Source organism: Leuresthes tenuis, unplaced genomic scaffold (assembly GCF_036924035.1).
Source record: "Leuresthes tenuis unplaced genomic scaffold, fLeuTen1.0.hap1 SCAF_12, whole genome shotgun sequence".
NCBI classification, from domain to species: domain Eukaryota; kingdom Metazoa; phylum Chordata; class Actinopteri; order Atheriniformes; family Atherinopsidae; genus Leuresthes; species Leuresthes tenuis.
This window is the reverse complement of record NW_027325366.1, coordinates 18,583,833-18,717,450: the sequence shown is the minus strand read 5'-3', so window position 1 is coordinate 18,717,450 and position 133,618 is coordinate 18,583,833. Positions and strand designations below refer to the sequence as shown.

The 133,618-nt window shown below is 38.7% G+C and overlaps 1 protein-coding gene across 1 annotated transcript; it reads right to left on the bottom strand.

Moving 5' to 3' along the window:
- Positions 1–39,697: 39,697 nt before the first annotated feature.
- LOC140319310 (NALCN channel auxiliary factor 1) lies at positions 39,698–131,943 on the bottom strand. Its single transcript, XM_072396905.1, has 3 exons — positions 130,632–131,943; positions 49,153–49,324; positions 39,698–45,632 (listed from the first exon to the last, which is right to left on the bottom strand). Exons 1-3 carry the CDS (start codon positions 131,361–131,363, stop codon positions 45,331–45,333), a joined length of 1,206 nt encoding a protein of 401 aa, XP_072253006.1. The 5' UTR covers positions 131,364–131,943; the 3' UTR covers positions 39,698–45,330.
- Positions 131,944–133,618: the final 1,675 nt, after the last annotated feature.

Genomic DNA, 133,618 nt, shown 5'->3' with positions numbered 1-133,618 from the left:
CTGGGGTGTCACAGAGGATGCTATATCTGGCCCCCCACCTCACTTCATTCACACACATAGACACACATAGCTCTTTAGTTTAAACTGGTTATTATGCTGAGAACCAATTACAAGCAGATGTTGATAATTAGTTATTTCCCCTTTGCAAATGAATACTGACCAAAATATTGCTTTAAAAATAACTGGGGGAGTAAACTGTTTGCTATTGTTTGCACTGCCACATTTCACTTACACGGGGACACGGGGCTGTGAACGGAAATGAGAATGACTGTGAGCACAGTGAGATAAAAACAACATTCCAAGTTTAGGTAAAGGTACTACTATCTTCATAATAAAGTGCATTGCTGTAATGTATTCCACTATATGTAAAAAACTGAAGGAGTTTAAGTCGTCTCTACAGTGAACAAATTAAGTTGCAACATCACAATCGCACACTTGCATTGGGTAATCAATCATGTTTTGTCAAGACAATGAGATGGCCTTTATGAAGTGGCAACTCCTCACTCACTTATACTCCCGCAGGTGATAAAAACCTGTTTCGGTCTGAGTTGATTTATTTCTCCCTCCGCCACCCTCACCTCCCCCTCTCCCAGCTTCTTATTATCACGCTTGACCACAACGCTTCTTATCGTGAGGCTTATGTGTGTCCGTGTCTGTTTGAACTGCAGAATGCTCCCATGAGCAGGAAACTGTTCCTCCAAGTGAAGCCATTTGTCACAATAAATAGTCCAACACTCTTCGACAGAAGTGTACCTGAGAGCGAAACTCCGGGGCAATGCTGCTAGGGAATGATAAGGACGCAATCCACAGGTGTTGCAGAGGGAAACTTTGGGGCACACAAGTTGATATTTGGTACTGGATGTTTTTTCAGTGCAGGCACTAAATGCTCTGGCAGTGTAGGGGAGCACAGATTGTATTTCCATATTCTATTTTAATCAAACCTAATTGTAAATTTGAGATATTCTTATATAACTAGTGACATATATGGGCACCTCATTTTGGGCTCTTTCTTCCACCCTGTTGCCACAGTGTCTTGTGGGCATTCAGGTTCCGGAAAAGCCCAGTGCTTGAAAGAAATTTGCTGAATGAATACTTAGCCTTACAATGTGGTATTTCTTTCTCCCCTGACTTGCAGTGAGAACGATTCATAAACACATCAACGTGTGCTTATGGTATAGCTTTAAAAACCCTTTTGACAATAGGCTCTGACATGCTTTCAGTTGCTTTTGGTTACTCTCTCTCTGTCACCATGGTTGCTGCCCTATTCAGCTCTAGTAAACCAATTATTTATGATATAGCCTTCTGTGAAATTTATTTACCTGACATTGATAGGCTTAATGAGCACTGAATTGATTTATTTGGCAAGAGCTTGAGTGTAATGGCTCTTTATGTGTATATACTAAGGCCTGCTCATCAGGTTTGAACAGCGCTTTATAGCGCTAATTTTGTCATAATATCTTTATTAGTAATGTGCACTGTGAGGTAACCTTGTTTCCTGGGAATGAAGTGTAAAAAGTTCTAAATTAGCTTGCCCGTTACTTTGTGTCGATCACCTTAATGACTTGATGGATTTTGTTGAAAGGGCAAAGCATTTCTGAATGAAATGCTACATTTATGTGGATGATACTGGGTAAAGGGATCTGTATCCAGACTGAATCCAGACTGCCAGGTATAGTTATGTAAAGGGAGCAAACGCCCTTGGGTTAAAGTTAAGGAAGATTTTTGGTTTTGCATAAATTTAGATTATCATACAGGGTGTCAAGTCAGGATGGTAGTTTTTCTGCATTAAATCAGAGCAGCATCTTTTCCCTGGCTTCATCCTAAATAATTCTAAATCCAACTTTCTAGGAAAGATAAGTAACAATATTTCTGTGAAAATGTAATTCAGTCAGTATTATGTTGCATCTATGGATTCGCTGCGGAAAATGAGTTCTATTACCAAAGAGTTTTAGGAGCAAAAGGAAGACACCAGAACTAGATTTTTAAAGGGGGCCACAAAATGAGCAAGCAAAAGGGAACTTGAAGTGTGTAGTCCACTACCAAGGCCAATGGAATATATGGAATTTCTTGTCCATGCTCTTCCTCTCCATCAATTGTCATGAAATATAGCTTGGCAGTTACTATATTAAGTATAATGGCTGTCAGACAAACAGACAAATACTACTGAAAACCTTCCTTGACTAAGTTGACCTTCCCCATGGATTATGCCTGACTGAAATACATTTCTGGCTCAACAAAGGTTTCATAGTGCCTAGAAGGAACAAAAAAGGAGTAAAAAATATACAGAATTGACAATTCTCTTGGACATGCAGCATAAGTTGCCATATGAGTTATTTTGTAATATAGTCTTTAGATTTGTGGTGGTTTAACAATGTATTTGTCATTTCTGTCATCATATGAGTTTGATCCATGTGGAATGTAGAAATCATATTGTGGAAAATGATGATGAGGATTAAGGAATGTGTTTTCTCAGAGTAAACGTTGGTGTTGTTTCATTAATGTAGATATTCACGGTCTCTGGGGCAGATTTTGGATTAGTGCAGCCATCTTTCTGTGAATGTCAGCAAATATAAAGCCTATCGGCTTCGTAACTCTGTCAATACCCGCCCATCTGTAGCATTGTTGAAAAAGATATATTCAGAATTCTGCTAAAATGAGGTGTTAACTATTTAAAATCAGATATTCCATTGTATATTTGCAGTGGGATGTTCTGTTAAGGAAAGTACTGATATTGTGTTTTGGTGAACTATGGCTGTATGCCATGTCTCTAAGAACCACATTCAGGCGACAGGCGTCCATGGAATGAATAATAATGGTTAGAGTAGCATTCAAGGGAGCATCAAGGTTTACTCAAATGGTCACAGTTGCCAGGCCACCGTTGCCTTAAGCATGTATGGATGTACAATAGCTGTGTCTGAGTGGATGGGTGTGTATGAGTCCCTGATACATTTCCTGTGTATATACATGCGTCACTACTGTTTCAGTCAATATAAGAGTTCCGAGAGCTTTTCTGAGTCTTATTTTTCCTTTCATTGAGATGGATCATGGAGATATGAATCATGCCATACACTTGATAATTACAAATTCGTTGTTGGTTTGAATTTGTCTGTGAGAAAGTGGTAATGATATAGATCCGTGATTATTGTTTTGTTATTGATTAGTAACAACTTTGTGAGTCTGTGAAAAACATTTGATGTTGTTTAATGAGGTAATGTAGACAACGCTATCTTGACAGTATGTTTGGTGCTGCTATGACACTGTATGGCCTTAGGTGTTTGCTTGTGTTCTGGAATGTCTAATTTACCAATTTAGTTTCAGATTGGCTCTAAAGGGAGGAGGCTCAACAGGTTTACCTCCTTTCTGAGAAAATAGATTAGTTGCTATTATTGTTACAGGCATTGCTTTTGACTTGGCAAACATCACAGATTTTCTCGCAGCATGAGGATCAACTGGTTAGCATTTGTATATTCCTGCTATGGGGGCGTTTTACGTTCGAGATTCTCATGTCTGACAAAAAAATAGTGTTTTCCTGTCCATATTTCTGTCTTTCTCAGACGTACAGTGTTTAATGTGTATGTACAGATGGGTGTTTAGTCACATGGTAGTTGTTATGCTTCAATTTTTTTTGTGCAATGTTGTGTTTACTGTAATAAAGTCTGTATGTCAAATTATAACAGGTAATCTTGTGCTGTCTTTATTGGAATTTTACATTGTACTGCATAGCAAGAGTGGCTAAATATGAGCTCTTTCATTCACATTTGTGGTGTCAGCAGAGTTTTGACACAGGGAAAATGGATGGCCTGAAGATATGAGGAGGAGATATTTTCCAAGAGAAAAAAATCCTAGAACTGGCTGTTCAATGTAAATAAAGATAACACGAAGAGTGGTAATTACTATAAAATGTCATATTGTCAGCTTTTTGCATAGAAATATATGAAATCATGAAAAATTTGCCTCAACTATCATGTGAAAAGGAAAAAATAAACAAGATCTTCAAAGATTTAAAGCACAAGCCTTGTGTGCAGTAAATCTCTTTACCAAATGTTTTGTAGCCTTTGAGCATTTACAAACCCAAATCTCCTGCTGAGAAGGATTAAATTAGTAATGAGAATTCTGAAAGTGGCTCCGGAGAACTCAAGAGACACTCATGTTAATGTGTCCACAGACAATGAGACAGTAATAAACAAAGCTGCAAAAAAGACAAAAAGCACAATGTTTAGAGTGCAGTGACTAGCGGACCTTTGAACTTAGATAAGGCCTCCAAAATAAAAACAGCAGGACAGTAAGAATTGAGCTGTTGGTTAATTTCCTCCACATCAATAAGAATTATGGTGGTCTTGGATGTAAAATTCCAAGGCTGAAAATCAGTCCCATTCAAGACCTGTTGTACTGATGATCTATCGATCTATATATATATGTATATAGCTAGATATCTAGATCTAGCTATATACATGAACAGGAGCAAATGAGCAACATGTTCTTTCAGTCAGGCCTCAGCTGAGTCATTCAAGTCACCTTCAAGTTTTAAGTACAAAGCCATGCTGAAACTTGAGAAGGTAAAGTGCACAGGCATGATTCATTCTCTTACCTACTTGGTAGTTCAGCTCATAATGGTCTTAATGGACTGGAAAAAAATGGTTGCTTGGCTACTCTTTACATAGTTCCCATATATCATCTGAAACCCCTTTACCTTCGTGAAAAGTGCCTTTCGAAGGTGCTCACTGGTCTAAAGTCCAATGGGAGAGAAATCTAAAGTTTTGGAGCAACAACATCACAGCGCAGTCTTCTTTTGTTCTATGTCAAGATCGAGGAACTATCAACAAAACCTGATCAGAGGTTATCTGTGCCTTGCTGCTGTTGTAGGATTGTACTGGGCACTCTTATCTCGACCTTCTTAATACAATCTTCCTCCATTCACAGGAGTCTGACGACGTAAATGCTGCTATACTGCTTTATTCTATATGGTAAGGTTGTATGTAATGTATGACCATTGATTAAGTGATTAAGGGACAACTTATTATGAATATTGTGGCTTTGACAAAGATTAACACTGCATTACACATGCATCTGAGCATATTGCTCAGAAATCAGATGAATCGATGAAATTTGCTGTTGTACTTTGTGTGGCAAGATTTATTGGTCTCCAGGCATTTAGCTAATTTCCCTAATCATAATGAAAAAAGTATAGATAAAGTATATTCTTGGAAAATTAAGCATCCATTAACTATCTTCAAGTGAATAAAAGACTATATTAGAAGACATTTTTCAAGACATGCTCTCCTTTTCACTAACCTGTGAGCAACAGAACGTGTCAGTAACAAATCTAGAGTTAATATCTTCCCTTTCCAGTTAGAATTAGCCTAAAATGCCTATCTGTGGTACACACAAAGTAAACTGAGAGCTATTCTAGAATCACATGGATTTGGTGCTCGATTTCAATCTCTTTTCGAACATTTTGTTCCCGAGTAGTCACTGTTACTGGGACTGATTTAGAAATTATTTGAAATTATGTTTTTCTTATGTCCATCCAAGCTTCATATGCAGATGCCTATATTACAGGTGTGACCTGTTAATTAAACAACTAAATCAGACAATAGTCTCATGTCTTATCCAGTTCTAGTTTAAAGTTTATGACAATAGCACAAAAAATAAGGTTTTCCAGGCTATTTTGATGTTTTTCCACAAATTCTTGTTGGCTTCTAAAGCCTGAGGACATGACATGGGAGGTCCAGTAAGTTATTCAGTAAGTCAAAAGCTAATAAAGCTACATGCTACATTTTGAAATTACTGTATCAATTATATTTACATTCCAACTCAACATATAGAAGACAATATGTAAAATATCAGGTACAGCTGCTGGATATATTATGATACAATGGCAACTAAAACTTTTGCTAACCTGAATTTCCAGGACCCTTGTCAATGAAAAAAGAAGACTATGTTTGTCTTAAAACTGTTGTTCAGAGTTGATCACGAGACTTTTTGGGTAAGTTGGGTAAGTAATTTTTAGCATTACAGTTTCTGGCGCTGATTGCATTCTCTGTGGTAACAGGATTGTAAAATTCTTGCATCAATCAGATTACAGGAATGTCTGAAACAGTGTGAAACATGTGCACCTTCTTATACACATCACTTGTCAATTTAGAGAAATTTTAAAGAAAAATTGCCCATCGGCCATCTCCCAAAATTGCGTGAAGGATACATATTTACAATCCCAAAATTGTGTACAATTCACAGAGTCCATGTGTTTATGATGCTAATTGCCACTCCATTAATCCCACAATTAATTTCAAAACTTTCAAAAAGAGTTTGTGCCAAGCAGAGATCATTAGTAAATCTGGCCCTTTAAGTACCGTCTAATCTTATATGAATGGCAGATATCAACATTGAACCATTTCTTTTCCTGTCATTTGGTGGTAGATTAACATATAAAGTTTACTCTGTCAGAATTTCAAACTTTTAACAGATTAATGGTCTCATTAATGTTTTGTATCCCATAACTGAAAAAAGTGTTGATGACTTAATTCTAGTGAATTTCTACGAGCGGTTTTCAATAGTAGCCATTACCCCTCGCTGTGAATTCCCCAATCAACACCTTACTGTTGTCCCAGTATAGAAGGTCAGAAACTGCTGGAACTCTCCCCTCTAAGACTCACAGAGGGAGGTTTTATCTTTGTCACTGCAAATGACTTTTATACTGTATTTTATTATGTGCTTTACACGCAAGAGATACCATCCTACAGATAATACGGATGTTACATATAGATCTGAATTTGTCAGAGTATCTCAGAGTTGAGATGCCCTTACAGCAAAAGCTCAACCCTGATTAATTTTACATTGACCCAGAAGAAAAGTACTAGTAATTAACATGATGGCTGTCTGAAAACTCACTGATCAAAGCAAACAATACAAAGATTTTGCTTGAGAGAAAAGCAATGAGGAGCTAAACAAGCTAAAATTCACAAGTCCATTTTGTCCTTTCAAACTAAATGCCAACCAATGGTTAGGTTAGGTTCAAGCCTCAAAATTAGTAACTGGTTAGGTATTTAAAATACTTGTTTAAGGTTCGGTCAATACTTACAAATTAGGCACCCTGATATCAATTTTCTAACTTTCTAACTTTCTAACTGACAGTGATGACAGAAATGTGAGTGTCAATGGAGGACAACCCCATCATTTTCTGTGCCACCAACACAGATTTTTAACACCACATCGTGCTGCAGCCATAAGTGGTGTTCATTTCACATTTTTCCAAGATGTCAGGCTGCCTCACTTGTTTTGTGGATGTGTTATGTTGTTTACACTTTGTCTGGGATTATTTAGCTTTGCTGTTTGCTAATATTCGTGCACGAAATCTCACATCACATCACTGACATTCAGATTACTGAGAAAACTTATTGCTATTTTTCAGATAACGTCATGCTAAACCATATATTATTCTATCTCTGACCTGGTTGGGAAACCTAACTAGGCATTTTCTTTATCTAAGCCTTACCAAATAGCAACTGAAAAAAAGAAAGTAACTTGGAAAAATGCTCCCATTCAGGAACTGCACTAGGATCTTAAAATCTTTACTTGTTCTGAATGGTTGACTCCATGGTGGGACATTTGGTGTGTCAAGATGACTGAGAATTTGTGTGTCCACAAAAGAAAAGTTGCTGATTGACTGTTTACTCTAAGCCTGTGAGAGCGGGTTGCAATTTCAATTATGGAGTACAAAAGAAAAGAATGTCAACATGACCATCTCCTTTTTCTTTTCTAGTATTAAAATTTCCACTTTCAGCTGAGGATTTGGGGATTAATGTAATGCAGACACCATAAACAGTCAGGACTCCCTGTACATTGACCAGCCAGGAACACTGATGTCAAAGATGTCACTTTGAGGTTGGTGTTCATGGAGGTTGCTTGGAAAAAAGAAGCACTTTTGGATTGCTTTGTCACTTCACCAGATACTGGATGACTTGGGCTTCGACTGTTGTAACAACAACAGGTGATTGAAATGTCAAAACTAAACAGTGATCTAGCTTTGCCTGACACAGAGGTGTTTCATGTTTTATGCATAAATGATCTCCCAGGAGTGTCAGCATTTACTCGAGAGAGGAAAAATGATAAGCTCTGCAATGTGGGTCTGTAATGTTACGGGTTTCTGATTAAATGAGGAAATGTGTTCATTTCTAAGCTCTAGATGAAGGAATATAAACCCGTTGAATACTAACGCTTTCCGAAATTAAAAGAAAGAAGAAAGAGTGTTTGTGTGGGCTTTCCCACACTGGACCAGATGACATCATGATCCCTGTTTGCTACATGTGTTTATTTGGACAACAGATTTAGAGTCTGAAGCGTGAACAGGACTCAGATTACACTATGTATCATAAAATCAATGCAGAATAATAGAAAATGAACTCTGAGAAGAAAAGCTGATATTTTTTTTCATACAGTGTGGTGCTGCAAAGTACCTTCTTCCTCCATTGTAGGCCATCTAAACGCATTTAGGTTGATGACATTGAACCCTTTGGTTGAACCAATCAAACATCTTTATTAATTCCAAAGCCAAGTAAGTTATAAGTCATTTGGTGTTTTTTATTTTCACCCGAAGTTTACTTTTATTAGTCACTGACTGTCTTATTAATCTTTCTTATTGATCTTTGATTTTTATGTAATGATGTTGTGTTTGATGAATGTTCAAAATTACTGTTTGTAACTTACCTTAACTGTCAAAAATCTTTAGCTTGCACCACATTTCTTGTGAAACATGTAATCTTTACTGGTACTGTTTTAGTGTATAATAAAGCAGACACTCACTTAACCTTAACTAATTATCTACAATAATATATAATGGAAAGTGGACTGCTTCTGGTGGTGAATATGGAATAATACATTAAATAAGATCAGCACAAAAGGAATACTTGATCATTAACTTATTGGTGGGAATGACCCAATACAACAAATCCCTGTGTGGCAAAAGTATTTGAAGCTGTAGGATGAGCAATTATCTCATATAAGAAAACTCACTCCATGGCAGCAATCAGGTGTGAGAGGTCACCCTAATTTATTAAAAAGGAATTTACCAAAACAAACAAAGAATAATAATTATAATCTTCACAACCACTGTTAGTGGAAGTGTTGCACCATAAAGGGAGTTTTCTTAAGACCTCAAGAAAAAGTTGCTCAAACTCTTCAGGGTAGAAAAGGTTACAAAACCATACCTAATGAGTTAGAACTCCGCCAATCCATTCACAAAAATCTAGATCATTGTTACCCTCACCAGAAGCGGTCAGACAATGAAGATGACTCCAAGTGTGCACAGCAGGGTTGCGAGAGAGTTCTCCAAAAATAACCCTGCTGTCTGTCCGTATTTTCACATGAACAAGCCAAAAGATTGTTCTGAGTACAGCTCTGAGTAAACAGAGCTGTGTTGCATTACTGTCATGTAATGCAAGCTTGTCACTCTGTAGTAGTGCGAAGCTGAACAAATATCCTACTACAAGAAAGGGCTTTGTGACCTTCTGTTCAATCTGTGCTACACTCTAAGCTTTCTAGTCATAAAATATTGGTTTAGGCAGCTATGATCAGGTTTTAGTAAGAAAAAGAATACCAGAAGTGACCAGAAAGTGGACCTTCGTGGAAAACAATAGTGACTTACAACCACTCATCAAAACAGTGCTACACTTATGGATCGAGGGCACTATAGCTCTGTCACATAGCTGCGTGGGCACTGCTTAGGCCCCTCAAGCCAAATATGTGATGGACTCCTTTCTGAACCTAAAAAGGCGAGCGCATATTGAGAATAAAAACCTAGACAAGTTAAGCTTCTCTCACATAGGATGTGGTATGTGCTGCAGTCACTGCAGGATAGGACACAGACCAGGAGAAGAGGGAGCACACATAAACACTATGTCCAAATGAGTGTAAAGATATTCCAGAGGTTATTCATTTCTCCAGCTATAGACTAGAATGCAGGATGTATCTCACAAGCTTTCAGAGAACAGGCATGGAACTACTGTTGCTGAGGAGGAGGGAGAGGCAAGCAACAGAAGGTTTTGGTATGATTTGAGACAGATTTCAGACCCTTAAGCAGAGATTGACTCAAAGCAAGCAGTTTAAAAAAATCTATTCACTAAACTCAAATAAGTATTTACCAAAGGCATTTCCAGGTTCCAAGGGTTAATCACAGCCGATGGGGGCTCTGCAGAAGAGTGAGTTTGGTCTGAATACTCTAAGAGAGTTCAGGCTGTGTTGAACAAAAAAAATGGCGATACCAAAATTGAACTTTCAAGGTTGTTAGAACTGTTTTTATATATAATGTATTTCCATTTATTGTCTGCACATTTCAGTAAAATGCTGCATCTATTTCCTGTAGGGGGGTGTGGATTCATTCAAGGCTAAAAATGAGAGTAGGAATCAGGTTTTTGCATGTGCGTAAAGTTTAGAAAATTGAAACATTCATACACATCTGGCAAAAACAATGCATATGTTGATTTTTTATCTTTGAGCATACACAAAGTTATATTCATGAAACTACACACATTTTTATATATTCATACCCTGATTTGGACCAGATTGGCCATATTTCCATATTTTTGCATCACTACGTTCCATACACTGGATCTTTTACTTGTTGGACCAACAGAATTGTTAGCAGGTTATTGGAAATGAACACCTGAAGATAATTCAAAACTTAAAAACTTTCAACAAGCATAGATTGTTTAGAGGATCTAACTGCATTAAATGTACACCTATGCTGCGGTTAGATAACAATTGTCCCACAATGCTCCTGCTTTACCAATTTAGTCCAAGAAACCATATTTAACAACTTAGCATGAACAGTTAAGGCTAACTGTTAAAGGTTAAAATGGCCATCTTTGTTTGAAATACTCAGACAGGCGACCACACAGTGCAGTCATGCAGTATTGTGAAGACACGCATTTACAAAGCAATAAAACTCCCTACAATCTGACTTGGCTGCCTACAGTTTACAGATATAGAGCCAAGACCCCCCCCCCCATTGAAAATAATGAAAAAAATAAATAACTAAAGGAAATAGAACCACAAAGCACCAGCAACGTCTTTCATCAGAATACTTTATTTTTTTTTTAGTAACTTAGCAACTAAGTCTGTGTTAAAAAATAATAGAATTGACTTTTTTTTTTTTTCTTTTGTGCTGTGATGGAAGTGCCGTACCATACAATGGGAATGATTTGGCATCTTGAACAAATAACAGCACATGTTTATTATCTTGGCCATTCATTCAAAATGATTGCACAGTGTACAACTGAAGTTATATAGAATTTTAATGTGTGGCCCGAGTCCCCATTTAATGATGAATGTTGTCTTTAGGGTAAATTAATTTTACAAAACAAATCTTACACCTTAAAATGAATATAATAATAACAACTGCTAATTCTAACATGAGCTGATAATATTTCCTGGAGCTCGTTTTCATGTACAGTGGGGGTTGGATCGAAAATTATATTTGAGACATTATCTGAGCACCTGGAGTGCATTTAGCAAGATAATTAGGTGTTTATTATGAACAGACAGCCAGCCAATTATGTTTTGAGTTATCATTTCTATGTAGAGAGTTCTGTCCAAAGCTAAAACAGTCCCAAGCATATTATTCCATGTACAGCAGCCAGATACACATACTGTAAGGAAAGTGGAATTATGTAAATAAATCAAAGAGGAAACCTCAAGTGTGATGACTGAAAACTGATTCTATTTCTCAGTGGAATTCCAGGTGTTTGCACAGGGAGTTTTCTCTGTGCCACAAAAACCTGTGAACATATCACCGTATCTACCTCAGAGTCACAAATAAGGACAGAGACTAATGAAAAACATACTCAACCAAGAGGGGTCAAAGCATTTGCATTCTAGTAATCATTTCTAAAGTGTTTATGGTGTTTACCCATTCGCCTCTTTAATACACACTGGTCTTGTAAATCCTCCAGTTTCTGTCCCTGTATTTCAGCCATTTGAAAGATGTTCTCTACAATGTGCTTCTATTCACAAATGCACCTGAAAGCTTGAATGAGAACTCATTAACAGCTCTACAGTATTGGTGACTCATTCTACAGTAATTGTCAGGAAATCATAATTATTTCCCACCTAAGAATCTTCCGAGGCACTAAATAAATTCTTTAAATGTTTCTGTAAGAAATGGTGACATTTCGGAGTTTATCAAATATGATTAATCAACCATTATGCACAGAGGAGGCTGGTCCAGAGACGGAAGAGGTTGCCCCCCCCCCGCGCGCTTTTTAGAAGCAAGAGTGACATTAAAGAGAAAAAAACGTGGAATTTGTGAAAATAAACCATTTCAAAGTCTTATTAGTATTACCACTAACCAGTTGAAATCATTTTCTCTCACTCTGTTGAGGTAATCCATTGTTGTTTTTGAAGCTGTGGTGTTTGGGGGCATAGCTTTTCTCTTAAAATAGTTTTTTTCATACGAAACTGTTATTTGCACAAACACAGAATGCCGCTCAAACAGGGGGCGTCTTCCATAACGTAACAACAACCAGAGCACGGTGATATTGATCAAATGATCATTTCGTTAATGGATTCAAAATTTGCAGTTTGCATCTTGCAGGTGGTTGAGATCAATACTGCTTCTGCCCTTTGGCACGTTCCATTGTAATGACTAAATTTGTGGAATTATTTTTCTTATCTAAGTTTAACAAACAAATAAAGAAAGCAGCAATTTGGAGAAAAAAATGGCAAAAGGTGAATGGTCAGTGGCTCTCCCATCTTCTCTTACTTTAGTGCAGTGTTAAAAGACTGGATGGATGAACAGAGCACTCGGAGCCACTGAGCTGAAGACAAGAGTGTGTTTTAATGCAGAGTGCAGTAATTCCACAGACTTTATGGAGCTTAGGAGATACCATTACAGTGTGGCTAAAAGCGTGCTGCAGAGGACGGACCTCTCTTATTTTCCAAACCTTCACTTTAAAATCCATTATGGAGCCACTGCATTTCCTGTCCAGAATATAGATGCATCCCTGTGATGTTATTCATTTGTAAAATGAGACTAAGGAATTTGACAACTTCTCCTACACGAAGAACGTTGCTGGATCACATGCAAAGTGACTCTGGAATACAGGACAACTGATGTGAAAAATATATATATTATATATATATATATATATATATGTACACCAATTACTTTGAAGAAAAGTCTTTACCGGACCAAGAAAATCTCAGGTTGATTGAGAACTTGCGACTGCACACTTGATAGTAGTTTGACAATTTTGAATTGTAGGTGACCGATAGAATTGAATACACTCTTAATGAGTTTATAAGAGACAAAGTAAAGTTTTGTTAATGTCATTAACCGTAAACCTGACTTGCTCATATAGCATTTTTTTATTGTTTACTGAACAAGCTCCATAACCACGAGGGTTACCACACTATCTGATCATCAACATTTGCAGCAACACCATTAGATTAAAACCAGAATCAATGAGCAACACATAATGATTGAAGCAACTGGCTCACAAATAGCCTCAAATGCCACATACTCACACACACACACACACACATTACATAACCATTACAGTTACGTAACCTTAGGCTGGAGGTATAGGCTACTCATACTAAAGATCAAGAGGGCTACATCAAACTTTGTGCCTCCATCGCTCAAAGTACTTCACGGTGCTTTTGGTAGAAAAGAAAAATGCCTAAATCATCAAAAAATCAACTACAATTGTCAATAGAATTGGAAGTCCTGGAGCCAACAGAAGACGACAAAGCGAGACAAACAATCTGTTGGCACCAGGACAGACCTACAGAAGTTAATGAAATCCACGGCAATTACAACAAAGGTGGAGCCTCCTAGTTGCCAGGAGCTAACTACGCCCTCCCCCAGCACCCAAGTACAGCATCGAAGATACAAAATGACAGAAAATAAGTTAAAACAAGAAAAATCATTGATGTTGCTTTACTAAATTGGAGACAGTTTTCAGTTAGAACCTGGTAAGTAAAAAGCTCGTATTGTTGTGAATGCAGCTTACGATGTAGAGGTAATATTTTGCATTAATGATTTTGAGTAGTAGCGCAGATAAAAGAGCAATTGTTAAATCTTTGGTGAAAGTGAAATGGAATTAAGCAAAATAATTCAAAACACTGAATCAAAAATCAGTGCAGTGCGTCTTTTTAAAATGAATAATCAACTCAGAATTATTTGTGCTAAGCAGCCGTTGCATGTAGTTATTGCTGCTGGCAGGGATAACCTCCTGTGGTATTGCTGCAGTGTAGCTGAAAGATGCCTCTGACTGAATACACTCTTTCGTTTCTTCAGTGTACTGTGGAAAGTGGTCAGTATTATAATATTTATCAAGTTGTGCAGCATTTCTGTCTGCACAGTCAGCTTAAGAGGCTCCAGGGCAGTCCCCCGCACAGAGCTAACCTTCCTTATCACTTTGTTTAGTTCTTAGAGTCACCTGACTTGTCACTGCAAAGCAGACTGTGCTCTCCGTTTCTCAAATTGTAGAAGATGGGCAATGTCTTGCTGCGAACCTATGATTCTTCAGTACTGTCTGCTCTGTTCCTTCTAGTTCTTCAAAGAAGTTGATAAGCACAGAGACTGAGAAGCACAGCTTTGAGCTAGAAAAACTGAATGCCTTTATTGTCACTATACACAAGTACAATGAGATTAAAAGCAACTCCTCATTCAGAGCAAACATGTAAGCAAAAAAATATATAACAACATACACATACACAAAGATATATACAACATAATAACTGCTAATGCAGAGAAATATTCAATATATGCAATATTTTCTTTCTAATATGCAGTGTTGCGACTTTGAGTCACATTGCAGATTTATTACAGATGGGAAGCAACAATTCAAGCTTTCTAAAAAATAGAGCAAAGCACAAATGTTGTTTATGATGTAGTTTCCTTGTCTGCATGACAGATTAAAATTATAATGCTGCCTAAAACAAAACATATGATTCAGAGTGACTCTGAGTCTTAATCACTGGATCTCACTCAAAGCACGGCATGAATGATGAATGCTTGGTTTCATTTGTGGAGTTTCAGCTTTTCTAACCAGCCAGTTAGGCAGACTAGTCATCTCATAATACAACAGGGTAACTCTATGGGGAGAAGAAAAGCAGCAGCGTCCATTATGGGCGTGTGATTAAAAGGCTGATAATTGGTACAGTATTCCAAGGCCACTTTTAAATCTCTTTAAGCTCAGAGATGGTTGCACAAGAGCTAACCTTATTACAGTGTTATTATTCTATTTTCATACATTCAGTGCAATTCAAAATAAGTCATAAACTAACGGAAAATTGTGGTTTTCATTTTGATAATTGAACATCTACCACTTTACCGAACAATATTTTAAATCAATAATTAAACGATCATACTGCATTTGTTGTCATAAGTTCCTACAGGCAGCCCTGACATAAGATTAATTTACTTTCAACAGGTTTAAATTAAGATTGATCTCCTCTTCATGATGATTTCTGTTATATATTTTGTTCTATGTGATGTTTGTCTGCCGTATTAAAGGTACAGTTGAATTTCTTTTTGCACATTTCCATGAAATAGAATTCAGTAGCAACTTTGTCAAGGTTTGAACATTATTTTCTGTCTGTTTTTTTCACCTGTTTTACTGCAGATGGCTTATTGATGTCTATGTGTTTAAATGTGTTGTTCATGGTGCTTTATTTATTTCTTGTTATATAGTGTAGTTTTGCAAATTCTTCCTGGACATTCCAAATCTTCATTCCACATTGCTCTATTGAAATATGACTAAAAAAACAGTTGTTGAACCTTATTCAACAGTTGCAGTATAATTACAGCACTGAGGAGCTTCAGCCTCTGTGCATGAGGCCCTTGCTCAACCTGTTGTGCTATCTGGTGTCCCAAGGTTACAGTAAAAGTTAGTAATATTCCTTTATTGCATCTTGATCTCTGAGCAGAACATTGCAATAAAGAAAGGCTAAATAAGTAACGACTCTGTGTTATTTATCACCTACATAGATGCAGCCTAGGCGTTAATCAGGATTCCAACATTCTGTGTCTTTGTACATGTTCCTAGCATGACACCCACTTTCCACATGTTGCTAATGTTTATTTGGTTTTATACACTCATAAAATGGAAGGAAGGACAAGGCAAAAAGTGATGTGGTTCGAAGCTCATCCTGCACGTATTCCTGTGAGTTTATCCTTCAGGAAATCTTTGCAAAACCCAAGACTCAAGGTTTTTGGCCGTACAATACCTCAAAAAGAGCAGACGCAGGCTTATGAAGAGGACATCAGTGCAGTCAGTGAGTTGAATGGATACTCAGGCAGCACCGGGAAGTCATGCCCATGAGATGGCAGGAGCAGGAGGAAAAACCATAAGGAAAACAAATACAAAGGAAAACCCCCATATCCTAACATCCCACTCACAACTCTTTACTCTTATTTTGCTCTCATCTGTGCATTGGTAGGATTAGGAGTTAAAAGTATGTGGTTAGGATTAGATTTAATCTACATGGCAAGTTTTACATATTAGAAAATACATGTTTACACAGTTTCAAACATATGCACGTTTATGGGTTGAACATTTTACCATCCATAGGTCACAATTTTTAATACGTCATGAACTCTGCCCAACAGAAAACAGCAGCCAAGGATTACGCCGTAATCACATAGTTTAAAAAAATGTATTCTACACCATCAGGTTTTGCACATGTGGACTAATGTACCTGTTCCATATTTTCAGGTGATACTGGGATGTCTATCTGGTCCTGGATGACTTTTTGTAAAGGTACTAATAATGTAGAGAGATTATATATGGAAGCAACTTTGAAGGACTCTATGGGTAAAGATGCATCCAAAACAGATGTTTACTGCTAAAAATGCACATCCTGTTTGACCTGGTTGTAAAATCAACTGAATGAAAGCGGCACATTTTTTTGTCTCTCCTTTTTTAGACAGCCCAGGACAGAATCCAGTTTCATATGCAAATGTTGTCAAATGAAGGTTAAAAGATAAAAGATGGTATCTTGTACTGCCATGACTGTTCAATTAGATTATTTGATTATATGTAGCAGGAAGCAGCTAGATGAAAGCATAAGGAATCAATCAGTGTCAAGAGAGGTGCTCACACAGACATACCAGAAACGGTTATGGTCAGGTCAGATCACATGAAACGCACCAAAATCATAAATTTAGTATTGAAGTCATCTCATAAAAAAGGTTAAAGCTGATTACTGGTTCCGAATGTATCTCTCTCCTTAATAATGACTGAGGTCTGAAGGACGGGCAGGAGAGAGAGCAGGAAGGGAAGAAGGAACAAGAGCAATATTGTCTCAGGTCTTCAATATCCTCCGTCTGCCTTTGGGATGTTGATAAATCGCAGTGACAGAGCTGAATTCAAACATACTAATTAAAGAGTGACATTGTTTCTACCAAAGGGGAATCAGTTGCAGCTGTATCCGTAAACTTGGAACTGAGCAAAACGTACTAAGACAAAATAAATTCAGTTTATACACAGGCAGGCATGCATGCATGCCTAATAAAAAGGACCACATTATGCTAATTTACAGGTTCTAAATGGCATTTTGGGTGTCTATACCAGCTTTAAAGTTCAAGAAACATATTTTGTCTATCATATTGCACCTATTGTTGCCTTCTGTCTGGAGAGCTTCATTTGATCTAATTTTACTTGCAAACTAGTCTAGTCTGCTGTAACAAGTTACAAATGGACTTGATTAAACTGGACAGTTAACATTGTCACATTAAGTTAAACTGCTTAAAGACCCTAAAGGAAAAGATAAACCTAAGTTATACATTCAATTTCTTGCATGGAATTGTGGGTGGAATATAATTTTAACTACTATTTTATGCTGAGCGAAATGGCAGAGGAATGCAGGGATTAGGAGGACGAGAATTGAACTAAATACTGCTTTGCACCAAGCGGATAATTACGAAATACAACTAATTTGAGAAACCTTGTTAGCCATTTACACCCTGACCTGTTTCTGCAACATTAAAAAACCCTGCCAGCTCAGCTGGCATAGAATTAAGTGCTGTCAACTTTCCTCCTTATACATTTAAAAGGGTGGCAAATTTCAGCTTACTCGGACATTGAGAGGGTTTTGGTCATTTATCGAAGACCATGGAGCTGTGGGAGGAACTCCCACTACAAACTTGCAGCCTTAGGCAAACTTAAGTCAAGTACTCAATGAATGACAACAACCTCTTGAATAACCATTATATGTGACTTTAAAAAAAAAGAGTCAACTGCATTATTGTTCTGAGTAGTTTTTGTGACATTTGCTGACATAAAAGGACCTCTCTCTGTAATTTTCTTTCAAGCACTGCGGCCTGAACATTAACCCGAGGAGACTGATGTGAGAAGTTAAAAGTCTGAATCAGTTGGATTGGAAATCAAGCAGCAAGTGAGTGTGCATTTTTTGCAGTAAACATCTGCATGTCCAACCTTGTGCATTTACCACTCCATGGCACCACCAGTGACCGAAAACAAATAGTATCTCCAGTTGAGAGAATGAATCTGATGCGGTCAGTCTCCTGTTGTAACATGCGAGAAAGTCCCTGATTCCCTTGATAATTCTTGTGAGAAAGTAGCTTCATATATGACAACTTGCCTGGTGAAACAAAGCTGATCCAAATCATGCCTCATCGTGTCATTACAGCTTGAAATGTTGTGTACATTAGTATCACTGTATTTCTATACATATTGCATAGTGTACATTAGTCCAAAAGGCTGCATAATTACACGTTACGTGGCTCAATTTAGAAAAAATCCCACCGGCTGCGAAGCTTGTCAACAAAATGCAGGATTTATCCATATGAGTATTCATTTCTGGTGACCTGGACCTTTGTTTTGATCTAAATTATACATCATGGAGAGTGGCTGCATTTCATGATGGTCTCAGACAGACAGACAAACACCTGCCAAAGTCCTCAAAGCTAAAGTAATTATTTGCACCAAATTCTGCCATGATGACACACAAACATACACAGTACCAGCTATGCCACTGCAGCAGGTGATTAAGAGGAGAAAGTCTGTGGCATGATGACTAAGCCAAGGTGTCTTGTTTTATTAAACATTAATGTCCCTTCTTCATCAGCCATGAAAGAACTCATCATCCTTCAATTAACCTTGCAGCTCTTCATCTCCTCTGCGCAGTTACTCTTGTGCTTAGAGGTGTGGATAACTGAAGGCTGCTTTTATACTCACACAGCTTGTTGACAACTCAGATAATCAAATCTACCAGCACAAATTGCTAGCTTCCCCTCTGAGCCTCAAGGGTTGGAATCAGTGCCGGAATAAAACAGGGCAAAAGCGGCAAGGGTGATGCCACCATTTATAATGGGGGAGATTTTTCATCCCTTACTTTCCTTTATATCTCTGGATTTATCTCTTTCATTTTTTAATCCATTTGAGCACATTCTGTTATTCTTTTTCAGATGTATATCATTTTTTCTTTCTTTGCTTCTCTATCCCTTAAGTGCAACAATTACAGTATTGATTTTCCTAACTTTCTTTGGTTTCATGAAATATTTGTTGTGATTGAATTATTGATTTTGTTGAGATCTCAGTGGGATCATTCTAATGATTCTTTATATCTGAACACGTTTCATTGGTCCCATTTCGGTACCACCCTGCTGGAATTTTTTACCTCCACGGAATCCCTTCAACGTTGGCGCAATCAGGTGCTTAGTATTGTGGCGCCACGTGTACAGTTACACAGTCAGGACACAAGCTTCCACGTGTGTCAACAGTCGTTGTAACAAGTGAGGTTGCGACAGGCTCTGAGGACAGAATCACCATAACAACTGAGCACGACAGAGCTCACCTCCATTCAGAAGAAAAAAACAGAGTCATATTTGAATGTGTATTCTCTGTTTATGAACCGTCACATGGATTCTTTATTTTAGAATATATTTGTCATCCCTGTGTACAGACAGAATATTTATATCTTATGCCTCGCAGTCCAGGCCAACAGAATTGTTCTAGAGGCGCACAGATTTGCAAAATACATGTCTATTCAGAGAACAAGAAAGTGAACCAGCGTGTGCAGGATTTCAGCACTGCTGCAAGGGCAGTGTTGTCACGCCACAAGTGAAGGATTGTTTTTGACCTGTTACTGTTTGGCAGTGTTTTTATGCAAAGGTATCAGCAAAGCTCAATACCTCCTCTAATGGCAGGTAAACTGAAAACCAAAGCAATTACATGACAGACCTCATGGGCATCATAGTGATACAATAGATCAGGTAATCAGCTGAGTTCCATTCAACCGACAAGCATATATGAAGTCTTTTGAAAATGTTGGAGAGTTTGGAGTGAATAAACTAAGCTTTTCAGAGTCATCAGAAGTTGGCTGTACAGGATACAGTAAGACAGGCTGTAATAAACACGTGGAGATCTCTGATCAAGAACAAAATGTCCTTGCTACCTTTTACCCATGAGAAATCAGGCCACTTTTATTCATTTTTTTGTTTTGTTTTCAGGTTTCATCATAATACATTCATATTTTGGGGTAATGATATCAACCTTCCACGCAAATATACTTTCAAGGGGAGTTGTGTACTCAGGTCTTTCTTCGGCATCTTTCTTTTAGTTCAAGTTGACGACCTAGCAAGCTTATGACAGAGTAGCCGACACGCAGCTTAAGCTGTGTCAGAAAAATTCTCTCAAAATTAGGCTCAGAGTTGCTGGACACAATTAACACAAAACATTTCATTCTTGCAAGAAAGAGACAAGTCCGCACAACCTATCAGGAAGCTGGCTCACAGTTGTCTCACTCACAAAATGCTATTTATACTGTTTATGTTTACTGGACACACAATATTATGTTGAAATGAGTCCAGACAGTCAAAAACAGTCTGACTAGCTACACAATGTTATGAGAACCAAAAGGTAGGAGGAAAACTGGTCTAATGGCGCTTGCACAATCAGTGCATTCTAGCTCTGGTTCCTCTGCTCTGCACGAGCAGCCAAAAATCAAACAAAAATATATAGAATAATCAGAATAAAAGAAAAACACGAGTTGCTTATTCATCTACGGTAATCAACAGACAGCAGTGGCACATGCTGTAGTTTGGTAGCATTATTGGGGACATTATTTAGTAATGATGTTCAAAATGTATTCTATATAGAAAACCTACATTTTACAAAAAAAAAACAAACAAACCAAAAAAAAGTAACATTTTCAGACATGTTTTTCAGACATGAGTATTGGGGTTGTCTCAGGTGATTTGGAAACCTGCCATGGAGACTGGGCATATTGAAGTTTCTGCGTTCTGTTTACCACTCCTCACATAACAACAATGTGGCCTTGGTGCCTCTCATCGGTCTTTCTGATGGAAAACACTGATTGTTACGCTGCAGACTTTGATAGGGACTTGATAAGTGATAGAGTTTCCACTTCTGGGAAAGGAAAACCGTGTGAGGGAGACAATGCTCGGCCTAGACAGTTAGGCGTCCACCCACAGAGGCTTACTGACTGGAATCCCCGGCTGACACCCTGATCTGGTAAGGCTTAACCGATGGCTCAATAAAGCGAGGAGAAGAAACAAGAGAATGTCCATGGCCGGTGCAGTCGTCACTCACATCACACACTGTATCTGGAAATAAATCTACCCACAAAACTCGTACATCAAGAACAGAGACATATAAAAGCAAAGAAAGCAGAGATAAAGTAGAAAGATGGAAAAAAGAGGGATTCTCAGACTCTGAATGACTGATGTCAGGCTGACTTGACCAAAGTATTTATATTTCCAATGCAATTTGACTACAGATTTAAAAAAATGAAAAAATGTGTCATTTCAGACTCCATATTAGTTGGAATTCTTTCAGCGCTCTTCATTTCTCCTGTTAAAGTAGAGGAAAATGTAGAAAAACGCGATTCGCACGTTGAGCAGGCAAACATGAATACATTTTTTTCATCAAACACAAAGCACACCCTCTGATGTGTTTCTTAAGTAAATATAGTGCCGACATCTCTGTTGGCAAGCTGTGATGCAGATGATTCACATATTGAAACACAAGACAAAATTACTCTCAGATCAGAGGAAGTGTCCTTGGCACTGTTTTTTTTTCCCAGTACGTTGGTATTTTTACACCACAAACTTAAACTGTTGTTTTTAATCAGTCAGTCTGCTTTAAAATGTATTAGGTTTGAAAAAAAAACAAAAAAACCCACTATTAAATCATATGTTTGCTGAAATGTTTCACTCCTCTTTTTTTTAAATTAAGCTTCCTTCATTTAAGATTGAATACAATAGCACAAATATATTCATAAAGATGGAATGCAGCCATAAGTCCTTACAGGTAAGACTGAGCTAACAGAGCCCTACTCGTGTATGAGCCCTTCTAATCATTACCTTTCAAGCACCAACGTTGTGGAATCTATATTTAAGAATACGAGGCAATTTATTATTTCTCAAAAGTTCAGGGCTCATATGTGTGAAAATGAGATTCTCTTGGTTGTTTGAAACACCTTCTATTAGAAGGTGTCGTGATCTATGTCTTCTTGGTGTTTTTTGATCGTGGTTTTTGTTTTTTCATGTTGTTTATTTCTATTCTTTCTGTTTGCCAGGGTTTTTTTTCTGTCTTGCCTCAGTTCTGTTCACTCCCTCAGTCGCTCTTCAGTCATCAGCTCCACTCCTTTTACCTGTGTTATTTCCCTCAGCTGTCTTCACTCTCCAATCACCCTCCTCTGTATTTAAACTCCTGGGTTCGTTCACTCTTTGCCAGACCCTCACCATTACAATCTCTTGTGCTGTTCCTTCTTTCTCGTTGCTATTCTGGTCAGTCTCGCCTATTCAAGTTTCACTCAGCGTTTTGATGCTGCTTTACACTGTTTTAGTTTTATGCATTTCCAGTCTTGCAGTGCCTTTTGTTTAAAAATAAATAGTTTCTTTTCATTTTTGCCTCATTTTTGCCTCCTGGCTCTCGGTCTGTGTCTGCACCTCCTCCTTCCTCGCCACCTCCTACACGTGACAGAAAGAACCCTTGACAGATTTCCCTGAAAAAGAAAAGAAAGAAAAGGCAATTGAGCAAACAAAAAGGATTTGAGTGAAATTCATGTTCACTCCTGAGACAGTGTTAACATGGTGTCACACTATAAAATGTCAGCCTAGTCTGCAGACATCAAAATGAAAGACGACTGAAGTCATATACAGACTCCACAGAATGACACAAAAAAGTTAAAGGAAGAAGGAGCAGCTCGTCATGACTATGAATGATGGATAATAATGAATTGATATTAAAATGGGTTAGCACTGTCACCTCACAGCAAGAAGGTCCCTGGTTTGAATCCTGGCACGGCCTTTCTGTGTGGAGTTTGCATATTCTACCTCTGCATGCTTTTGCATAATGCATAATAACATGCATAATAGGTCAATTGGTGATTCTAAACAGTGTTGGCTGTGAAGGACTAGCAACCCATGCAGGGTGCCCCCTGCCCTTTGCCCTGTGGCAGCTGGGATAGGCTCCAGCTGCCCGGCAACTATGAATTGGGTTAAGCGGGTATAGAAAATGGATGGATGGACGATATCAAAATGTAATGTTGTTCACTTTACTTTATTGTGTCACAAAAAGCATGAAGAAATAGAATAAAACCAGACATAGAACACGTGATGAGAGTAAGCAAGATAAGTGCAAAGGAGACGGAGGGAGTCTAAAACTAAATATTTTCCTTATTCTTTTTATAACGCAGTGCGCATAAACAATTAAATATTCACCTACTGCCATGTGTTTTGAACTGGAATCCTGAAAAAAAGGACATATTTGAATCTCCCTGAGTGTCAGAAAAACTGAAAAGCTCAAAAGGGCAACACTGTCACCTTCACATTTATTGCCTAATATATTTGTCCTACTACAAGTAACAGGCTTCACGTAGAAAAATGTTACTACTTGCACTCTCAACAGGTCTGTATGTTTCTAATGTTGTGCTAATTCATGCTACAAACAGCAGATTCAAATAACCACATATGTGTTCTAAAATCCTTTTGGTTATACTCAACCCGCAGATCTGTCCGCTTCCATCAATAACTTTTTTGATTGCAGCCAAATTTTGCAGTGTTAAGTAAATATGACCCATAATGAGACCAACTAAGAGAGAAAATACAGAGGATTTAAATTTAAAGTGGCTTTAAATGAATATTGAAGGGATTAACGTGAATCATAAAATCGGCAAAACATTCAGAATGTATTAAAATAAATTTTTGATAAGTGCTTACGATCCATCAACAGCTCTTAAATTATGTAATTTTTACACTAGCCATGCCACAGCACTGGCTTTTCCATTTCATAGGTATCCCAATTACAGAGCTGTAGATGTAACAAAAAAGCTACAAGCTAAATCTTGCCTTGTTTGTCTGAGTTATATTTAAACCTAACATGCGTCACAGTTTGAAAGCACTGACACAAAGTACATCCAAGACAAGCCTTCTTTGGCTTCATACTGATTAAAAACTCTTTGCAGTCATAGAAAATACATCGGCTGATGATATGATATGATATCATAGTATCACTCTGCTGATTGCCAGTATAACTGCCGTTAAGTAACGCCAGCCGCATTACAATTATAAATTTGTAAAATATTATCCGTTGCTTCCTGTCAATGATGTATGAGGAGAAAAGAAAAGCAATCAAGCTGATTGAACCAAACTTTATTTAAGCTCCTTTTTTCAGAGAAAATGCTTTTTTTATATTAGATTTACTTCACATTATAAAAAATATCTAAGCTTTATTGCCATTCCTCTTGACTTAGGTTTATGGTATCCATCTCTCTGTGTGATGTAATTTCATTTGTTTGTCCTTAGATTTATCTCAAATTGATTTCAAACACACCCAGACAACAAATACTAGCTATGGAGACAGGCCCAGCTCCACGGCAGACCTTGCTTGGTCCTCTATTTTGTTAAATCTGCGTCTGTGGAAATGCATTTTTGATTATGTGATTAAATTATGTTGGCTGTTTTAGGGCGTTCTGATAATATCATTCACATGTACTTAACACTCTCTCGGCTGTGCCTGGTGCTCGGAAAATAAATCACTGTGGAGGAATGGATATGTAGAACAGTGCTGTTCCACTCAGATTTGTGTTTGCTGTGCTTTATTTACTTGGAAATAGGCAGCCAACCATTTCACACAGGCATGTTCTTGAGGCAGGTGGCTGTGTTCTGAGGTCTCCCCCTTATGCTGAATATGTGCTGACATTGTACAGTCAAACACTTGGATGAATACAAGGTTCCCTCCTTCTTGAGCTCAGTAGAAGCTTCTTGATTGGGTCCCATGAGCCAGGGCTGGTTGGTTTGTTTTTTAGCTTCTTTGTAAGTTAGTTGTTTGGGGACACTTACATTATTTCAATGCCCCTATCAGGAGCTTCCACCCGGAAGTTGTGGTTCTTTCAATGTTGACATCTCCTTTTTCTGTGTGCCATCAATATCTGTGCACTCCCAGTTGGATTCATCACCACTGTATGTGTGATGCACATGTAAGTTAGAGGGAGCTCTACATATTGAGTACTTCCTTCCCTAATTATCCTGGCTCCACTTCTACGTCTCAAGTGAAGGAAACTGATGCTGATATAGTGTCACACTTTGTATAAAGAGGTGAATCCAAATGCAGGACTCACAGGCAAAAGACAGTCGGGGGTAAAAGAACAAGAGGATTTATTCAGCAGACCTAAAGCAATGTAGCTCAGAAAATTCCAAAACAGTCCAAAAAAAACTTAAGGAGACTGATGACTAACAAGATGTAGGTGTCAGCATCGAAACCCATGTGTGAAACACAGACAGAGAGAAAACTTCGCAGAATATACAGGAGGGGGGGAGTAAGTAAAATAAACGAAGGAGCAGATGGAAACCTGATTTCAAAAGAAAATTGTCAAGAATGCAAATCATGAAAATCCAAAAACAAGGTCAACACAAAGATATAGAAACGGGTAACATACCTGCAGACAGAACATCTCGAAAAGATTTTTGTTTTGCTCATAAATCTACAATTTACCATTCAAAACATTGCTTCTCATTATGAGGGCATCCGTTCATTGTGTGCCTGTCAGGGTTGAGTGAGGGAAAGGTTTTATTCGAAAAGAAAATGTTAAACCAGATGAAAGATAAACATTGTAAATGTTCATTATAGAGCAACCAGTGGATCTATGACTGCTTAACTTCCTTTCATTATTTCTGACTCTCACACTTGGATGTGAGAAAGTATTTATAGTATGTGATTCCTTGTCAAAACAACATCCTCTGAAATCACAGATGTAGATCTTTTCTCAGGCATCTGCGTCTGAGATCTGTTTCTAGGGAGACACGGGCAACGTAATGTGAAAGCTGTGGCTCGATTAATGAGCAACAGGCATACGATAAAGCTCTCTGTTTTTAGGGAATCACATCTAACGAGGGATCTAAAGAAATCTGTGAGCTTTTATTTGCTCTGTCAGAGTGCATCTGGTAGATTCTCACTAGTCTTTGTTTGGGCCAATCAGTCACAATGTTTATATAAGGTGGAATGGGTTTTATATAAAATGATGGTACCAGATGGCACACTGCTCAATGCGTCAGCACTCTTTTTGTTTGCTCCTATTTGGTTAAAGGTTTAGCCATTTGCAATAATTGTTGTTTTGGTCAACCGCTGCCTATTCATAGCAATAACATATATTTACATAGTCAAACATAAACCGAGAGACTTCTGACTTTTTCTCATTTGCGCATCGGTCTTGTAGTGCCAAACTGCGCATTTTAAAATAAATATATATATATATTTTTTTTAATCATTAACTCAGCAAAGCAAAAAATCACAGTCACTCTGATTAAGGAGTACAAATGCAGAAAGAAAACAAGTTGCAAACAGCTGTTGTGTGTCTCAGTGCAACGGTTTATCTGCCCAACAAATCAGTGCAGATCCACACAGCATTAAGCTCATTAATCCGCTCAAAAGATTTATTTAAGACTTTTTTTTTTCCGCCAGTATTGCAGTTAATTATAGCAGTAGTTAGCAGTGGTTAGCCTTTGCTTTCACTGCACAGTGTCCATCACAAGCATTTACGCAAGGAAACAGATAAAAGTTTTAACCAGGGGAAATATTCTGTAGCGTGTGAGAGAAAATTAACCCTGAAGCTCAGTGTTTTCACATGAACTATGATGACAATCCTGGCATGAAGTAGTTTAATGTTTTTCCAGTTTATTGCTTTATGTTTCATGACCCAGAATACTTGTTTACATCCAGGCTTGCTGCTCTGATCACAAGCAAGCAGCTGTTTAACAAAGGTGAACATAAATGCACTCACTCAAGTGTATTCATAAAAGCAAGTGCTGTGAATGCAGTGAAACATTTTGCAACTGATGTTTCCCAAGACTAGAATAGAACAGTAAACCCTGGCCTTTAATCAGTCAATTGAACAAACATTCATACATGTTTCATAGATGTTTCATTCATAGATTTTAGAGCAAACATCCTATTGCCAGCAGGGCACTGATTCTTATGCACATTGCTCTGCTCATACTCCAGTTTTACAGAGCCTCTGTGATTCTCTGCTCCGAACCAATGTGAAACTTTCCAAGCCTTTTTCACAGCAATTGTCAGAGGCACAAACTTTAATAACAGTTATGATGGTTTTATTCTGACTTGAGTGGCCCTGTATGTCAGGCCAGTGTGCATCCTGTTAGTTAGACAGTTAAATGGAAGTTTTTTCAATGGAATGCATTCATGCATTTTTCTAGTCTTGACCAAAGTGCTTTTACACCACAAGCCACATTCACCCATTCAGACACAAACTCACACAACGCCAGACTACATAGGGTTTTTTTCCCCCCAACTTTTCCTGTGTATTCTTTTTTTTTCGATTATCCACACACTGGTACAACCGATAACAACATCAGAGGTGACGTGGGGTTCGGAGTCCTACCCAACAATACCTCTGCATTTCGGCAGGGGAAGCCAAGGATTAAACCTCTGACTTTTGGGCTGACAAACAAACGCCCAATCATCGTCACATCAGATCTAACCTAAGCAGGTCTAAAAACTACGAGACCACCTGCATTTTTACAAAGTTGTCGGTGATACTCATTGTAGTTCATTCTACGAGAGAAAAAACTCCAGCTTTGATAGAACTAATGCGGTCAGCCTCTATCTTTTCATTAGCCATCATTGTTGGCCACTGTCTCATCCAAAACCTGCCTGCAGCTGCCAAAAATACATGGCTGGGAGTTTACCAAGCAAATTTTCTCATAATGTCAAAAAACGTTGTGATAATCCAGGCTTCCTTGCTTTGAGCCAACAGGTGTGCGACAGAGACCGGGTATAGCTGAAGAATTCTCCTGTATGCACTATACATTCTCAAGATACATAGTATAAACCTAAGCGTTTGTGACACACATTAATGTCTGATCACATTATGTAATGTATTTCTTTTGCTTGCTTTATGTTAAGAAGATTCAAACTTGCAAATCTTAAAATTAAGGTTTTATGTAAAAGTAGGTAAACTTGACTCGATACCAATACCTTTGGTATTTATGCAAGACACTAACCTGAAATAACATTTCCTTTCCTTCCCAAGGGGAGCGTTGTCGAACTTCTTCCTATTTTTCTGGCTCGACTGTATATCCCTAACCATATCCAATCCCACATATAACATAACCAACCACACTTAACGTAATGTGCTGAGTGTGACTGCCATGCCAGTACCAAATGTTCCAAACATTCATTGATAAATATTTTCACAGGAGAGCTTTAGACAAGGTCTGTCGGACCTAAAACACAGTGCCATGAGTCCACTGCCCACAGTGAGCTACATTAGCATGTTATCAATTTTATTCTGTAAATATATATACAAAGTTATTAAGTGAGACAGACTAATGTTAATCTCTCACATTCAGTTGTATTTTGAGGGAATTTCCCCCATGTTTTGCTGTGTTGTTGGCAACATGCTAAATAAAAGTTGTAGTTTAGCCAGTTCACCTGAAAACCTGTGTGCAGGTAATCAGGGGTAAGCTGTAGGCTCTAAACAGCAGATTGAATACACGTGGAGGAAAATGTTACTTCCTCTCATCTGTGCAATTATTCACAATGTGTTCATGAGATAAGATTGTTTTTGTTTCTTTGAACTGCGGATTGGGAATGTTTTTCTTGGAGAGAAAAAAATGGAATTATGGAATGCAATGGTGATGCAATTTGAACGTGTTATACATGAGGAAACCTCAGAGACTGGCAAGAGTGAGAGAAGGAAACGTACCACCTGCTGTCTGTCTCATTATTTTGCTGTTCCTCACAGAACCAAAACATATTCTGGCGACAGGCCCCTGACCAGACACCTGTTACACATAAACTACAGATTCGATCAAGTGTCAGCTGAAAGAAAGAGAAGAATGAAATGCACCAGATAGATGTACACTCGTCTCACTGTGGACGCTTAGTGTCAATTTACTGTCCCCTAGCATCAGCCAGTGACTGATGTCGGCTGCCTGATGGCTTCAGAAACAGATGCTATCAGTCAGGGATCAGCTCTGTCTGCCTCTAATCCCTGATGCCCCATGTAACCTGTGCATGAATATGCATGTGTTTATGCATGTGAGACAGTTGTGTTTATTACAGTCGTCTGCAAAGAGAACTAACAAGCACTCGTTACATTGGCATGGACACTTGTTTGTGTCATACTATACATGGGAATTTGTATGTCCTTTGGATTGTTTTGGGGGGGATTTAGGCTTTAAAATGACATGAGCCCACTTGTGAGACAAAAAATCTTGAGTCTGGTTCTAGGATTAGAATTTGAATTAAGTTTAAATTTAGGGAATTCACTTCTGCTGACCAATCCTCACCTCTGTTCGTTCACTGCCATGCACAACTGGCTGTCATCAGTCATTACTGACACAGCAAACTCTTCTATTTTTGTTGAAGATTCTCAGTCAACCAGGTCATGGTAATCATAAGAGCTTGAATAGGGGCAATTGGATTTCTTCTTGGATCTTCAAGACGTTTCATCTCTCATCCGAAAGGCTTATTCAATTCTGCAACTGAAGAGCGGAACAAGCTCTTATGATCCTCTATTTCTGGTTTGCATTTACCATATCATCTTAATGTTACCGTTCATGATCAGGTCACTGGCTATTGCCTCCCAAGCATTTGGATTTCTAATTTTGGAATCACAGCAACATATTTCTTTTAGTTTTATTTAGTAAGCCATTAAAGGTTATTGTTGTCCTTCACTCAGTACTTTCTGGATTTGACAGGTCTTACACCTCTATTAAAAGTGATGCATCCATTTTGCTGTGTAGCTGTAGCACTACTTATTGCTGTAGAGAGGAAAGTTAAAAGCACTGTAAAACTTAATCTAATTTATTTGTCTCAGTATTTACCATTGGTAATAATGTATGTGGAACTTATGTAGAAAGTTCCAACTTTCTCCAGCTCCCTCACCTTTACACTAGCTCTGAGGCATAACATCCCTCAAGCAAGAAAAGGATTATGTCATGTTTAGTCCAGAGCCTCTTTCATCCGTCTCGTTTCCAACAACTCTCATCATCTCCGAAATGATCCTAGTGCATGCAAATGGACACCATCTTCACAATGCGGAAGTGTTTGTCTGACCCATCTTCAAGGTGAGTCTCTTAAGAAGCTCTAATGGAACATTACAGTTTCAGACCTGCTCTTTGAAGTGCTACCATGGTGATGAGATGATGGCAGTAAGGAATAGCTTCCACATTGTGTCGTGTGTCTTTGTGGACCTGTGTGCAAGTACGCATGGTGGGTTCCAAAAATGTTCTGATCCCGTCACTACTTTGTCTGGAATGCTCTGAATAGAAGAAGTCGTGTTGAGTTTTCTCACCACATCCTATGAGATGGGTTTGATCATTTATAAAAGGCATGTATAGTTTTCTACATTAGCTCATGCTGTTGCCTGTGTTGATATCAGATCAGGACAATCTAAGGCTTTACAGATTATATAAAAAATAATCTGGTACAGGCCTTAAAATAAGGTAATTACAGCCAGAGGTGAACAACAACATACATGACATATTATTCTGTCATTACTATGATTTTTTCTTAAATAAAAACAAAGCAAAACTGCAGAGGCTTTGGTAAAAATAAGTGTGCCTCATGATCTAATAGCTTGTAGAATCACCTTTATGTATGACATTATCAGACTCTCAAATCACTGTAGAGGAATTTGGACCCTTTGTTCTTGAAAACGTTAGTGGACATTTGTTTATGCACAGGCCTGAAGGACTCACAACAGCATTTTAAACAGGCTGAGTTCTGTACTTTGACTGGACCATTGTGACACCTTGATTCTTTTCATGTTCAGACATTGCGTTGTAGATTTGCATGTCCTGTGGATACAAAAGCATCCCAAATCATCACCCCTCTCCTACCATGCTTGACAGTTGGTATGAAGTGTTTGAACAGATATACTGTGTTTGTTTTTTGCCAAATATGGCACTGTGCACCAAGGCTTAACATCTCCACTATGGTCTTATCTGTCCAAAGGATATCGTTCCAGAAGTCTTGTTGTTTGTTTAGATGCACCATTGCAACTATATAACTTTTTTTTTTTTAGATGGAAGAGACATCTCCTGCAACCCTTCCACACAAACATATATGTATATATAAGTATTTTTCTAATTGTACTGTAAAGGACTGATTCAGGCAGTTTGAGATGTAGCTCTTGGGATTCTTGCAGTTTTTCTGAGCATTGCACTTGGGTTGAACTTGCTGGGACAACTGAGACGATTGACGGACTGAATGTTTTCCACTTGTGAATGTTCTTTCTCTGAATGAATGGATTCAAAATTGTTTTGACTCTGCCTTATGAACCTCGCAGATTGATGGGCGGCAACAATCGCTTTTCTAAGCTCATTGCTGTTGTCTTTCCTCCTTGGTATTATACTTAATACACATTTGAATGCTGCAGACCAGAAAACTTCAAAACCTTCTCCTTTGATAGAGGTGTTCTGCTTGATGATGATCAGTTAATTGAGTGTGTTTGATCAGGAGCCCCTGGATGTTATTTACCCCTTAATACTTATAGAAGCAGTCAGGTATATTTAGTTTTTCAGTCACTGTTTCTGCATTACGGTTTAATTTTGTTAAATGAATAATGGCATGGTTTAACATTTCATGTGTTTTTGTTCATCGAATGCTGTATTCACCCAATATTAGGACTTGGTAAGGATCAAATTATCGTTTTTATGGCTTTATTCATACAATCTAAGAACTGTATTTGAGAGTGGCGAAGGTATGCAAAATTGTCACAAATATATCTATTAATTTCAGGCCAAATTCAATTTGGTTAAAGTCGAAATTTAGTGGATAGTAGTTTTATTTATGAAAAAACAGGGATCTATAGGAGACTAATTTTAACAGCAAAAGTTTCAGGAAGTGCATCATGGCATGAAAAATAAATTGAGGACCTTTAAAAAAGCTCATAATGCTTGTAAAAAAAAAACATTTTAATTTCAAGGGACCAGATGTATAAATGATGAACGCGCACAAAAACTAATGTGTGCTCCTTTTGCTGCACACACACTGATATTTATGTAGACTGCATAAAGCTCACATATTCTTTAGACCTTGAGCCCACACAGTTTTAGAGGACTGCAACCTCGATATGAGGAGGGAAATGATCCTTCTATGTTTCCAGGTATCATAGATGTGAAGAGGAATTAATTGTTTGCCCTTCCAAAAGTTTTCAATTAGGATGGACTCCTCATTGAAACTCAATGCACTTTCTTTTGCTAAAACGATAATGTTATCCTTTCAAAAATAACGCCATATTTGTGTGTGTGGGTGTGTGTGTGTGCGTGTGTGTGTGTGCACTCATTGCAAACCCATCCACCTGTCAAATTCTGATTAAACAGTTTATTGCAAGATTGTGACATCTTATCCTTTGATGTTCTGAATTGTTGCATTGCCATTTTTTAACAATCAAGCAAAACCATGAAGTGTTGAGATTTCGCTTCATCCAGACAGAGACGCCTGGTTAAAACAGAGACGATTATGAATGGGTTGTAAGAGTGATCGGTGTCTGACTGTGACTTTAACTGTGACTTGGTGTCTGTGTAAGGTGAGGTAATGAAAGAATAAAGTCACTAACCCATGACAGCTCAGTATGTGCTGCTTTAATTGATTTGCCATGAATGTTTTAAAATGACTGCACTCCAAATTTAGATTAAGCTGGTTTGACCGTGGATTTACAAACCAGCCTCAGCATGCCAGTGATAAGCCAAATAAGTTGTTCTAGTGGAAACACGTGGTAACAGTTTTAATGACATAAGTGGTCACAATCTCATTCAACTAAGACTTACGTCAGAAAATTAGCCGACGTCTCACTTGATCTGTTACCTCAGCGAACCTTTTTTTGAGCTTAACCTTGAAGATTTAACCTTTAATATTTGATGCGAAATTAACACGTTAAAGGCTTTATAATGGTAGTGCACAAACATACGCTTGAAGTCTCGATAGTTACACCTACCTTTGACAAAGAGAACACCTGAAAAGCACTAGTTTGATCGGTTTTAAGAAATATATTTGTACGTTTTAGCAAACAGAACGGGAGCAAAAGCGTGGAAACATTAATATCTATTTATGCTTGATTTTCTTTTTCCAATACTCACCCAGTTATAGAAAATAATTAGATTTGGTATTTTTCAGTATTGTAAAATGTCCTTGGTCTCCTTGGACAATGAGCAGTATTGCACAACAAACCGTGTCACATTTTTTCAAATGTCACCAATAATGTGAATGACACTGCTGTGGCAGATGTTTTAGAATTTCCTCTTTGGCAGATCATCGCCCTTAAATCCTGTCATCCTAATGCTTGTCTTCCTTCCCTCCCATTTGTTATAAAACATGAATACTAGCAGCACACACACTCTGCTCTGAAAACGAACATGAAAAAAAACAAAAACTTGAGGATTCGCCAGGAATTGGCTTACAAACTGTTTTGGGGATAAAATTACATAAGAGTTTCAAAAGCTTTAACATGGTGAATCTACCGTATGTTGAACCAGACTGACATTTCTCTACTCTTCAAGCTTAAGTAGCAACGCCTTCATGAAAAAAGTCAGAAAAGCTAAACTGAAACGAGAGTTGGTGAAATGGAATCTATGAGCGCAGTTTATTGCAAGTTGTTCAATTGGATTTAGTGTTACTTTTAATAATGATGGCAATTATTATGTTTTAACTGTTAAATAATGAGTCAGAAGTTAACATTTGCAGATAGATGCAGGATGCCTATTGGTTGATCTTCCTAATCATGAACTTGAAAAACAATGATTTCTGTGAGGCAGTCATGAAGTATGCTTAAAGGCGAATGACATTGACTGTCCATCCATCCATTCATTTTCAATACTCACTTAATCAAATTCAGGGATGCGGGGGATACTGGAGCCTGACCCAGGTGCCGTCGGGCAAAGGGTGAGTTTCACTCTGGAGTCTGGATCAGTCGCCTATCCATCACAGGGCCGACACAGAGATAAACGAGACAAACAATCAAGCAGATATCAATCTAATCCATACAAATAGATGTTTTTGTCAAATTTACTAAACTTCTTCTCTATAATGTATTCAGTGAGATGAAAATATACAAACTTTAAATATATCAAATATAAATCATAAGCTTACAAGTTAAGAAGCGCTTGTTTTTTTTGATAAATGGATGGAACAGCATCAGTATAGATTTGGAGCAAAATCCAAACGTGCTTTTAGGTCAATTCAAACAATTCTCTGTAAAATGAGTACTGGAAATATGGGCTTAAATGGCAGCATCTAAGTTGTATATATATACATCAAGAGAACTGGTTTGACTGTTATAAATTGCTGTTTGTTCGTTGGCCTTTAGTTTTATTTCAAGAAAATGAAATTGAGTGGAATCAGGTTGAGATTGAGTGACTAATTTGACCTTTGCCGAATATTCTATGAATTTATCCTAAAGTCATGGGCTGCTTTTGCTTTATGCTTGGGGTCTTCTGCATTGCGAAGCGTTGTACATCAGTTCTACAGCATTTGCCTCAATCCGAGCTGACACTACATCCCCATTCACGTCAGAATTCCTCCAGCTGCTTCTGTCTTCTATCTCATGATGAGTAAACACGAGTGACTCAGTGCCAAGAAGCCATCACACCACCTCCACATGTTTTGCAAATTATGTATGTTTCTCATCATGACTCATTCCAAGCCCTCTTCATACTTTTTTGTCCTGTCATTCTGGTAGATGTTGATTTTGAATTCCTCTGTCCAAAGCAATGTTGTTCCAAGAGTTTTCACCTTGCGGCATAAACTCTGCATTTGCTTTGGAAGTAAGGCATACAGGCTATTTTATGTAGTGGAGTTCACAAACACCTTTTTTAGAATTTCTATTTCAAGTCAAAACAGTGCATTGAAATACCAACTTCTAGATGTGTACCGCTGTATGAGAGAATGTAGAAAATGAATAATCATTTAGATTTCAGACAAACGAAAAGGTAATTTCACTCAGATATGAACCTCCATAAGCAAACTGAAACCGAGTTAGCATGAGTAATCATGGTGATCAAACCTTGATGTGGACCCTCTTCATTCTGTGTTTTCCTTCAATGTTCTGCTGGGTTTTTTGTAGTTTTACTCTATTTCCCTTATTCAATTTTTTTCTGCAAAAGTTCAATTTATTCTTATCAAATAAAAGCTCCATCCTTCCCTTTTTCCAAATAGAATTTCCATTTATTACCTATATTTAAATCTGCAAACATTGACATCAATCCCAATCAAAAAATTCAACGTTGACTTCCAACTTTTTTTTTTTTGTCTGAATAGATAAAGACGGCTTTCGAGAAATTATTTTTCTCTAATTGACTTCATCTGTAAATTGACAAGAATATCAGCAGAGTCATTACACATGCACATCAAGTCGGATGTCCCTGTTTCTACCCCGTAAAGACCAACTATCACTCCCATCCCTTCAGATCTTTAAATATGTCAGTAGATCTATTCTCTAAAATAGGTTGTAGGGGAGTGGGTCTCTTGAACAGTCTGTAAATATCAGTAAATGAAGAAAAACAAATCCTCATGTGAATCTGACTATGTCTGTTTATTCTTTTTTAACGGTTTACCTTTTCCATGGTATCCTATGTATTTTGATAAGCACACAATCTCTCTAAAAGTCGATGATGGTAAAACTTTAACTTCAGGTAAGAGCCACTGTGGACCATTTCTCTCAGCTTTTGCTGACCTAAAAAAAATCTTACTTTAGTGGTAATTTCAGCCCCACACCTTCCTTGACTTTAAAGGGATTACATTCTTCCAGTCCAACATTACCTGAATTTAACCTCTTCCCCAGTGTAATGTCTAAATACTTTATCTTATAGTTTATACATTTCATTTAGGTAGGCTTTGGCATTCCCAAAGTAGCAAAGCATACATAATCAATTTTTTATCTCTTTCATGTTTAATACCCGCATATATACCCCTCAACTGTCAGATATAACTCTCACTCTATCGGTTAGCTTTTTATCTTTAATATGTCACTTCCATCTCCATCCATAATCAAATAAAACTCTCAAATACTTAGATTCTTTTCATTTTTTTCATCGGATGCCCTTTTAGATACAACTATTAATCTACCTCTGAAGTGAAGTACATGTAGTATGACTCACTCACTGAAAGTTTAAGTCAGTAATTATATGACCACTGTTCAACCTTTAGAAAAGCCTCTTAATCTTTCTCAGCACACTTGCATCATCTCTCTCTTCATCACTGCTGCTCCCCTGATAACTGCAGCTATGTCATCTGCATGCATGATGAGCACACGTTGCAGGAAACTTCTGTGCGATTCATAAAAATGCCACTGAAGATAATAATCAATATCACTAACTGAAGGCCTTTTTTTAGTGGGTTTGGGTTCTCACTAAATAACTTAAACTCTAAAATTTCAAGCTGAATACCTTGTACAAAATGTAAATTCTTCTCTTATAGTCTTTTCTATCAATTGGTAATCCCTCTACATAGAGTCATAGACATGGTTTACAGAAAGGAGAGTAAATACAATTTCTTTCATCTTAAGGTAAGTCTTGTTATATATTGGACTATAGTTAAGTCTTGGTGTTAATACCCTTTCCATCCATTTGTGAAATAAAAATGTGAAGTTGAAATAAAGTACAATACCCCAAATAAGTGAACTTATTGGACTTTCTTTGCTTTAAAAGTTGTTCTTGGATGGTGCAGCCTTTATGATACAGTGTAATGTAGCTTTGTTCAGCCACAGCAGTAATCCTCAGATGGGAAACTTAGGGTCCTGACATTCATATATCGGCATGTACTGTATCACTGTGTCTTTGTAGATTGGGCCCACTCCCCTAATGAAAGTGGCCTCCAAAATCTGTTTTTTGCAGGTGCCACCCCATAATGCACAGCCTCCAAAGCATCTACAACCAGTGTTCTCATCTCATACACCTTAAGACACTTTATAGGTGTCATTTGTTCCAACATAACAAAGCTATTTTAGTGGCTCTAGGGGTACAATGTTAGGAGGGGGATTTTTAATGTTCTGGCAGTTTGGTGTGAATTTCCTTTCCCACTTGCTTAGTTCTGACCTCTGCTGGTTAATATATAGCAGCATGTGCCCCATTTCTTTCAATGTATCAAATGGTAATAGATAATAAATATTTTTTTCTCTGCCATTAAACTGAACATCCATATTCTCCCCTTCAGAGTGGAATTATTGTTTATTTAGATTTAAAAACCAGTATTAGTGTTAAATTATGTCAGTTGGAAACCAATCAATCATCCTAAAAAAAAACAACACATGGCCTTTTAATTCCACTCATCTAGAGAGTCTGTGGCTTGAATGGCAGGTGGAATATTGAATGCTGACTCTTGGCGGGCTAGTTGAGGATTACTCAACTGAGCACTTCATCCCCCAACAAGCTGAAATAGAAATGAGGGATTTAATTTGAGGTGGAAGGGCCACTGGCACAGAGCAGAAGCCAAACAAGAATATGCAATGTGTTATTCTTTGTTGTTCTTTCATTTTATAATCCATCATTACAATAGCGCTAAGTTCAGAGTTGTTTTTTTTTCATTATTTCTTCTTTCATATGTCTGGTGGCAATACTGTGGTGCCAAATAAAGCCCAGGAAGCCTATCTCACCTCACTGGCCCACAGTAATCTAATCCACATATGGTGATATAGTCGTTGGACTGCAAAAACTAGGAAACGGAAATGGAAACATCTGCGACTTCCCCTTCAGGCTTTTCCATGTTATTATGCAAACTCAGGAGTGCCAATGATGCTGGCTAGCCATCTAAAAAAATATCTGTGCTGTGACATTAAATATTAAAAGGTGATTGCATGCAATTGACCCATCTGCCCTGCGTAGGTCTTGTTCAGCAGTTTCATAATTCATGATTGCAGAATATATCCAATCGTGCTGCTTGGCTCTCAGCTCAAAGTGAATGCAGACACAGTAAATAAAGACCATCGCGTATGTGCAATAAGGTAAATATGAACACAGTACCTATACTGCCTCTGCAAAGATGTACTGAGTTAAGCTCAAAATTGAGTCAGTAAATGTCTGGCTCAATTTCGGAATGTAATTCCAGCGGTTGTGCAGCCAGCATTTTTTTCCTCTGTCTATTTTTATAGCAGTTATACCAGCACATGCTCCACTTAATAATATTTTACTGCCATCACATGGTTTCAGGTGGAACTGCAGACACATGCTGCATATTGTAAGAAGGCCTTCTCTGTAACTGTACATACAACTGTGCAGAGTTTGAAATGAACACTGTTGTCCTGTATATTGACCTTTTAAGTTGGTTTTTATTATGAATGACAGTTAGATATATGCTTTTTTATGCTTACTGTTATCTTACTCTTACTAAAAATGTAACCTGTGGAAGTCCCTGAAAATAGACGTGATGTCATTAGTGCAAGCTCAGCATGTGGATGGGGAGTGCCATGTTTAAACATGAAATTGACCATGGAATATTTACGCATGTATGCACTACCTGGCCAACGAAAATGGTTATCACCTGGATTTAACTAAGCTAATGATCTGAGGTTGCTACAGCTGGTCAGTTCTACATCCAGAAATGTTAAGTGCCATAAAAATAGGTAATTTGAATCCTTGAATATACTGAATGACCAGGTTTTTTGATGAATATTTTTTTTTTCGGCCCGAATGGCATGGGGATATTCCTAGATGACAATGCCATGATTCGTTTTGATCAAATTGTCATGGAGTGCGTCACATAGCACGTCACATCATTTTCACATATGGATTAGTCACAAGAGTCCAGACAATAACCCCACTGACAATATTTTGGGATGTGAAAAATGTTGGACGCAACATCAGCAGAATGTTTCATTGGTTCTGCAGCCATAGCAGCACTTTTGAACTATTGTGTCATCCTTCTGGTAGTGGAAATGAACTTTTCTGAAATCATTTCAGAGGTTGACCATAATTTCTCGAAGGCTCACTCAATTCCTCGATATCGATTCTTAGCTCGGCCCTGTATTAGAAGTGCAAATGTTTGAGCAATTGATCTGCTCATGAGAGCCGTGTTCTCTTCCCGAACATCTGTTTCGTGTTTCTATTAACACATCTTCTACAATTCAAACACTGTTCTATTCTATCCTAAATGGAAGAAAGGCACATTGTTCAAAAGCACAACAGAGGAACAGATTATATGTCTGTATTTATTTTCATCAGAACACAATTTTAATCATTGTAGCAGTAGTTTTCATACTTTTCGAAAAGATCATGACTTGTGAGACTGTTTTATAAATCATTTCATCAAAGTCGTTTGTAAAAAAATTAAAGAAGTTACTTGAACTAAAGCATCTATAATATTACAATATACTGATAGTATAATAGTAATCATAATAATCATAATCGCAATGATATTTCTATATGTCTTTAAACCATTTTCATCTCTATTATCATAAATCTTTTGCTTTCACACACACAGTAGCACAACCTTTCGCAATAAGGTTGCAAAACTGAGGTCAAGTCTATTGGTTAAATCTCACCACACTCTCTTTAAACATCAGGGGTTTCAGATGCTCAAACAAAATAAGGAGGAGAAAAAGAAGAAAGTAACAGCATGAATCAACTCAAACTGCACAAGGAGAGACATACATTATTTAGCATACTAGGGAATGTATTTACAACCAAAAAGGAATGGGCTTCTGCATAGATCCACAGGAGAGAGAATGGAACTAATGTGAAGACAGAAAGAGGCTGAGAGAGAGTCAAAGAGGGCAATATTTGTGTACATTTAAAAGTGGGTGCACAGGAGCTGGGGGCAGGAGGCAGGAGGCATTCATTGTCTATATGCGCGGGGGCAAAACACAAATTGAATTTTCTGTAAGTTACTGTGTGATGGGATGTGACAGAATATACCCTAAGAATGCTACAGATCATTGTCGGGGATCTAGACTGAACCTATTGGACCCTACACAATTTATTCTTGCGATAATGCAGTAGAAATGTATCAAATCGAAACATTCAAAAAAAGAGAAACACAGAGTAACTTTTGCGTGCATGCCTGTGCTAAAATCAAATCAGGTTTACATCAGCCAGATCTAATTTCATTATTGATTGGAAGAAATCTTGCACAGAATAATGATTATCCTCGGTGCAAGCATGTGTGGAGGAGCGTGATGGACAACACATATGCACAGCGTTCACACCCATGCAGTGACAGCGAAGATTCATAAAGCAAACATGCTCTCTGCATGGTTTCTGGATTCAGGTATATTTGTACGTATGAATGCATGCCCAACAGATGGCCTGTGATGGCTGTTGCATCACAGCATGACTGTTGACACAATCAGCTAAATGAAATCACGTGTAAATCACTTTTATGGGATCTCTTAAATGTGCTTTTGAAAAGGGGTGCATGACACTTCTGAGGTGCATTGTATGTATTGCTAACAAGTCACTTTCCTGCAACACTGGCCCTGTAATCATCATTCTGCCCAGTTTGCTTTATCATAAACACTTTTTATGTTAGGACTGAACTTAGTATATTTTACTTAGTACAAAGTATAATGATATATGCTTTGGTACAATTTCTAGGCCATTGTCCACCTCATTGCCCCAGGCTTTATCTGCATTGTGTTATATTCAAACTCATTTCATGTTGGGGATTTGTGAAACGTTACTCAAGAGAAATATGTTTGGGTTAGTGACTTAACACTGTAGAGTACAATGGCTTCAAACTACATTTCCTGCAGCTTCAGGGCTTCAGTGAATGACATGACAGCTAATGTAGGAGGTCTCTGCCTGTTGAAAGATGGTGTGGATGGTTGCATCTGTCCTGCAGCCTCAAGGTCATGTGAGCTCTCCAGAAAACAAACATCAACCAGCAACAAACTCGAATGTGAATGTATGCACAGGTACACGCACACACACAGCACCCTTCTACCCACTAACTAATGTGTAAAATAGCAATTTTTCTTCCACAGTTCAGCCATCCTGATACCTGCATATCTGACGTCATATGGGTTGTGTTGTAGGCCTTCAACTGTAGTATTAACGTAAAAGAATGAATATATCTCCACCTATTGGTGACAACCGGTATAGCAGCATTTTTTTTCTTTGTCACCAAATACGTCATCTAAGATGGGCATGGGTGAATGGGGAGTTTTATATTTTGTGTTATCAGGAATAGTGAAGTGTAGAAGGGGGAAGGGTATAAATGGTAAATGTCAAAATAAGCCACTATAAGTTTTATTTTGACATTGTTGGATATATGGTGAAATTAAAATATTTATATAAGTTGGATGATAAAATTCTTCATATCAGATACTGGGTGGGTCATCATCTCATATCATTACTAAACATACTGGAGTGTATAAAGTAAAAAATTAATCCAGCAGCTTCTGCTTGTCCTTAGCGGATACCTGATCTTACAGCCATGCTCATCACAGAGACATTGAATAAAACCAGAAACTGAAGAAGAAGTCAGCCCTTGAGGTCACACCATTCCTTTCTGATCACACACTGATCAACATTTTCAAAAATGAACCAAGCTGACTTTTTGTTTACGGACACAATGACAAGCTTGTTTCCTCTTGTTTGTTTCTGCTCCTGATCTCCATCAACATCCAGCTGAATGCCTATCGCACTGATGGTGTATGAGTTTATATCAAGAAGAAATGAGCCGCTTTTTACTCTTTGTCTGCTAGCAACTGGGATACAAATGTTTTTCAGTGTGTCTGACTGCGTGGATGATGATATTTGTTCTGTGTTTCTTAATAAGCCCTTTACGTAATGAAACAATATTTTGATGTTTTGAGGAGAAAAATACAAGACAGCGTGCATATGCTGATTTGGGATTGGTTGTGCCGCTTACAGTCGGTGTGGGGCAGAGAAAGTTCAATAAAGGCTACTATAACCTTGCAGAGCCTCCGCGTGGACTTCATGTATCTCACATTTTGATCCAACAGAAACCAACTGGCTTTGAATTTCCTCTGTGTTAATGAGATGTGGATTGCCACTCAGTACGTGCCATATGAGACCTGCTCAGTGCAATGGGTCAAGGGGCAGGGTTGTAATGTAACAAACCTGTATACCTGCAGGTAGCATTCTACTTTACCCTTCCTTTAACTGCATGGGAATTACATTTTGACCAGTGCTGCAAAGTAATTCAAGGTAACATCCAGTTATCTTGTTGCCGTTGGATAAAAAGGCCCGAGGTTAAAATCCTGTCTCTGATATACAGTAGTTCTGGTTCAGGGGCAAACATTTAATTAAATGTAGTGTTGATGAACTAAATAAATCTGTGGCTCACGCAACAGTCACATTCTATCAATCTGCAACAAGGTGAAGGAGAAGAGCCAAAGCTTGCTGCAGATTGGACACAGTAATTTATACGTTAGCCACTGCTTGATTGCTGCAGATTGACTGGATGTTTCCTTTAAAATATATACACATAAGTATTTTCTTTATCTTTATCACGTGCAACATCGCAAAATACATTAATCTGCTATTAGCATTATCCCAATATTTATTAGCTTTGCTGAGCCTCGTGGCTGAAAAGTGACCAGAATCTTATTGAGGTTTTGGTGAAGTTTTTTTTAAAATTGCATGCTTGGTTAAAACAAGCTCAAGATTGTTACCTTTTTGTTTGTTTGTTTGGTGAGATAAGATCATCCTTTTTGTGCTTTTTTGAATTTTTCAGGTTTGTGTCCACTAATCAAGAGAGCTTTAAGAGATGCCAGGTATCTGATTTTGTTGAGTCAACTTAAAGGTTGATTAAATCATTTGAACCATTTTTCAATTGTGCTCCTGTTCTGTTATTTTCTTTGCAGTGCATCTGGGACAAAAAAAAAAGAAAAGCTTCTACTATCAGTACTTCGACCTTGTATTTTGTTTAGTCATCACAAACATACTACGCCGGATCTTAATGTTTCAGTTTAATATCAATAAACCATTATCATTTGGGATGTGTAGCTTTGTCAGAAAAACAGGAGAATGGATGTTTTAATATTTTGTTCATATGGCTTAGCCCTATCATACTGCCCTCACTGTAACACTGAGTTACTATAACTTGTGTTTATCGTTGTAGTTTTGACTGTCACCTCTGCTAATAATGATATTTTACCCAATAAACTATCCATTTTCTTTACCTGGGGTTGACATTGGACGAGAGGCAGGGTTCGCCCCGTACAGGTCGCCGATCAATCACAGGGCCTAAACAATTAATGAGATTTTACACGATATACCTGAAGCACACCTGCCCTTTAACAAAAATTTCCCTAGATATTTTGAGTACTAATTTTTCTTTAATATCTTATTAAGTTTTTTTTATTCATTTAAAAGTTACAAGTGACAGTGCATTTATGTGGTTTACTTAATCTTTTTATGGGCGTTTTCTTATTGAGTTTATAGTAAGACTGTAAGACTATTTGTTCTCTCGTTTTATATTAGCCATACATCAGATTGTGACATTTTCTGACGCTCTAAGCAAATTTTTTTGTAAATGTTGAAAATATGCTAAATTTAAGACTTTCACAGCTTTATAGCCCAGATCTGCCAGTTTAAACCATGTTAGCATTGGAGCTGCAAATATACCAACAAAAATGGTAAAAAGGAAAAGCATTAGCTTGAGAACAATGAAATGTCCTAAACTTTGTTGCTGATCCAATATAAGTCTGGCTCCTTAAAAAAAAAGAACATAACATTTTAAAGAGGCCTTTCTGAAACCCTAACTTATTGTGTAATTTAGATAAAAACTAAAGATCTGAATTTTGATTTTCTCAAATTGACATAGAAAAGCAAGTATCTGCTTTCCAAATAAGTTTCAATCAACTGGGCTTCATTCGAATTGAGGTTATTAAAACTTAATTTGAACATTATTTTTGGACTGTTAGGTGATGAGCAGAGTGCTGAATAGAATGGAGACATAATTGAAGACTTTGGCAACACTGGAGGAATGTTTCCTGAGTTAGCTGTTAGCTTTATAACAATGCTAAATCCAGAAATGTTTTGATCTTTGAAAACAGTGTAAATGGGTGAATATTATCTCACAAAACAAAGTGGAAGGGGGCTATTAAATCCTGTGTAAAACAGAAAATGGACATCAAAAACACATTTAAACCCCAGTTTAGTTTTGAATGAACTGTGGCTAACAACAAACCAGCATGGCAGAGCTGAGTGACATCTGAGGGAGTCTCCATAAAATCATCAGCTGCACCAGCCTGATAGGTAGACTTTTAGAATAGCAACATGTGCTCATTCTCTCATAACCACGCATAAGACATGCCTACATATGCTCGCACACACACACAATAAGTTCTGAAAACAAACTATCCCCATCCACCCAACACACACACACACACACACACACACACACACACACAAACTTGCAGCTAATATATTTTTTTTACAAATCTTTCTTCTGTAGAGAACACATTTTGTTCCTGTATGAAGGACTCAGAAACATAGACAGAGAATGAACCGATGTTCAGAATATGATTGTGTTATTCCATAGTCAGCCAGTGCAACAGAAACCAATAATCGGAACACAGTGTAAAAAAGCGTAGTGAGAGAAACTCAGCCACAAGGAAGCTGACTTTACCTCTCAACAAAGGCTGTGGCATTGTCCCCTTTTCCTACCCAAGGGACTGCTTGAGTCCCGTTGTCTGTTTGTTTAGTTAATTATTTGTTTTGATTGATTTTTTTATTTTTTTGTCTATTTCATCTCAAAGCGTCCCCCATTTTATGTTTGCCAGAAAGTGTTGCCGAATGTCCGCAGGCACACAGCTCCAGCCGTTCGCACAAACTGTTGCTGTATTTTTCCACATCGGTTGCCATGGTGAGGGAATCCCCCACCCCAACAACCTCGCTTCCTCCTGGCAACTCCATCACTCCTCGTTGGCGGGGTTCTCCTCCAGAGGCGTGATGGTGGGGAGACCCAGTCCTGTTGCATTGTGGGATGCAGTGAGGCTAGCAACAGTGTGTAGGAGGACGAGGACCAGCAGGCAGAGTTTGAGCCGGCTGTTACACAGTCTGCAGGCTGCTGAGGAGCTGAGGGAGGTGCGGTGCTGGCATGGCGGGTGAGTTCTTTTCAGGGTCCCCCTGGAACTGTTGTCCACATTCAAGTCCCACCGCACATCACAGCACTCTGCATCCGGGTCTACACCTGATGGATAGTCCTCCAGCAGCCCTGCAGTGGAAGGGTGTGGAGATAAAAGGAGTGAGAGGCAGACCATAACTGTGAGGCTTTCATATCTTGTTTCTTGCAAGACAAAGTGTGTGGCTGCTTGTCCATCCTTTTCCCAGACATAGGTGTAAATAATTTAGTTATTAACTGGTTTTGTTAGAACTGCAACACTTTTTTAAAATCCTTTACATAGCAGGAGCTGAAAAACATTTTTTTTTAGCAATCAACAAAAGAAAACTTATTTTTTTGTCAAAAACTCAAAAACTTAGCATTTAGTTCTTGTTAGAGTCCTATTGCAGTGTTTTGTTTAACTGTGACATACAGTACATCATGGTAAATCATGTATTTCATGTGCTGTCTTCAATTTGCCTCAATGCAATTCAGTTTAATTAAAAAATGACTTAGTCACCAACGGTAAGCTGTATCGATGCAGTATACATGATAAGTAGATAAAAATAAGTAGAACAAATGTTTCACTGCATTGAATTAAAATGTACCTAAATGCTGCACCTAATGCCTTTATTCTATTTCATATGCCTAGAGAAACAAATGACATGTTACGCATTCAGTATAGCAAACACTAATATTTATCAGACTGGGAGTTCTTAAATTCTTAGCAATACTAATAATTTAAGATTGAGCATCTGCCAATACCGAGTCTCAATTTGATTTTTGCATTTTCTTACAGCAAACAGTTTTATTGCCGAAAAACCGCACACCAAAGACAGAGACACCAAACAGTTGATCCCACGTGTATCCAGGCAATTCAGTGCAACAATCATGCTGTTTTGAACATGTTGCTGTACTTGATTAAACATTATCAAAGCTTTGATAATGATCAGTACGGATCAGTACGTTAAGCTGCTGCACACAGCTGCGAATGTTCCACGATAACATGCATTTTCTCACAGCAGGAGTGCTTTCTGCAGACATAATTCGGGAGAGATTTCAACTTGATGAGGTACGACTTTGTCAGGCTAATAATTCATTAGTTTGTTCGATACTTTGTTTATTCGACTTTCTGGCACAAAGTCTACTCTCTTTCCAAAATTCACCACTGAAGTTGAACTTTGTGGATGCGACTGAAAAAACAACAGCAGTCTCTCGCCCTGTTGTCTTGATTATGGGGCTTCACATAGGACTGAGTGGATTTTCTGCCGACTCGCTTGTGAACACAGGTATGTGGAAACATATGTGGCTGCTTACGTGCACTGTTCCAGATTTTCTTTTAAGGCATTGTAAAAAAATATAATAAGTCATCCTAATAACAATGAGAATTTGAAATAAAGGCATGCCTCTAATGAAGTACGACCTCTAATAGAGGCCTGGTGCCACACTAAAGTAAATAAAGGCCTGAGTTCAGATGGTATCCAGACTTCACTTGAATCGCTCCCACTTGACTAGATTGTCAAGGAGAAGGGTATTGTAAAAGTGTCTTTGACAAAGTCTAAAGAGCTACACATTCTCAAGGTACTTACAAATGAACCCACATAACTGATTGCTGTGTTCACACAGCTACCTTCAATCCAAAGCAAAAAACACTGCCTAGTTGTAAACACTACACTTAACCAAAACTGCACTTATGTCAAAGTTTATCAAATCAAAAGCTGAAATTAGGCCCTGGAAAATATTTTTCAACTTCCCCATTACAAATGTCAAAAATGCTAAAAGCAACAGCAATCTGCTTAAGGAGACGTTTTGGCTTTTTTTTTTTCTTACAGGTAAAAATTTGATGTTGGTAGTAAAATTTGCCCAGATGAATCATATTAGCAAATAGTGCCAGCCTTGTACTTTAATTTTTACGAGCGGCAAAAGCAGCCTAATCGACTAGTCTTTCTCACAATACTGAAACCAAATGAAAATATGAACAAGCAAGTGAAACATTGCACTTTCGATTTCTTGTCATGATTTGTGTTAATATGAGCTAATGCTCAACATGACCACCAGAGAGCAGCATCAACATTTGATAGAAGTAGGCAGTCACCTCCCCTGGACAGTAAGAAACAACTAAAATCATTTTTGAAATATAGCAAATAATAATTTTAAGATTCACGTGAGTGCATGTGCGCCTGCATTTGTGGTCAATGCTGGAAGTAGCTATCATCCCTTGCTCTGATTAGAAGAATGTGTTCTATCTTCAACAGAGGACCCATTATCAGACATTAGAAGGCTTTATTTTGCAGTACTTCCTGGGAGTGAATTTCTGATTCCTGTTCCTAAGCACTTATACTCTTTGAATTATGCAAACAGCTTGTTTCGCTTGCAGTTTGTGTTGAACAGCAAATGTGAAAGAGCAGCTCAAAACATTTTATAACTGATGAAGTGGAATTTTCTTAGATTTTACTTTAAGAGAATTTTGTACTTTAGAGGATTACTCTTCTTAAAATAACTGTGCTGTGAAAAAGCAAAGCTATAATTGGGCTGCTTAATTTGAGTCCCTGAGTCCTGAACTTTACAAGCTGGGTATCTGGTATTTATGCTGTTTAGGACAGAGAGATCATACAGACATCTTGTCACAGTGCTCCATTGTGCAACTGCCCCTTGGTGCTGTGAGTAACTAGCAAAACTTTGTTTTTATGGTGGGCCTTAATTGCCTAATTAGACAGAAAGTCCTGCAAATATAAACTTGCAGGAGTTTCCTGTATGACTGCCAGAGGTTGTACGTCCCATGATGGTACTGCTGAAAGAAACAACTAAATCTGAGCCCATCTGGTGGCTACAGGGATGGCTTAGGTGACCCTGAAGCATCCCATAGTTATGCTGCTATAGGCCTACACTGCTGAAGGAGGTCCCATAATACACCTTTCCTCACTCTGCTTTCTGTTACTCTCCATGTACATTTGGCATTATTGTTTTCATTCAATATTGTTTCTTATTCTTAGCAGGTATCCCTGTTCTGGTCTTATGGTCCTTCTTGACCCCTTTTTCCAGTCTTCTCAACCCCCAGCTGTTCAAGGCAGATGGCCACCCTTCCTGAGTCTGGTTCTGCTAGAGGATTCTTCCTGTTAAAATAAAGGTTTTTTTATCTTTCCACCATCGCCCATTACATGCTCAGGATTGGCTTTGTATGAATTGGACTAATTTGGAATTTAAGGAATTTGATTTGATTGAACTATGATTGACAGTAATTGGCTTGAATTTCACTGTATATTTGATGTGCCTTGAGATGACATTTATTGTGATTTGGTGCTATATAAATAAAGCTGTATTGAATTTCAATGAATGTGAACGCTCATGAAAGTTACTCAGGTCAACAGCAAACAGGGTGAGAACTCTGGAGTTTAGAGGAGCCTTTAAGTTGTAGCTCTGAAACCCAGGATCTGGCCAAGTTATGTTTTTTGATCCCACAGTCAATAAAGCACTTCACCCCACCTGCTCATGGACTACTGATGCAATACTTAAGCCTCTCTGGGCAGCTGTATCTACTTCATTGATGCTAAAATTGAAAGAAGAAGACAGAAAGAGAGCAAACAAGAAAAAAACTGTAAACAGAATTTTGCATAACATGATGATTGCCGTATACCTGTGCATATAAAACTGGGGCTGCCTCCATGAATGAGATCATCATTATCGGGCAGGACGAAGGGGCACCGTTGTTGCACCTCCAGGCAGTACTGGCCACAGGGGATTCGCTTGCTGCAGTGCATTTGGGTGGTCTGGAAGTACTGAGAACACAGCCAGGGCTTATAAACCATCTGGGTGGAAGACAGAGAGGTGAGAGGATATTGATGTGTTAGTGAGGGTTGCTTTGGGTGATACACACACACACACACGGACAAGTACAAACGCACACTTTCTCACCATGAACGTGCACCATCACAACCTCTATAGCTATTGATTCACACAGGACTAAGCAGATATCCTGGTGATTCTAATATCCACTGTTTAATGAAGGTGGTTGTTGCTGGGCAGTCATCACTTTGTTAGTCAATACAGAGTATTACCTGACCTCCTCTTTAGAACAGAATGTCACTGTGGCTGCACTGCTCCGATTTGAGAAGATTAACTTGTGTTTTTAATGGTTGTGGTGCATGTTTAAAAAAGACACAACATAGACTTTTCTGCCTTTTTCACAGACAAAATATTAAAGAACAATCTTTTTATTCAGCAAATACATGCTCCCACTGGCAGAGATTATGTAAAGCAACAAAATATGTTACAGTTGTGCAGATGACAGAAATCCCACAAAGCCAGGAGATCATTATGCTTTACAAACACTCATTAGGTGCATTTGTAAAAGAGTTCATGAGGTCTTTGATTCCACTTGCTACCTTTTGTGTATAGTTGCATAATTTCTGTGGAGACTTGTCGGCTCTGGAGGGGCCCTCTCTCAGAGGTAGTAAACACGTGGCACTGGCCATTCTAATACTTGGTGAATGAGAGATGTGCCCAAGTGTGCTGTGAGTGAGCTGTCTGCTGCAAGCCAAATGTATATACGACCGCTGCATATTGCATTTCCATTACGATCATAAATATCGGCATGAGAAGACAATTCGGCAGTCTGTCCATCATTTTCTACACAACATGGAGTTAAGAGTCGAAATGCCACTTGGACCGGCTAGCCTAAAGTGTAGCGGACCTTGATTACACCTTTAACAAATAAACAGCTGGATAATCCAGAATTTTCTCGAGATAAACAAAGACAAAACAGAGGCCAAGAAAGAACAGTTAAAAGTATGTACTCTACTTCAGTCTCTAATGTTTAAAACCTGACAACGACATCAAACTTGACCAACAACAGATGAATGTGGGATTATCAAATAACAACAAATAATAAGTCAACCATCCTCTTAAATGCGGGCCGCCGAATTTAAACAAATTTAACTGTGAATCTATCCTTTCGGTCAGAATTTAGTATTGAATTAAAAACAATGATGGAATACTTTATATATTAAAACCTGTTGCGTGGCACGTTATGTTACCAAAGAAGCTTTGCAGGGACAGGAAAACAATCCATATATTCACCACTTTGCACGACTAAGACTGTTCAGATTGCAGTCGCCTCTTAAATGCAGCGTTATTCGCACAACATGCTCCTCTTATGAATGAAGTGTCAGACGATGGGTGTATTTTGTGTAGAAGTGTCAGAAGTATCGCATCCAGCACACGTATTGGTTGAGTTCTCTGAAACTCTTGTTGTTGGGTATGCAAAAACCTTCATGAAAAAGGTGGAAATAAGTTATTTTGTTTATATTCACTACATTGTTAAATGTAGCCATCAATTCTGTCGAGCAGGATTTTGTGAGCAAGGGAAATTAGATAATTTCCCTTCCATTTTGACACTTCTTAAACCAACGGGATCATTAAGGATTCAGACTTTGAGGATAAAATCACAAGTCTACAATGTCCAAATGTCTCATCTGTTTAAATATATTCTCATCTCCAATTTCTGCACCATTTATATTTTCCTGTCAGCTCACGGCTGAACAAACATATTTGAATAATCTGTGAATAATCTTCAGAAAGATTCCAGCAATTTATCATCCATGAAGGAAATTCAAGCCTGCTAAATGATGAATAAAGTGAACTACATGTAGGTATTATATTGATTCTTTTCTCCAATTCAGGCTCCCAGTGATGCTGATAAATGTGTATTGTCATACATTAGCATTTACACTTTATTAAACCGGAGGCTCTCCATATTTACCTGTTGCTATGGTGAGTTATAATATCGGAGCTCTATTGATTATGTATATTTTTTTTTACCCCATTTGTCATGCATGTATAAACAAAGTTTATAGACCTAAATTTGATCAGCCGCTTTGAAATGAAACAGAAGTTTACCCTATCAACAAGTTTAGATTAAGCTACTATTTATTAACGCCAATATCCTATGCACAGACGTTTGGGAACATATTGCACTACAACAAACAACACTGTCAATGCAGCTCATGGAAAAGCATTTCAAATGTACAAGAAGTATAAGGATTTTGCTCTCATTTGGTCATTTTTCTCACCCATTTCCTGAAGTCTACATGTGAGTAAGTGGGGACAGTTAATTTACTTAGCATCGTATCTTTATCTTTGTCATACGATTAGGTGGTCACCTTAACGTGTGGTATTATCACCTGCATCATTTAGATGGCGTTTTCGGTTAAGGCTTCGCCTGTTAAGCAAGCTAGCACCTGCTGTGAGTTAAACATTGCACCTAAAAACTGTGAACCAGAACACAGATCACATCATATCACTCCCCCATGTTGCCATGTTGCTGAAGAAAAGCTGTGTATGTTGATATCATATATTGCGCCCTATATTTACTAGTAATGGTGCGTCTCTTGTGAATGATGTATACAAATATCTGACAACATGAATGCAGTTTCATAAAAACAGACACATTACCTGGCGATAACATCTATCGATTAAAAAAGAAGAAGAGGGAAATGAAGAGATTATTTAAACTTTTATGGAGGGCAGAATGAACTCTGAACCAACTTAAAAAGAACACTCGCAAAGGGTGTGTGTGTGTAAAAGTAAGTTTTATGGTCATCAAGAATTTAACAGGAACAGTTTAGGTCAAGAGGAGTTCTGGTAGAGCAGGAAAGCTTTCACACAGAGGGTAACGTCAGTTAGAAAGTCTAGACTCTGGAGGTGAGGTCCTCTGCAGGATGGAATAGGACTATCATGGAAGAGTCATTAAATCAAATCCTGTGCCACTTTCTTCCCTCAACGTTTGCATTAAAAGTTCGCCAATTAACATCTAACAAGCCAGATGCATTTTGGAAACTGCACTGATGAGGTTAAAATAGCACTTACTGGTTGGAACAACCACAGGTACATTTTAAGGAAAAGAGGTGCAGAATGTCAATAAACACCTCTCCAACTTTTAAACATGAGGATGGATCGACCAGGTTTTAGTTCGGTGTTTTAACAAGCGGCACAAGTAACATTTCAGTGGTAAGAGGAAATGTTAATTCAATTAAATGCAATTAAACTGAGGAAATAATGTCAGTAAAACAAATAAGGATGAAAAGTAGATGACCTCAACTAAAGCATAATCTAAATTACACATCTCTAAATCCTCAACGGTCTACCTCATTAGGAACTTGTTAAAGATTTTACCATGGTCGTCACAATACCCCATCATAAATGTAATTGGAAATGTGAAGACAGCCCTGAAAAGAGCAAGAAATGCAAGACAGTCTAAAAACATCACATAATTAGAAATCGTTTGTGGAAAGAATGAAAATCCCCCAAACGAGAATCAAGAGACTCTTAGCGGGCATCAAAGGCAGCTTTATTAGGTACACTGACCATGCAGTAAACCCAAAACTTTTCTTTTCTTTATCATTTTGAAACTTTATAATAAGGAAAATATAAAGAATGCATGAAAAATCCTGTTTGCATCTCTCATATTTTGCATTCACAGTAAAACATATTCTATTTGTCTTTCTGTTTACTGCAATTTGAATCAAACTGATTAATGAAAAAATCATTCGTAGCATTTTTTCTAAAAATATCAAGCTCAATTTATTGCCCTGACTTCAAACTTCATTTATGTGCGTGATTGAGATTCCAGGTATGTGTGAAGTCACACTGTTTTGCATTGTTCACATCCAGCTGTTCATAGCTGTCATCATGGGCCGAGTTTCCCCTTATTCAGCAGCGTGCCACATTAACCGTGTCACTGACACAAGTGTCAAACGGTGTCTGTTTTGGTATTCAGAAGATAATTTCCCTAGTCGGCAGGATCTCAGGACACCATGTCAAGGACAAGAAGTGTCTGGTCATTTGCACTGAAAGTAAGACATGAAACATAATCAAAAGCTGAATAATCAATATCATCTAAACCGGAGAGGTTTTCTTTAAATCTAAAGCAGCCTCTTAGTCTTGAGCCCAAGGGAGAAGATCTCCCACATGTGACAACAATTTTTACATTTTCACACATTAAAATTCTAATTTAGTTGACACCTACAACTAAAATGACTAAATGGTTTGCAGGCCTGTGTGTACTGAAGTCAGGTGAACTCCTGCCAGAGATGTGAGCTATGCAGTGTAAAAAAAACAAAACATCTCTCTTGGTCCTCTACCACACGCTCGTCTTTTTGCACTCAGTCGGTTCGTTACTGAAGCCCGCTGCATTTCTACTTCTTAAACTGTCAGAATGTGGAACTCTAAATGGTGATTCATCATACCTCTGTCAAAACTCAGAGAGAAAGACAAAGACAGGTGGAGACTGAGTTGGAAGAGCCGTGTCTCAATAGAGTAAAATGAACTCTTCCTCTTTTTTATACCATTTTGTGTTGTTTCAGCTCTCTTTGGTGGAGGAAAAAAAAGGTACTACCTTCTCCTCCACTGGAAAAAGTCACCTTAAAAAGACAATGCCAATATAAAGCCAATATTTTACCATCAAATGTCATAAATTCCAAGACAGATAGGGATTATACTACTTGTAAGCACCAAGTGTTGACATTAATTCATAGAGTTCAACATTTATTTTGACAAAAAGAGAAAAAAATCCAGCGAAACAAGCAGTAAAACATTTCCATATTGTTGCACTGATGGAATTAATGAATTGATGCTTGGTATGTTTTAGGCTGTCAAGACAACAGGGAAACACGAGGGAAGATTTGGTTTGCACTGAGGGCTAAGGGAATAATAATCAAAATATAAATTGAAGCACATCAGAACAGAGATAAAAGTTTAATTAGAATTAAACCAGGAAAATAGGGAATGAAGGTCCGTCTCCGATGGAGAAGTGTTTAATGTAAATGCCTCATCCTGTTTTCTAAATGTTATGCAGTTATTCACCAGAAACGATTTCTTAATTTTTGCAAAAAGGCATTTATTAATAGGCATGAAGTGTTATCATTTAGCATATAGTAACCTAACAGATCAGAAAGAAGGTTGTCCAGTGAAAGATTGTGAATAGTTTAGTGTAGATGAAAACATGGAAATGTAAATGTGAACGCATAATAATGTCCTTATTAAGGTGAAGGACAAATATGGTTGAAGTTTGAAGCATTCTCCATGACAATTTTAGAGGTGATAAATACAGACAGACGCTAAAAAGATGAGAGCACTGAAGAACAGGGGCAGATTTGCATCAGGCATCACAAATCCAGGGGAGAATAGATCTGCAAAGACAGATGTTGATGGACAGAAGTGCATCTGTGTTGGAAGAGATTTAATGCTTGTCAAAGCAAAAAGAAGTGGGTAAACTTGTTTCTTGTGGTAAAAAATACTCTTGTTGTCAAAAACTAGATAAAAATTTCTCTGTCATAAGATTTAGCCGATACCATCTATTCGTCATCTCTACAACATCTAGTCGATTTGTTATCGGGAAGTTTCATGCCACAAAATGTTGTTACAATCCACTCCCATCCTTCCTTTCCACTGTTGCTTGCCTGTTGGCCATTTGCTGACTAGAGACTCATCTGTCTCTTGAATCGGATTATTTCATTACGATTAGACTAATAAGGTTATAATTGATGAAAGGCCTTATACCCTGCCCTGTGGTATTGGTTTTAAGTGGCCCCGGATGGCCTTGCCTTGTCAGTGCCTCGTCTGTTTTATCTAGACTTTTCACTAAACCGCTGACAGAGGCTGACAGAGCAGCAGGCAAGACACCAAAAAAACTGCAACTCACTCCTCTTCAACAAACAAAGTGCAGTACAGCAGCCGTATAGACACCTGCAGAGTGTCATGAGCAGCCTTGCTTTTTCCATTACAACAAACACAGCCATTCTCTGCTTCACTGCACTTAGGCTATCCCCTTTTCTTCCATCCTCTGCTCTGCATTGTTTATTTAAATAGTCCTTGTCATAAATAATGGATCACGACAAGTGTACAGCACAATAGGCCAGTTTTAGATTCTTTTCCAGTTATGTTAGACTAGGATAAAGGAGTACGGTAAAACAATAGAAGGCAACAATGAAGACTGTGTGCGAAAATTAAAGCTTTTTCTGCTCTTTGTTTTTCGTTCTTATCTAAATACAGTTTTTGCTGGGAAATGTGACCTGACTATAGAATGACTAGGAGTGAATTCACACACATGTGCTCAGTTTCTCCTGTGGTACAGGGAATCAGGTCACCCAAATATTCATTTTAGGGAAAATCAGTCAATTCTTGCACATTGCCTCTGCATTGATTTATGTAAAAAATTCAACCTTTTCAGTCACAAAGACCTTTCACAAGTCATATCAATCATAAAACCCATATCGTGCCTAACTATAACTTGTAATACTGACATTAAACCACTGTATTAACCATTAGATATACTGTGGACTGAGGGCACAACCACAGTGATATTTTACATTCAGCTGGCTTAAAAACTCAGATTTTACCATCTTAGTTCCTAGCTAAAGCAAAATAACTTGCTTTGGCCATAACTCGTGGTTGGGAATAATTTCTATCTAACACTTTGCTTGTGCTCTGCTTGCTGAGCAGAACTATCCCTATCTGACATATACGATCTACTAGAAAAAGTTAATTGTTCAAATAACAGAGGTGCATGCTTAACAAGAGGGCAGAAAGCATTGCTACTCCTGGTTTGCTTGGCAGGGACAAGCACCTAAGTTGCAAAGATGAGGCAGTTAGCTGCATCAGCTAAAATAAATAGATGGAATTTGTTTATCATTCTGTGGGGATCACAGCCCTTTCTCAAGTGCAGAAGAAGACAGTAAAAGGGTAGACAGGGGTCCCATGAGTCCCAAATGCCCTGCACTCTGCAGTACCAAGTTTGTGTCCTAAAATGCAAAACTCTTCTCTCATTCTTTCTTGTAATGATACACAAAAATGTTCCATTGTATGAACTTAGAGGCAGGATTAGTTAGAGCGACTCCACCTGAGGAATGTCTAACTATTCATTGCCAAGTGTCAAAACCTGGTAGTTTCAAAGAACATTTGAGGACGCATTTCTTTTTCAGTGTGTCTGCTGCTGTCACTCGGGTAGCCTTCCCATGGACATTTCCACTTACTTAAACACACAACCAACATCAACACCAGGTAACATCATCCAGAAACATTGTCAGCTTACGTTTTATAGAAGTTTATATCACATATCTGAACAATGAAACAGCATTATATGATTAAATGTTTTATTTGTTAAGCAATCAAGAATATGTAAACAATGAAAATGTACGTTAATTATTTAAATAAAATCGTGTGACTTTCAGCCATGAGTTTGCTCTGTGGATAGACACAGGTCCAGTTATGTACCCATCTTTATTTTGTTGAACAAATGGCGAACAGATTCTCTGATTTCACCTCATGACTGAATGAAAGAAGTCCATCACACATTCAGTCTTTGACAATAAACTTGTATAGAATCTAATCTAACAATAAGCTCATTACAGATTTCTTTCGACCACCCACAAATCATACTGTTCACACAACCGACAGTTACACACAGTTATCGTAGTTCTCACAGTATATTTAGAATTGTGATAATTATAATCATGACAGTAAGGATGTCAAACCGCTTTCAGGAGGAACAGAATTAGTGTAGCCCTGAACAACAATTTGAAGGTTAGATTTAACAACTGGGGCTCTGCTGATGAAGTATTTGGACAAAGTCCCAAGTCTCTCACACTTTAGCTGTTTTCAAACATGCACTGGAGTCCTGAACTATTCCAGAAACGCTCAAAAGTGGCGGCATGTGAGAAAGCAAATGTCTGCTACATGCACCCCAGACTTCCGGTGGATACTTTCCTCTAAGCCCCAAGTACATCCACATTCTCCTGAATAACTCCGGTGTTCATGTGTGAAAACAGCTTTTGTGTCCTTGGGTACACAAAGAAGGAACTTTGTATTAAAAACTTAAGCAGAATACACTCACAGTATCTCCATACCAAGCCAACCAAGCTGCTGTCATCCGAACCAAAATTCTGCTGCTACTCCCTGTAGAAGCAATGAAATCCTTGATCTTGAAAAAACTATTTTTCCAGAACTGCAAATGTGGTCTCGCTGCTGTGTATGAAACATCCTCTGACTTCATATTGGTTGACTGTAAATTAACTTCTGTTTTTTACATTCCATGCCTTGGGGTGTCTATGCTGAGACATTTGGGGTTGAAGGTGGGTGGAATGGTGTCCCCCACCCCTTTTTGCCTGATGTGTCTGTTTGTGAGTAACATGCGACATGGCAGAGCAGCAGGGTTGGTGACCTGTGCTGTTTCTGGATATTAAATACTCCTTTTAAGATAGTCATGACTATTTATGGTAAAGGTAAATAGTGTTTCTAGATTTTTCTCATCATTTCTAAATGGTTTTGAAAAAATAACCTAAACAATGTTTCTATATTTAAAAGAACTGATGTCGTATATAAAGTCCATTGAAGGAAAAACAATCCTACATCCTGCCAAAAGAAGCTCAGACTATCATTCTGTATGCTCATCAAAGTGTTGCATGAAATGAGCAATCCATTTAAGAAGTGGCATTAAAGCAGACAGATAAAAGGGGTCAAATGGAGGTTGTTCTTTAGCAGGAGTCAGCATGTAAACTATCCCCTTAGCTCCCGCAGTAGTAGTGACAGTGTCTCATGGGAGTTCCACAGCTGAAGGGTAAAATAGCAAAGGTTACAACAAATATAATCTGAAAAACATCATCCACATCCACAAACAAAACAAATGTGCGTGGATAAGCACACTACTGAATCAATGAATGTTATCAACCGTGAAGTCAAACATGAAAGAAAAACAAACCAGTGAACCCTGCAAAGGAAGTGCATCTGTAATCAATCCACTATCTTTACTATCACGCTAACTTAAGCAGATAACATTTAATAAGCTGTTGTATTTATGTGCATTTCCTTGTGTGTGGAGTGAATCGGTGAATGTGCTTACTGCCTACCCTGAGGCGCCAGTACCTGGCAAGCATACAAGCCATGTCAGCAGCAGTTATTTGAGGAAAATGTAACGTAACTAATGATCTAAACAACAAGACAGACATGAAATAAATAGGCGGGTTGAGCCAAGATGGTTGGAGGAGCCAACATGAATGTATGGGTAAAACAAAAGCATGAGTAAGGCTGGCAGCAGACTGAAGCCACACCACAATGCATTGATTGAAGTAGAAAGCACTCATACAGCCCATGGAGAGGCGCCTATTCAATTACATTCATGCTACATTTGAATGGTCCACCTGCTGTTTGCAGCGACTCGTAACGGAAACATTTGCAAATGCTGTACAACACACGCAGGCAAACACAAATTCTATCAACAGCAGCTTAACAATTCCTTATATCTCTTAATTTGGGATGCTTATTTGGTAAGAAAAAAAAAAAAAGCCATGCTAACACACCAAGAACATACAGTACTATTCTGAGGGAAGTTATCAAAAAGAAAAGGAATATAGAGTTCACATCTAAACTGCAGAGAAGCACATCTGGGTAAAAATAGAATAACCTCACACTACAGACAGCACTGAGTTCACCAGACTGATACGTTGAGGCATTTGACAGGCCAGATTTCAGGGAAGTGATTGTCAGCGGAAAGGAAAAGAAAAAATACAACAAGCTTTACGAACACTGAATCACAAAATAGGAGCAGGACAGGGGTTACATGAAAAAATAATGAATGGAAGATACTGTCATGACAGTGTATGAATTAATAATGAAAGAATGAATTCCCTCCATGCAGAGGTGTTCACTGTCTCCAAGAGCATGTCAGGTGCTGCTCTGTGCTGCCCTCTGAGCCTCCGAGATGGTTTGTTTCAACTCGTTCTGCCACGATGTCACTGTCTCTGGACAGCTTGGTGAACTTCAGATCCCATCACACAATGTAAATATGATCTGTGTTAGAAATAATAGTGCAACTTCTGAACCAATATACAGTACACTGCACTGTATAAGGTTCCCACATTCCTCTTTATCTGCAGTGTCTGTTTGGTGTGACCCAGTAGACGGGAAAGAGAGGGACAAAAACATTTTAAAGGCTCCACTACTGAACGCCCTTTGAGTTTTGCACACACTGCACACAACAGTTATCTCCACACTTAATAAGAACAGACCTTCCCGAATAACATTCTATGCAATTTTTAACTGGATTTTTCTTTTTTTTTCTTTATGCCAATGTGCTTTTTATGGAAGCAATTATTTCAGTCCGTAGCCATAAGAATGACATAGCATGGACAGGACTGCAGCTATACCATCTATTGCTGCATAACTGTAATCAAGCAAAGTGGCACTCTGCTCCATATGGAAACATTATCATGCCATTGTACTACTATTGAAGAGTTTACCATTGAGCTGGCTGATCATACAATGATCACATGAAGGAAGCACACAGTATCCTAAAATGATGCTTCTGCGCAACACGGTGCAACAAATGTATCCGTTGCTGATGTGGTCACCAAGGTGATTCCAAGGTGGGAGTCAGGAAAAACTATCCTGTTTCCCCTCTGACCATCTTTTTCCTTGTTGATAAGCAAGCACTGTAAAAGTCACTTTTAACTATTGGCTCCGCCAGTGCATCAGCTACCACCACAGAAGGATAACTGGCATTATGCACTTCTCCAGCACATCTCTGTGTTACAGTGAAGGGACACCCTGTGTGTTGAAGCATTGAAAACTGATGCAAAGGGCTGTCAATGAGTTGGGAGTGAGAAAGTGTGGAACACTTTTTTTAATTTTTTTAAAGCTAAAACAAATAGTGGTTCAGATGAAAAGTAACAAGGATCACCAGAGTCATGTGGATTTGTCATTCCGGGACATGTTATGACACCAACTATGGGACCAGCTTATAATCACAGCTCAGCTGCTCCGTGCGACGATGGCACTAACTGTAGACAGCCAGTTTCAACACTTTACAAAAATAAAATGACTTGAGAAAGTGGTGAAGAAATCATGAAGAGTTATATGAGGAGATGGATGAATGTGGGAGAGGACATTTTCTACAGTGAACATCCACATGCATACAACATTTGCCCAAAAGCTCATTTTGTTGATTAATCAAGGTCATCTGGATGTAATTCATCGGCACAGTCGCGCCGACACTTACACTGATAATTAATTTGACAAAGATAATTATCAGCAAGATGGGCCTTGTGTGAGTGTGAGTGATGAATCAACACCCACTGCAGTTATTCAGCCTGTTGTTAGCTCCACCGTACTACACATGCTTTTAGGCACTGTATGTGTGTGTTCCCGCAGCTTACTTATGAACTTTCGCTGCCTCTGTGGGGTCCCATTATTGCATTCCAGGCCATGCAAACCTTTTAAATAATGTAAGTAATCCTAGCGACAAATCGTAAACCATTATCGCTCTGTATCACATCAAAACCCTGTTCTTTTCGCAGCGCAGCAATCTCTCACCCTGATATTCATGTCACCGTCCTCATTCCTCCTTTGGCCCCCTTGTCTTACTCTGCAGTGTGTACTGCAGCAGCTGGATGAAAAATGGCCTGGGGAGGGGGGGCTGGTGCAAGGTTGCCAGCAGAGGCATAACATACACATTCACCTTCAGACACACATGCTGGTGGTTGCCATTCTAGTTTTACTGTGTTGTTTCTATGGCTTTCTCTGATTTCCCTCTCAACAACAGGCTAAAAGGATTGCTGAATCCCCCGTTCTCAGAATAATTATGGCTTGAACCTATTTTTTAAATCATAAAGCCATTTGGTAAAACCACTAACAATTCCATGTTGTTGCACACTATTTGTTGAGCTAATCTGTTATTTTTGCCAAAATCTAAACACATTCTTGATCACTAAAACCCATTTTGCACCATGGTGTACTTGCGATGTGCAACGGTAACCGTGAGTTGCAGAAGTTAACAGTTAGACAAAGAGCACCACGATGAATTATCACTGATCACACAACATCGAAAATGTTCTGATGAAACCAAGGCACATAGGAGCACACTGGTTATTGAAGCCTTAAGCCAAGAATAGAGAAATAATCTGAGCAGTGGAGGCAAGGTGCAAGTAAGAGGAGGTAAAGGAGGAAGAAGAGGAGGGAGGCATGGGAGATCAAGACCAAGAACAGTAACATGCATTCAGAGCAACTGTGAATAACAATGTTCTAGTTCATGGTGTGATGATTGACAGAAGCAGGGCTGACAGAAACCTAACCTCAGCAAATTCTCCAAGGCCATCATAATACAGAGATTCGGAGAGGAGAATAGGTCATTGTATACCGTATTTGGCCTTTGAATGTAGGATGTACACACACACATACAGATGTGTTAAAACATTTCTTGGCTAATATACAATACTGATAAAAAATAACGGGGGTGGCTGATATTACTGAAATGCTTGGCTTGTTTTTCTGCATCGTGTATCTGCATGTTCCTTTTTGAAAAAGTGCTGAGCTGACGTGGTCCTTAAAAACAACGTCATTACTTTGTGCAAAACAGAGAAATAGTTTTTGAACAAAGAACAAGTTTTGAAAGCTTAAAGGTTTCCAATCCTTTGGGTACCCTTTGAGCACAGCACTGACAAATCCTTTCATTACTTTGAAAATCTAGTTCTATTTGCAGATATTTACAAGATATTTCTGTTTTTGTCTCCGTCTTTCAGTATTTAATTCATACTGTGTAAGTGCAACATCAGGACATTTAATACTTTGTTGCTTGCAGTATAAAACACCTAAAATCTGAGCTGAGCTTAAAAGCTAAATGAATTTCCACTGTATTGGCACTGTTTCAAGTACAGGATACAACATAAATATTTTTTGGAAGCACATCATCTGAACTTTGTCTTTTCCATTTTTTGACTGAATGTGTAATGAATGCTGTGCTGTCTTTGAAGTATGTCTTGCGAAAAACTGAAAGCATTCGGTTGTCAGTAGCTTATTATTAGAGGGTTCTCTTCTCATAGGTGCAAGTGAGTCAGCCGTGCTGGCCGTGCGAGGCTCTGTGGAGCCTTTTTAAGGGAGATTAATCAGAACTGAGCCCATTTCCACAATTTTATTTTCACACTTTTTGGTTTAAAGGAACATAAATCAGACTTATGAAGAACTCCAGCATTCTGGCCCCTGCAGTAAAAGACCATTGCCACAGAAAATCAAGTCTTTATCCTAGTTAACATGTTCAGGTTCTGTTTTTAATATGCTAGACAATTTATCCCAAACTAAACAAGTCAGCTGAGCAATTTCACTTGGGAATTTGGGTCTCAAAACTACTCATTCAAACAACCAGGGTTTCATTCATAACAAAGCTAAGAAACCAACCTTAGTTATCAGAGGCCTATCTAACATTATTAATAAGTGACTTCAGCAGTGTGCTAGTGTGGTCAAGTTTAAGGGTCATGTTCTCTGTACCCACTTAAACTTCAGCTCTGTGTCAGTCTCCAAAGTTGCAGGTCTGTTTCTAGATTCAGTCATATTTTGTCAGACATCGGCCATTATGGCTGCTCTCTGTGCCGAATAAAGAACAGTAAAGGTTTATAGGGATATAATTGAGAGGATTTTAATTGGCAGATGATTTTGATTAGCTAAGTTTTAAAGCATTTGATAATGTGGATGTGTTCACTAACTCGTTTTCTAGAAGAACTGACAGGTCGGGAGGCAGTGCTTTTACATAGGTTCATCTCTTTTCTCTGTACTTAACCTGCTCCAGAGTTTCAAGCATAAGTTGTCGTGGTGATACAAAGAAGTGAATCTGCGTTATACTATTGACTGCTACCTCACTAAGCAACTCATCCTGCCTTATAGTACAGGCCCTAGGTTTCCTTCCTTGTCTGTCATGACCATCTGCAGGGAGGGAATGAAGAAGTGCTGCAGGCCCCGTGAGGGAGGGGTCATTTGGAGGGGTATTCACATATCCTCAAATTCTAAACAAGCTGAAGCTTTGACATATAAACCATTTAAAGTCATAAATGATAAATCATAGGGTGTTATTCTGACATTAGTGGCCTTTTGTTGACAGTAGATTGACAGGAAATGGGCGGAAAGAAAAGGGGGGTTGACATGCAACACAGGGCCTCCAGCTGGGACTCAATCCTCAGTGGTCCAGTCGGGGCTACCTGGCACCTCTTGGATTGACTATTTTGAATTAAATAGCTCTAATTATGCAATTCTAATGAAAATAAATAAAACTGTATAACTTTAATCAATGCTAGGTAAAATACTGCAGTTAGTTATTCAAAACACGCAGGAGTCAAACACACAAACCTGTGCATTCACATCAACAAAACTCTGCTGTAACAATTTCATCACCTGTTTGATTTATTTCATAATCAAAAATAAGAATCAATACCACCTATTCTTGTCTGGCACAAGCATTAGAGATAAAGTAAAAAAGAAAGCTGGAGGACTCCTCAAAGGGTATAATTGAAGTATATCTCTGCATTTGATTGGGTGAGGGGTATGAAGGATTTCCTCAAAGCACCTGAGGAGGAAAACAACTGCAGCTTTTGTTAATCAGAAGCGTATGTTAAACGTAGGGTCCACTGATGGAAAAGAAGAATAAGGTATTGAAATGGGTAGAATAAAGAGTATTCACATGGCTTACAGGACATCCTCGCTATGATACAGCAAGCTTAAACAGAAATAGAGAATAAAACCCATCTAAAAAGCCTTATCTAAAAATCAAGATATCCTTCCCCTGCTGTTATATATGCCCATTAAAGCACACAGCTCCCATAAGACCTATAAAGTTATGCAGAAAGAAAGAGACTCAAAGGCAGACAAACATGTACACCTGTGAGTACACACTATGCAGAAAACAAAGCCACACATTTCTGTGCATCAATGAAAAGACAACAAATTCTCACTTATTCATTCTTAATAAAAAGAATTACATTCAGATTATGTCGTTTTTTTTAATCAAAAAACTGTTACCCACAAGATACTAAGATTAGAATATTGGTGGTGACCTGAATAACAAACAAAAAAGGAAAAAACGGTTTTCCAAAATCAATTTCTAACTTTGTCCACAAGCCTGGTCTCACAGAAATGTGTGAAATAAGCATTCTTCACAGCACATCATGTAAGGGAGGCAAATGATGTGTTTAAACTGCGTCGCCGGCACCATGGAAATGGACTAGCTTTTACTCCACTGAGTGTGTGTCAGACCAGGCTTCATTGATGAGGCTCTTCTTTTTTTAATGCGTTTTGTTCTTTTTTGCCTCTGAGAGACTGAACAAAAGAGACAACAAATATCACATGAAAATGAGTGTACCGATATTCTAAGAACAGTTTAGAATGAGGAAAAAGAACGTCGCTTCCATGATGAAACTGAACCGGATTTAAAGTCTTGCATTCATTCCTTTTTGCAACCATACTCTTCTTTTCCCCAAAAGTTTTTACTTCTTCAGTTGAAAGAGACTTCATGTCTCTACCGTGACAAACACTCTGCTGCTATTTGTTGGTGTTGTTTCCATGATGCTAGCATGTGATTTTAACACGTCACATGCCAACACCGTGTGTCCCAAATATCCATATTAGAGCCAAAAGATTTCTGCCTCTTTCCCAAGTCACCTCTTTGCTCTGTGCTTGAAAAGGTACTGAAAAAATTGGCAATTTCATGGAAGAGATTATGACAGTTGCCGGTGTAAATTGCAGTTGAGTTGGAAATTGGTTTTCAACCCTTAGCTACAATGATAGATTACTGGTGTTCGTGTGTGTTACTGTGCATCTCTTTATTTGAGGAAATTGCTGTTAATCTCATATGATGCACAACATAGGATTAAATTACAACAAATGAGAAAGTGGCAAAGGCTGAATCCTTTCCCAAGGTATGCACCGATCTTGTTGATGCTAAGCTGGAGCTGATCACTGATAAGCGAGCAGTGGAAAATGGGAAGTTGTCAACTCTTCTGTCTAAGCCGGTAGACATTCAGGCAGCTACTACTGAGAGAAGTAACTACCGTTCTGAGGCTAACGTCACTGCCCTGGCAGGCGCCTCGCTTGAACAGCAACTAACCATGGAAAAAAAAGTCTTCGCAAGACTCTTTTGTTTTCTTATCAAATTGAAGCCATATACAGTGCTTTACGGCCACCTACAGTAACAAAAAAAAAAGTGAATTTCTTTCTTTCTTTCTTGATATACTGTCCAATTATACCATCTCCAGTAACAAACTATAAGATTCAACATGTACTGATTTAATCTTTTTATCATGAACTGTATTTTTCTCTTTTGTTTCCTTTAATAAGTGCAGCAAGGTTTTTATATTTAGAACAAGCTTGCATAAAAAATGTTTACATGTGAGGTGTAATTACTACCTAGCTTTAAGGCTAATGATGATTGTTAATTAAATCATTTTTATGGGCGTAGGGCTTATAGGTGTATAGTAGGAAGTGAATTCAACACAATGTTTGTATGTTTGCTGGTTCTAGGCATAACAAGCCATGGTGTATGTAAGTAATAAGCAAAGAATGTGCATTTAGTTTGTAAATGCAATTTCTCTTAATGTTCAAGTGTGGCATCGATTTTCCTGAGTGGAAGTGTTAAACAGCGTCTATAGATCAGCAGGAATATATTTGTGAGCCTATGTTTAATACAATAAATGGGAGTGATTCTTTTTACTGTATTATTTGCCAAGTGCAAATTGACATATGCAGTGTTACTTATGGTACCTACAGTTTCTCCCTCTCTCGTGGAACCAGCTGCCAGTATGGGTTTAGGAAGCAGGCACCCTCTCTACTTTTAAGATTAGACTTAAAACCTTCTTTTCTTATAAAGCTTATAGTTAGGGATGGCTCAGTTAACCCTGAAACATCGCATAGTTGCTATAGGCCTCGACTGCCCAGGGACCTTACACCTGCCCTCCCTCTGCTCTCTTTGCTCTCCATGTACATTTGACATTAGTTTTTGTAATAAACTTATGTTTCTCTTTCTCAGCTGGTATCTCTGACTTGGTGTTATGATGCCTTTTGACCCCTCTTTCCTGTTCTCTTAACCCCCAACCGGTCGAGCCAGATGGTCATCCCTACTGAGTCTGGGTCTTCTGGAGATATTGCTTTACTCTCCATTATCACCTGATACGCATGTATCAGGACAGGGGATTGAATCGAAGAGAAGCTTCAATGTGAATGTGATTTCATTGGATTATGACTGGATTACAATGAACTGGATTGTAATTTGACTGTATCTTTGAGATCACAGTGCCTTTGGATTACATGTGTTGTAATTTGGCACCATATAAATAAAACTGAATTTAATTCTAATACAAATTAACTGAACTAAAGTAAATTGAATTAAACTGAACTGAATTAATTTTTTATATTTACTCTATGCAAGTTGCTACAATAGAACTGCTGCTTTGGTGTTAGGTTTGACTGTTATATTGGTGTTGGTCCACTGGTGCATGACTGTATTTATTATTTGACTTACTCTTTTTTTCAGTTCAATTGTTTGTTTACTTTTATAGCCAGTCTCCATCATTTTCATACTGGGGGGGGGGCTTCTGACTGTTATTTCTATGCTTGAAAATATGGAAGTTGACTGTGTTGGTCGTCCTCTAATCAGCAGTAAATTTCCTGATTTCCGTATAGCAGTGGGAGCAAGTTAAGTCAGAAACAGTTTTTCTATAGTTTCCAGCTGACTTTTCGATATGTTTTCTGTTGTTTGTTGTGCCTGGAACACTTTCTCTTGATCAGTGACAGAAATTCATGACAGAGCCCAACCTATATATAATACCATATTATGTGGCCGATGTATAAATTCCCCTCTTCAAAAGAGCTATAAATACCAAAAAGTCTTTGCATGAAGAAACCCTGGTTCAATTTATGTATGGAGCCATTATTTAGACAACTGATGGCAGGTATCACAAGCAATTAGACAGGCTTTGTAAGAGATTATGGTTTGGTCAACCTGACCTCACCAAAAATATGACAATGCAGCATAGACATATTTCTGTTAGAGCGCTGACTCATGCAAACATCAGTACAGTTCAGAAAGTTTAAAAATCAATCTGGAAGGGACAGTGACTTACCAAGGAATGCAGTCAATCACATTTTAATCTGCAGTAAACTGAGAAAAATGTTTTAAAAAACTGAAATCAGCTACTGGCTTGCAAATCAACATTTTACATACAAATACTCCAAACACATCCAAACAGGATTTCCTTCTGTTTATAACCTGTATATGGGAGGGGGAAAAAAAAAGAAAAACACACACACATACACGTTAGTGATTATAAGACTTCCGAGTGTATAGACAAAAGGTTTAAGTTCTCAGGGCAGAAACAGAAAAGACAATGTGAACGACTCTTGTAAAAATCATTACTTTCTCTAAAACCCCGCCAGGTTGTTCACGCAAAATGACATTTATGACACAATTCAGTGTTGAAAGTAAAGGTTCTGTATACTTTTAGAATCAATTTCGAATAATTAGAATCATACAAATTAGATGCTGGCAATATGAAATCTATATAATAGAACTGCTAGTCTATTAATGCTAAGGGTTCATTTGTGATGCAACAAAATATGTCGCTCGTCTCCACTGATTAAAAAAAAAAGAGCAACACACAAAAACACAAGCACACACATGTTTAAACACAGTCTCTCGGTACACAGCAGATAATCATAACTTTGCACTGTTTAATTATCAAATGAACAGCGAACAGAGCTGAGAAGTTATTGATAATGAGGGTCTTGTCTGGGCTGGTCAAGTCACATGCATTTATGGACCCGAGATGAACTGTTGAAGCAAATCGCACGCAAATAAGGACACAGTGCTGTGGGCTGAGGCCAACTCCCTCCACAAGATGTTTAGATTAGGTTTAGGGTTGGTTAAAATACAGCAAGTTTGCTCAAATGTGCTGAACAACTTACGAAACCTGATTTTATTGATCTGATTTGAGCAATTTCAGTGCCAGACTCAGTACCCAAGTACTCCAATAAGAGACTTATTTCTTCATTTCAACATATTTCTTCTAGTGAATATAAGTGAACGTTGTTATAAACGGTGTTGAAAGTGAAAACAGCTTGAAATGCGAATTCACTGACACGTCCTGAAACTGAAAAGCAAAAAAAAAGGAACAAGTAATCAACACCGACAAACAGGAGCAAGTTGAGAGGGGAGCAAACAGGAGCACACTGAGAGGGGAAATTGAATAAAATGTTAAATTAAATGGCGAATCAAATTAAATTCTGAGGCATTAGAGTCAATTACTCCAAATGATGTAATTTCATGGTGTAGAAGTACATATCTATCTACAAATCATGCCATGATGATATTTGATTACCTTGACATTTATTTATCAGTGAGAAATTCAAACAAGTTTATTTAGAGAAATTTACTTACTTATTTTTTTTAAACTCATTCCTATGATTAATTTAACATTACATTAGCATTTTCATTCAGTACCACTTTATCTGTTTCTAGTCAACCTCCTACCACCGAACAATTTGATGTGACTGTGAGCTTTATAATGATCATATCTTGTCCTTTAAAACATAATGCACTTAACCCTTGTAAAATTGATGAAAATAGAGATAAAGACATTTTTAGAGACCAGCATCTTCTTCCCAGGCCTTTTTACTGTTAGCGAAAGTATGTTTGTGTGGCACGAAATTAAACAAGAATATAATAGAAGTGATGGGAGTTGCTCTAATTATTGTAGAGATGTATAGCAGTTTATGCTCTTATTGTATCAGATTATCAACAGTCACTTTTTGATTATTAGAATTGTAGGAAATTTGTGCTTAACACCCATTAAGCCATAAACCATTTTTTTGTTGAATTTTTTACGAAGAAGATATCTATAAAGATCTTTTTATTCGAATGTGGACACTTGAGACTTGCGAAAACACAGATCTAGCCAAATACAGCTTCATATCTGAAAAACACTCTTTTAAAGTATTTTCCATGTATGTTTCACAAGAAGAATTATCATACATTTCTCTCATTTATGGCACTCTGAAAATCGTGCAGGCATTGCTTTCGTGAACACCGCAGAGAAAAAAAGTGACAAATTTGTAAATTTCAGCCATCAGCCTTGTCATTTCTTTACAGACAAACACAAATTAGATGTGTAGCAATTGACTGATGACCAAACACATATGTTTCATCTTAGCCGCTAAAGCCGGGTTCAAGATTAATTCAAGGTTTATTTTTTATTTTAGGCTAGTAATAATTCCATAAATGAGCCACTTAATGGTCTATGTTTTGTACACAGAAGTACAGACAGAGAAAACACGGCCAAACACATGGAAAATGTTCAACACAAGGTTAAAAAAACTCTACAAGCTCACAACTTCTTCCTGATGTTTGGGTAATATCTGAGTGTGACAGCAGAGTAAACGGAGAGCTTTTCTCCTGAAAGTATGACGTACTTCACACCTACTTCAACAATATGGTTCAGACTTTCAAGCTCATGAAAATATATGTATAAGATAAGAAGACAAACAATGCCCTTTTCCAACCATAGCTTGGTAGACAGTAAACTACAAGCCACCCTTCGACCTAGATAAATAACGCTTGTCTCAAAGTAAGATGAGTGCACAAGCAGTCTTAAAAGTACAACATCTGAATGAGAAACTTTTAATTATTCAGTGTGTGCTTTGCCAACACCTAAAACAGTCATCACACATGGTAAATGAGTCCATCTGAGACTATTGCAAAGGCACAGCAGCCGTAATTAAAGCTGGTGAGAGAACAGGGCCAGGCACAAGCGAGCATCCTCTGCAATCTTTCATGTAAGGTAAAGTGCAATAAAATGCAATCCTGTTTTGTTTTTTTTACTTAAAAAAATAGGTATTTTCAGTGACCTGGAGCACTTTATTTTGGTGATGATTTTGAGAGAATGTCAAGCCAGTATTTTATGAGAAACCTCTTTTTAGGAAAAAAAGAATTAAAAAACTTCTTGTGCCACATCAATCAAAGATCTTAGAAAAAGGAAAATCAGATAATCTGCAGGTTGGAAAATGGGAAAAGAGAATTGGTCCAGAAAATAGATTGTGTCAATCTCTCTGAAATGCTTTGCAAGTTTAATCAGTTGATGTTGTTCTCTATAAGCCCCCTCCCAAAAAAAAAACATGAATTAAAGAACAAAAGCAGAATGCAATAATCTAAAATATAGAAAACCAATGTTTTATTCACAACAGCAGATAGAAAATATAATACATTTTACAGTTTCATGAAAAATATGATGAGAGCAACACAAATCACAGAAACGTTGGGGCAGGGGTAACAAAAGCCTGCAAAGGTTAGTGGTGCTAAAGAGAAACACCTGAAGGAACATGTTGCAACTAATCAGGTTAATTGGCAACAGTTCAGGAAGACAACTGGTTATAAGAATATCTCATAAGACAAGGAGAGTCTCTCAGAGGTAAAGATGTGCAAAATTTCAGCAAACTCAAAATAAACTAGCATCAATCAATTGTGGAGCAATTTCAGAAACTTTCATAAATTAGAAAATTGCAAAGAATTTGAATATCCCATCATCATCTGTGAATAATATCAAAAGAGTCAAAGACTCTGGAGACATATCTGCGCACAAAGGACATATCCAAAACCTCACACTTCTTGCCTGTGATCTTCAGGCTCTCAGGCGGTACTATATTAAAAACAGGCATGATTACCACATGTCGTCCATGTGCTCAGAAACACTTCCGGAAATCATTGTCTGTGAAAAAAGTTCACCATGCTGTCTACCAATGCAGCTTAAAGCTCTAATCATGCAAATAAGGAGCCATAGGTGAACATGATCAAGAAACACTGCCATCTTCCCTGGACCAAAGCTCATTTAAAATGGATGGAGTCAAAGTGAAAAAGTGTTCTGTGGTCAGATGGATAATAATTTTAAATTCTTTTTTGGAAATCATGGACATGTCCTCCAAACTAAAGAAGAGACAAACCATCCAACTTGTTATCAGCTTTCGGTTCTAAATTTTTAATCTTTGATTGTATGTGGTGCACTAGAGTCTATTGAACTGGCAACTTGGACATCTGGAATCAATGTTTAAAGTTATATACAAGTTTAGAACAGCAGATTTTCCCTTCCAGGTGATGTATTTTTCTGTGAAGACTGGACTGATGGACTGGTCGACCTGCAGTCCCGACCTTTCAACCGTCTGAATACATTTGGGGCATCATGAAACACAGTAAAGGACAAAGAAGACCAAGGACTTGTTGGACCAGCTTGAATCCTATATCAAACAACAACAGGACAACAATTATCTCCCAAAAGTCCAGCAAATGGTCTTCTCACTTTCCAGATGTTTATGGATTGTCATCAAAAGGATGTTACACAGTGGTAAATATGGTAAATATGATCTTTTAAAGCTTACTGTAGTTCATAACATGAAAAGTATGTGACTATTTGGGGTATAAGTTTTTTTTTTCATATAGCCCAGATCAAACAAAGCATGCTTTGTCAGCAGCGCAACTGGGAAGATTAATTTTAATTAATATCTCACAAAGAGGGATCAAACTGAAGGGCAATACCAAGTTATGTTTGTTTGTGCAGTGAGTGGAACATGTCACTCTGTTTTTCCAGCAGCTGCAAACTGTAAAGACACCATCATGGGAGGGCCTCCATGGAGCAAGAGTTCAACACGGATAAGCAATATTTGCCACGAGATCATCTCTTTCTCATGTTTGTGTTGATTCGCAGCATAGATGTATTGACGCACATGTGCCTCTACCGGTTTTCATCTATCTGTATATCTTTCTTTTTATCTTATTCTGTCATATATTAAATTTTTTATCACACATATTTACAAGAAAGTGGGTCAGCAGTCGGCAAGTATTTGAAATGCAGGACAAAATTAGAATGGAATGGCAGAATCAGATGGGGTCACAGAGACTGGGCCAAACCCAAGGATGTAGCTGACTTGCTGTTCCCAATTAGACTTAAAAACTACAAGCAGAAAGTCGGAGTCTGATATATTCAACCAGGCCAAAGTCTACCCCTGTGCTTCTATCTGTCAGAGAAGAAAAGGAAGCAGGAGAGAAAGAGAGAAATGGAGAGTTGCAAACATTAGAAAAGGAAGGAGAGGCTGAAGATAAATTGGCCAGCCCTCCCCCTCACCTCTCTCCCTCCCTCTGCCTCTCTCAGGATTACTGTGTGCGAGACTGCAGATAGATTCTGATGTTCTCATTTATGTCTTAATGATTGGGTTAGTATGCAGCTTGTGCTCTGCAATGCTGCACGTAGAAAGAAAGCAAGATCACAGAGGCAAAAAAGCATACATGGACACACGCTGCAAGATGGAAAAAAATAACAGAAATCTAATGCATGCAATTGTTAATACATGTATCTATATATGCATATGTATAGATATCTATACATGCACATATATATGTTTCTGTGGGAGTCCAAGGATGTCTCTATTTTTCAAAACACTGACTATAGACCAGTTTCAGAATCCAAAATAAGCCATATATTGCTTACTGTTTGCAGAAAAGGAAAGAGGAAAATGAAAGTATATCACACAGCTAGAAAGTGAAACAATAAGCTCCTTGTGAGCTTGAGGCACGAGGGTAAGACAAAGGAGGCAATTGTCATGTGATATCACAATAGGTGGCTAATGTTTGACATTCCCGGATGAGTATCATGGTAGTAAACATCCATATCATTTGACTATTTCATTGAAGCCAATTACTTGTGTTTACTTATTAATCTGATTGCTGTTGCTAGGATAAGCTCCAGCCCTGTATCGTGAAGAGAATGAGAGTTTGTGGGAGCAGAGCACAGCAGCCCCCGCACAGCTTTTAGGCCTACTGGAGGGAAAAACATCGACTTTACACTGAATTATAATGATAGCTTAGAGAATACCATCATGATCCAGCTAAGCGTTCAAAGTCCTGGAGGGCATTCATCCAAATGCCTTCCATATGTGTATCCATGACCACCATAAACTTGTCACCCCAGAGGGACAACAGTTTTCTAAAAAGCAAATTTGTAAAGCATAAAGAACCACAGATGAAAAGGGAACGTTGAAGATATACAAAGAAAAAAAAGCTGTTTTTGGAAACTCATCTAACTCTAACTCCATGCTGTGAGTCTGATTTGGGAAGAGTTTTCAAAAGATTCATTTAAAAACTTATAGGTTAGTCTTTAAAACCCAAGTGGCTGCACTCCATGTAAATGGCATGTGTGTCCAAACAATTCAAGAAATAAAAAAGGCCTGTGTTTTTGAGCTGATGAAGTCATTCTCAATCATTACTGCTTACTATGAGCTCTGGTCTTCATTCGTGATGGAGACATGGTGGGGTCACATGGTTTACCCAGCAGTTTGGTAATGGTTTGGTCTTTTTTGAGAGAGATGAGCAGCAGAGCTGGATTACGGAAAAATCTTTTAGTGACAAGACATAGATATGCAAAGTTTCTGTCAAACAGCAACGTTAAAGCCAACTCCACTTTAGCTAAAAGTCATCTCACCATATTTGGCTTGACCGCTGAGCACCACTCGCTGACTAGTCCCTGCAGATCTAACAGACCAGGCTTGCACAGCAAAGACATGTCTGTTATATTTTTAGCACTGACCATTGAAAGTCTTATACGGAATATGTTGTGGCACAGATTGACATCTTACTGAATAGGCAGAACATAAGAATTAGAAGAATGAGTGTTCAAGTGCACATTATTTCCAATGAATTGCAAATCTCCACGAGTCTTATTGGGAAGGCAAAGAGTAGTTCAATGTAGCAGTCCACTCCACAAGCAATGACATTTAGAAAAATATTTCTGTGAGTCACGATAAGGCGAAAGTTTCTACTTTTAGCTGTTTTGATAATGCTGAAGTGAGGATTGGGTCACAGCTTTACTGTGAACACTGTAATTTAGATCTTTATCACTGACTACATCTTAATGTGGGTGTTAATGTTCCTGAACTGGTCGAAAATCAATGTTATATTCATGTAGAAAAGTAACACAATTGAATAATTGAAAAATGGCACAGAGACACAACATGTGAAATGTCGTAAATGTTTTGCAGGGACCGTCCAAAATGTGACCGTTTGGAATGGATTGATTGCAGCTTCCAGCTGTTTGCATGTGGGTGTGAGAGGAATAAATGAGCAAAACTGAGACACGCAAATAATGCTACGGGTCAGAAAAATGGGCAGCCATAAGGAAGGTTAAACTGGGTCTTGTAAGGAGGGGGCGCCCTTGTCAAGTTAGATTTGAGTCACAGACATTTTAAGAGTGGGTTATTTCTTCAGAAGAAAGTAGTTCAGTTGAAAAATGTAGGCATAGATGTCTGCAGATGGAATGTTTCTGCACTTACCATGAAGTGCTGAACCGTAGGCAAAAATGCAATATATTTTCATTAGTTAGTTAATATAGCCAAAGATGCTGGGGGTCATCCTTGTCACCACTTTACTTTGTTGCAAAGCCAATTTAATACAGTATCCTGAATGGACACACCAATGGCTCCAGAGTAAGTCTTTCTTTTGTTTTTCCATCAATTGTCAAGCTTGCAGCTGTGTATTGCTACAAAGTGAGCTAAAGAAGGGGAGTATGAGGATGACTCGCTTACTTTTGGTGAATCACCTCACAAAAAGAAGACGGCACCAGAGTCAGTTTGTGGGGGAAAAAAACAAACAAGAGAGCATCTTTCAAGCTGATCCAATGTAGACATAATGTGCACACACCTATCCACTAAAGTGCGAGCGATACATCATCCATGTTTGGAGTAGTTCCAATGAACAGTTGTAGATAAAAATCAACACACACACAAATACAAACACATAAACAGAGAATTTGACATTTCAAAGTGAGAAAAACATAGTGAGATTTTCATATTTGACGCTGGCAAGTCATTTAAAATGATGCGACAGCTGCAAGGAAAGAATGGAAAAACACTTAAAAAAAACAATTAGTGCAACTTGCAGCTAATCAGCAACAGGTCAGAACTGTGTCGTGGGGTATTAAATAACATCTAAAAGGCAATGTGTCCCTGTCATCTCTTTTTTTGCGTTTGTGCAGTGGTAGTATGAGCACTGTTGCCTCAAAGCAAGAGGGTTCCTGGTTAGGATACCGACTGGGGCCTTTCCTTGTAGAGTTTACCTGTTCTCCGTGAGTGAGTTTTCTCCCGGTGCTCAAACTTTTCTATCATATTACAAAGACACGCGTGTTAGTTTAGTTTTAAATTCCAAACTCACTGTAAATATGAATCTGAAAGTGTGCAGATACTTGACTCTGTGGTCTCTTAATCGTCAAGCTTATGTCATTGTAATGTTAATAATAAAAGAAATGATAACAATAACAATAATAACAATGATAATAAGCAGGGGAGAATAGATTTGAACTTTTCCTGTCCAGATAAAGCAATGACAGGCCCATTAATCTAAGATATAAATCCTATTACAACAGGCTGTATGGGAACATGGTTGTGTCACAGTCCCTACTGGCTTATTACAACTCAAGGGCCCTTTCAAACGCTTCGCCTGTCGCCTCATATCATCAGTCTTCACCATGGTATCGCATGAATCCCAACATATGTATCCCATAATTGCATTTAGCTCTTACAAGAGAAAAAGAGAGATAATGGGCAAGAGTGACAGAGAACGGAACAGTAAGCTGTGTTCTTTCAAGGCGTCCTTAGTCACATCCAATATTTATCTGAACAAGATCATGGCTATAATTCCATCAGGCTATGATGACAAAATGGGCCATCTAAGAGCATCATTGGGTAGAATAGAGCAGCCTCAGGGCATAGCTCACCACTGCTTTGGGGAGTTGATATATGAGAGGATTAGAGGAGAGCAGAAGGTACGAGAGCACCTTAGGGGGCAGCAGCCGTTTCCCATAATAGCAACACTGCAACACTCATGGGCACTGTGTTTTGTGTCTAGCGCAGGTGCACAGGCAGAGTTTTACATAAATGTGGTGGGTGGAGCATGTTTGCAGCAGTGTGTGCTTGTGTGCATGTATGTGTACATGTCCCTGGGTCAGGCTCTTCATAATCCAGAGATTTTCCACTCTGTTGCCTCCATTGTGAGGAGGAGAGAGCACAGGAACTCCTCCTGCACACTGCTCCACTTCCAGACACGTGCTCCATGGAACAAAAGCTAATACTGCACTCAAGCCTCATCAAGTATATGTGTCCTCTTCAGCTTTAATCACTGTCACCCACTCATAGACGGCCTGCTTAATGAAGACAATTCTCACCAACTGTCTGCTGTGATGAAAGTACAACACTCTTTTCTGTGCACAGCAATAATAGATAACCCATATCTCCCTTAAATAATTGATAGCCTATATCTCAGTGCAGTTCAGGGTCTGCACAGCCAGACATTGCAGCTCAGGGCTCTTTTACATACATTTGCATAAAGAGGACAGGTTTGTGAGAAGCTTTGATAGGATTACAGTTCCGGCAAGTTCAATTCAGATTTACCTTTGCTTTACAGGTCAAATGGGGTGAACGTCAGTTATTGTCAGCAAATGTAATGAAATAAACAAAATGTCAGTCTGTCCCTCAGTGCTCCCTGATTAACTGCACATGTAGCTCTCAGCTCTAAGCCCATTCATCTTTCCTGAAGACATAAATATTTAAGTATGTCTGAATACTGTATACTTTCATATTTGAGGACACGGTAGTTAAGTTAATGCTGCTCAAGCTGCAGTGAATGGTGCATTTCTTAGTGTTGGGGAAGAAGTGAAGAATAATTCACATTGGTATAAATATATGTATAAATATATACATATATATGTGTGTGTGTGTGTAGATAATATAAATATTTGCATTATGAATACTGTTATTGACAAGAAAGGCAGTGAAAGACAAGAAAGTGAGAGAAATATAAACCAGATTCATCCATCTATGTACTTTGTTTTACACTCTTTTTCTTTACAAGTTAACAGCTGCAGTCATTATGATTTGTAGGTGTGTTAGTTATAAGGGTCGTTCTTACTTCCGACTTACTACATACTGTCACTTTTCACCTGCTCTGTAAATTTTGACTACGGAAGGTCCCTCCTAAGCATCCCTCCTGGACCGCAGGGTTTCATAAGCTGGTGATGTAACCATTTCAGGACATGTCACCATGGAAATGTAGGAAACATTGATAAAGCTTCCATTCTTTTTCTATACCTGCTTAATCCAATTCAGGGTTTGCGGGGGGAGCTAGAGCCTATCCCAGATGCAATTGTGCGAGAAGTAGGGTACACCCTAGACGGGTCTTCAGTCCATCAAAAGGTCACACACAGACAAACGAGACAAACAATCAGGCACACCAACTCCTACGATCAATGTAAAATGATCAATTACCCTAACCTGTTTAGGTTGCATTTTGTAAGCAGAGACACAGCATCTTTTTTGGACAGTGGGAGAAAACGGAGTGCCCTGAGAGGACCCACAAATCCATGACGATAATGTCCCAACTCCACACAGGAAGGCAGCAGCCAGGATTAAACAGGTAACTCTGCTGCTGTGAGGTGATGGTGCTTACCGTGCAGCCTCTCAGAAAGCTTTCCCTAATAAAATCTATTATTTTGCGCAAATAATACGCCTTAACCAATTGTGTCTTCATTTTCAAATTTAGAGCAAGTACCTTTAATCCTTAACCTTAACCGAGAAACTCTAATGCATAAGAGGGAGAGGGAGAAGTCAAAATCAAGTCCAAAAAATAAAAGAAAATGGAAAAACAGCAGTGTAAAGGTTAGACTGTCTGTCCCCCTCTCATTTTTAACCCACGCATGAAAATGATGCAAAGAGCTCCTCACAACGCATCAGTGTGTGATGAGCTGGAAATGAAAATGTGTTGGTACTTGGTCAAATCAAAGACCATGTGTAAAAGCAAAGCTGTGATGTCCCTCTTTAGTTTGTGAACTACTATTTTAAGGCCTTGAGTTAGTCGTTTTTTCCACTACCATCATAGGTTTTTGATGTGAGGAGTGACGAGCAAATGAAGGATCTGACCGGGTATCCAAGGACATAAAGTTTATCCATGGCATAGCGATCACAGCACTCGCCGGTCTATCATTGCAGCTCTGCACTTACTGAGACATTCTGACAGTTGTCATGACTGATGATATGAGAAAATTCTATTTACCAGCCAGTACCAAACAATCATTGGCATTGCTCTTTATCAGCTTCACTTTAGACCACGAGTGACTTTGTTGCTTGTAGCCGTATTTGGCATCCTGGCACTGCAATGGCTCAATTATTTCAGCCCTGATGATGCCAGCAGATATCATCTAAACTATTGGTAAATAACTAAAAGTAAACGCACTTTTTATTAACATTTTTCTTATTAAGCTGATTTTAGTTACACTTTACCACAACAAATTACTGCAATTAAAAAAAAAAAAAAAATCTTTCAGCATTTTTTTCTCTCTTTAGTCTTTTCCTTTGCTCGTTTACCCTTATAATAACCTGCAGTATTGAATCAAACAAATAAATGCGAGTTTAAATTTAGCAGATTCTGTGTGTTTTATGAAGATCTGGAAATTTCTTCAAAACTCTACCACATGTGAGTTCATTCCAAAGCACTACGCAAATAAGTCTTCAGGAAATCTATAAACTAGGGGTTGATATTTATGACGACCATATAAATGTTGTGTAATGCACTTGCCCCTGATGCTGGACTTATATCTGATGACATTATGAATGGTCAGTAACCAGCATCTTTTGAAAATGCAGTTTTGCTGTTGGCATTAAGTCTAATATGACCTTCTCTGCAGTAATGTAATGATCCTACCAGATCTTGCACTTGGACATCTTACCACCAACAGGCTGTGATGGTTGAAATACTGACGCCACTTCATATCCGTGTACACACTTACATAGCCCACTTTCTTCTTCAATCTCCTTTTTCATGAGCTCACATGTTCAAAATTTGCATTTAAATGAATAACGGAATGAGTAATTTCTTAAGTCCCCGAGTATCCACAGTACAAGATGACCCCCCACTCCACAGTGTCCTCCCACACATATCTACAAGAACAGAACAATCTTTTCCTGGATACCACTGTGTGCTTGACACCTCCTCTTCCTCCCCCACATACGGTGCACAAAAAGGGTGCACATAGACGTGCACACATTTGTAAGCAAACAGACTGGACTCACTGGAACATACACACAAAGCCATGTCAGAAGCGGTTAGGTTATGATCTGTGTTGTTATTATGGGAAATACAATAAATCTTGAACTGCTGTTAGTTCTTTGCTGTCTTAGGGATTTTTTTATTAGGATTTTTATTATTTGAGTCGTCTGAGGACACACTTTGTTCACTAACTATGATCAGCCAAGGAAATAATGCTTTTTAAGACCCAGTTAATTTGAGAAAAAGATAACACACTTCTTACTACCTACACATAACACTGCAAGGCTTGTGTGTGCTTCATATATCACTCATCTTAACTGTGTTGCCCTTCTGTTGTCTCGATAAATGTTCCAATACTGTATTATCTTATAGCTAAATACAAAAAAAAAACTGACTGAATTTAATTATTGCAAGTCCTCTGTTTCCATAAATGAGGGCCTACCTCATCCACAGAGGATAATCATCTTTAAGCAGGCTAAGAACACAGGCAGAACTTTATTTCTGTTTTTCCACAGTTTGATGAGTATAATTGGTTAATTTTTGGTACTTAGCCTGGTTTAGATCCACTGTCCCTTCTCCTGTTAAAATTATTGTAATATATTGTTAGTGGAAAATAAAAAAAAACCTGGAAGTGTTTCAGATTAGGAAACCACAAGTAGGACCCTAATGGGGTCCTGCCGTTTTTCCATTTTGTACCACCTTCTGTCCTGCATCCTCCTGTTTTTGACCCGGAAATTTAAGTCACCCTGAAGCGTGAACTTAATGAAAAGTAAATATGACCATCTGACAGAAATAATAAAGTACAGGCTCAAACGAACTAATGGATATATTTTAAAGTGACAGCTCCCAAGCAAGCATTATTCATTTGGTTTATTACCAGCTGCCGCAGCTGCATTCTGCTCATATCTGTCCTTTGTTTTCTCATCTTAGGTACAAGGAACTAACACCTTGTTTCCACATACTTGTGTGTTTGTATGCAAGTCAATCAGAAGTTATTGCTATGGGAATACTTGTAATCTCCAACAGATGTGTGAAACTTCACCTTTACTTGTTGTTTTTTTGCCTTTCAGGAGTTTGCCTCAAGTAGCCTAATTCGAAATATTTGACCGATTGTTGTGGATTTTGGAGGGAGGCCACACAGTGTGCCAGAAAGCTAAGTAGCAATTTGGCTGACGAGCTAATAGCTTCACAACTGATCACATTTTTAACACATTCAGGTGAAAACTTCAGTGGTTTATAGCCAACACTGATATTAAAAATGTAAAAAAATCAAATGATGACTACCAGGCAGACCAGCCTCTTAACTTACCTCTTCTCTTGAATTATTAGTGAAGTTCTGTAATAGAAATTCTATGCATATTTTACATAAAACTGGATGAGAAAACTCCTGACATTAGCCTCTCACAGAGCTGGAAAAACGCACTTCTCTTTTCTTTAAGTTGGACAATTTGGGCATAGCCAGCACATCAGGTTCAGTTGTTGACCAAACACATGTTTGTGGAAATGATGCGCAATATCTTGTTTTCACATACACATACATTCACATGCTGGTTGGCTGGTTGACAACTGAAACTCTGCCTTCTTTAATCCAACCAAACGTATAAATTTCCTCACGTTGTGCCGTAGGAGGTATAGTCTATATATCAGACAGAATTACAGACCAAACACACGTGTATGCAGAAATGAGTTGAAGACCTCAGGCAAAAAGTAGAGGACCAAGAAAACTGAGATAAACGGGGCGTTTCTTTCTTTTTTTCCAAGTGTGTTCTTCTTTTTATCAGCTGCTTTTACTTGACAACCAATTTTAATTTGGGGAGATACAGTGATCTATACGACCACTGGAAGTGATCCTTTTTTTGGACAAGGTAACTTTAAGGTACAACATACAACTAAAGCTCAAGGTTTGCAAGCCAAAAGATAACGGAGGGCCGTTAAGTTAGAAGCTCTGGTCCTATCCTAAGTCCCTTATTTGAGAATGAAAAAAAGAAGGTATGGCATACACAGAGGGAGCGTGTCATCGTTCATACATACAGTAGCCATATCTTTAGCCAACATTAATTTATAGCAGTGATATTGTTCAGTTTTCAGGCCATTGAAATAAGATGTAGTAGTTCATGTGGAATCTATACAACAACAACAATGTTTTGCATCTGATTTCAGCTCAACACATAAGCAACTGAAGCATTAAGACACAAAGGACAGAGGCATCTTTTACGTGTGATACTAGATTAGGTTTGGAGCTGCAGGACTGCGGTGTTTCGACATAACGTGACGCATTCAATTCTCACTGGGACACCATAAAAAAGTTGGGGTGTTTGAAAACATGTGCCTCTACCTCCTCGAGTGCTGTGCAGCCTTAAATGTTCCACAGAGCACAAGCAGTTACATAAAAGAGCAGTGCCTGGATGTGCTTTATTACAGTGCCAGCTTAGTGGCATCACTGCAGACTGTGTAATCTCCATGTGACTGGCAAACCCCACCACTGCCGTCTGTCTACTGTATCTGGCTGCTCTGACCTGCAGGCCTTCAGAACGGTGTGTTAAAGCGCAAACACCGGCAGGTTTAAATTTTCTTATCATTTAATGCACATTCACTTTGCATCTAATCCTCTTAAACACTGGGATTTTCACTATGGGAATATATCTGTGCAAGTTTGCTACATCAGGACAAATGGGGACTCGTTGAATATGTCTGAAATTCCTCAGACTTTGCATTTCTCACTGTGAAGCGTACTGAAGACATATTGTCCTATCTAAAGTGTTCAGTGTTAATGCTCTCTATAAATTAAAAAAAAGCAATAGAGACTAGGACTTTCGTTTAAAGTTACATTCCTCTGAAGTTTCTTTTTTATTAAACAACCCCTGTTAGACACTGCAATGAGAAATATTCAGGATAAAAGAGCAAAGAACCATGTCTCTTGAGGATACACTCAACTGCTCCATATTATTCTGTTTGATATCATGACTTTGGTCTGCCTGCTTACAGCTATGTCTTAATGTCTCAATCATCTAAATAAGGTCCCCTGACTCTATGCTCAGCTAAATGTCATCAGCTTGCGAATGCAGTAGCCACAAACCTCCCACAAGTGGCTTCTGCCACTAAGCCTTGAAGGAAAGGTTCCTGCCTTAATATGCTTCGTAAAGATGAACACCCCAGGCTTTCAGAGCCTATATCACTTATTAATAAAAGAACTAAGAGGTCTATTCTCTGGGACTCTGATCAGTGCTGAATCATTTATTGCCTTTTAGCAGCTTTATGTGTTTGTGAGCGTATGCGTGTTGTATATTTACAGCACTGATAAAATCCCTGAGCATGAAACTTGGTAGATGCTAAATTTTTTCAATGGATTGCTAACTTTAAGATGCACAATGTACTGCTATTTTGTTGAGGTGCGAGCATCCCTAAAACCCTTTTTGTAACTTATTGAACAGCGAGTATCCTACTGTGAGGGTTTAATATCAAAGTGCGACGTTTTGTGCGGTTGAGGACGCCGTCTCAGCTCAGTCTCAGTGGGTTGCCAGAGGAGAGACTGCATCATCAGACAAAGCTCTGCAAGTTCTTCTAGAGCGACAGTTTATGTTTTTAAACATTAAACTTGGAGAGTTGTGTTAAACAAAAAGGGTGGTGGATGGGAGCAAGCAAAATATTAATATAATATTATATTAACTATATTAATATAACATAATATAGTTAATCAGACAGGCAGAGGCTTCAGCTGTTTAAACCATTTTCTCTTATTTAGATATTAAGTATAAAAGATATTAAATACTAAATGACTCAGTGCTGCAGCTAACTGTGCAAAAGGGGCGTGAGCAACACACAAGACTACTGGTATTGGTGTTACCTGCTTCAGTATTCAGTGCTGTAGGTAACTCTGGAACAAAAATGACATGGTAATGAAAACTAAACAAACAAACATATCGATTTGGTTGTGCAAAAAAAATAAAAAAGTCACGAACAAAACATAAACTGCTGGATGAAAGTAAGCCCAGTCCCTCAAACACCTCAAGAGGAACATGCGTGAATCATCTTGTCCAAGGAAATCAGAACAATCTTTAACTAATGGTTCTCTTCTTGAAGTTGCATTTGCCTCTTCCAACAACTCCAGAGCAACCATCCTTATGCATGAGCATTATACACAGCTGCAGTCATTTATAGTACTCACAATTAAATAAGACTGCAGTATAAGCATTCATAATAAGAGACAGAAAATAAAAAAAAATTATGCTACCTGAATTTTTTCTATTCTATCTTGCTTAGATTGGTCTAAGAACTTGTCTGAACCTTGTCTGAAGTATGCATTAAGTATGTACACTCCCTACACCTTCTTCCATTATAAATACCAGTTTATGTGCAAAATGTGCACACAAGGTTTTAGTGTGTCTGCATTGTTTATCAATCCGGTCCAAAGTGCTTGCTGGTGCTGCCTGACAATTTGTGATGCCAAATCGGTAACAAAAACAAGAACATAATAGACCTCCATTTGGTTTTACATACACCATTTCACAACGTTGCCCCTGCTCACTGAAACATATTGACAATTTCTCTATTTCTCACATTCTTATGCAAGGAGGTCCTGATGAAACAGGAATATGTGACACATCGGGAGTGAAATCAGTCCAACATGTGATTGTAAGCTATCTTCTTCCCGTGTCTGCGTGGGTTTTTTTCCGGGAGCGGCGACTGAACTGCTGATTCTGAGTTGGCTGTAAGTGTAAGTGTGATCATGCATGGTTGTTTTGCTCTGTGTTTCATCGCTGTGATAGACTGGCCTCTCCCCCTATGTGAGCTGGAAAAGGATTAAACACTCGCCGACCCTGAACTGGTTAAAGCAGGTACAGAGAATGGATGGATGGAAAATGATGGATCGGTGTGGTAGCAGCTTCAGGGTGCTCACATTCCTCATTTTTTGTTAGTTCTGATATTATGGACTCCTTCATTTCACCTTTCATTTTGCCAACTTTGGAAAAATGAATAAGTAAAGACGTAAATGTTTCAGGTTTCCCAAGAGGATTTTCATTTCCATATGAAAAGTGATATTCATATTTTATACTCTTTCAGATCTGAATAACCAAACCGGCTGTTTGTCTCTGCCCTCTGAATATTTAGTGCTCACAGTTTTCACTGCTGATTGGTTAGACTCAGTCAGAACATGGCTTTTATTGTCATGGTAACAACTATTAACATGTGCTAAAGGTTGAGGAGGGGTCATGATGGAAAGAAGTGCTGATTTTCCCTTTAAAAGGGAAAATAAACCGCAATATCTCATTAAACTCAGATGTTTTGTCTACTTATTTATCTCACCCCATCTTCGTCCTTTCTAACCTGCTCATGGTTTCAATGTGAGCCCAGGCCTTTCCCTATGGTGTTTGCATATTCTCCCTGTGTATGTATGGGTTCTCCTGAATACTCCGGCTTCCTTCCACAGTCCAAAAAGATGCGTGTTAGATTAATTGGTGATTCTAAATTGACCCTAAGAGTGAGTGTGAGCATGCATGGTTTTTTGTCTGTGATGGACTTATATGATGACAGGTATGGAAAATGGATGAAATACCTTTTAAAATGTAAAATAACTTAACATTGTACCGTCGAAACTTTCTACACTTCTTATATTTTACAGCAACAATTAGGAGGAAGGTAACAATATATATGGTATGAAATACATGTCTCTTTGCCACAGATAGCAACACTGAAAAACTGGTGAGAGGTAGCGTGGTCCACATAAGTGAACTCATGGGTGCTGTTAAAGCTGATAAAGAGATCAGCTGTTTCAAATATGTTTTCTTCTGACAAACAACCTAAGTCAAGTGAATTTTGCCCATTTGTTTTTCAGTGTGAGCTGCCATTGGCAGTTTAGAGATGTTACAGTTCAGAGATGTTGCTAACAGTAGCAGGTTATCTCTCCCTTGGCACACAAAAGCAAACCAACATCAGCTTCGATATGAGTAAGCTACACTGCCTCCAGCTCCTGGAGGCGTGCAAACTACAGTCTGTTTTTGAGTCTGTGTAATGCTGACCCTCTGCATCTGTGGTTTACAGTTTTTATTTTCAAGTCATTCAGTAAATACAGCTAGAATTATACATTTGAGTAAGTTTCTCTTTCTAACTTTTTTTCACACATTTTGTCTTTGGCGTTGTAAAAGAAATAGATTTATATACATCTCTTATGATCCTTGTACACGTTTGACAAACAGATAACGGAGGTGTCACTGCTGCCTGAAATGAAAACAAGCAAGGTCATATTGAATATAATATTTATCTATACTGTGTGATCTCTTTTTGTTGACACAATACCCTTGTGTCATTGTACGGTCTCGCTACTTTATATCAGCATTAACACACCACTGTATCACTTTGACCATACTGTGCTAAATAGTTGTTTTCCACAGCATCTTGAGTTATAAAATCCTGTGTGAGGTTAGCTCTAAATGGAGGGATTTAAGCAAAAGAACGTGCTTCTCCCCATCAACATTTAGAATACACAGGGTTTTTTTTCTTAATTTTGGCAACAAATACTTTACAACTACACTTTTGTCACTGTTCTCTAATAAATTATCCAGTAAAAAATATAAATACTCCGAATTTTATTTAGCACTCTATGGACATGTTTTTGGCTGCAGTAAGGACAAATGGATCCTGTTTTGCTGTTTAACAGAATGAGCAAAAACCTCTCCAGGGTATTCATGTTTAACAAAAACAATCTAAGGAGTCCAGGCAAATGTTGAATTTCTGTTCACTGAATATTTAGGAAAGGCGTCTGTAAGGAATCTGAAATTTTATCCTGTTTAAATAATATAACGTGAGTGTAGAGAATGGAAGCATTAGTTAGTCCACCCCAATAGTACAGCCCAAAATACATCAACAAACATTTGAGGGATTGCTATGAATTTTGCTGAATATCTAAAACTCTAAAAACTCTAATATCTAACAAGGATCTAAAAAGGATGAGTTGTAATCATCCTGTGGTTTCCCTTACTTTCCATATACAATCATTTGACCCTATGGTCAAAATCCATTTACAGCCCAGTGCCATCTACAATACAAAATAAAATATAAAATAACAAAATAACACTGCATGTAAGAACAGCAGCAAAATGCATCGTTACTCCCTATAAATATGAGTAACAACAACAGGAATTATGTTGTTTACTGTGCTACTGTACCAACCTTACCTCAACAGTGTTAGTTTTGGCAACTGTCATGTTGATTACTTAAAAGTTAAACCTGACTCATTAAGACTTCACCTGTTAATAAGTCAGGTTTAACCAAACATGATACGTTTTCCATTTTTTTATGCATTTGATCCTTTCATATTTACACTGAAGGAAAAGTGGTCATCCTTTTAATTGCAAAATTATTGGTTCTGTCCCCAATCTCCTTAATTCTCATGTCAAAGGTTCTTTGGGGAAGATACTGAACCCTACTGTACACTGCCCCACGCAAATGTTCCTCACTTGTAACTTGCTGGTATGGCAGGGTGATATGCCGAAGCCACTTAAGCTATTTATCTTGAACCCCCGCTGCTTTATCTATTAAAGCAGCTGGATTTTCAGTCTCACAAAGTCATGATAACAATCACAAGATAAACCTTCTTAAAGGGTTCTGAATTCTCCATTTGTGACCAAAACTCTCAATCAGCCTCCTGTACTGTTAGTTACAGCCAGGTTTTAGGTTTCTCTGGCTGGGTCCGCGTGGCTTGGTTCACGTGACTGGTTGAAGTTTGTACATAATCTTGACAGACACTTCCTCAAGTATTTTCAAAGTGTGTTCCTTTTTTAATATATGGGAGATTTTCCAGATGGTTCTGTGAAACAAACCATCTGGCACGTCAGGTTAACAAATGCCTGGATCACGTTAAGGAAAATGACACAGCTTGGGTCTACCACATGCTTGATAGACGGTTTTCAAGGATATCAAGTCTATTAGACCATCCAAATCAAATACAAATGTAGGCTTGAAACTAAAAGGTACTTTCATCAAACATTCTTGACTTTGAAACTTGTGTTGTGTCACAGAAAGTGGGCAATTTATGTTGATCCACACAAAAAAATATGCTTTAATTTCACAGAATGCCATGTAACCTCCCTGTTGTACAGTCCATAAATCTGCATGTTAGCATCTGCATGTTAGCTTCTAGCGTGGAGGTATTAGCATGCCAACCACAGGTCAAAGCAACTTGAAGGAGCCGTTAGTATATGGATGTAGACAACTCAATATTCAGTCAGTAGTCTTAACAGCTGAAACCAAGATGTGGCATCAGCACTGGTGAGGCGTCATGATTAACTCGCATACTGTACTGACAAATCAGTAGGCTCGTCTCATAAATAGGGTCATTAAATCAATGAATCTTTCAAACACCGTGCAAAGTAATCTCTTGTTGTGCATGTGTTTGCTGGTGTGTCTGTTTTAAGCGGTGCCATTTCCAAATCAGAGTGCGAGTGAGGATAATGAGCCTGATGCTCTGAAGAATGAGGGAGAGACAGAGAGCCGTACAGATGCTGAGGGAGAGGGAGAGGGCGGGATGAAGGGTTCACTCTCACAGAATGCACAATGGAGCAAGCAATGAGACAGGAATGTCAATAGACCCCGTCAGCACTGCCCGGAATACCAAAACCTGCTGCCAGTATAGAGACACAGTAGGACAGTCTCAGCCTTCAGGTGATGTGTTGCAGTAGTGTGTGGTCTGCGTGTATATCAAAAGCTACCAGCATCAAAAGCAATTCTCACCTGCACAGACACTCACTCACACGATGGAGCACAATTCAAGACGCTCCCCGCGTCTGGCAAGGTCAACTTACCTCGTCATGAAAAATTTAATGGATTCAAACTGTAGCACAAACTGTGTCAAATAAGCGATCGACACAGTCAGAGTTTATACCATAAACACGCAGACACGCATCAAAAGACGCATGTGCGGCATTTGTGTAATGACTGAGGGAGACAGATGGTGACTCACTCACTTAAGATTGCAAGCACTACATTTCCCATGAGGCTTCTCATAAAGCCTGCTGTCAGAGGCAACGTTCTTTCTGTTTTTCTGTGATTGGATTGAAGTCTTTTGGGAGGTCAGATGTGAAAGCCAAACAGGGTGTCCAGCAATGATACATCACTGGTTACGATTTGTTGTGCTCACTTGAGTCCTGGTATGTGTTCCAAATCAAGAAGTTGAATTAGATTTTCAACTTATGGTTCCTGTGCTTTTTCTGCTTTTATTTTCTACATTCTCCAAATGGATTGTCATAACCTCTCATGAAAATGTGTTTACTGTGAATTGTAAGTCCAACCCCAATTCCTGTCCTTGGCCCTACCCCTTCATTTTGGGAAAAGGTCATCAAAAAGTGCCATCAAAATGGCCCCAAAAGGCCTGCTTGAAGGGCTAGATAACAAGTGCAGAATAAGACAAATACTACTTGATCTCTAAAAGACAAACCTTAAAAAAAAAAAGAGATGGAAGGGCCAAGGGCAGGGATTGGAAACGGGCCAAAATCAGCCTGATTACAGATGCTGAATTTATATTTTCTAGTAGTTTCTGATCCAGATCACATGAAACACATGACCTTCAGCCACAACAGTCTTATTGTTGCATCCTCACGCCAGCCGTCAGTGGAGGGATCAGACTTCCTTCTAGATAGTGTGAACACTGATGGTGAATAGACTGACAAAAATATCCATGGCCCATGGCTAAAAACAAAGTTAAGGAACCTCTTAAGCACAACATACTTGTTGGTCAAACTCTTGATCATCTCTGGAACCATTTTTAAAACAAAGTAAAAATGAATTTAATATCTCAAACATGCAGCTGAAAAGTTTTCTTCTTATGCATGAAAACATAAGAAGCAAGAATATCACCAAGTAGCTGTTTTGTAGTGATCCGTAAGTGGCGGATGATTGATTACTCCTCCTTAAATTTTTTTTTCCCTCATATTTTAACTGATGGAGTCGTATGAATATGTTGGCCTGCGTCTGGAAGCAGGCAGAGAGGCCCTCAAACCACTCTGTAGAGTTTTAAGTGATAGCCTTGAGGCCCCAAGGCAATCACCCAGAGCTCAGACAGGCAGATCTGATCTTTCTGGACCAAAAGCTGACAGCTGTTGGTCAGATACTGTGAGCACTGAAGAAGACATCACATCTAACTCCAATTTCATATAAGTACGTGCTCCACAGCCACAGGAGAAAAAGCATCCCAAACCAGGTGTAAGTTTGTTCAATTTGTTGATGATGTGGAACTTAGTCCCTTCAGCCTGCTGTGGGTCATATTTTATGATTTGGGGTTTTCTAGGCGTCCAGAGGGATAGCTAACAGCTAACCTCAGACAACAACCTCAGGGTTGGTTCCACCAACAGCACTTTTTCGGAAGAGTGAGCATTTAAGTCTTGTTTTGTTTGTAATAAGCAAAATTTTTATCAAATGTATGATCAGTTTCTGATTAATTCATTAAATCTTTATGATCCATTAAACTATATTTCTTAGGTAAAGTTTTAAGCTATAATAAAGGTTTAAGTAGAAGTGGAAGTACTTCTTTCCTCATGCAAGTCTGTTAGATTTGCTTCCGGGGTTTGTTTGATCTGCATTTGTTCTGATGATTACACCTCACCTTTGTTATCTATATGCTGATTCTCATAGGTCATAGTGTGGACCCTGGTTTGGTCCTCATTTGCCAGCTCTTGGTCTTTTGTTTTGTGGATTTTCCTGCTTCGATTCATTTTCTGCTCTAGTTATGTGTGATGTTTGGATTTTGTCTTTTGGATTTGTGTTTTTTTATGAAAAACAAACAGAGACTTGTGTTTTACTCACTTGTTGAGTTTGGCTGTTATTATCAGTTTTCATTTATTCTCTCTTCAAGATTTTTAGGGCAGGTGTAAAATCATAATTTGATGGTGCAGTGGCATTGAGTAAATAAGGCAAAAGCTGACCCCAGGCCCAAAAGTGGAACATTATAAAATAGGCTCAATATAATTGTATTATCTTTGCTCTGTCCAGGGCAGTATTTACCAGCCGTGAAAAGGGAAACTGTAAAATCTAACATTTTCTGTAGCTTAGTCCTAAGCTGAAAGGTGGTCAGACTATTTAATATCTGCAGCATGCATCTGTGATTTCACTTTTAAGCAATTTTCTTTGGTTAAAACAATCTCTGATCCCTTACTTTATCTCATTTGAGCCGATCTGAGATCTGTCAGTCAGGTTGTAGCGTTTCAGAGCAGACAGTACTGCTCATTTTCTTATGATTTTGAGACCCATTTGTGCTGCTTGGTGATTTTAGCATCAGACTGATTCTTGTGAGCGTCTGCATCTTGGGTCTGCTTCTGTTCCAAACACTACACTGACAATAGCATGATGAATTACTTTAAAAGTTTGCATGTATCACGGCGGATCATTAACTACAAGTTCCTACACACTCAAAGCTACTTGAACTTATTCTGTAACAGTTGCTTCATTTGCTCTCCTCTTCACCTTTGGTAAATGTGAAGCACATTGTCAACAGTGCCAACAGCATGTCACTTCAAACATCAGATGTGCAAGTATGCTGCAAAATACAGAACACATGGATCTAGCTGTTGCTGACTGGTTTAATAAGCGTTGTAAGAATTTGACAAGGGGTAAAATGAGACTGACATCCATTTACAGTCGCATTTTTATATGTAAAAATCATTCTCACTTGTTTTAATTAGCTCCATCGTGACTTGTTTCTCCTACTCGGCATGTCCCTGCAGCATATTAACTTATTTTATTAGTTTCATAGAATGAGTTGATTGCAGAGCGCCAAGAAAAATACAGGACATTGATTCACCAAAAAGTAAATGTATACAAATGGTGGTAGTCATACAACTGGATCTCCCAGCAACCTGAGTGAAGTGTGAAAAAGATTAGGAAGAGACAGGTTTCATTTGGCCAAATCCTAAAATAAACAACTGTCTCACAACTGGAGATTTTCTGAACAGGTTCTCAATAAGTCAGACGTGTGTGACACAGCAAGCACATTGTCGGCAGGTTTCAATTCACCTAGAGAAGGAGAAACTGTCAGATGATTTTATTGACAGAGTTTGCTTATCAGTGGCTTGAGTTTTCTATGCATTCATTATAGGGTGACAACAATTCTGAAAAATGATGAAAGAAAACGAACGTATCATCAAATCAGCTGAAATTATGGGGCCTGATTGTAAATGTTCTTAAGGAAAATGTTACCTGGATGTCTTTATTCCCTACCAACGTTTGTCACCAGTTGAAATCTGATGCGGGTCGACACATTACTGAGACAGTCACGCAAGTTAACCCCTAAAAGATTTTGTTATTATATTAATGAAAAAATAGTACTCTTTACCACGAACAGCACCGTAGATTAATTATTTGACCACTTCCATTTCTATGTTATTTCCATGTTATTCCTATTGATAAAAAGTAATAAATGATATAGAATAGAAAATATAATAGAACAGGGGAGGGGGGGGGGGGGGGGGGCTGCTGAAATATCTCAGAAGGAGTGATGGTGCAGAAATATCAGCAAATGTCTGATATAATGTGCAACAACACAACATTTACCTTCAAGTGTCAGTAAGGCTTAAAGAGCAACAGACTGAGCTTCTAGGGCCCATCTTTTACAGTTGGTAACAGCTGTATATATGTATATTATATGTTGACATGTTAATCATTTTCCTAATATGTTAAAGAGCAGTTTGAATGTCTTCAAACTCTTAAAAGCCATTCTGGAAGCCTGATCAGAAAACAAAATATACTGTTTAAGTGTTGGAAAAACATAAAAGCCATTGAAAATAAACTTATAGTAACAATCATATTCAATGACTCCACTTTTTATAGATGGCTATTCAAATGTTACTTTTCTGTTTTAATTGATGCCACACACTGGAAACACTTTTGCTTTTGCTCTCCATCAATTTCCTCTTGACTCTTTAATTCTTCTGAACCAACTGAGCTCACAAAAGCACTCGGCCATTATCTAATTTCACATAGTGTGTGTGCGTGTGTTTGTATTGGCTCCTCATTAAGACCCTTCCCGGTATAAACAACAGCCTTGTTGGCCCAGTCCTAATGAGACAAAACATCATTTCTGGGGTCCCAGTTTGGCATGGGAGTAATGGTCCTTGCAGACAGGGAGACATGAGCTATCATCACTGCTGAGTTCAGCACACTGGTCAGCAGAGTTGAAGTGTTCAGAGCCAAATGAGTGCAGTTTGAGTGTGTCATTTTGTCGTTGGCAGGGAGGAAACGTCTTGTCAGAATGGAGCTGTCTACTTTAAAAACTCCACCTAAAATGACCACCTCGATAGAAACTTTATCCCAATATGTGACTTTCCTCTGAAGCTGCCAATGCAAGCATCAAGTTGTGTCATACAGTTCAGGGAATTCAGACATGTACAATATCAAGCTTAGCCCAATTCCTCCTTCTTTTATTGGACAAATGCCTAATGTCTATCAGCTGTGCCAGCATTTCTAACAACACGCTGCAGGTCAAAGTTCAACCTAGCTCAGCACATCACAAGCAGTGACAAACTGTCAATGCGTTAGAAATAATGGATTTTAGAGCACAGTGGTGCCGCTCTCGAGCTGAGGTTAGGGTTAAGGCTTGATTTTAGCAGTGAGGACATTAATTCTTTGATAGTGAGGACAAAGACAGAGAGATTGACAGATGTAAAGTTGCTTCTCTTGGAAGAGATAACTGAGGAATGTATGCCATAGACAACCATTCAAAAACTACAAACAGTGTGAAATAATTCATCCTCATCTGCGCAACCTGTGCTTTGCTCTATGTGAAATGAATCTTAAAATGCACTGATCTGGATACAGGCATCTTTTACACTGAAAGTTTTTATAAACCCTGCACTGACAACACTGACAGGCCTGAAGAAGCTACATTTAATATGCTAATCCCTTAACATGGTGATCCAAAAATGTTGGGAGGGCTGTGGAAAAAAAAGGTCCAGTTAACCCCTTAATGCCCCAATGAAGAAAAAAGTTATGGAAAAAATGTTCATTCACATTCATCCTATTTACTTGGGTCAAGAATGTTAAGCATTGAAATAAATGGTTGAGATTTCACTTCATAGTGAAGGTTTCCAAATCTGAAAGAGTAATGGCATAACATACACTCACTTTTAGCATTACATGCCTACACGGAATGGTAGAAATAACTCAGACAGGCCTAATTTTAATCTTTTTTCATAAGCTACATTAAAGTCAATGAAAATGTGCTCTACTAAACAGAAGAGGAAGGTATTGATGGGTTAAAATGGGCTGAAGTGAAGTGAAAAGCTGCCCTGTGGTTTGATAAATCTTTTTCATAATCATGGATGCTGCGTCTTCCGAGCTAAACAGGTACAGAGCCAACCACCTTACAGTCAGCACACGGTTCAAAAGCCAGCATCTATGGCAGTTATGGGGGGTACATTAATGTGCGCCATAAAGAACATGGGCAACTTGCATGTCTGTGGGCTGAACAAAATAAGCGACATGTGCTGCCAAGAAGTTTAAAAAAGAAAAGCTCTTTTTTCAGGGATAAAGAGCCTCTATTACATAGAGGCTCTTACATCATGCTATTTCTCTTTTGCAACTGATTATTTTAATTACAGCTACAGGCTGCACAGAGTTGCTGTGACTCTCAGGGAAAGCAGCAGTATTAGAAAACATAAAAATACAACAAGCTATTTGACTGAATGTTTGGGAAATCAAACGTTCAACTACACTTTGAATTAGGTATCAAAGGATGAAATGATTTCATTCATCTCTGTTGGAAATGAGCAACTAAACAATGGTTGATTACAGTAACACTTAAGATGAAAATGAATCATTTCCAAGCAAAACCAGATTTTTGTTTCATACAAAAATACACATACACACACAAAGTCAAACGGCACGCAGACAAACACATATTCACCCAAGCGCACACAGGTGCTCTAACCAGTAACTGATTGAATTTACGGCAGCCTAAGCCTGGTGAGCGGAGCCCAAAGCGCATCCGTAGCGTGTGTTTAGAGGTCCCCCAGGACCATTAAATCAGCCCAGAGTGGATCAGGAAGTCATTGCCATAGTGACGGGGAAAAGAGGGACCCTGATTTATGGTGGTCCCACCTCATGCTCTAAACACACTTTGTCCAGTCACATGCACACCCACACACACACACATATGCGTCTCTCTGCTTTTCTTCCATTTAACCATTTAATCTTGGGGGTTTGATGGGGTAAAGCTGGATTTTGTTCTGTTCAAAGCTCAGGAACAGCAGTCTGTCACAGTTCTGTAGATGACAAGCACAGTCTACCCTGCCCAGCTTAGCTCTACAAGCAGGAAAAGACCCACTGCAGCAGATTCAAGTGCATTGAACTGTATATTTCATTATTCCGTAGGTGCTATAAGTGACTATGCCAAGTCAGTAGCTTCAAGACTTTCATAAAAAATAGTTGTTGCACCTTTTTTCCTTTTTCTTAAAAAAGCTGGGTTTTTTTAACGATCCAGAAGTTGGTGAACATGTACCGCCACACAATTAGTCTTTGTTTCTGCTCATTTATCAACGACATGCTCAGTGTTAGACTGATCACGAAAAAATAAACACACAGAATGTAGAAAACCAGTTTATTTGCATATGATCGAATTGACACCGGCACACTGTTTTGCTATAAGAAGATTGCGCTCGATATTTATCAAACAAGGACGAATGATATGTTTGCGGCTGAAGGGCATGAGCAGAGGGAGTTTTCCTTAATTTAAAATCAAGGCAAAGGTTCATTTAAATCCCAATTTAAATTTCCAATTGTTTCTTAATTTACCACCCCAAAAAATAGAGACAGCAAAGAAAGAGATTCACCATTCAAGTAAATTTGTTTTGGAATGAAAAATGATTGCGGAGCCACATTATACTTAATTGACTGCAAAGAAATCTATGAAGACCATGAATTTCGAACTGCAAGGAGTCATGCAACACTTCCTGAAGCAAACAAAAAAGTGCATGTCTTCATGTTTTGTTCATGATATCATTAATGTCTGTTTGTTTTGTTTTGATGCATTATAACTTTGCATAACTGTTTCTTATCCAAGGATGGAGAACACACCAACAGGTTTATGTTAACATGCCATGACGTGCCATTATGTTGACTTCAGTAGTTGTATCTTTGTTTAGAGTCTGTTCAGTGTTAGCTGAATCAGCCATCAAATGGTGAGACTGCATACATGTAAATCCAGCATTACAATTTGCCCTTTTTAACCAACCAATGTCAGCTAAAGGGTTCGCTGTTAACTCTCTGAATGCCATGTGAAAAGTGTAAATAGTTACTTCTAACCCAAATCAAGCACTTTTTCCAACTGTCAGTTCACTTTAACACATGGCTTTCATAATAAACCAGTCTCAGAAATCTAAAAGGAATTGCACTGTGACGTCGCAGTGCATGTACAGTGCAATTTTCTGTCGCCTCCCTTTCAGTGCTTCTGTTTTCTGCAATGATCAGCCTATTAGGGTGATCTGATTAAAAGATGCTGAAGGATCAAACATTGGGTGTACACGCTGATAATACAAGACAGACAGACGTTCACCAATACACCGGACGTGTTCAATGACCGATTCCCGGCTTGGTGTATAAGAGTCGTAAGGAGTATCTTCAGCCTTTATTTGCCCTCAAGTCAGCCCACACCTTATAACACTTGAATCAGTCCTGCAATGTTAGCTAACTGGGAGGGAGATGGAGAGGCAGAAGTGAGAGGTGGGAGGACTCCAGAGCACTGAATCTACAGGACAGGACGAGATGTTAAGTTGGAGGTGAGAAATAACTGGTGCAATGCAGGAGAGTGAAAAAGCTGTTGAAGAAAGGGGGGAGGGGTAAGAAGAGCAAAAGTCAGGCCTCTGAGTGCTTTGCTGAAGGAGAACATCAATCCAAAGTCCACTTAGTTGTCATCTCTGCCTTCAGACTCCAACAGGGCCCAATACTCAGAGCAACAAGGGCATGCTCAGGCTCTGCACCACTGTATGCGGTTAACTGCTCTATGCAACAGCACAGCTCCCACTCCTCACTCACCATGTGTGCATTGCATTAACTATGATTGTATTGTGTTCAGGCTTTAACACACCCCTCAGGTGTATGCAAGCACTATAAAATCTACTGAACTGTGACAATTTAAGAAGAATGTCAATATGTAGTTAAATCCACAGATTAGCTGCGTTCTTGTGGACATTTTATTGTATTTTTGCTTTTAACAGGGCTGTTGCAACGAACCTCTGAATTCTGCATTCTGACACAGGCTCTTTGCTAAGTAATGTTGCTAAAATGTGACACAAAGTGCGAAAAGTCCACTCCTGCTGTCCAATGCAGATCTTTCAAAACAAGATTTATTATGAGCATGACTCACAATGTGTATATGACACATAACACACTGGCCCAATATTCATTTCTCTTCTGTGTAGCTCGTCCCATCTCCTCCGTGTTGTTTAGTTTGCCTCCCATTAGAATGTTGACAGACACTGGATGCTCCATGCTGTGGAGATGCAGAGAGCGTGGGAGTTGACGGTCAGGATTATGCCAGGCAGCGCAGTAGATGCCTGCTTTCTCATATTTAACCATAATGAGAAATGTGTCTTAATGAATTTAAGTGATGCAACATTGGGTTTCTTCTAATATTGTGTGTTTAAGTTAATAAGAAATGAGAAAAAAAGCTTCTCATTGATTCATTGTTGTCGTATTTTCAGTGACGGAGTCATTTTTTGTTTTTTCTCTCCCTTGAAATCTCTTTCAAACCTTATGTCTTAATTTTTACAGTTGCTGACTTTTTGTATAACATATACAAATTGTGTGCATTATGCAGTTTAGCCTCACACACTTACAGTGCATCATTCCATTTTACTTCATCTCCCACGCTAAAGATTAATAAAGAGAAACAGTTTTTCTTAGAACTAAAGCAGAAGTAAATATGCTAAATGCACAATATGAAACTGTAAATCTTAAGCACTAATAAACTGCACACAGACAGCTTTGAATGATGCAGCCTCTCTTGAACTTTCACAAAGAATAAGCCTTTTCAAACATTGCAGGTTTGACTTTAAGTAAGTTCTTTATCATGCAAATCCCCTGCCCTTGAACTATCTAATTATAAGGGGACAATAGCAGACAGATCTGGAAGGACATTTTAAACCTTATTTTGCAATTGAACAACCATTTACCCAACGAATTAGAGGTTCCCTGTGGACTTCCTAACCACTTTGAATCCATGTCATGTCAGAGCGCCCATGCATGCACACGGCCAGCGGAATTCCCATTCTACCGTTGGGTCGGCACTACTCCAATTAATTGACAAGTTGGTGGTTAGTAAAGTGCAGACAAACATTGTGATACAGTAAAAAAAAAAAACAAAGAAGAAGCCTGTAAGTCAATAAAATATGGATATAAAAGGGGCCCAGATGTATTGTATCTTTTGATGAGGATGGTATCTAACTGACTAAAATCACCCAAAGCTGTCTAAGCGGCAGCCAAGATAATGGCTGGTCGAGTTTGACCTCTCCATAAATGCTGAAGAAAGAAACTTGGGTGCTTCATTTACTATCTCATTAGTATTAGTCTCATTAGTATCTATTTATTTTAGGAACTACAGGAACACTATTTAGGAAAGAAAAGAAGATAATTCAATTCGATGTGGAGCTTCCATGGATCGGATTTGTTTGTCCAGCAAATCCAACAGATGTGCAATTTAACTTGCAATCTGAAGAATTTTGAGACCAAGTCAAGAGCTGAAACTCTTTGTGTTGTGTCCTTCAGGCCATTCTTAAGCCATTTTTGGCAGTGTTGTCGAGACCATTTTCTCCTGCTGAAAGAGGCCACTGCCATCAGGCTAGACTGTTTCCAAGAAAGGGTATACTTGGTCAGCGACAGTGTTTAGAAAGGTGTCAAAGCAGCATGCACACGAATGGCAGATGCAAGGTGTTCCATTATGGCTCCTTTCCACAGTGCATCCTGGAATGATGTCTTCCCCAGATAAGAGTAAATTTGTGTACTTCTGCAGACTCACATCCCAGCTCAGAGTAAGTTTGTGTGGTAACACTAAATGTAAATAATGCTTTAATGTGTTTGCGAGAAAACTCCAGGTTGTACTTTTAACTATTATACTAATATATTCTGCCGTCAGCCTCATAGGAGCAAAACAAGTGCCAAAAAGACAAGACATTTGCTTCATGTTTGCTCATTTAGAAGCATTCTGTCAGCCAAACAAATCCATTGTAGGAATTTCACATAAATGAAACAAAAGGTCACAATTATCCTCTGCTGAAAGCCCAATTTAATACATCTGACTTGAGAAGAATTTACTCTTCAAATTTAAAATGACTTGTTTACCCATTTAATTTACTCTGTGGTATTTTTGACTATATTTATTTGGTTGTCTGTTCATGCTTTTAAAATGAGGAATTCCTACATCCGCTATACTGAAAGAAGGTAGATTGTCCAACATAGTGGCAAAACAGAAGCAGTTCACCTTTTTCTAACTGCATTATCAGTAATCAATAGTAATTATAGGGTGGAGCTGCCTGGGCCTCATTTTTCCACAAAGGTCCTGTCCAACAGCGGAAATCATCACTCAAATGTATGCACGGTCCTATGTAAAAATGCCACTCAACTACAGTATTAGGGCACATTTCATTTGTAAATCATAATGTACACTGATGAGTCAAAACACAATTATCACTCACAGATGAAGCATGTGAAGTATAGCATTACAATTATCATGCATTGCAACGGTCATGTCATGGTCTGGGATATACGTCACTGGTGAGTGGACAGACAGTTCTCATAAACACTGTGTTGGATGTGGGATACATGACCAGGTGTGAAGACCTGAGCTGCTTTGGCAGGGGACAAATTATTATGGCCAGATGACTTGAAAATATCCCATCTGAGTCAGAAAAACAGTCAGGAGTGGTCTGACATTAGACATGCAATAAACCAGTGACAGGACGATGGATATGCTCGGCATGGAGCGTGATTTATGGTGGGTCCCTTCACAATTTACAGGACAGAGAAATTCTACATGTGCCAGATACAGCACAGGTTTTGAAGTCCATACACTGATGCCCCGAGCTGATTTGGCAGCAAACAAATAACCGACAGTGTATTAAGCAGCAGTGGCTATAACGCCTTATCTCCTAAATCTGTATTATGTAAAGAAATGTATTACCAATACCTACTGTATACACTTACTGTTGATCACATCATATACCTGGAAGCAAAGGTCTGAGCTAAGAAAAAAATAAAAGTATGAACGTGAGTTATCACTCAAGGTTATTTTCTGATACCCCTGAGGGTTCCTTCATGCTATAAAGACAATTAATAGTCCTGAGTCATAGCTGGCTGGAAGCAGGAGTGTAGGAGTGAAAGTTTCTAAAATCAGCAGTAACAACACCCTGATGTGAGAGCGAAAGCTACAGTGGAATGTTAATTTCTTATTGTAAAACAAACTCTGCTCAGTCAAACACTGCAGGTAGAAGCTGGAGATTTGCCAGCCAAGATCTGAGTGGAAATTCATTTGAAGTGTAAAGTGGGCTCAAACTTACACAGTTACAGCCATTTTAAAACACTGAAGGGGAGAAAGTGTTGCCCTAGAGACAGTAGCATTATGTTGACTTGGTTGCATAACGCTCTCAAACTTCTCACAGAAGCTGTGGCATGCATTTTTTCTCAAACTGAGGCACCTATCAAGTGTCCTGAAAACACAGTCGAAGGGCTGTCAGCATACATACATACATACAAAAATCATATCAGTTTAGATGCAGCCACTTAAAACTTAAACACTGCCTTTACAATGATGATTCTAAAGATCGAATGCAGGGTTAAAACTGCAAACCATAATCCTTGCCATCATTGTTCCCTCTGTTGATTTACAGTAAGAATACTGGAATAATTACATTTTCATTTCCCCTCTGAGTTGGTAAGAATGCAAGGAAAACTTTCTTGAAGAACTGGTAAAATGTTACTGTACAGGGCACTGGAGGACAAGACAACACTTCTCATGTTTGCCTACATGTGCGCAGTTGTTCAGTTCTGGTGTGTTCTGCATCCAATCTTGCACACCAAAATCATCCTGGTGCCAGATGCAGTAACAATACATTCACATTTTCCAACACACAAACTAGTAATCATAAAGTAAGGATGTGCAGTGAGGATGTTCTTCAGATCATGCGCACACACATTTCATTTAACTCTGTTATGAGGTAGAAATGGAAAAAGAGGAGACATATCTTAAAATAAAACCTCTTTACAGTTGCTTTTACTGGAAAGTCAGTTTAGTATGTCACAAGCATTTAATTGTGCAAACGGCTGTTTTGATATACAAATTGTGCAACATAGGAGTGGAAATCAGGAGCATGTCATATTTTCCCAATGACTGAGATTCAGAAAAGAGAAAAAACATATATACAGCTTTACAAATCTGGTGATAAGACTAGACATACACATTTCCTTCTTTGTGTGAGTACACACAGCTTTTGTCACCAGGCAATATAGAGTTTTGTGGTGCTGGCCACTGTTCTCGCTAAAAATACTAGAAATAGCAACAACCTTTTAACTTCTGTGGTGCCGGCACAGCAAGGGCTGGTTATGCTCGCCACACTGGTCATTGCACGAGCAAATTGTGAAGTCAGCATAGTTCCATCACCGTTTACGCCAGCACATGAGGAGTGCTAGAACTACAGTATTTTTCTTCCCAAACAGTTGTTGCTACTTAGAAAAACACACCGATACACTGCAGTAATAGCACAAGAAGTAGTCATACATGAAGTACATTATGTACACACAAATGTAACTACCTAGCTTTAAATTCTCTCCTTACTACTACTACATACTTTTAGGCTGTTTTCTTTAAATGTTTTATATATAAATGTTGTGTAACTTTTACAGTATTTGTAGATTCTTGGACTTTTATTTTAATTCTTTTATTCTTGGGTTGTACAGGTGCCTGTGAGGATGGACCTGCTGACACATGCGTGCTGCTAATCGTACAGTGTGTGCCATGTTACAAAAATCGGAAGGAGCTGAAAATAACACCAAAAGATTTGCTAGAAAACTACTTTCTTAGTTTTGGATAAATATATTTATTGTGTATTATAGATCCTTTCACCTCCATAAAAGTAGCACTTGGTTTTTCACTTGTTAAACATCTAAAATTCAGAACTAGTAGTTTTCTAAACAACATCTCACTCGACTCCTATCGTCGAGGCCAAATGGTACAATGATATCCTCTTGTAGTCTGCTGGGTCTATTACACACTTTTGTATGATCCTGGGCTGGATCAGGAGTTACTATGAAGAGCTATTTTTTCCCCAACACCACAAGTGCTCTCTGTTGGGATATCTGACTCATCATTGAGACATCGGCACCTTTTTTTTAACCTAGAGCGATATTCTCACATCACAACTTGCTTGTTGGAAAGAGACGACACATTCTCGCATCTGTCTGCACATCTATGCCCGAAATAGTTGTGATATTTAGGAACTAGCAAAGGTTCAGCATGAAGGAGATGTTTGTATTTGTCTGCCGTGTGTTAAAGGTAAATCTTTCTCTTAAAATTGCCCCTCTGTGCCTGCCTCTCGCTCTTCTGTACAAACAGCATGTAGTTTGTCTGTTCTCCCTCCCTTACTGCTCTTCCCCAGAAGCCCGAGGTAACTGGTGGCATATCTATGGTTTCTCTCAGAGGAAGCCAACGCCTCCCACTGCTTTCCCCAGTACTGCCCGTCTGTCCTTGATTATCCTTTTTTTGCGCATATCCTCAGCTTCTCCTTCCGTGGGTCTCGAAGCCCCGTTGAACTGCTTTAACAAAAGCAGGCAAAACAAAGCTTTGGCAAGAAAAGTTGTATTCTTTTTTTTTTTTTTTTTATCTTTATTGCAGAGGCCTTGATGTTGTGAATGCAGCAATGGACGCACACTGCTGCAAAGTATTTCAAGAGTTGATGGTTCTGAATGATCTCCTGAAAACAAAAAGTGTGCATCTCCACAAAGTATCATTCCCTTTATTGGAATTTCTTCAAAGAAAAGACACCGTATGTTTCGGGCTATAAAACGCACTGGGTTAAAAGGCGCATTAAATTAAACAAATCTCAGATAAGTCAAACTTTATTCAACTCACTTGTTGTACTGCGTGACTGATAGCGTTGAGTTTGAAATCCGCTTTGTAAGCATGTCTCTTAACAGGAGCCATTTGTGGGGCAGCGGATATAGAAAATGAATGAATGAATGCGCACACTTTAATGTCGAAGCACAGATCGTATTACTCAGCGAGGCTCGTGACTACGGTGGCCGTAATGCTCAAACCATCAAGCAGTGCAGCTTCGTAGCTAACCAAGGCCATGCTAAAACATTTTGACAGATTTTTGAGTGCCGTGTACCACATAAAATTGGTTCTAGGTCAGAAAGCACAACCAGAATTAATTCACACATTAGGCGTACCACATTTTAAGGAGCACTGTCTATTTTTGAATAAATTAAAAGATTTTAAGTGCGCCTTATGGTCCAAAAAATACGGCATATTAAATTTATTTTTGCGTCATTGTGACAACAGACCAGCTCACCTAATCATCTGTACTACAGAAATGCAGAAGTAAATCCAGCAATGCTGTGTGGAGTGATGGCAATGACAGATGGTTGATTAAATTGTGTGTATCCAACACTAAACTACATCACAGTGTGTCCTCCTTTGCGCATCAGCCTATCTCATCTTGGTAAGTTGGAGCTACTTTGGTGCAACAAAGAAAGCAAACAGTCTGTTAGGCAGGGGGGCCTGTAATTTTCTGGTTCATTAGTGTACATACAGTGGCACATTTTTACTCAGCTGTGTGCGCTTACATTTCTGTGACGGTAAAACTTCTGAGCTGACAAGGATGCTGAGTTGTGAGCTCTGTCTGCTGTGGGACAAATCAAAGATGGTATCATCTTGTTTTTGCACTTGCGATGACACTTTGAGCTCTGCAAATATACATTTAATTTTTATCTGTTTATACATGTTCTGTTTTATGTCTGCTCTTATTTACCCCATCCTCTCCCCGAAAAACAAGATTAGCAAAACATACAATTACACAGACCTGCTGTGTTTGAGATTAACTCTGACATATCATCATACATGTATGGGAGAGTAGAGTCATAAATACATGTTTGTTAACATTTGTCAAGAGGTAATGCATTTCACAAGTCAACATTTATATCTTCACTGTTTTACATAACAGAAAAGAAAATGTTTTGAACACATCACCACCTGAGCCCCACATGGTGGCACTAATTTACCCCCCAATAACAATGACTGGTGACTTAATCTCTGTCTTACAAAATAGAATTATACTTAACCCATTTAGCAACATAAACACAGTGTCCATATGCAACTTTTTGTCTCCCAATAAGTCCACTCTCAGCCTGTAACTATTCGTATACTTCAACACAACAAGTACTAATCCATAATTCTTGGTCTCTTTTCTGCTGATTAAACCATGTATACCACATCGTGTTCAATCAACACTGCCCAATCAACATAGTTTTTATACTGATACTAGTTAAATATCTTGAGACTGTACATAAACAGCAATAGGGCCCATCACGCAGTGATATGTAAGGTGTTTCCTTATTCTGTTAAGCTGTAAATCTATCCAGTTATTGCCACTGGATAATTTAAAAAATAATTAAGAAGTTACAGAAGTGATGTCAAGCAACCATTAAGAGGGACTTGTGGTACAGTCTATTTTGGATTTTATTAATATAAATCCATATTGGGGTCGGTAATCAATAGCTTAACATGGATAAATCCATTTGTTCAAATTGTGCATCTCTGCTTACTAAGAGATATAAAGTTATATATAAAGTCCTCCTCTGCAGCCACTTTCCATTGGTTTGTCAAGCTGAAACTCCTCTCATCCCAGTACTGTTTGTGTTGTGAAGTAAAGGCCATCGGAAATAGACTTGTCCAGTAAGTGATGACTGTGCCAGCGACAATGACATCAAGAAGCCTAGAGCTACAGCACACTCACTCAGAACGCAGCACAGTCTCTAATTAACTAATGAAATATTAACCACCTCCTCGTTTTCCTCCTGTTCTGTCTGCCCCCTCCTACACTTTGCTCTCCTTCTTTCTTATTACCCATCCTCTTTACCCCTATTTTTAAAAAAAACGTCTCATCATCTTACATTTTGTATAGATAAAGTGAATACTCTGTAAATGGGGTAAAGATACAGTGCGAGAGTATTCTGTGCAGTATTTTTCCATAAAAGTGATGGAACATTACAATGTCATGGCATTTAAAAAACGAGAGAAACAGATGCAGACCTGGTGAAGCAAATCTAATGATACACACTCTTGTTCATCAAAAATACCATACAATCACTCCGTGCCAGGCTCACATAGAAAGTGTGGATGTGTGTGTAAATCCATGTGTGTGAAACCATGGTTGTTTGGATGTTCAAAATCATTTTTCCTTTTATGCCCACAAGGGACTTTTTCAGAAAGATGGAAAACAAAAACATAAAAAAGAGAAAAGTAAAAGTGCCACAATACAAGCACACACCATATGCTCTATACAAAGGAGCCCCCTACTCCACCACCACCACCACCACACACACACAAACACACGTACACTCTAAACTACAGCCCCTAGGTCCATGTGCTGCTGTGATATTGGCAGCTCGGCCCGGTGCCCATCAATAAAGCTCTGGAACAGGCCAGAGGGCCAAGGCCCCATGCTGTTTTCCCAGGTGCCTGATCTATATTAAGGTGGGTTTCCAGACCAGCTAAGCCAGCAGGGGGTGCACAGCGAGAGCAGATAAGGCAGCTTGAACAGTAGTTGGCTACCTCCTGCCACGACACTCATAGAGGAAAACATTTATGAGCCACACAGAAAGAAAAGAGCAAGCAGGTTAACAAATCTAGTCCTAAAATTTGGTGCCTTGGCAAAGCGACCCAGTAGCAGCACAAAGTGAGACATCACTTTTCTGTCACAAGTAAGCATTTTATAGGTAGGGGGATAAAAGCCTGCTGTCGTTTCCTTATTTTTTTTAATGTATTAAAAAGCATTAGGTAAACACGCAAGATGCACACAGTATTGCGTACAGTCCTTGGATGTACAAAAATAAACTGTAAGTCACTGAGCAAAGACTCTTCTGTACAGAAAAAACTGGAAAGAATCTACAAGACGAACATAATTTGGTTGTAACTTACTCCTTTCTTGTCACCACAGCAACCCAGGCAGATAGATTGGTATCTAGCCGCATAAATCTGATCTGATCACTCGCAGATGACAGCATGGACACTGTTTTAACAGTCAGGTCTGAGAGACAAATGTTATTTTTTTGCAGTTTGAACCAGGCAATTACATATGCACCATAATTTGAGCAGTCCTGTTTATGTAGTTCCAGCACATCGCACCTTGTCACTGGTAAAATGCTTGTCTCTACACAAACTGCTGTCATTTGGTTCTCAGCACTGCTCTGTTTCAGATCCTTCAATTCAGTTATCTAGTCATAACAATTTGGCCCTCATAAGATTAGCTCAGGTCTTTTTGCTCGCATATTTCTTGCAAAAATGCATCCATCCATCCATTTTCTATACCCACTTAATCCTGTTCAGTTGGAAGGATTGGAGTCTATCCCAGCTGCCATATGGCAAGAGGCAGGGTACACCCTCGACAAGTTACCACTCTACTGCCTTGCAAAATCCTTGACCATTATTCAATCTCTTCTGAACGTGGCCATAACAATTTGGCAATTTGTACTTGTACAATTACTGTACTCATATTACATTATAATGTCTCTGGCATGATTGTGTCTTGTGCCATGATGCACCAGTCTAAGCAATATTTGACAGAAGGTGCAAATATTGCCTCATTAAGTAGCAACAAAGTCTGCTTTAGGACACTAAACAGGTGGAACTCTCCACATCTAGTTAACTGCACGTTAGCAGGAAAGACTAATGAACAGGACTCGCGGTATACATGTTCACTGCTATTATTATCTTCAATAATGTTAATTTTCAGTTTTATTCAACTGATTGTGCCTTTTACTAAAACGTAGTGCAGTCAGGACATATAAATTACGGGTCTTTTAGTAGCTCCCTGGAAGGCATTGCATGCTAATTTCCGCTAAAGAACATGGTGAGATTGATTTAACCAAAAAGAAATCTCCCCCAAAGCTTATTCCATTAAGAAAATGTTATTTCCTCTAGTTCTGTTAGTATAATTAGCTTTTAGAAAACTAAGTCAAAAGCACTAGCAGGCAAAAGATGTACCAGTTTGTCAGAATCTGAACTCCTACAGTGGACCTCATAAATAGGACACTAAGAAAAACACATCAAAACATATAAATCACCTGCACACTGTGAACTTAAGAGCATCTTTGTGGTTTTCTTGGCGCATAAATCTATTTGTGTTTGATATCAGTGTAATTTGCAGTTTTTCTTTTAACACCGTTTATAAAGGTTAATAGAGACATTAATTCAAACAGTACATGTGCGTGTAACCTCACCTAACTTATGGAAAGGGCATCTGTAAAAGCTCAAGAAAACAACAGGGCCCCTTAATTGCCCATCTGAACATCTGGCATCTTCCTAGTAAAATCAATTAGCAGTGGTCATGGTTCTTGAGTTGAATCAATCACTTTAAACTCTGCAGATGTGAAAGCTCCAGCATACACTGCTTCCTCTCTTTTTCCTCCCTGTTCTATTGAATAGAATGGCATTTCACCTTCTGAACCCACTTATTGTGAATAAACATATTAGGTTATTTTCAAGTAGAATAAGAAATACTGCAGTTGATATTTTCATTGTTACAATGAATGGGTTTTGGATGGGAAATATTCTGTAACAGTTCTCATTATCAAATGACCAATAAAATTCAAAATACACAACACTGATTTGACCCTCAACACATACTGTCACTTCCCTGCAACAATATGAAACAGCCACAAAGTAATTGCTAACTCAAACATAAGAATTCATACTGTTATGTGTTGAATGAAGGTGATTTTCTGTAAAAAAAAAAAAAGATAGGATGGTTTCTGTTGCAGAGCACTCACTAAAGTTAGCTTTTTCCAATCCAATTTTTTCATGAATAAGACTTATAAAAGTATCATTTGTGTATCACTTTTCTTAAAAAATGTGCAGGAACATTTCATGCCGAATCAGAGGTGATGCATAACACCAGTTTGCCTTTCTTTATATCAGAACCGGTTGTAAATTACATCTGTCTTGCATCTTATACAAATCTGTGTGCACTATAACTTTTTGTTCACTGAACTGTACCCGCCGAGAGACAATAAGAACTGACTAATACCTAATACTACCCACAAAATGTAATTAAACATGTCAGAACAGTTTTTGGTAAATAGTTGGGTACCAACAATATGTTTTAGTGTCATTTTGTGAATCCATTCTGATAACTCACATGTAAATACTTCAAAGACAAGTAACAGTACGCAACCATAACATGTTTACTGTACACGTAAAGAACATGCAGACGCTAACTTTTCGATTCTTAATGTCCCACAACTAACATTTCATAAAAAACAGGGTAGCCTACGCAAGAAAATATAAAGGATCTTCTGGGGACTTTTTCCTGTTTGCTGCTGAGATTTGCTGGGGAAAATATGATCCTCTGGGAGCTGTGACAAAGCAGGAGGTAGAGAGCAGACTTCAGTATATAGAAGATACCAAGTGAGGATAGAACTGTGCCTTTGCAACCCAAATTTACATTTTATCATTCATACATTTAAATATTCTGCATGAGTCACTTCAGAAAGCTTAAACTTATTAAACTATCAATGATGGAAAAGATCCTGTTACCCCAGCAGAATAGTGTTTTAGCCTTACTCACTGAACCTAACCACATAAAAGGCTCCATTTATTTTCCATGTTCCACGGCAAACAAGTTAATTTAATAACTGAAATTTTTCGAATGGTTGAAAAAAATATATATGTATATTGCCAGTTAAGATTATACGCATCCATTTTCATCACAAGGTACTTCATCATCTATCATTACAGTACAAAGCACTGGGTTATAGGGGAGCTGACACTAAAAATTTACAATAAAGCCAAAAGGAATTTAAGATTTGACGCAAACCCATTTCTAGTCATTGACTCAAATTTGTATGAAATTACCTAATAGTAAAGAATCTTTGTCATTGTACATGAACAACAAAATTGAATGCAACCCTGCTCAGGAAAAAAGAAAATATATAAGTAAATCTTATTAAGTTTAATAAGTTAAATAGGAACAAGGCATTCCGCCTACTGATTGAAACAATAACAGTCCAGCCACCAATGTTCGAGCGAGGCCTGTGGCTAACTTATGAGAGCTCTTTTTCTATTGCTCTTCCAAACACACCTGGAAAGTACAAAATCTACCTTTCATCACCAGAGGTTGATAACATCAGCCTTCAGAGGGGCCAGGCTGACACAGGACAAAACATGCACAGGTGCATAGCTGACACTGGACCTGTCTCTCTTTGGCTGTTTTGTGCAAAGCAACAGACACAAGAGTACAACAAATGAAGTGAAAAAAAATAAAATAAACACCCACGCACAGACACTTAAAGGGGCAAACCTCTGACGGCTAAAGGGAACCTTTCCAGCAGCAGGTGTGACACGTAACCACAGCTGTTCTCAGAAATTATCTTAGACACAAATCTCAAGTGTGAAACAGTAAAACCTTGCAATTACGGATAATGATTGAAGCATTGAAGTCACTCAAAGCCACTTCTTTTTTTCTAATTTAAAAACATATATATTATTTTGATCATTTGGTCTCTGATCAGATGGTACAGAATTCTGATCAAAGACTAATGAAAAACACAAAATACGTTTTGATAAAAGTGAATATCTATAGATTTTTAAACAAGATTTCAATTGCACTGTGAAATCATCGCAGCTGACCTTGATGAAAAATCAATGTACTTCTTTCGATGCGTCGAGCCTGTAACCCTTTCAGAAGACTTCCCTGAGGAAGTACAGACAGAGCTTTTTAACTCTGCTGGCTGAGGCAGAGAAAAGTGCCATTCATTGCAGTTACAGCAAAAATACATTACCGGCGCTGTAACTTGAATAACCTTCAGCTGGAAAGATCTTTTCCTAATATTTTTTGCCTGGTCAGGTAATTCAAGTTTAGTATGCTGACCTGGTGTGAAGAGAATTAGAATGAGAATTGCTGTCAGTCCTGAGCTTACACGAACAGTTATATCCTGTCAATGTAGTATTTACAGTAGGTAGTAAAGTTGATAAGAATAGTCATTGAAGCAGTGAGAATTATTTGAAAAAGATCAGATGAAAATTGGCATGTGTTATTGATAAATGGAAAGACAAAATTACTATTTTAAGAAGGATGGGTGTCATAGAAATGTGTTAAATCATTAGGACTTGTTCAGGCATTATTTGGTGGAGGAACATGGTGAAGAAGTTGTTTTTTAAAATCATCTATTGGTACCATAGAATGCAGCAAGCTGCTCTTCCACTGTCTTGGTCGTGTAGAGTCCTGCTCTAACTGATACCCACCTCTATCAAAATGTTATAGATTTTTACATGCACTTCCTTCACAGCAAAACAGAAGTCAAGCTATATAGTAGCTTTTGAGGTAAGTTGGCCAGCTCAGAACGTCTTAAGCCCAGCCATAAAATTACCCCCCAAAGAAGTATTCTTATTGCCTAAACCTAACCAACTAATTCAACAGACTGTAAATTCAGCATACCTGAACTGAAGTAATAACTCAAACAAAAAGCAATAATCAACCAAGTGACAGTGGTTCAATTTCTGAATGGAACCACAGTTCTATTTGCTTTATGTTGTTAGGATATCATTAGTTGTTGCTTTTGTAGGCATTCTTTGCTTAGGTTTAGACGCACCGATCTTCATATTTGGGAAACTACACCAATCTATCCTTCTGCTCCAACAGATGATCTCTTGTGGGTCTTATCATTTTGACTTAGAGAGAGAATCTGTGTGGTCACTATAAAGGGAAGAAAATTGACTTTCTGTTGGCATTGCTTCCGTGGTGCTTCCAGCCACAGTTGCAGCCAACTAGACTTTCCTTTCTCAGTCAAAGGTCAGCCAGATTACAGCACATGAGAGTCACCTCCATATAGGACATGGCAGAGAATTGGCGGAGGGGTGAATGGCCCATGCATAAAGCTATTCTAAGCTATTCTATTCTAAGTGTTAAAGAGATTGTGCCAAGATCATATTCATCTTTAGTCTTCAGTCAACAAGTAAGGAGATGCAACTAGTTCTATTCCAGGGCATCAGATACTGCCATTTTATCAAAACCTGTGACATATCTTAGAGATGCACAATATGTTTTTTTTTGTTGTCCTTTGCTATAATTGAGATTAATTTGGGGCAATTTTTTTTTATTCCCAAATACTGTTTAGTTTACTTCTCATTTCTAGTTTGATTTGGACATCAAACCAAGTAGGTTAGGCTTTGGGAATAATTGGGGAGTAGTTTGAACGAACAAATTCATGTTAATCTGCCACACTGGATATTTACCCAAAATATATTGTGTCACCATGTTTAATACCTGCTTTGAAAGATAAGGCCACAGGTTTCCTTCTGTCCTGATGTGAAATGACAAAATGGCAGTGTGTGACGCTGTCAGATTGAGAAGAGACTGAAAGTCACTAGAAAACATTGCTATGAACATCAAATTTAAGTTTGGTCTCTTGAACTCAGAATGGGACACCTCTTTTCCTATGTTAATTTGACAATAGAGTCCTTTTTTTTTCTTTTTGACACTAAGGTAAACTGCATGGTCATTCCTGGTTGTAGCAAATTTACTTACCACTACTTATTACTAACTAACAGAAGCACTCTGATGAGTAACCCAAACATCATGCGTATACTTTATGAATCTTTATTGGTCTTAGGATGTTGCCTGACAACACTAACGACCACACATTTCGTCCATGTTGGCCTGCTGTGTTCAGTCATCTCTGTGAGGATATTCAGAGTCACCTCTCAATCTGAAATCTTGTAATAATAAAACCGTGAGAAAAGATGAATAATGAGCTTTATTCCTTGGAGAAGCAAATATATCAAATGTCCGGGAAAACCATTAAAAAGTTTTCTTCCGTTTTCTACATTAAATATTGACAAAAGTGATATCGCACACTGTGAAAGTGAATGTTCAAGCAAATGTCCTTGTATTGCAGGATAAAGTGTTCTATCTTGAATGCATTAACCTTTATTAATTAAACAAAATATTTCAGTGGTCCATTTACAGACTCACTGGGTTAGCTTAGTAATGGCTGGTTACATTTTTAAAAAGGCTAAAAGAAAGCATGCATTTAATAAACTGTGTGGAAATTGTAAAATATCTTCCTATTCATGGTAATAACACAATTTTGGATTCATTATACTATATTCTTTTTTTTTTTTGTATTTGTTACAGATTTTTTTTCTTGCATTTCGTTATCTGTTATGTTTAGTATACAGTATGTAGCTTCATTTTTGTGCAAATGGACCAAAGTCCCCTGGTTGTAAGTGTTAGTGTTAATGTAAGTATTAGTGTTGTTGGCAAAAGGGACCATGTATGCTCAACTGAAACTTTTTAAGTGTAATAAGCTGCTGTGACAAGAGCACCACTCAGCAATTGAGCAGATTAGTCAAACACAGTGGCTGTCATTAGGTTAACTCTGCATGACTAAATGAGCCCACTCCCTCCCACATTACCACGTCTACAGCAGGAGAACAATATTATTTCATTCCACTGAGCTAAGTGTAAGTAAAAACAGTAGTATCTGGTGTGTGCATGAGTTCTTGTCTCATAGACAGTTTTAAATAGCCGAATATACTTATACGCACATCTCCAGCATTATCGACTTGCTTCATCTTCCTTTGTTGATCCTTTAATCTCAGCCAAAATTCTTTAAAACTCCAACTGCAGCCTAAGCCTTTACGTTTCTTTCCCTTACACACACACACTCACACATACATCACAGCAAAAGTGGTATCAGCACCAAGGCCATAAGAGCTCAAGCGATTTTAAGACCAACACCAAGTAAAACCCTCGATTTGTGTTTCAACAAACACAAAGCCCACATTTGTTAACTTTGTACTTTGCAGCAGAGCTGGCATTGCAGCAAGGATGCTGCATAATGCAAATCAGAGACCCCATTTCATCGAGGAAAAGAGAACTACTTCAGCAGCCAAGTCCCACTGCAGGTGCTGAATGTTCACTCCCTGAGCTTCAGTGTTTGCCTCAGTCCATGACCCTCAAAATGTACTCTTTCTCTCTGTCTCTCACTCTCTGTTGTTCTTGCTGCAGAAAACTGCAGATCTGCGTCACCAAGGACACAAGAGACCAGTCGGATGGATCTGCTCTTGCTCTCTCCACACCTTTTTTTGCTTTCACTTTTCTGCGGCTTTTTTCAACAAACCCAGAGTTTAAAGGAGAAAAATATTCTCACAAGCACGCTCTGAATAATCTGGACATCCGTACTGTTTGTTATCATTGCATTTAAAAAGCCTAGTGAAGAATGTAAAGAAAAACATTTACTCTTGTTACTGTGGGAAAATGCATTGGTTTAATTATACTTATACTCAAGTATGTTCATTTTAGGCATTTTCGTTTTGTAATGCAAATTCCCTTTATTACAAAGTAAAGATTAAAAAGTGGCCTTCTTCTCTCGAAAAAGGTGGAGATGGCAGCACACTTAAAGACTGCATGCAGCCACATTGAAATTTTTATCAGCAGTAGCAAATAGAAGATTTTGCTAGTGTTGCTTCACAAGGTGAATGGAATGATATGTTTATTTTACACTTAATTCCATTTGTCATTACACTTGTATTTGAAAGAGGTGATCTGACATTACAAACAACCTGAAAAAAAAACATGCTCTGCCACGTGTCATTATTTGGGATTTTTTCATTTTCAAATTGTCTGTTTGCTTTCAGTTTAATCAGCTTTTCAATCACTTCCTGGTGTTTTTTTCTTTTCTTTTTTTGCAATTCCTTTTGTCCCTGCTCACTTTTACGTCAATGTTTAATTATAGTGTAATTATATTTGACCCACGAGATAAAACCAAATGTCTACTAGAGCTGACAGCGCATTAGCACCGCTAATACTACAAATCCCAGAATGCTCTCCTGGTGCTTTGGCATGTCAATCAGGACCTACAAGAGCCCCCTCCTCTGTTGACATTCATCAGAATTTTTTTACTGGAATATTGTTAACTCAATTGTAATGTCATTACACTTCCAGGTCAAATGTAACAGTTTGTGTTTGAGGTAGACTCTATGGGATCTGTGAATTCAGACAAAACTGATTCGAGTGCAGCTGTCCATCTCTTGACCCAGTTCTTCCTCTTGCTCTGATTTTTTCATTCAAAATGCTTGTGCAATAAGCAGCACAACAAAACCTGATGCAGAGTGCACAGCGATGCAAGCAAACAGCATTCAGAGGTGGGTCGAGGGATGGCCACAGAAATATGATGCCATTTCCTATTTGAGTGAAGAGCACAATACCACAAACCCAGAGCAGTTTAGCCATCTCAGATTACAAAAGCAACAGCACAACTTGAAATGTAAATTATTAAAGTTGTTGTGATTTTCAGTAAAACAGTCTCCACCACATTTTGTCACTCAATACCAACCCATTTCCTGTTACCATAGCAACTTAACTCTTCCCTCTCCCTAACTATTCTCCAACTCTTTCCACCTCCTCTTTATCATTCATGCAGCCTCACTTCAGCATAAACCACATAAGATATGTCTATAAAGATTCTGTTATTGAATAGCAATGTGGTACAGCATAGATACACTTTATTTCATTACATATATCAGACAACAATACGACTAATTCGCCAACTTTTCCGAGACTGTATTCTATTCCAGCTAAGTAAGCTCTCTTGCAAATTTTTTTCCTATTATTTTGCCCATATGAGTGATGAAATCAGCGGCAGATTACCAGCGACTCAAAAAATAACGAGGAGAACATGTGCAAGAAATACCTCGAACTCTTAACTTAAGCTTTTAAAGTCATCCTCCCTTACACACTCACCCACAAACACACAGTGGGTACTGACTTTGGTACAGTAGATGTGTCACTGGTGTCTTCACAGTGACACTGGTGCTGAGTTACAGTGCTAATGAGAACTTTAATGTCACCCACACACAAAATCCTAGCAGATAAATTAGAGCTGTGATTACACTGAGCCCCAAGAACACACAGGAACACAGTTAGATACACAGAGGCGCATACTACACACGCTTCTTGTGCAATCACACATGTCGACAAATAAGCATAAATAGGGTTGAAGCTTCAAGAATAAAGGCTGGTAATAGCAGCTTGTGCTCCACCTGTGATCTTCTTCTTTCTGCTGTTGCAATGTGCTACATTTGGAGCATAAACTGCAAGAAGAACACAAATAGAGAGAAATCCAGACAGAGAATTGCAGGCATGCAGTGGGGGAGAGTAGGGGTACACCGTTCCAGAGTTTTGGATCCACCATACTGAGAAAGATAAAGCCCGAACATCACCAGTTTGTCAGTGCAATGCGCATTTTTACATTTATAGGGAAGGTGTGGACTCAAGCTATTTACATCTTAAACAAAGTGTAATTATGAGACAATTTTATTATCTTTGGTAAAAATGGGTCTGAGAGTGACACAGTCACTGCTATAAAAGCTTAAAAAATTGAGCCAATAAATCCCTTAAGATATCATTCAAAGGTTTTATGAACTGACCAAATGACAGTGATGTCATCTTGTCATACTGTAGCTCATAGACTGACCTGTGGCTGCATCATTAATGGGCACAGAGCACTGCTGTAGGTCAGGCCCCAGCAGGATGGAGGAGTACTGCTACGGGCTGCTGTCATTAATGATGAGCTAGCTGAACCTTATGTGTGCTCAAGATGCACTGAAAATCACCTCCCACACCTGTGACCAGCTTCTGGTAACTTATTCCAGCCACTGAGCATGAAAAACTCTGCAACATTAGAGACAGCTGTGATTTTTGTCCCGGACAAAGATTCTTCACCTGCATCGGGGCACTCCACCGTCTACCTTCCAGTAAAGCCAAAAGGAGTTTATGGCAGTTATTTTAAAGAGAAGTGGCTGTAGTGGTAATTGAATATGATTTGAAAGTCTAAAAATGTCATATAGATCATTATAAATCATTTTTTAATTTGCTTTGAACTTCTCCAACAATTCTAAACTATAAACATTACTGATATTTGTGCTCACTTATAATTAACACATAGAAAGTCGTAATTCCCTTTTCTCTATATCAGACATTCTTCTGAAAGCCATCGCATGGAGGTCTGGGACAATGCTTGTGGAGAGGTAGAATTATTTAGTTCCTGCATAACCAAAGCAAGAGTCCTGTCTGCATTCTTAGCACAAGGTAAAACTCATTTGTATTGTGTGTTGGACTCTGCCAGGGATGCCCCTTGTCACCAATGCTGTTAGTGACTTTAATGAACAGAATCTTGAGGCGCCGTCGGGAAGAGGAGGGAGTCCGGTTTGGGAACATCAGGATCGCATCTCTTCTTTTTTGCAGATGATGTGGTTCTGTTGGCCTCTTCAAGCCAAGACCTTCAGCTCACACTGGAGCGGTTCATGGCTAAGTGTGAGGCAGCTGGGATGAAAGTCAACTCTTTCCATTCCGAGGCCAATGTTCTCAACAGGAAAAAAGTGGGATGCTTTGTCCGGGGGAGAATCCCTGCCTCAGGTGGAGGGTTAGGGTTCTTGTTCACCAATGATGGCAAGTTGGAGCGAGAGATGACACATGAACTGGGGCTTCATCAGCAGTAATAAGGGCACTGCTCTGCTCCTTCATAATAAAAAGAGAGCTAAATCAGAAGGCGAAGCACTCAATTTAGTGGTCCATCTTTGTTCCAGCCCTCACCTGTGGTCGCCAGATTTGGGTAGTGACTGAAAGAGTGAGTCGCTTACGAATACAAGTGGCTGAGAACTCTATCATGCAAATGAATAAATAAATGACTAACTAAATAAAAAGATATATATATCAACATTATCCTTCTCAGGGCCCAAACTCATTTAAGACGGAGGGACTGAAACCAATCCAGGGTACAAATTTGAAGTTTGTTTTGGAAATGATAGATATATAATGTGCATGGGCTAAAAAAGAGAGAGACCATGCCTTATTACAAGGACATAGTTCAGAAGCACATGGCATGGGAAACATTTTTGATGGCATGATTAATGTTGATGTACATCAATACATGTTGTGGATCAACATGCTGTACTGTGTACTTCTTGAGGGGGGGCATTTCTTTAAGAAAAGCAAGGCAGTGCCAAACCTGCTTATATTACAACAGCATTACATCGTAGTAGAAGAATCTGGATGCTAAACTGGTGTAGATTTGGTGCAAATAAGACAAAAGAGGGCCCCAAGCTATTGACTAGCTGAAACTTTCCTTTCAGCTAGTCAACCTTTCATTTAATACAAAGGAAAAAACAGAGCCAGCACACAGTTGAATTGGTTCGGTAGAGAGATGCAGAGGCATATAATTATGTGAGGGGAAGCCCCTCTGCTGAGGAACCACAGCGTAGAGCTGTTTGTCAAGTCTGCCACAACAGCAATAATTGTATGGCACCATCACGGACAAGAACATGATAATGTGTCTGTTAGAAGTTCATGAATAAATGTAATGAATTACAGAGTTTTGTTACCATTCTCAAAATTTAAGAATATGTTAATTTCTCTCATTTTTGCGCAGACATGTAGAATCAGTGTGTTCAAAACTAGAAAAAAACACACAACGAAAGAAGCTTGTACAGCATGCAGGAGTGGATGAGTGATGGTATAGTGGCTTGATAGAGGTGAAAAAAGAACTGACTGAGATAGAGAGAAAGAGATAAAAGAAGGAAACAGAGAGGCAAAGTGAATATGTCGACAACAGTCCCGCTGTCCTTTGTACAGGATATGACCTTTATCATCCCCTCTTAATCAATCACTATCCTTTTCTCGGCCAGAGTTGTGCTACCAGCATCAGTGCGCCACGACAGAAAGCATCAATCACAGGTCAGGAGGGGAAGATGTGGTGTCAAGCCTCCCAGTGTTCCACAACCATCCCTCCCCCCGTTTGTCCACTTTAAATGTTTGTCCAGCATATTAAATTATCATTCATTAAATTCTGCTGACAATCTTGGATTCACTTCCTCCATCTTTTTCTTGTCTCTTCTCTTCACTTCATATATTCCTTTTTCTCGATGGCTCCACCCACCCGTTTCTCCTATCCAATACCTCACTCTTGCCCCCAAACAGAAAATCAATATAGCCGTTTGTGAATGTTGCCTTCTTTTCTCACCATTTTATCTACTCACGCACACACAAGCAGTCGTGTATAAAATGCCTTGCATCATATCCCTCTAACACAGCAATTAATACAAAACCAAATCAAAAACGTCTGAAATTTTATGACAAATTCACACCTTATACCATCCTGATACTTCTAACCTTGTCTCTTTTAGAGATCACTCATATATATATATATATATATATATATATATATATATATATATATATATATATATATATATATACACTCGTGTTTCTGTTGAGTATTTTGTTTTTTTACAGATTTTGATGGGATTTCATTCCATCGTGCAACTGAATTCTATGCTCTCCAGAGAGCATGACCTTCCTACAGTGGAAGCTACCATAAGAGTGCTAAAAGGGGGATGTGGAGGGGTATTGCTCTAAATCCTGCCATAAAGAGAAAGGATGGGAAACAGCTTTATTCAGCTAAGAGCCTGCACAGAGGGATTAAGGGTTACAGCAAGACGGCGAGTGGAGTAGGAGGTGACGAAGGGGGCAGCGTATGCAAGACGGGTAACCCCCCTGATAAAAATGGAGAGAGGAGAGAAAAGAGAGATGACAGTGTGGAGAAAATGTTAGAATACCACTGAGGTCACGCTCTATAGGATTGCAGCAGGAAGTTGATATCTTCATCAAAACACATACTTGCCCTTCAGGTCCGAGCAAAACAAGGACACATATGCATTGCCTTTTTGGACACCACGAATGGCTTAATTTTGAGCGAGCGACATCTTTAAGGTCCACATGCTTAAGAACTGTTATCAGCTATGCTCTGTGGGATTCAGGACAAGGGAGTAATGGCATTACAGTGCAGAAGACAGTTTGGTTTATGGTCCATTAATTGAGGCACATCAAGCACACATGAATGAGCCTTTCTGATGAAGCAGTCAGTGAAGTGAAGAAGTCCCTCTGGAGCAAAATGAGGAGCGAGAATAATGTCTTATTACACATACAGTACCAGTCAAACTTTGGACACAGCTACCCATTCATTTGCGACAGGGAATATATGTTTTTCTATCTTTCAGAGCACATCAACCTGTATTTAGTTTGAGATGTGAGTCATCACTACTTTCTCTAATATTTACTGTTGTGTGTCTGTAATAACTGTTTGTGTGTAGATGCTCAAAGGAAAACTAAAGATAATAATACCAGTTTCCAATGTAGAGATTATTATACGAGGGATTTTTCTCGGGGGGGTTTCTACTCGAATGTAACAATGAAACTGTTTAGTTTCCTCTAAACTAACCCATCATGTTCTTCACTTGTTACAAGGTCATAACTTATCTTTGCATATCAGTGTTATCCAAACTGTATTCCAAATACATATTTTGATGTCACCTAAATAAAAAACTCTAAATGAATGTTGTATACATAACATATATTGGACACTTCCATACACCAAATAACAGCCTATACATAGGTTACTATCTCACAATTTTCATCCCTGAATTATGCCACCCTTTGGATATGAGGACAAACATAATGATTGCAAGCTTTCTTGTGAAACTGAGCTGGCTGTTTGCTGAAGATACTGAGAGACAACCATTAAATAAACATTGAAAGACCATCTGCAAATATGGTTCCTCCTGCCTTTTTGTCTTTCTGACTGGGTGCACTTGCATGTTTTACATCAGTAAGTGTTTTCCAGGGCACGCAACAAAAAGTAAGGTGCAGCAGACTGTCAAACTCCAGGATGTGCAGAAAGGAGTTTTACAGTTGCTTTCCCATGAGTTTGTAAAGTCAGTGATATGTGAATAATTAAGAGGGAATCACTTAAGGTTTGCAGGAAAAAAAAAAACTGCAACAACAGACAAAAATCAGGACACAGCCCTGCTTACATCACCCAAGGAGCCTGAAGAAGTGAAGGAAGAGAAGGAATTTAAGAGTAAAGAAAAATTGTGGAAAAGATTACATAAACGTAAGGGAAGTGTCAGAGTTGTAGCTGAAAAATGGCAGATGAGGGATGACAGCAAACAGGCAAAATGGTTTTGGACAAAACAACAAACTTCACCAGGTGAACAGCCCTACTGATCCTTTCCACCATCCATCCATTTCACACACATACACGCGCACACACACTAGGTGAAAAAAACATTACAAAGAGGTGCTGATAAGACCCTCATCATTAGGTCAAGCTCCCCTCCATTCCTCTCCTGTCTTGCTTTGTTCGTTTTCCATGTTCTATCTGTACCCATCAATACTCTGCCCTCCATTGCTCCATCCACAATCAAATTACGCTGTCAGACTAGAGGAGGAGTGATTGTGAGGATACCACTTCCTCAGCTTCAACCCACTCTCAGAATCCTCAAGTGGACTGGCAAACTTTGGTCTGACATACTTACAGGCCTGTATCACACTGCTCGGTGGTGATGTGGTTCCACTGGAATAGAAGATGTGGATAATCAGCCTCTTTAGCACCCATAAGGAGGACTTTAAAGAGAACAAAACCAACTCAAAAGCACTGGCTTTAATAGAAATAAAAATGTTATTTTGAAATTTTTTGAAGATGTTTAGATCAAGGCATAGTGACGTGTTTCTTTTTTTTTCAGGCTCGTTATGAACCAAAAACAAGAACAGCTGCACCAGAAACCCCCACCATGCTTCAAGGTCGAAATAACATCCTAAGTCAAATATACACAAGCCTATTACCAATAGTTAGGGGATGCTGAATGAATACAAACAGGATACAATGATTTTCAGATAATCTAAGCCCTGAAACCAACTAAAACTAACTCAATCACATTATCAAATAGCTAAACCTTGTATATGTTGGGGACATTGAGAACTAAAGAGTCCAAATGCTGTTGTTTTGAAAGTGTTTGAAAGACTATTTTCCAATTCGACTGTTAACCGGTCCAGGGTGTACCCAATGACAGCTGGGATAGGCTCCAGCCCTGAGTTGGATTGTGGACAGAGGGATGGAATATTGTTCAGGTCTTGCTGATATAGCATTTTCAGCCTATATCCAATTAATTGTCCAATATTGTCCCATCATCCTCCAACCCTGTTGAAAATTTACAGTCCATAATTTAATCAGAAAACAGCTCTTGGTAGAGCAGCAGTTATCGTCATTCAAACGCATTAATGGTGCTATGTTCAACCTAAAACATGATGACTACTAGCAAAAAAATCCTAATTGAAATCACATTCAAATGTGAATGATGTCAGATAGTGTCAAGTCAAGCATAAACTGACGTTCACATTTGAGAGAGCGAGGAAAATGCAAAGAATAACTGAGCATATTATACCTTTGGAAGATACAAAATAAAAAAGGGAAGGTCATAGCAGTGGGGGAGGAAGAGCCTGAGGAAGGAAGTTATGAAATTGTATGAACAGGTGTACATTAAGTGAGAAATTTTCGAAATGTGCACAATGATTTATAACACTGCAGCCAAAGAAAAGTTGAATGACTTACAACTCTGTGTGTATGAACATCATTTGTTCTATTTTGCTTAATTGAAATCTCTAGAGTTGGATTTATTGTGCTGCTTCCCTGGGCTCATTGGAAATCATAAACGGCATTTGTCATTATTTTCTGACACAAATTCTGTAATTAGATGAAATATGATTAAATATAAATAATCAATTGGAAAATATCTTTCCATACTTAGATATAATACTTTGATGGGACTAGTTCGCCTCTTGGTAATAAATGTATTAGTTTTCTTGGTAAAGATGCAGACTCTGCTGTCTGCATGCTAAACATGAAGTTAGCTCAAGTAGCTTCCCTCAAACAGCATGTCTTGTCAAGACAACAAAATCGACCAGCTGTAACCTTAAAAACCTACTTACTAACATTAATCCATGCAAACTCAGTAATATATAACAACTATCTGCACAAACCACTAGAAATGAGCTAAGTCATCTGGCTGACATACAGACACACATCAGACTGGTCTGAATTTTTTAGTCCTTGTCTTTATCTCGAGACAAGAGAGTGACCAGGGCAGTTTAATTCCCCGAATTCAAAAATATTCCTCTAAAGCTCCTATTTTCAGTCACAACAGGGCAGTCCATTGTGTCAGCACACGCTCAGGCAGGCACACATGTGCCCTCGATCAACAAATAGACACACTCATTCACAGGGAGAAAAACACTAGCCTGATTAAAATGGAAAGGATTACGTTGAACCAGGTGCTAAAATCAATTGTTTGTACGAAACCCTGAGAAATTACAGTAAGCCAGGGGATGTCAGAGCTGTCTGACACAAGCCTATCATTCAGCATGCATCACTGGCTATTTCCTCTAATCTAACCATTCATTAGTCATTCTCTCTTTCTCTCAAATCCTGCTCTATCCGTTAAATTTCATGTGATTGCTGTCAGCCTCTCTTCTACTTGTGTCAGTTATGCCACAATACACATTTCCCAATTGTATTGTACAGTATGAGTTTATGGACATGATAATATGTGCATGTGTCTATCGTCTCTCCCTCTCTCTCTGTCCTGCTTTACTCTCTCTACAAATCAGGACATGCTGTGAGCGACTGATGAAGATGACTCAGTAATGTGAGAATGTCACCAGAGTCTGGGAGCTGTGACTGGCTGCTGTCTCCCTGCTCAGACTATATCTCGGCACATGGATTCTTTTCCTCTTTCTCTTTTCTTGTGTTAGAGCCCATTTCAAGAGTCTCATCTGTGGGCAAAACACAGTTGGGATTTAATTCTTTCACAATCCCAAATCTGACTGCAATCTGAGGGTTTTCCAGGCTACATGAAAATCAGAACTGGCACTGCTTCAGCTCAGAGGCTGGTAGTAACGCAACAGAAGCTGTTGGACTAAAAGATACCAGAATAAGTTGCCCTTAAAGAGCAGATTATAGGCAAGTAACAACCAAACATAAATTAACGCAACCACTTGGATTACACCAGCAAGACAAAAGTTTTTTGTGTTCCGAATGCTTTTTTGCAGATAACGGGTCTACACTCTTGGACAATTAAGTGTTACATTTTTACAGATGTAAAAGTATTTGTCTTTAACTCCTTATGTACTCCCATTTCCTGCTTGTAAGTTTTCGATTTTCCTGAGACAGCCCAGCCACACACGCACCATCATGCACATGCGTGTGCAAGCATGTATGTGAGTTTCATTTGGAGCGAGTCAAGCTCTGGCTTTTCCTCCACTGAATAGCACACCTTCTTCAGTTAAAAAGACTCCCACAAAGTGAGGAATACAATCTGAGTCGGAGTTGGTCCTTTTTTATCAGACTGAGATAATCAGAAGCTGTTTGAAAGGCAGCACCTTTGGTTTCAGTTGTGTTCATTATGGTATAAGTTGGTGCTGCTCAAGCATGACATAGAGCAGTTTCCTAAGGCTTCGTGGTATATTGTACCTTTTCATAAAAGCCCTAAACCCATTCAAGTACTGTGTGACAAGGATCCACATGCTGTTGCTGGCAGTTGGTTTACAGAGAAGCTGAACACACCAACCAGACCTCAGACTGAAGGCACTACAGAGGAAGAACACATATGACCTACTACACAAACAATATAGTTGGCTGGTTCACATGGCCACTCAATCACTGAGTACACAGCAATGATTAGTTCTCAATCAACAATCTCTAACCTACAGCTTATTGAGTGACTACACTGACCAGGGACCAGATAAATACCACATGTTTTAGCTTTTGCATGACCCCATATGTTGAAATCATTCTCCTGCTTTCTGTCTGTTCCCTCAATTGTGACAATAATGGCCAATAGGCTACTTCCACTTAGTGCCTACTCACACTTGACAAGGAAAGTAGTTACTCTTGGGCAGTTAATTTTGAAATATGACTGATTAGAAATCAATTGTTGGCCTCCAATCAAGTTCATGTAACTTATGCAATGTAAAAAAAAAAAGAAAATATAAGGGGGAAAAGGTAACTTATCACATTGGATTCATTTTTAATAAATGTTTAAACTGTGCAACAAAGAAAAAAAGTCCTCTACAGGCTGTAGATGTTTCCTCAGCTTTGCCATCAAGAATTTCCTTTTTGACATCACAGTAATTGCTTGGAAAAAGGCTTTACACTCTATAGTACCGTTAGAAACTTTTTCTCACTTCAGTAAGTAAAATGCTGTTAAATTTATAAATAAATTCAATTTAAATTAAGATTTCTAATACCTGAATTTCCAACACAATGTATTCTGGTTCAACGACATGGCCGTTGACATCGGCATGGTGAGTTGGTTGAGATCAGCCTAGATATCAGACTATTTACAGCAGCATGTGGTGATTTGAAAAAGAGATGAGAGGTTGTGCAAATTCAAACAGGAAAACCAATCAAAATCAGGAAGTGCATAAAGCTTATCTAATTGACAGATTGCAATCACTGACATATAAATTAGATACTTTAATTACTATGTTTTTCATGGTTACTATAACCAATGAAAATTATATTTATTCCATAATTTGGCTAACTAATAGCATTACATTTAACCAATTACTCCCCAAGACTGTATGAAATTGGCAAAGGTGCATGTTTTTACACATTTTCAACACCATACTAAAACACTTCTCTAAACACTCAGTCCATTAATAGTTTTTCAAAGTCTTTCAAACTGGTGACTGTTACGAAAACATGTGGAAAACATGTGGAAAAAACATGTCCTACCCGTCTCAGTCCACCACCATTCAAACAGTTAAGTGTAGCCATAGCTTTCAGATGGTTAGGTTTAAATCTGAACACAGCCTGTGATTAAATGCTACCTGAGAAATAAAGTGCGATGGAAGAACTAAAAATAGTCTACCACTGGTGCGTGAAAGCAGAATGTGGCTGGATTTCACAAAACACTATGAGCTCGTTTAAGATGAATCCCTTCTGTCATAGAACGAGGTCAAGAGCTGGTGACTATGACTGGGGTATAAAATATAGAAAACGCAGTCAGCTTGAACAGTTTCGGACAGTATTTTACAGACAGTAGCACGCACAGTTGACAGAATCACATGAAATGGTACTTATCCAGTTAATGCATCCCACTTTTGCATTTACCAGTAATTCAGGGCTATGGTCATAGCACAGGGATAGATATTCCGCATTGTGACCCCCTGTGTCACTGTTTACTCTTCAACCCTCGCATAGAGCACCTAGCCCAAATTCATTCCTGATTCAAACACATTTACATTTAGATACAATTCTGTACCATTCCAGTTTTCCTTTAATGTGCATAACACTGTAAAAGCTCACTGACATGATTCCAAATATCCATGCTTTGTAAATAGCTTCCACAGGGCTACGTCAATGAAGTTCCTACAAAATGGATTCCATTTTTATCATCTAATGAAAAGCAAATTTCTCTGCCTTTCAAATAAAAAAATCTAGTCAGCAGTTTATTGTCACACTCATGCTTGAAAACTGAATGAACATGTGCATCTCAAAGAGGAGCTTTGCGGGGCTCTTATGGCAGCACTTCTACAGATCCTAACATCCCTAATGCAGTCAATCAAGTTCTTCCTTTTTTGTCACCATCAGCCAAAACTGCCTAAAATTGAACTTGCAGGTTCTGAATAGGTAGATGATGTTGGACACCTCAACATATCATTAGCTTCAATAAACAAATACAGGTTGGTTGCGTGTTTGATTTCTCCAGTGTTTAATGCATTTTGTATGGACTTGTGAAGCCATTTCTGCCCCATCTCTCTAGCCTCTTGTATTTTTTCGGTTTGTCAGATAAAATGACACATCACCCACTCATCAGCTCATTCAACTAACCATAATAGTGAGAGACAGGAGAGAAAGCAAAAAGTCCCTGTTTGTGTGTGTCATGGATTTGACTTATATCATACCAACTGGGGCTGGATCATGTTCTACAGCGATTCGCTGCACATATATAAATTGCTATTACACTTGAGCGCAAGAAACAGTGAGGACTAAACTAACCTGCACTCGAGGCTTTACATAGACATGGCAACTGTGTAAGTAGAGTGCTCTTTTAGAGGAGCGACCAGTAGAAAACAGGGATGAAACTATATAAATACAAAGAAATGGCACCGAATGGGAATTTTGATGGGAGCAGTGAGGAAGAGAACTGCGTGGACTCATGGTGCTGTATAGATGGGAAATAGAGGAAGATGCTGCAACAGGTGCATTGTCTCATTTCCAACATAAGGGGAAACAACTGGCTGCCCAGATGAAGGGGAGTTCCCCTGCATCTATTTGAGTTGTGTAGAAAAGCACCAGAGTACTGATTGAATTTGAGGAAAGGGGACAAAAGTGGAGGGCTTTCAGATGGACTACGATCTCTGTGTAGATAGCAGAACCGCTTCTACATGATATGTGCTGAAAAAGTCTGGTTCCATTCATTTTTTTACAGTATGTAGCACAACAGAAATAAGTGCAATATCAGCTCGATGTCTGATTATTTCAAACTGCATCATCTTACAGTTATTAAAGTCCAAAGATGAACAGTAGGGTTTGAAATTTCAAACTTGTAGATTAGATTCATTACAGGTATATTGGATTACAGTTCCCAAAAGTTTGACAAACTTTCACTCCCAAGATTATTTTTGATGACTCAAAAGAAATGTTTTACCATTCTTCAAAGACACCACTTTTAGCTTTTAGCTTTTAGCTTTCAAAGCTCTATTGCTCCACACTTTTTTTGACTTGGCCACTTAATTGGACCATTGTACTTGTCACAGTATGCATGGATAGGGGGAGGGGAATCAAGCTATTAAGCTAAGTATGTCAGACACTGCAATGCTGTGGACAGTATGAGTAAACATTCCAGACATTTTGCCACTTCGAACTTTATGTGTACAGTAAGTACAGCTGACTTCACTGCACAGGCGTTTTCTTTAAGTCACTTACATGATGATTTCGTCAGATGACCCTGCAGTTGTAAGATCTGTTTTTCATTAGAGCAGAGCAACAGTCTAGAGATGCTATCAGTGGCCATGAGTTGACACGTGATCTCAATGGGTTGATTTTGACATCGATACATTAAATTACACAGACCTGTATTAACTTTTTTTGCCATGCCAGCAGAAGGGCTCAGTTAGACGGTTGCTGAATTATCCAGATGAAGTCTAATGATTGCCATGTGATTTTTTTGGGCAGATATTCATGGCATTCTGATCCATCCACTTTACAACAGTCATACCTTACAAAAGCCTTTTGTGTGTTTTTTCCACAACAAAAAAATCTCAGTACAGGGATCATAGTAGCTGTGAGGCTTTTGTTCTTATCACGCTAAGTTCCTCCAGTAATGCGGAATAATCTGTCAGTCTGAACTCCGATGCCAAAATATGATCAAGAGGTCTTGTGTGCTCAGGCTAATGGACATTTTAAGATCTGCATTTTCATTGAAAATTAGCAATCCACATCTGGTGTGAAAGATAAGTACAAACAAAGGCTCCAGCTACTGTTCTAATGGACTATGTAGTAATACTACTGTTTCTGTCTTCTAAAGATGACTCTTCTTTTCTTCTAAAGTACTGCATGGATCGATCCTCAAACTTTTACAGTGCAGTCATCAGGTCAAGATTCCTGTCAGCCCTATACAATGTGACAAAAACCTATAAAAAAAATATTCTAACCTGCCTCAGCTGTACTGTGTGTTTAGTGCTGCTGTGGAATTAACACATAAACCTACACACAACTAAATTAAACAGCGGCTCACTGAATACTTGTGTACAAACAGAGAGAAAGTGATTGAATAAGTAAGGGATCAGAAAGCTAGGGTAGAGGAGCAAACAGAGGGATCAGGGCGGACAGGCCTGTAATCAAAGGGGAAGAAAGGACAGTATTGATCACTCCAGCAGAAAAAGATCACCACCCGTGTTCTTAGAGAGTCGGAAGAAAAGAGAATCCACGAGACGCGATGGGAGGAATATCTACTGTATATGGTGGAGGGGGAGCTAGAGACAGAAACCGAACATGTGTGCATGTGTGATGAAGGTTCCTCAGAGCTCTGACACAGATGGGAGAGGATGTGAAAGAAGGAGGGAGACGGTGACTGATTGAGGGAGAAAGGAGATCAACATGTTGAGACGGAGCCCTGGAGACAGAGCCACTAGAGAAGAAGAGAATTATGGGAGTGCAAATTAAATTACACCGGAAGGGACAGTCAGGTCTGGACCTGCAGGAAACACTCCGTGTGTCTTTGTGCGTGTGTGCGTGTGTGTGTGTGTGTGTGTGTGTGTGTGTGTGTGTGTGCTGGCTTGTATTTGTAAACATACATGTCTTAATGAATATTTTGTCTTCTCAGGTGTCTCCAGAAAATTAAAGTTCATTCTCAGTGAGGCAACCTGATTTAAGTCGATATTCAACAGAGATCAAATAGTGTGAACAATTAAGGCTAATGAGACTAAGGGAGTTTAGTGCGATGCCATTTATGGGTCTGCAAGATTTTTTTAAAACAAACAAGAAAAAAAAACACAACATACATGTATCTTACATTCTTGAAGACCCCGTCACTGTTGGTCTAAGCAGCTCTGTGTGGCACCGGTGGTCATAATGTAAAGATGGGTGTGTGTTTGCTACAGACTTCTCACTTGTCATTTAGAGCACACTCCTGACTTCAGGGTACCTACGATAAAAGAGAGGACAGCACCTCCAGGAAGGACCAACTCAACAAACAGCCATAAGCAGCCTGTCAGTGGACAAATAGGCAGGAAAGTTGAAGGTCGACCCTTTTTTAAGGCTGCAAAGTTACTGCTCTTGTCTTGGAAAGGACATTTCATCTGCTTAGTTTTTCATTTGTTTCATTTCATTTTATGGCTTGTCCAACTGCCAAATTTGTAAATAAATCTGGCTCAGTATGAAAGCCCTTCCAGATGAAAACTATACTTTTGAACAGCAACATGTACAACAGTTCATATTTGTTCAAATGTACTTGTTATGTCTTGTGCAAACTGTATGCATCCAAGTACTGCAACAATTACATGTCCTTCACCGCAGTTTTCTCTTTTAGATTTATAACCTGACACATCATCTTTGTTACCTCTTACAATGACCGTGAGAAAATGCAAATAAACCATGCACAAACACCATATGGCATTGGCATTTCATGTCACTTGGCTCTTCACAAGCAAATTTCAAGTACTGTTTCAGATGAAGATGAGGTATTTTAAAGAGTGGCTTAAGATGAGAGAAATATAAGCAATAAGAGTGAATCGCAATAATTATTGTTTCAAGCTGTTGAATCTCTTTTTATTGCTCAATACAGAGGCTCTTGAAGGAGCAATGGCTTGTGATGCAGGCCTGCAGGCCTGGGGTTCTGCGTTTTCACAAAGGTCACACAAACATTGAAGCAGATTAGCAATTCAGATTAAGCTAAAGGGGCCAAAAGGCTGAAGTAGCCCTGTCTGTCTTATTACATTAGCAAAGAATCGCAGTGTAAAAGCACACGGCTGATTTGATGCCATAAAAGGGAACCAGCTATCAGATGCTATAGAAAATAAATGTATGTGCGCATAATGCATATTAGTATGCATAACACACTCAGACAAACAATCATTAGACTATAAAATCCCTCACAGTAAGCAAACAACACACTACAGCTCCTGATTTCTTTATGAGAGTTTATCCTTGGCACATCCTCACCCTAACGATTCTGCTTCACACAACATGGATAATCAGCACTCACAACCAAACACTCTGACCATCTGCCCTTTCACAGCATCTTTCTTACAGAAATTAGCTTGGGTTTTAGGATCATTATGACAGCAGAAATTTGAAAAGTATGTATTTCATTTTTAAAGTTCATTCCCTAACCTGAATGTCCAAAATGACAGAATTGGTCAAACTCTGGTGCATCAAATACAAAAGCGTATGATGGCACAAGTGACTACAATGTTATAAGTGCAGTACTTGCAGTGCAATGATGCATGTCGTCAGACTGCCTCATTAGACTGACTTCTTCTGTATCTCTACTAGATAGATTAATATGATATAAATCTCTATTGTCATTGTCAGGCCTCTTTGCCCCCACGTCTCTTTATATTCTATACGTTTCCATGCCACTCATTCTAAATCCAGTTCATGCAATTTCCTGTATCTCTTCAGAGTGTTATGTTAAACAAGAGAGCACACAGTTCAGGTGTGAGTTGCATTGAATGAGGAATGCTGTTCAGTAAATTCAGTATAAGACTTCAGGTTGATCTGCAAGGTTAAATCAGTAAGGTTGATTACATCAATTACCATGATTAATAAAAGTGAACATTTGCAAAGCTTGAAATTTTATTGAACGACTGTTCCCTCTAAAAAGCCTTTTTCAGCACCCTCCTTCAGCACCATGGACAGTTACCGCCAGAGAATGTGCTTCTGATGAACAGTCCAGCACAATAAATAAAATAAAGTTAAGTGTAATTCCACCCTGTTTCTCTTTTCCGGTTTTCACTGTTCAGAGCAGCAGAGTGGGCTTTAGTGAGCACATGTGTGCAAGTCAGAACCAGTTATATGTGCTCGAATGCTGCTGTGCTTTTTGGAGCAACAAGTAAGGTGGGGACAGAGCAAACTAAACCCGGATTAGGAGCAGAAATCACAGGAGTGCTATTATCCATATTGAAATGTGTACCAGTCAACAGCCTCATTCCCTGTTCTTATCTCATGGAGCTCTGGAAAGGTAAGCCTAGACTTCACTCCATATGTCGAACGTCACTTCCGCAGTCCAAGTTCAAAAGGGGCTTATATTACAAGGACCATAATAAGAGAGCAAGAGAGAGGGAAAAAAGGTAGAAATGTATACGTTGATCTGTCCCCCAGCACCCTGCGCCTGTGTTCAGTTGTGTATTAGTGTAAACTCCGACATGCATGCGGCAGAGCCTCTGACAGCCTACTGGAGGACTGAACTCTAGTAAATCCAATGCAAGTATATGCCCAGATATGCCCAATGGTTGCCATGACGACAGTGAACCCACCCCCTTTAATGCACGTGCGTGTGTAAGTGCGCGAGCGCGACCTGGCCTCGTTAGTCTTACCTTGCACTCCTCCATACACGTCCTAACCGAGTATACATCCGTCTCGTACTTCTGAACCAGCAACTCAAACTCCCGGTAGTTCTCCTCCGCCTGCTGATCAAGACGCTGATAAGCCTGGACACACTCCCTGCATCCCAGCAGATCCACCCCCATGGCCATATCCAGGGTGCAATTCATAACGTCCGGACTCGTAAACCCGTAAAACAAATCCAAAAGTGAGTAGGAATTACAAAAAGAAAGGTACAAATCGCTCAAATTCACGTACGCCGACTGTGTCCCCTCTTCCCCTCCACCAGAGAGGCCCAGGCACACGGTCTTCGCGTCCGTGAAAGTAAAGCAGTCTTTGGACACGCTGTCGGGGTGACAGGTGTCCATTCGCCACAGAGGTTTGGTAGAATTCCCTATAAAAATATCATCTTGCTCTCTGGCGAGACGGTGGGGGTCAAGTGATGTTGGGTTATGGTGTCGGTGGAGAGAGTTTGGGTACTCGCCCATGTCCGTAATTGCTAGCCCCTCGTCCGACCGCTTATCTCGGGTTCGCGTCAGTTTCGCCTCGGCGCAGAACCACAAGTGATCAGAGAGTAGGACGGTGATGAAGAGCAGAGAGGCCAGCGACAGTCGCCATCTCTGGGCCCGCTCCGACTCGGTAAATGGCTTCTCGTTCTCTCGGGGTGCAAACCAGTATTTTAAGCCTTTGTCATGCTGCCGACGCATCCAAGCACCCCTGGTCATATTTTAGGAAAGTGCTGCCCTGGCCGACTCCACCGCGGGGGCTGCTCTGCCACAATATTCATTGACTTGTTGGGAGACTGACTCCGGTTGGTTCTCCTCTGTAACGGTGGGGTGCCGTGCCTCCGCCGGTCCAGGGCGCTCCACTATCGCGCCCGCAGCACTCGGTGCTATTCCGATCCAATTAGCGTGCCCGCACAAATTAAGCTTCGCGCTGCCGCATCCCGGTTCTCCATGGCTCTCCGGGGGGAAACGGCGTCCTCTTTGACCGCATGCCCCCCTCTCCTTACCGTCCCTCCCCGGGATTGTTCTCTCGTCGGAAACGCAGGGAGACCAGCTGTTGCGAGCCTCTCTGTACTAACGCTGCGCGTCTGCCGCCGTTCGGTCTGCAGATTCACTTAAAGGAGGGCAACTAGCCCTTTCGATGCAGACAGGATGGTTATTTTGTCCCGTGCCTGGACGGAAAGACTTGAATCTGTTCTCCTGATGTTCACTGTCATCTTGGACCACGGTTAAGTTGCCGCCATGTTCGTCTTGAAACACTTTTTCGGAGAGCTGGGTCTGTTTGCGTCATCTCCATCGTTGCGATAGCTCCATCGTTGCGCAGTGGCTGAGCAGCTTATTACCTGTATGCACACCACACATGCACATTCGCATACAGGGAGGGTGAGTGAGAGACCAGAGGCACTCAAAAGTGATTAATGATGTTTAGGCTATCCACTCAACTCTTCATTACAGTTGTGAAATATATTCCGGACAAGAAGCAACACACACATGTGGCGACACATTGCTTTTGGTGCAAGGTAAACGCAAGTCCATTTATAACAATGTAGTTAAGAGAATACACTCACTGTCCATTTAATTATTAAATGATCTGATCCGTTTTGATGCGCAACAACCTGTGTAGTTTCACCGTCATCAAATAATTTTCCTTTGCAGCAGGGAAGGTGGAATTAGATGAAGGAACAACACAACAGAACACTAGTAAGAATAAAGTCTTGAACAAGTCGAAGGCTGCTGAACAATCATTGGGTTTGAGCTTATAAGTTTCTCATGATTGTTAGATTCCTATAATTGGGTCCTGTCTCATCAGCTGTGTTTGGGATGGGGGTTTAAAGCAAGCACAATCGTAAACAATTATCCTGGTTTGACAGGTAAGGGGGAAAAAGATGGGGATGGAGAAATAAAGAAAGCTGCACTTAGAGCACCGAAAGTAAATTACAGTATTTATCCTCATCCTTATAGCCACTAAGCCACAATAATTTGTACTTAAAGCCTTTGATTCTGCAATTTGTTGTTGAGAGGTGAAAATTGCTTCTCTTACATTACTACCGTTTAAATCTATGGACTTAGCGTCCCTCTGCCAAAACACGATTGCAAGAACGTATTTAAAACCCAGAAATGTAATACATCATTTACAATGGAAAAGTTTCAGCACCACGGATAGCTCACCTGTTGCTACTATTCTTTACATAAAGAAATATGTGAAAAACTGCACCCAGACACATAACAAAAAAGAGCTAATAATCCCTTCTTGTTGGTAATTTTTGAGTTGTTTAATCTAAAAAATCTTATTAATTGATTTTTGTTTAAAGGAGTGTCACAAAGATTAAATTTGTCACAGTCACCTTGAGCTCTGCTGTCCTGATTAAAGGGAAGACATTTTGAAAACGACAGGATTAGCATATTGATTACCAAAATAGTATAGGTAAAATAATCAGAGTCTGTTTGATGTTTTGGGGGGCTTTCATCTGTGATATGTATCTGCTCGTAATGGCAGCTTAAAGTTCATGTGCAGTGGCCAGATTTTTATGGGAACATTGTCTGGAATTGAAACCCCGGATGGTGCTATGGCAAACATCTGTTGTGTCGTTGCTATGGGTGCCTGAATGCTCATTCATCACTCATAGCTCTCACATATTATGTCACCACAGGATACTGTGATCTTGCCTCATGGAGATAGATGTCCTACTTCGGCTGGGATTGTGTAGTCTGCCCTTAACTGTATTTGCTCAATTTCATGCTCCGTCTTTGACCCTGACTGTGATGTTTGTGCGTGGATGTGTGCACCTGTCTTCCCTTGATGCAGGGACCCAGCGAGGAGCATCATAAAATAATTTCCATGCCTTCAGTTTGAGTGGTTTGAGCTGAACCCCTGACTAATATCAAATCCTGAGAGGGTACTGGTGCACAATATATGGAGAGTTGTCAGTTTCACACCACCATGGATATTTTCTTATCTGCTTGTGTACTTTTGC

Bases quoted from the DNA above. Each gene is read 5' to 3' on its own strand.
- LOC140319310 (XM_072396905.1), bottom strand. From the start codon at position 131,363: ATGACCAGGGGTGCTTGGATGCGTCGGCAGCATGACAAAGGCTTAAAA. The intron at 49,325-130,631 runs GTAAGACTAACG...TCTTCCACCCAG, and splicing joins CGTGTATGGAGGAGTGCAAG to ATGGTTTATAAGCCCTGGCT. The intron at 45,633-49,152 runs GTATACGGCAAT...CTTCCACTGCAG, and splicing joins CCCCAGTTTTATATGCACAG to GGCTGCTGGAGGACTATCCA.